This window comes from Pleurodeles waltl, chromosome 6 (genome assembly GCF_031143425.1).
Source record: "Pleurodeles waltl isolate 20211129_DDA chromosome 6, aPleWal1.hap1.20221129, whole genome shotgun sequence".
Lineage (NCBI taxonomy): Eukaryota > Metazoa > Chordata > Amphibia > Caudata > Salamandridae > Pleurodeles > Pleurodeles waltl.
In genome coordinates, this window is record NC_090445.1 from 70,220,407 (window position 1) to 70,364,585 (window position 144,179).

Consider the following 144,179-nt stretch of genomic DNA (forward strand, 5'->3'; position numbering starts at 1 on the left):
AGTAATTGTATAGCCCTTCAGCCCCTGGTGGCACAGCACCCAGGATAATGTGCTGCATGGCTAAACACTTATAAGGTCCCAAAGCCAAGACCTATTGGCTATGCCAATGCTTGTTTTACTATTCAGCATACCCCAGGACCTGTCCCACCCATTTTTTTTTAAATGCACTGAGAAAATTGTGAATATTCATGAATTTCGCTGTGAATTTTTTTTTTTAAATGCCTTTTTGTCCTGGTGGGGTCCCGTTGGTTCCCCTGGGCCAAGCCTAGGAGGCTAGGGTGTTTCTACCTTGCCCCTTTTCTTTTTTTTGCATTTTTTTGGGAGTCGGCTGAATCTGAGTCCCAAAATGGCTGCCAACACTTTCTAATAGAAGTACTGCCAGACAATCAAATCTCAGCACGAAACCGGGACTGTTAACAAAGTATTCACACTTCTCGAAATGCAAATATGGATTTCCTTTAGTATCTTGAAATCTACTGAACAGATTTACACCAAATAACAAAGTGTGATCTTTGGGCCAAAAGCTACCTTTCTGCCAAATTTTGTGTAATTCTGTCCAGCGGTTTGGACTGCAGGCGTGTCGAAAGAGTCTATAGGAATTAACATGGGAAACGCACTTTTTTTACCCCCTCCTTTTTTTCAGCACCCTCTTGAAGGATCACCCCCAAAACCTTCAATGCACAACAAGACCCAACTTGACACTTTTTTAGACAGTTTCATGAACATTGGTCAAACGGCGCAAAGACATAACAGAGTCAAAAATGTTTTTTCTATGGAAACTAGGTCCTAACTCTAACTACCTGCTGGCTAGTAGGTAATATATTGCCTAGTGCCGGTTGCCACTAGGTAGTTATAGTTAGGTTTGCTTTTCCATAGAAAAAGCGTTTTTTCTATTGCTAGTAACTTTGGCACAGTTTGATGAATATACACAAGCTTTCCAAAAAGGTGCTACTTTTTGATTAATTTATGTATGGCAGATTTCGGGGTGATCTTTCTAGCAGAGACCGAGGAAAAAAGTGACTGGAAGGAGTACTTGCTCCAGAGGCAGCCTGGCGGCTGAATGGCAAGGGACACAGCAGGAAGTGAAGCAGACGACATTCAAACGATGTGCTGGCCAATCAGAAGAAAGTAAATTAGAACCACGTTAGACGAAGCCAAGAGTAGGTTCAGGTAAGTAAAGGGCAGTTTTCAAGCCCCCTTTTAAGTTTTTTTTATCAACAAACGGTTTTGCAAGCACAGCACGCAAGCAAGCAGGCGAAACCTAAAATATGGAGGCCAAGAAGCATTTATTTATTTTAAGCCCCAGGGAGCATACCCCCTGTGGCCAAAAACTATTTTTATGGGAGGCATGACCCCCACCAGAGCCATTAGAGGCCCAGGGGAGACCACCTCCAGGGCCAATCTTATTATTTATGAAGAGGGAGCCTGAGCGGCCGAACTCCGAGTGCCTTCACAGGCCTGAGGAGCCCCCTTCGGATAGCCATTAATTTTTATGGAGAGGGTAGCCTCCCTCGGGTCAAAAATTCAGAAAATGAGGAAGGGGCTGCATGGCCTCACTCCCTGAGCCTGAAAAGACCCCAGGTAGCTGACCCCTAGTGGTGATTCCTTTAAGGGATGGGGCAACGTGGTACCCCTCCCTGAGCCATTAGTGGCTCCAGGGAGCCCACCCTCAGGCCGACTCAACAGCTATGTCTCAGGACATTGCGGCTTCTCTGCCTTCAGCAGTGCAGGCAGCAAAAGCTGTGTTTGCTTTCGCTTGGTGGGAGCATTTTTAAATCTCCTGCCAAGGGGAAGCAAAAACATCAAGCTGCTCCCAGCTGCAGGGAGATTCAAAAATGCTTCCGGCCACTGGAAGCGGACTTTAGATCTATTATCCTGCCCGCAGTAATGCCGGCAGGTAAACAGAACTAAATATTGCTTCCACCAGCAGGGAGCAGCATTATTAGCTGCTCCCTTTGGGCGGGAATAATGCCGACTCCCGCTGGATGTGGAGAGCTGGCTGGTGCCGCAGGGGCCTTCGGGCTCCTCCCATAGCCCTTAACAACAGTGTGGTGGGTGCCTTGGGTGGGCACCAGGGCACCCACCTTTTCTTGTGCTGGGCCCTGGGGGATGGTGTCCCCTGGCCTAAAATCTGCCCAGGGAGGGAGGCTGCATGCCCCTCTCCTCCTTCAAAATGGTACGGGGCCATGGGGTTTGAGGTCACGAGGCCAAAATTGGCCCGAGGATGGGGACCATTTGCCCACCTCCCCATAAAAAATTGTGCCAGTCCCGGGAGATGGTTTCCACGGGGCCGAAATTAGTCCGGGGAGGGAAGCTGTGTGCCACTCTACCCTTTAACCTTTAAAATGATGCCAGGACCTGAGGGATTGGATCCCTGGTGCCATAATAGGCCTGGGGAGGGGATGCATGTGCCCCCTTCCTTTGACTATACTACAGGGCCCAGGGGATGGGACCCCCAGAACCAAAATTGACCCAGGGAGGTGGGCCATGTTGTGTGCACCCCTCCCCTTCAAAATGGTGCAGTGCCCCGGTGATGGGGTCCTCAGGCCAAAATCTGCCCACAGAGGTGGTCTTTGTGCTTTCCACCCCATGAAAATTGTTCCAGGCTCTTGGGAATGGGGTCCCCAGGGCCGAAATCAGTCCAGGGATGGGAGCCTCATGCCCCTCTCCCTAAACAAGCATGCCAGACACTAGGGGATGGGGTCCCCAGGGCCATCAGCCTGGGGAAGGGAGCCACGTGCTCCCCTCCCCCAAACAAACATGTTGGTCCCCTGTGGATGGGGATAAAAAAGTGGCCCTGTTGGATGGGGTCCTTGTGCCAGATAACTGCTCAGGGAGGGGAGTTGTGTGGCGCCCCTCCCCATTAATTAAATAAAAGATAGCCCTGGGGGATGGGGTCCCCAGACCAAAGCCCTATTGCCAACTCCTAACTTCTCATGGGCGAAGGCCATGTGCAGTGTGGGATTGGCTGTATGGGGTGTTGTTTGCTGCAGGTTACGTTATAAAAATATGACAAATTCACTGAAAAAACTAAGGTTAATGTAACGTTATAGTTAGTTGTGATAAAAGGCTTTTTTCTAAAAACTTAGAAATTCACAGAAAAAAAAACAAAGATTAAAATAACGTTATAGTTAGATCAACTTGTCAGTGACAACATTTATGTTTTGAACTAGAAAAAAAGCACAGAAATTCACAAGTTATAGCTATGAGAGGTAACTATAACTTGCTCCCCAATATGCACTGCTTCTGACCTCACGACATCACACATGGCGTTCTATGACATCATTTATGACAGCACTAAGGACATCCCAACATAATTGATAAAATCACTGATGGCATCATTGACGACCTCATCTAAGCTTTGTTTTCTTGCATTCCCTCGGCATTTCGCTCCACACAGGTCTCCTGTATTATATATCAAAATCGGAAACGATTAGAACAGGGCTCAATTATTCTGGGACTCGCCACAAATATGTCTATATCAAGAAGGGCACAATTATGCCAGGGCGACAGGGAGTGAAGAGAGCGCGCCTTTTGACAGGACCACCAATAAACCAGCGGGGACACGCACGCACACACCCACCTCTCATAAGTGCCAGCTTTTGCTCGCCCTGTCCACGTCCACAAACCAGTGTCCCTCTCAGGGTAAAGGTACCCACTGAAAAGCCAGGATAGGGCTGGATTCTGGCCTGAGGGTGGAAGACGGACAAGCCACGGGTAGGCTCGTGTGTGGCGCGCCTGTGGGAGCAGGAGAGCGCAGCTGGAGATAGGTTCTAGGGAAACAGCACAACGTTCACAGAGTGACTTACTGTGGACACGACTCTGCGCTTCATCTCCATCCCAAACCTCCAGTCACAGAAACAATCATAAACTGGACGTCATGTATACCCACCGTGAGAGATGCCAGGGCTCGGGCAGCAGGGACTCTTTGTCAATCCCCCAGAAAGTTAAATAAACATCGGCGCATCTGAGGTCGCCGCGCCCAGGGAACGGGAGCAATCGAAACTAAGACATCCAGAGCAATACTGCAAACTGAAATCTTATGAGAGGCGTGGCGCAGACCACAGATGCTCCCTCCGACGTCTCGGGACCGAGGATCACACGGTGCAAGGGAAGCTGCTGTGTTGCTGTGTTACAAGGCAGGAACGGGAAATAACGGCAACACTGAGCCGGTACGAAGGGGATATTACACATTACACAAGGCCTGCCTTCCCCTTTCCGGGTCCGGTTGACAACCACCCTGAGGCAACTCAGAACACTAGGTAGCTCCGGGGAGAAGTCTAAATGTTGGGGGCACGTGTATGATTTGTAGAGAATGTCCGAGCGCAGCGCACAGTTCCAGTCCCGGAGACAGTCGACGCGCTTTGCAGCGCTGGCAACAGGAGGACTGCTGTCACCCAAGAGGCACGCTGCTTGCTTTATCGACTACGGAAGGATGAATGCCTGAGAAGGAATAACAGGATTCGAAAATGTGGCCAAGGCGGTACGCACAGGTCTTCGCAGCAGATGAACTAATCCGCTGAGCAATTTACAGCCTGCTCTGTACTTAAAAAAGGTATAATTAACCACTCTGAACGTTAATGGTAACAGGTTTAAAGGTAAAACGGTTACAAATAAAGATGTAGCGAGTTTTACTCAGATCTCGTTTTAAACTGAATTGTCGATTTACCAAGATGGATTAAAACAAACCTCGCAGCTTAGGTCTCTAATGTTTGCACCTCGGGAGCTTGAGCCAAAAGTGGCTATTATGGTACCCGCATTTTTCAGAAAAAAACATATCTGCCATTTGTCCATGTTTTGAGATTCTGGAAAGGTCGGGAACGGGTACTTCTAAGAGTGCATGTAGAATTTGTTTATTCATTTTAACTTCGGAAGCTTGTCTCAGTTTTCTCTAAGGAGCATTTTGGAATAGTTTAGCTACTTCTTAGATACTTTACAAGTCTAGTCTGTACGTTTTCTTTCAAAGGGGAAGTCATTCTTGATTAGCAGAGCTTTCCCTGTGTTTTTTACTAACCTTACTATAAAAATACCGGCAATGCAGGTAAAATACTGCTCAGGAAGCAACCCTGTGTATAGCCACAGATTACACACAAAGAACCTGATTCACAAACTGCACTTTTGTAATAGCTTACACCTTTGAGTAAGATTTCTACTTTTTGGCAGTGCTTTAAATGGGCAGGTACTGCCTGATACTGAATACCCGTTGTTAGGAATTGGGTGTGTAGCTGGCAGCGGTATACACCCTTGTCCAAGTAGCGACCACAATCCTTGTCAGGGTAAATCACAACACAATCCAAATTATCCTGTGCTCACCCTCTGGTAGCTTGACACAAAGCAGGCAGGCTTAAATTAGAAGTCAATGTGTAAAGTATTTGTGGAATAGCTCATGCAGTAACACAGTGAAAACACACAAAAGGTACTCCACGCCAGTTAAGAAAATAGATAATATTTATCTGGATAAAATAAGATCAAAACAACAAAAATGCAATGTGCACAAGTCGAGATATCACTTTTAAAGGTTTAAAAGAGTCTCAATCCTTAAGAATCCTTAAGAATCAGTGGATGTATCCTTGTAACACACAGTATCTGGGATGAGTAAAAAATAACAACGCAGGGAAGGCTGCAGATGAGGAAATACCCTTGAAAAATAAGGTGCTGCCTCAGATTTTCCGGCGCAGCCCAGACGATGTGCCGTTTCTTTCCATGCTGCAAGGTGATGCGTTAATTTCCAGGAGCGCAGCCTTGGTTCCTCACTGTAATGCGGGGAAATTTTGACTCCCAGAGATGATGCGTTGAAAATCCTTGAGGCGCTGGTAAAAAGGAGCAGGTGTTGTGTCGATCTGGTAGGTGGGGTGGTGAATTTTCAGCCACGAGGCAGGCGCTTCATTGGTTTCTGCGTGCGGTGCATTGATTTTCTGACACATCAGGATTTTCTTCTCTGGGGTGAAGTATTTGTGACCCTGAGACTTCAGCATAGGAGGTAAGCTGAATCCAAGCCCTTGGAGAGCACTTGTGGGGAAGACAAATCAAATCAAATCAAATCATTAACATTTATAAAGTGCGCTACTCACCCGTGCGGGTCTCAAGGCGCTAGTCCTTCCAGCAGAGTCAGAAGACAGCAAGCAGCAGGGCAACAAGCAGGGTAGCCGTCCTTATCAGCAAAGCAGTCCAGAGGAGTCTTTTGGGCAGACAGGCTGTCCGTCTGACAGAGGTCAGGTGTAAATCCAGAAATGTCTTATTTGGTGGGGTGAGAGACCATTTATATATACCCAAAAGTGCCTTTGGAGTGGGGAAACTTAAAAGAGTGGTTTTGAAGTGCACACGTTCCCCTTTGAGCCTGGTCCTGTCTGCCAGGAGCCCTGTGTGGGGCTATTAGTCCTTTGTGTGAGGGCAGGCCATTGGTCTTTGAAGTGTAAGGGAGAGCCCATCCACCCTTTCTGCCCAGAGAGACCCATTCAGTATGCAGATGGATGCAGATGTGACTGAGTGTCCTGTGTTTATGGCTGTCTGGGTGGAATGCTGTCAGCCAGCATAGACCAGGCAGACCAGCCTTGGAGACAGGCTGTAAGGCACAGATGGCAGAAGGTGCAGAGAAATGCCCACTTTCTAAAAGTGGCATTTCTAAAATAGCAATATTGAGTCCAGCTTCATCAGTAGGCAGGATTTTCTATTACCATTCTGACCATACTAAACATGACAGGGCTACTCCTTTCAGATCAGAATCTACCACTTAAAAGAATATAAGGGTAGTTCTAATGCTGGCCTATGAGAACAGCTGGCCTCACCGTAGTGGAAAATGAATTTGTGAGTATTCCCCTACCAGGACATGTAAAACACATAAGTACATGTCCTGACTTTTACTTACATAGCACCCGGCCCTATGGGTTACCTAGGGCCGCCTTGGGGTGATTTATATGTAGAAAAAGGGGAGTTTAAAGCTTGGCAAGTAGTTTTAAATGCTTAGTCAAAGTGGCAGTGAAACCGTACACACAGGCCTTGCAATGGCAGGCCTGAGACATGGTTAAGGGGCTACTTATGTGGGTGGCTCAATCAGTGCTGCATGCCCACTAGTAGCATTTAATTTACAGGCCCTAGGGCACCTCTAGTGCACTTTACAAGGCTCCTACAAGTAAATTAATCATGCTAATTGGGTAGAAACCAATGTTACAATGTTTAGGGGAGAGAGCACATGCACTTTAGCACTTGCCAGCAGTAGTAACATGCGCAGAGTCCAAAAACCAGCAAAAACAGGGTCAGAAAAATGGAGGAAGGCAGGCAACAAGTTCGGGGATGACCACCCTAAGGTTGTCAGGTCTAACACAGGTGCTTCTATAATTTGAAAGGGAGAGTACCTGCAATTCTCAGCATTGTTGCAATACTTTTAATGGGAGGTTACCAGCAGTTCTTCGGAGCAAACAGGTACTACTAAGAGTGAGTACCTGTACTTCTATATTTCCATTTAGAGCACTGCTTTTTAGTATTCACAAACTGCACTTTTATATTGTATTGTTTTGTTCTGCAACATTTATATATTGCTTAGTATCCTCATATGTGGGTCGCTGAAGCGCTTGCTGAAATGAGTAGCATGCTACAAAGTGTAGGATATGCGGTTGAAATAATGTTGTCTTTGTTTTGTGAGCAGTGAAAAGGAAAACGAGATGCATTTCAAAATCAAAAATGAAAAGTTTTCTTTTAATTTTTTCAGAGCAGGCAGTGGTCCGGTGGAGACAGGCTAAGATGACTCAGAAGATTACACAGAGAATTCTGCAGCATGCAAATTAGCATGATGAGTTGTCTTACTGCAGTTCAGTCTAGTCCCAGACAATTGTCTGTCACATTTGTGTAATTTGCATCATTAGCAACAAATACAAAATGTTGGAAATTACACTAAGCACAAAACTTAAGATACTTTTTTGTGACAAGTGGCTGGTTTGAACACAAAGGGCCAGAGTACAAATGGTTTTAGTATTCACAAGCCCTACGAATGTGTAAACCTGAGAATGCTAAAACCCCTATTCCTATGTACTAAACACAGGGTTTCTGAATCTCTAAATGTTTTTAGAAATGAATACCAATTAGGTATCTTGAAGAAGTGTGTTGTAGGTGTCCCGTCCAAATTGATATGCTATGTATCAGTGTTTTGAGACTGAAATCCAACCACAAAATATTGATATTTTAATTGCACCTCAAAGAACGTGGTAACCCGTTTGCAAAAGGGAAGAGGAAAACCTTTGGACCCCGTCCCCTTTGAGAATGTAAAAAAAAAGGTTTGTTTAAAAGAAGGCAGTGGTCCATGAGACCACTGCCCTCTCGTAAACAAACAAAAAAAGTCAACTTAATTAGAAAATAAACTTTTTAAATAAACATAAAAAAATGCTTAATTAAAAAGCAATCACAGACTTGGTAGTCTTCTGACCCCAGCAGGCTATCATCCTTGTGATGGCAGCGAATCGTAGTGGGTCACAATTTGCAATCTACTTCATTAATATGTAATAAGCTAGGTTAAATTACAGGCCACTACCTTTCATTTTTTTGCGAACCAACCTATTAGTACATAAGTTGGTTTGCAAAATGCCACAGTGGTCACAAAAACAGTGGATATGCACACTTTCTCGTAATTTACCAACATTTCATATAATTTAATCAAAAAAATATGCTGTTTCTCCCACCCTTAACTTAAACCTGTGATTTGCATGAAAAACACAGTTCTCTACGCCATGACATAAAATTGCTCTTCTATCTTACTACCCAAGAGTGTCCCTAATAACTGTTTTTAGGCTGGGCATAATGCTGCTTGGTGTAAGGCAGTCTGTGTGAGCCACAGCTCCTATGTAAACTATGAAATCCTCCATCCCAAGGTGTACTCACTTTGTCTTACCCAGACATAAATATAGATGCATTCACACACTTGTAGTTAGGTTGACATTTAACTTCATAGGAAGTTCCAGTGAGAGAGAAAATATAAGAGGGGAACAGAAATAAAGAAGAGAAAGACAGAAATACATTGATATAGAGAGAAATTGGTGTGAAAAAGAACCCACAAGAGTGAGATAGATGGGCAGGGAGAGTGTGGTGGTAGAAGACAAGGGATGATATGAAATCAAGTCTACGCAGCCTTTGTATTCAGCACTCTGACCTTCGATGGTGCTGGCACTGGCTTCTGAACAAATCTTTGGGCTCCAGCACTTATTCTTTTACAAATTAAGCCCTGGGGGGTGATGAGTGATTTCAGGTAGTGAAGGTGGGGGTAGCTAACTAAAACCAGCAGCTAACATTTGCCCACTGTTAGAAATGGGGTTTTTGGTTGGCAGTCAGGTTGCCCTCTGTCCAAACAAGAACCCTCACTCTAGTCAGGGTAAGTCACACACAATCCAAAATTAGCCTGTGCTCACCCTCCGGTAGCTTGGCACGAGCAGTCAGGCTTAACTTAGAAGGCGATGTGTAAAGCATTTGTGCAATAAATCATACAACACCATAGCATAACACCACAAAAATACACCACACAGTGTTTAGAAAAATATATAATATTTATCTGGGAATCTTCAGGTCAAAACGATCAAAGTTGCAATATGAATTTGTAAAGATATCACTGAAAAGTGATAGAAAGTGTCTTAAGTCTTTAGAAAGTAAACAAAGTCTCTTTCAAACGCAAAGTACCTGGTTTCTGGTGGAAAATCTCCTCAGAGGGCCACAGGAGAAGAGATATGTGGAAAACTGGTGTGGGCGTCGATTTCTCCTCAGCACACACAGACTTGTGTCGTTATTTTCCACGCGGGGAGTCGTGCATCGTTTTCCGGCGCGCGGACAGTCTCTTTCTGTGGTTCGCGGGGAGTATCAGATGTCCAGGGTCTGTGCGTGGATTTTCCTGCTTGTTTTCCGGCTGCGCGTCGTTCTGCGGGGCTGCGCGTCGAAGTTTCGATCTCACGGCAGGCGTCGCGTCGATTTCTCCTGGGGAGTCGGGCGGCGTTGTCCTTGCGAGGCCGTGCGTCAAAGTTTTGATCTCACGGCAGGCGTCGCGTCGACTTCTCCTGGGAAGTCGGGCGGCGTTGTCCTTGCGAGCCCGTGCGTCAAAGTTTCGATCTCACGGCAGGCGTCGCGTCGATTTCTCCCGGGAAGTCGGGCGGCGTTGTCCTTGCGAGGCCGTGCGTCAAAGTTTCGGTCGTGCCGAGGGCGTCGCGTCGATCAGCGTCGGTGTGCGGCGTTTTTCTTGCCGCGGAAAAAGCTGTGCGTCGAAAATTTCGGCGCACGGAGCGTCCAAGAGGAAGAGAGAAGTCTTTTTGGTCCTGAGACTTCAGGGAACAGGAGGCAAGCTCTATCCAAGCCCTTGGAGAGCAGTTTTACAGCCAGACAGGAGGTCAGCAAGGCAGCAGGCCAACAGCAAGGCAGCAGTCCTTTGTAGAAAGCAGACAGGTGAGTCCTTTGAGCAGCCAGGCAGTTCTTATTGGCAGGATGTAGTTTCTGGTTCAGGTTTCTTCTCCAGCAAGTGTCTGATGAGGTAGGGCAGAGGCCCTGTTTTATACTAAGTTGTGCCTTTGAAGTGGGGGTGACTTCAAAGAGTGTCTAAGAAATGCACCAAGCCCCCTTTCAGTTCAATCCTGTCTGCCAGAGTCCCAGTAGGGGGTGTGGCAGTCCTCTGTGTGAGGGCAGGCCCTCCACCCTCCCAGCCCAGGAAGACCAATTCAAAATGCAGATGTATGCAAGTGAGGCTGAGTACCCTGTGTTTGGGGTGTGTCTGAGTGAATGCACAAGGAGCTGTCAACTAAACCTAGCCAGACGTGGATTGAAGGGCACAACAAGATTTTAGTGCAAAGAAATGCTCACTTTCTAATAGTGGCATTTCTAGAATAGTAATATTAAATCCGACTTCACCAGTCAGCAGGATTTTATATTACCATTCTGGCCATACTAAATATGACCTTCCTGCTCCTTTCAGATCAGCAGCTGCCACTTCAACAATGTATGAGAGCAGCCCCAATGTTAGCCTATGAAGGGAGCAGGCCTCACAGTAGTGTAAAAACGAATTTAGGAGTTTTACACTACCAGGACATATAACCACACAAGTACATGTCCTGCCTTTTACCCACACAGCACCCTGCTCTAGGGGTTACCTAGGGCACACATTAGGGGTGACTTATGTATAGAAAAAGGGGAGTTCTAGGCTTGGCAAGTACCTTTAAATGCCAAGTCGAAGTGGCAGTGAAACTGCACACACAGGCCTTGCAGTGGCAGGCCTGAGACAAGGTTAAGGGGCTACTGAGGTGGGTGGCACAACCAGTGCTGCAGGCCCACTAGTAGCATTTAATCTACCTGCCCTAGGCACATGTAGTGCACTCTACCAGGGACTTACAAGTAAATTAAATAGTCAATCATGGATAAACCAATCAGTAGTACAATTTACACAGAGAGCATATGCACTTTAGCACTGGTTAGCAGTGGTAAAATGCCCAGAGGTCAAAAGCCAACAACAACAGGTCAGAAAAAATAGGAGGAAGGAGGCAAAAAGTTTGGGGATGTCCCTGTCAAAAAGCCAGGTCCAACACCCACTCTCCCTACTCATGCTTCATCCCCTTGACAGGGAAGAGTGTGGTGGAGCATCCAGGAGTGCTGGGCCTCTGTTTGACTCCTGTTATGTGGAACTAGAGTCATCCACCAGGCTGACAGGGGATTCCCTGGCAGGGCCCGAGAACAAGGCCTTGCTGCCCAGTGGATAGTTGATCTCTCTCCTTATTCCTAAAAGGGATAGTGAGTCAACTGAAGAGTTCTTCTGGAAGCTCCACCAATCTGCGGTCTAGAATCGGTATAAGCCAGCAAGAAGGTCAAACTAGTCTAAAGAGGCAACCCTAAAGCCACAGAGGGCTTCTGAGTACTGACTAGCAACTTTTTCACTGACGCTCCACCTCAGTGACGGAAACGCAAAGGGTGGAGAAGAGTACATGGCCCACTTGTCCAGAGGAGAAAGACGTCTGTGGCCATTAATGGTAAAAACCCACAAGAAGCCTGAAAGCATAACAGGCTAGGGCAGACAAAGTGGATGTCTGGGAGACACGATGGTGAGTTCTATGTAACTAGTGCATCATTTCACATACCTACTAAATAACGATACCCATGGGATGTAAGTCATCAGATGCAGTAACAATATAGTGCATTAGTAGACCCCTGTGGAAATGGGGACTGACATGCAGATTTTGGTCTTTACCATAGGTTTGACCTTGCTGAAATTTATTGGGCGAAAAATCCAACTATCATTAAAATCCAACAAACTCATAGTTCTGACACCCATGCAAACAGTGGTTTGCTCGTATGAGGAACTTTAATGAGGCTCGCTGTTCTTTTGCTATAGCCTGAATCCATCACGAGACAGGTGACAATGCAAGCCCTAGAGAAAGATGCTTTGAAAATAGGTGTTTTGACTCCTATTATGTTTTCTGCTTGTTTTCGCCTGCAGATGAATGATAGGAGCTTGGCTAGGTGGATGCTGCAGAACCTTATAGATTCTCAGTGCCACTCTGGTAAGGAGGCTCAATAGACAGCGACAATGGATCCAGTTTGCCATGCGTGGACCTCAGTGTAGGGCAACCAGGAACCCCAATTTTTTCCAAGACAGTCCCAGTTTTTTACCAGCTGCCCCTGCACATATTGGCAAATTTAGCACATATCGATAATTAGGGAGGCACGTTTTCATGTCTTCCAAAGCAAGACTATTAGCAGCCCTTATCAGAAACCAATTAAATTAACAAGGGATACTGGGTTCAAAAGTAGCATTTACTGTAACCCCTTGGTGCTTCATTGTGTGTTTTTCTATATTGATGAGTGCTGTCATTTAAGTCATTCTGTGCTCCTCAGTTGATGTAAAATTGTAGTCTTTCGTCCATTTTTGCAAAATGTCCCAGTTTTTGTTTTTCAAAATCCAGTCACCCTCCCTCAGTGGCGCAGGCCACCATGGGTGCTACTGCTAACAAGGAAACTGCCCCCACATCCACTGAGGGGAGGTGAAGTAGCTACAGTCGAGGTGCAATGAGCCCCTCTGATCCTTGGGGTCTGGTGACAATGCATGTGTTGTACTATCGATAGGTAACCCCCTGAATACCTGCACTGGATGGAGAGCTTCTTGGTAAGGCGTTGACTGATTTATTCCATAGAGCTGCTGTGATTTCACATTTGGTCACGCTGGGTTTCTGATATGTTGGCGGGCTTGGTCATCGACTATGCAGGCTCATCGGTTCTCTTCAGATGCAAATATAAATCGCACCACACTTCCCTTACTCTTGCAGAATTACCCACTCCCACAATCCTTTCATAAAAAGATAGGCCTGTCCTGTCTAGTGACGTGCTTACTGCAGAGTCTCCGTAGTCATAATGTTACTTTTAGTAAAATTAAACTTGTAGTTTGTTAATACCAAAAAATAGTAAACTTACACAAAAGTGTAAGTCTGCCTTTGTGAATCAGGCCCTACATCTTTACTAAATGGATTCCTTTGTGTTTACTTTGATCCAGCACACCATTCCTAAATTTAAGAAACTATGCAATAATGGTCGTGCCATTTCTGCGGTCACTATGCAAGCCTGGAACGATCTTCGTGCAGCCATTTGTGCTGAAAGAAACCTCTTCAAATTTTGCACATTGTTAAAATTAAAATCCTGTCTGGTACCGCTGTAGATTCTGACTCAGACATTTCGTTCTCTAGCTCTATGACACCCTGCTTAGGTAATCACTTGCTTTATAAGTTTTAAATCAACCAACCATGCCACATATTTCAGTATGACGACTTATTATTTTGATAACTCCTATTTCAGTAAATATGATGTAAATTTATCTCACATGGGTATCCTGAATGTCTTTCATGGCTCTTACCCTCGTGGGCCAACACTGGATAGTCCTGCCCGTGTTCATGCAGTTGCATCAACAATTGGTAAGACCGTCACAGTCTTTATTTGGGTGTGTTCATAACAAGGGCAAGATGGCTGGTTGCAGGGATCTAGATAGTATAGCACTACACAAATGCTCAGTGGTGACATCGAGTCAGGTAATCAGCTAAATTCATCGTTTGCTGCAACACCACAAATGGCCACAAGAGAGAGTCAGAGTTTAATAGCCCAAAGAATAGCCTTGTTAGGGTCGAGCCTGTGTTGCATGCGCTCGCACATTGGTATCGCAGCGAGACTCTTTTGCATTTAGAAAAGGGCTCAGAGCCCTGTCAACTTCACGTCAGTGTTTTTTATTGGTTCGTGGGTTTCCCTAATAAAATCTGCTTGCTTTCATTAGTCGAAGGCACGCATATGTCATGCCTTTTGGTGGCTAGCCCTCCTCGAGCGCAGTGACCAAGTACAGAAAACATGCGAGGCTCGCTGTTTTCCATCGGGCTCGTGGACTTCTTTTTCTCTAATTTACGAGTGTGATCTCGCTTGGCAGAAGTCGAGCGCTTTACATAGTTGATTTCACTTTTTCGGTACATAAATGCACTTTTGCCCGATAGGTGAAAAGTCGGGTTAGGAGTTTACAACGCGATCAACTCTAACATGAGCAAACGCGAGACCCGTTGCATTGTGCCTCTCTTTCTTGCTCATGGCGGCAATGGCACTTTGAATTGAATCAAATGTTTTACTTTTCATTTTCTGGTTGAGAAAGCCGTGCGAGCATGGTAAGTGGTGGAAAGCACACTTGCCATATTTTCTACTGATTCTTGCTGCTTAAAAAAAAGCCCACACTGTTATGTTTAAGTGTTTTTATTTTTTGTTGGGGGGGAGGCTTTAACCGTTTTTAACTTCATCTGAAAGGTTGCTTTACAAGAGGGTTGGGGGTAGGCATTTTGGCCGCTTATTGGGCATGTTTAAGTAGACTGTTGTCTCCCAAACATTGTTTGTCTTCTGCGACTAGATAATTGCATCTGCACACGCTGGCAGGATCAAAGCATAGAAAAAGATAAAGTAAAGCAGAGCTTAATCACGAAGAAATACCTATTACGTGCTTGACCTACTGTTATTGGTTCTTTTTAATTCCGGGGAATGTGGTTATTTTGTGTTGATTACAGCTGTAAGTGGGAAGGCAGACGGTTTTCTCGCGCTTGTCACAGAAACGTCTCATTGCCTTGTATGAGATTGTCTATTATCTTATTTCCCAAAGCCATCATGGCTCTGCCCCACAGCTATTACAGTAATACTGATATTTTGTCAAGAGGAAAAACACTTGAGAATGCCACGTTCGCAGCTCTGACCGCTGGGTGGCACCAGAGGTTTAACTTGTAAAGCGGAGATGATCTCATCGTTGTATGGCCAAACCTATACACACCGATCGAAGACCAAAACATTAGACAGAATATTGACTAAACAGCTACAACATAACAGTTTTGCCATTAAGATAACTTGGGGGTGTCTTGCATTCTCTGAACTGAGATAGCACACGTTCTCCAGCTCGAAAATGCACCGTACTCTGGATTATGGTTCATTAAGGATGTTGCTCTTTTACGTCACAGTGACGAATTACTTCATTTATTTTTTCAACATACATTAAGTGCTTGTATGAACCGTTGGTATTGCTCGGGGAAATATAAGCATGTATCACCGCCTGCACTTAAATGTGTGCATACAATGCCAATTGCCTTCATGTTCGTGTTTTTTACTCTTGATTTTTGTACCATTAGTCTCATCTATGTACAAGGCGTACATGCTCACGTGTAAATGTTGTACAAGGAGTCAAACTGATGTTTTAGGCTCGGGCAGATGAAGTGACTCGCTCAGAATCATAGGATTTTACTCCGGCGCAGGGGCTTGAACATGGTTCCACAGCTCCAAGGTGGACAGCTCCACCCGTATCAACACACAACAATGCAGAGGATGGTACTACAGTTTGCATACTAAATTACTGATAAGGGACGACGTTTGCCCTTTTTCTTCAGTTTCACTGTGAATGCTTGAAAGATGTCTATTTTACTTACACATTCAGTCCAATTCGTGCAATGACAGCAACTGCCTTCACGCTCCTGTCCTTTGCATTGCACTTTTTGATTTGGGCCCCTTTAGGTACACATAATTTTCTCTTCCTATTAATACACAAAGCTTTATTTTTCAGAAAAAAATCCTTGACACTTTGTGGTATGTGTTTTTTGTTGAAGCACTCTATAGGATGACGTGTTTCCAGGTCCTTCCCTTGATGTGCTTCTCTCCCTGGCCTCCATTTCGCTCTTTCGTACCTGTTGGCTTTTGTCCTCCTCCCTGTTGTTGCTTGCCTGCTCTCCTCTGGCTGTCTGTATTGCTGCTTGTGCCCACCCTCTGTCCATGTTGTTGCCTGCCCCACACGTTGTCGGTGTTGTTGCTTGTTTTCTGTTGTTATACTGCCCCTTGTTAATCCATGGTGTTAATCCATGGTGGTTATACAACCAGCTTTATGGCAAAAGGTTAGAAACCAGGTGAGATTAGCACCATCATGCTTCTTACTGCTATGAAATACCCACGAGCAGTGTGGCTAGGTGACTAGACTCCTTTTCTCTTAGCTGCAACATGTCCATATCTGGCACTTTGCGATAGAGGAAGACGGTAAATGGAAGTGCTTTAGTTATATTCAGGGCCACTGGAATTATGTTGCTGGAGAAGACCAAATTATGAGGCGGGGTTGACCAATTTATGTGGTAAGAAAAGTTATGGATTTACAACGCCAATAGCTCTAGCTCAAGCAAATGCGAGACCCATTGCATTGCAAATGCTTGTTTTTAAGAGAAAGAGAATGCCAAACCTCAAAGAAAATTTTGCCCATTGGAAAAACAGTACTGTGAATTTGGCTGAATGTGTAAAGATGTCTTCCCCAGCATGTGCCCAGGAGATGTGCTCCCAGAGACAGGGCTAAGCCAATACTTACCGCCCATATTAGAAACGTATGTAATAGGGTCAAATAATCATACTGTTCTGTCCTCTGTCAGACTGGTATCTGAACAGGATCACGAGAAACAATGAAATCAAAAGCAAGTGGCCTTCAAATGTATCTAAACACGTGCCTCGTTAGTGTACACAAAGAGAGGTTTCTAAAATGTCACGTTTTAGGTGGCAAGTAAATGTTTGTTTCTTCACATCATGTATCAGGCCTATTCAGTCACAGGACGACTTTATTATTAGTGACTGCAAACAGTTTAATTTGAGTGTACGGCACTCGAACTTACCAGTCACTTAGAACAGCTGTGTGCTAGTTTGTCTTGCCATCATAATTGTTTATTGAAAGTTGAAATATTGACTCATCCGCATAAACCCTCTTTTTCGTAAGGAAAATGGGCAGAAATCATTAGCGTGTTAAAAGTGTATATGTAAATATTTATGTTGAAGTCCCACCCCCTCAGCTTTATGAACATTTCAAGAAGTTGCATCTGACTCCAGAGGGGAAGCTAGTAAAGTCTTGAAACACTGCAGTTTTGATAAAGACTTCAAGCTTTAGACCGACCTATTGGCTTTGCCAATGCGTTTTTATATGTGGGACAGCAAGGAGATGCCTTGTTATTTATGGCTTCCACTCCTCTGCCTAGCAGTTTAAATCTGTATTGATGATTTGGGTGAGGCATACATAACAGGCACAGACCTTTCTATCTGTACGAATGGTATATGAATATATTGTTTTCCCTTAAGTTCCTACAAGCTAAGTCACTCTTTTAATATATATTTACCTCTCATGTGTAATTGAAAATGTTTTTATTACCTACCAACACTAGTATATCACATAGAAAATGATGGCTTGTTTCTTGTAAATGGCACACCTGAACACCATTGATATGAAATAAACTCTTTCCATGTAGATTGGTGCTTTCACAACGGTGACCGTAAATCCTAAAAGCTGGGAGCAAGCAGTGGTCGTTACCTTGAGGATGGTGAGATCCTGTCGTTCATCCATCTACAGCAACATCCTGTCCTTATGTGGCCTCATACGTCACTACAGCATCTTCTGGGTGATCGTGTGCGCTCCAGGATCCTCCCCAGGTGACACCTTTCACTCACTGTGCATGTGCCTTTGCTGTTAATGTCTTAGAGCTAAAAAACTATGCTTAACTTGTCATTCGTAGGCGTCATATCAGTGTAAAAATACATTGTAACTCAAAGTGCATTACAGACTAAAGGCAAGCATTTGCAATTTGCATATTTAGAACAAGTTAATTGTCATCTTTTGAGAACAGCACCCACAAGCAAAAACAAAAGAAGACATGCATGGAAACTGAGAAAAGACGATTTGGCAAGATAAAAAGAAGTTATCTTATTAAAATAAATCTTTGAAATTGTGTTTGTTCTGCTGGGCACGTATTTGCCAGTCACAAGCCTTCTGTTTGTGAGGCACTAGAAGTTAAAAAGAACAAATAGTACCTCAGTCACATTGGGAGCAACGAGGGGGCACTAATTAAATCAATTAGTGCTAGATCCCTCCTCCACACAGAGAAACGGAAATTATGCCAGGCGTACCTTGACGAATTACGAGGCTGTAAAGAAGAGTGCCATGTAAACCAACAAATGGTGATGGACAGGCGGACTCCAAGCCCTTTACTGAACACAACAGAGTCTCGCAAGCGCGACGTATGCGCTAGCTCATGCACTCGCAGGCTCAACCCTAAAAAATGATACAAATTCAAAGACTGGTTAAGCCATCATACTAAACCAACAAACACATGACAGCAAATATAAGTAGAAGGATTACAGAACAAAGCTCATGACATCCTAAGCAGCACAAACTACAGTTGTGTTCACAGTAGTTCTTTTAAGTCCACCTGTATAGCTAAATAGTGGAGTAAATCTGGCCCGCAAAATGTTGCAGTAAGCACATGGTAAAAGTAAGCTTATTTCAAGGACCTTTGGTGTCACAACAGTGAGGGTCAGGTACAAGGTATGTGTATGCACTGCGCCGGTGAGCTGATCCACAAACCTGTGATTAGTACCTGGATCCCCTTGAAAAAAGGAAAAAAAAACAAACACTAAAATATACAAAGGGAGTTAGATAAGCTGTGCATAAACTCTACAATAACAATTTGCTGTGGAATTGTGTTTCTCAGCTCACTGGTATTAAGGGATTCTAGAGGAGTTTCCCCTGTTGCATGCAGTTGAAGAGTTTAATATCTTAGGCAACATTTTTGCCGTTTTGGTTTGTGCATATTGTTGGGATATCTTTGGAGGGAATTTGCAAATTGGGTGAACGTATAGAAATCGATGGGTTGGTTGAATCAGTTAGGTGGGTGTTTGGAGACTGGCAGGATGTCACTTGAGAGTCTGTGTATGTTTCTGGTTGCAGTTGCTAGGTGGGTATGAGAAGGTGAAGCTAGTACAGATGTAGGTGTTTGGATGGAGGGAGGTCATTGGTCAGTGTAAGCGTGGCAGGAATGTGCAGAAGATAAGGGAGGGAGACAGATTAATCTAGGAATCACGTGTATTTGCAGAGTGATCAGTATTAGGGAACTCTCAGAGGTGGAGGTAGAAGGGGGTGTGGTGTGTAGTGTGCAATAAATAGTATTTTAGCAAATATGTAGAGTGGATCTGCTGTAAATGGACTTAAGATAGTTTGCAGTTGGAGTCAATAGCTGAAGGAGGACAACAGATTGGAGAGGTGGTTTGAAGAGATGTAAGAAAAGTTGAACAATAAAGTGAGCAAAAGTAAATAAGAACTCTAATTATGTATCCCAAACCCATTAAAGAGCTTCTCACAGTGATCTGCTAATTGCAGACCTCCAAGAGGGAGACATTATCCAATTCCTTCATTAGTAAAAAAAAAAGTCCTCCGGCGATGGGAGGACCTAATGTTGTTGTGGAGGGGCAATGGGTCGTGTGTCTTTTCAAAAGACCTTAGCGTTGCTTTTCAGTCAGCGTTTGTAATTTGTCTGTTTCTTGTTTTAGAGTGTGTGGTTCCTGCTATAATTTGTAGTGGAAACAAATTACATGAGTAATCGGGTCCTACTCTCCCTGTGGTTGAAATGGAACTGTCTCCTTGCCCGATGTCTGGTGTTCTCAAACACGTTGCCTCTGTATCCATTTTCTGGTGGATCGAAACAATTGTGTCGCTCTGTCTGAGACTCACTCTGTCCCCTGTGCATATCTTTACCTTCGCCTTTCCCAACAGCATTACTGATTCTGAGGTTCCTGTTCCTTTACTGTCCCTGTCTATAACCAGGTGACCAGCTGTTTCCTGTACCGTCGCTAGTGTGTTCCCGGCACTCTGCACAGGAGGTCTACCGGGTCAGGCAGGCATTTCTGTGTACTTTTGCAAATTGATACATTCACCTGGCAGGAAAGGGAAGCCTTCCTGCTACTTTTCGCTGACTCACACTTGCTGAGCCCAGAGTGTTGAATAGAGTGGGACTTAGGGGAATCCTGGTGGCTGATTTCCTTAACAGTTGTAGAAGGGATGGAAGATCATGATTTGACAGATAGACCCTTGTGAGGTCCTTAGTGACTTGCCCTGGTACTTTCTCAGGGCAGCATGGACCTGGCTTCCATGGCTTTAGCCCGGATGGTAGATATCCATGCACCTCCACTGTTGGGTCAGCAGTTATGAAGGCTGTCAGACCCCAGTTGCGTATCCACTGGAGTACATTTGTGAAGCAACAGCCCATGGAGGGAACAGAACTCTGCCCATTTTACTACTTAGGAGTTGCTAAAAAAGCTCAGTGTCACTAACACTCTGCATGCAGGCACACATGCCCTGATGTAACACTGTAAGGGAGGACAGAGGCAACATTTAGAGAGGCAGGAGTATATCCACCAAAACCAGAGATATATCACAGTAAGTACTCCTACCGCTATGTACTTGTGATTAATGGGAAATTACTCTTCAAGTGCATCCTAGATCCACTATAGCTTTCACTGATTCAAATTGTGCCACATTCCAAAGAAGCTAAGTACACAGCCTTTGTAACACAAATTCTCTGACTGGAATAGTTAGTGTGTAGTGTTTAAGACAATAAGTGCTTTTTCAATGAAGGTAGGGCTGCTGAATAACAAAGCTACATAATCTTTATTCCCCTTCATGCCTCTTTGATCCACTACCAGACCCTCCCTTACTTTCCTCTTGCAGGTTCTTCTTCATCCCCGCTTTCTCTTTTTGTCACTGTTCTCCATCTTTCTCCTCCTGCTTCTTTCCCCCTTTTGTTTTTTTTCTCTCTATTGTTCTGGATCGCAGACTGTTGAGATAACAAGAGTTTCAATCCTCCAAAATGAGTGCTGGTGAGCCTCACCGGCAACCCCACTGGCTGAAATTAAGCACTTGGAATAATGCACCATTCAATACAAGCTACACACAGATCTTTTCCAACATGAGTTCTCTAACTTAAAATATGCTTTGTGTATTTGAAAGTGGAAATATGCTTTGTGTATTTGAAAGTGGTACTGTAAACTTCCAGAATCTATAGATCTAATTTTGTTCAGTGATTAAATATCTGCCTCTGGAATCGTTGGACTTCTATGTTGTCCTAGGTTTCTGAGACTTCTTCACAATGCGTATTCATATTTGTAGCTTCTTTATATCTTTTCACAGCAAAGTTCTTGGTCATCACTCCGGAGCACCTCATCAACACCACTGAGGGAGCAGAGGCTGTGTTCTTCTGCCACCTCTCTCCTCCTCTCAGTGCAGCAAACATGGAGATCCGCTGGTTCCGCTCCCAATATCACTCCCCGGTGCACCTGTACCGCAAGGGCAAAGATGAGAACGACAATCAGCTTCCGGAGTACCAGGGTAGGACAGAGCTCATCACAGACAATATCCACAATGGAAGCGTAGGCCTCAGGATTCGGAATATCAGCATCCCTGATGAAGGGCAGTACAGGTGCTTCTTTGAGGATCCTGTTTTGAAAAGTTATGAGGAAGGCATTCTGGAACTCAGTGTTACTGGTGAGACATCCTTGATATTTGAGCTGTGACATAAAGTCAGAATGTGTTTGTGCCTATGTGCATTGACAATGCTTAGAATATTCTCCAACACACAAAGAGGGTCAAGCAGAACAACAAGGTACCTCAAAACACTGGTACACTCTGATCTGTTGGGTCAGCACCGGCATAAAATAGGAGTTGCCCCAAGTTTTTATTCTGCGTAAGGGTTGGTGGTAAAATAAATAAAATTAAAAGTAAATAATAAAGTTACTCGTTGCTGCCTACATTTGATTTTTGCAGGGCTTAATGTGGCTCTCTTCTTTTCTCTGAAGGGTCCAACCATCACATGGAGACCCCACACTCTGAACTCTGAATGCGCACATAGTGAATTGTATTGTCTTCGGCCCCCAGAAGGGTGACAGATTGAGAAAAACCTCTTCTACAATTGTAAAAGCTTTCACACTTCTTGGCCATGTGCTACAAGCTACCTGTTAGACATGGGTTTTTTGGTTGGCAGTCAGGTTACCCTCTGTCCAAGCAAGAACCCTCACTATAGTCAGGGTAAGTCACACACAATCCAAAATTAGCCTGTGCCCACCCTCTGGTAGCTTGGCACGAGCAGTCAGGCTTAACTTAGAAGGCAATGTGTAAAGTATTTGTGCAATAAATCATACAATACCACCATATAGCACCACACAAATACACCACACAGTGCTTAGAAAAATATATAATATTTATCAGGTAATTGTACGTCAAAACGAAAAAAGTTGCAATGTGAATTTGTAGAGGTATCACTAAAAAGTGATATAAAGTGTCTTAAGTCTTTAAAAAGCAAACAAAGACTCTTTCAAGAACAAAGTACCTGGATTGCAGTGGAAAATCTCCTCAGAGGGCCGCAGAAGAAGAGAAGAGATACGTGGAAAAATGGTGTGTGCGTTGATTTCTCCCCAGCACACTCGGACTTGCGTCGTTATTTTTCACGCTGGGAAGTCGTGCGTCGTTTTCCGGCGTGCGGACAGTCTCTTTCTGTGGATCGCGGGGATTACCAGATGTCCTGGGTCTGTGCGTGGATTCTCCTGCTTGTTTTCCGGCTGCGCGTCATTCTGCGGGGCTGTGCGTCGAAGTTTCGCTCTCATGGCAGGCGTAGCGTAGATTTCTCCTCTGGAGGTCGGGTGCCGTTGTCCTTGCAAGGCCGTGTGTCGAAGTTCCGGTCGTCCCGAAGGTGTTGCGTCGATCAGCGTCGGTGTGCGGCCTTTTACTCGCCGTGGAACAAGCTGTGCGGCAAAAATTTCGGCGCACGGAGCGTCCAAGTGAAAAAGAGAAGTCATTTTGGTCCTGAGACTTCAGGGAACAGGAGGCAAGCTCTATCCAAGCCCTTGGAGAGCACTTTCACAGCCAGACAAGAGTTCAGCAAGGCAGCAGGCCAACAGCAAGGCAGCAGTCCTTTGTAGAAAGCAGACAGGTGGGTCCTTTGAGCAGCCAGGCAGTTCTTCTTGGCAGGATGCAGGTTCTGCTTCAGGTTTCTTCTCCAGCAAGTGTCTGATGAGGTAGGGCAGAGGCCCTGTTTTATACCCAAATGTGACTTTGAAGTGGGGGAGACTTCAAAGAGTGGCTAAGAAGTGCACCAGGTCCCCTTTCAGTTCAATCCTGTCTGCCAGGGTCCCAGTAGGGGGTATGGCAGTCCTTTGTGTGAGAGCAGGCCCTCCACCCTCCCAGCCCAGGAAGACCCATTCAAAATGCAGATGTATGCATGTGAGGCTGAGTACCCTGTGTTTGGGGTGTGTCTGAGTGAATGCACAAGGAGCTGTCAACCAAGCCCAGCCAGACGTGGATTGTAAGGCACAGAAAGATTTAAGTGCAAAGAAATGCTCACTTTCTAAAAGTGGCATTTCTAGAATAGTATTATTAAATCCGACTTCACCAGTCAGCAGGATTTTGTATTACCATTCTGGCCATACTAAATATGACCTTCCTGCTCCTTTCAGATCAGCAGCTGCCACTTCAACAAAGTATGCCTATGAAGGGAGCAGGCCTCACAGTAGTGTAAAAACGAATTTAGGCGTTTTACACTACCAGGACATATAACTACACAGGTACATGTCCTGCCTTTTACCCACACAGCACCCTGCTCTAGGGGTTACTAGAGCACACATTAGGGGTGACTTATATGTAGACAAAGGGGAGTTCTAGGCTTGGCAAGTACTTTCAAATGCCAAGTCGAAGTGGCAGTGAAACTGCACACACAGTCCTTGTAATGGCAAGCCTGAGACAAGGTTAAGGGGGCTACTTAAGTGGGTGGCACAACCAGTGCTGCAGGCCCACTAGTAGCATTTAATCTACAGGCCCTAGGCACATATAGTGCACATTACTAGGGACTTATAAGTAAATTAAATAGTCCAATCAGGTATGATCCAAAGTTTCCATGTTTAAAAAGGGAGAGGGCATATGCACTTTAGCACTGGTTAGCAGTGGTAAAGTGCGCAGAGTCTAAAAGCCAGCAAAACAGGGTCCAAAAAGTGGAGGGAGGCAGGCAAAAAGTTAGGGGTGATCACCCTAAGGCATGTCAGGTCTAACACTACCTCCTACAGAGTCCATGAGCACCAAGCTCCTCGCACTCTCTCCATGTACCTCAAGCTCCCTCGCTCTGTGCTGCAAGCTTCCCACACTCTTTACATGTGTTTCAACCAACTTGCCACCTCAAGCTCCCTCACTCTGTGTTAATGAGCTACAGGATCCTCACACTGTCTCTCAATGCACCTCAAACTACCTCACACTGTGTCCATGAGTTTCAAGCTCCTCACACTCCACATGTGCCTCAAGCTACTTTACACTGTGTTTATGGCCCCTGTGCTCCTCAAGCTCTGCCCATGCACCTTAAGCTCCCTCACTCTGTGTCAACGAGCTACAGGATCCTCATGTTGTCTCTCCATGCACCTCAAACTATCTTCCTTCTTTATCTCAACAAGAGTAATAAACACCTTGGTGTGTCACCCATTATTGGCATGGGTCTGGCTATACCATCTGTCTCTGTCTCATCCTTCCTACAGCCTTCACCATCTCCAGATGCTTCAAAATAAAGCTGCCCGGCTGAGGATTTGTGTTTTCATTTGCTACAAACTCTCCTGTGGAATCCCCTGAGATATGCTTTGTGACTCTTAAATTTAATCTTTATCACTTCTATTGCTGTGAAGACAACATTCAAGTCCTGTGCAGACTGAGTGGCCCCACTGATAATTCTTCCAGTCGGCAGTGCCTTGCCACCGTCCGTCTGTGGGTGGGCCACCACTTGTAAAACTAAAGAAAACAAGATCTTGCTTACTACTGGTCTGTCCTTACTTTGGCAGCTTCTCTCTGGCTGACTGACCTCTGCAATTGCAATGCACCGTCACAATCTGTGAGAAGCTTGGCTGCCAGGATTGATGGCTCCCTTCAAATTGCAATGCCAGGTCTCCTCAGTTGTTTCCTTGTGCACGTTTGTTTTGAAATTTCCACTGCCTCTTCTCCCTTTCTTCTCTTTTGGTGTCCTTCAGTCCACCACCATGGCATTAATAGGGTCCATATTATATTATTGTAATGACACCTTGTCCATTGTGCCACGTGTTAGGATACCTGCACCTACTACCCATTGAGGATGTTTTGTTAAACTACTGCCCTATTTCACTGATGCCTCTGACTGCAAAGATTGTGGAAAGCTGTGTTAAATAACTATCTAAATATCACAAAACACACCCTTTACAAGCACGATTTGGCTGGCTTTTGCACCAACCATGGCACTTAGACTCTATTAGTGTCTGCTACCAAGACTTGAGAATCATTCTATATGTGGGAGACTCGGCTGTCCTCATCCTATTAAATCTTTCTGCAGCACTTGATGAGCAAATTACATCTTATGGCCTTAGATTCTATGCTTATTGGAAAGACACCTAGAACATTCGCTGACTGGACAGATGTAGATTTTCTAAAGGACCGTTTTAATGATTGCCTGTGCTCAGAGGCCAGCTGGATGAATTCCTACTCTTTTCGGCTCAACTCTGACATGACAGACTTCTTTGTCTTTGGAAAGTCCTCCATCTTGTCCTCTAATTGGCGGCTTGACAGCACTGGAGCTCCTCCAACACCTTCTTTCAGGCCTCGAAATCGCAACCTAATTTTCGATGACAAATTTACCTTTGAGCACCTATCGACAACGTTACTTAGCTTGGAGTCATCAGAAACATCACTTCGTTGTTGCCTAGCTCTTCCAGAAAAAACCTGGTTCAGGCTCTCACCAGCTTCAGGTTGGTTTATTGGAGCTCTCTTTTCTTAGGACTGTCTGGCTTACTCATTAAGAAACTGCATATAAATTGGGATGTGGCTGTCTGCATTATCCTAGGATTATCCTAGAATCCAGAATCTTGGCTCATCTTTCTACCCTTCACTGGTTACCTTTACAGAAGCGTTGTCTTTTTAAGGCCTGGTGTTTCAGTCAAAAGGCCCATTCCAGCCTGTCCACGGAAATTACAAGACTTCTCTTTGCTCTACTTATGTCCATGTAAGCCCCCTATGTTCCAATTCTTCACACTGTTAACATCCATAAATTCAAGAAAATGCCACAGTGGTGATGCCACAAAAAAAGTTGCAAAAAACACTATCACGCCTGCCATAGAGGGTTTCCTCAGAAAAGTTGGATACCACAAATTCTCCCTATGCCTTAATTCTTAGAGCTGAGTGGTTTTAAAGGATGGTTTGCACTTTTCCAAGTATTTTACTCTAGTGCCTTAGGATATCATTGAGTTGTCTTAGCCATGTTCACATTCCTTAAGTTGTACCCTGATATGGCTGCTATGTGTCTTTTTTCTGCAGTCGCTGGGTCGCCGCTGCACATCCACGTTGTTGGGCACCATGATGGAGGAATTCTGGTGAGGTGCAGATCCAGCCGGTGGTACCCAGAGCCCAAAATGGACTGGAAAAGGGAGGATGGGAAGAGATTGGCCTCGGCTTCTGACGTCACCGCGAGAGCCGATGGCTCATTCGACATTGAAAACTCCTTAACGGTCCACAAATCTTCAAACAGGAAACTTTCCTGCTGTATAAGAAACAAACTTGGAAACTGCGAGAAGTCTGTAGACGTCACAATAGACGGTCAGTCATTTCCAATGTTAAAGTGTCCCTTTGGCATTTCTTACTTAATATTATATATAACTTTATGAATGACACAACTAGGGATACAGTAGGATCTCTATCGGACGTTAAATATGTGTTGTGAAGTCATTTTATTTATTGGTATAAATATGCGAGGTTATAAGACTTTTATTTTGGGTTTGAATTATATTTTGTACAGCAGGTGTGCGAGCTAACCATAGCTTTGGAATTTCAGAGATATTTAGTTTTATTTTCTAACCTTAACTACACTTTAACTGTGTTTTGGAAGTGAATTTCAGTTTTTTTTTAAACATAAATGGAGGTGTTCTGGTCAGAGCTAACCATAATTTCACTTTAACAGCCTTTTTAGTTAGTTTTTGTTTTATATGATATACTTTATCTATCTTCTATATACAAACCCCTTCTAACTACTGTGACTCCTGAGGCAAACGTTATTTCTTTTTCAATATATTTTAATACCGAGAGATCGCTTTGGGCCTCCATCCACCTGGCCTGGGGGTCCGGATATGCTCACCCTGCCGATAGCAGCAGTCTTGCTTCTGTTAGATAATGTGTATTAGGTGATAACATTCAGGAATTAGATTTCAGGTGTGCGGTAACAGATGGGAACAATGGTGGGCTTTACATTTGTTTCCTTTATAGAATTTGCATTGTGAAATTCGTGTTTTTAGCTACCAGGTGAAAAAGGCCAAAGAGTGTGCTTGAAAGCGACAATTTGCTTGAAAAATGTACAACCAAAGTGTCATTGATTGCTACAGTAGTATATCATTTACAATCGATGTGTTATACATTTCTAATTATCCAGCACAAAAGAAATCGGAATGCTGTGCATTCACACCCTCTTTGGACCAATCCTATTCTATATCACACAATCAAATTGTTTTTAATGAAGAAAAGCAGTGCACTGGCCAGAGTTTTCAATTTGATTTTTATTTGTAATTACAGCATGATTAGTAAATTCATCAACGCATTTCAGCCTGATCTTATCATTATCATAGCTTAACAGTTACACTGATCTGAAAGGCTACATATTTCATATAGAATGTACCTTTCCTTCTATCTCTACAGGATTATTTGCTATTTTTTTCATCACTTGTTTTGTTTAAAATATAATTTCTTCCTGCATAGGCTATTTTTGTGTGTAGCAATTTATCAGGTAGGTTTTGTCAATAGTTTAGCTTTCACTATAGCACATGGTACTGACTGTGACTCTATTTCTACTGTATTTGTTAGAAGCATCTTGCCACATATGGATATTTCTTTTTTAATGTATTGTCCTCCAGTGGTTATAGTTTCATTTCAGTTTGGCTTTTATTTTGAGGGTTTTTTTCACCTTTCCTGTGTCCATTGGCATTTACTTTTCTTTTTCTGGACCTTCTCCCTTCTGTGTTTCTCAGTGGTTATTATTTCAGATTGACATGATATGGTTTGACTCTATTTCCCTCAGCTTCTGTTCCCAATCTTTTCTTTCTTAGTGGGATTGATCCCATAGTATCACAATGATTTTGGGTCCAGGGGTCTCCAACCTTTTTTTGAAGTGAGCTACTAGAAACTTTTAACACTGTAAAATAATAATCACATATATTAACATGACACAATGGACACCACAAGCATGATTATGAGTAGTGACACAAATTCCAGACGCGATTATTAACAGGAATACCAGGAAAACGGCCATCAATATTAAGTGCCTCCATCCAACTAATAAAATATCATCCAAAGCATTAGGTGTTCCGCAGCACAAAGGACAACCGCCAAAGGTCACTCATTCAGTTATCAACTTTAAATGTGTTTTCTAACTACGAGTGAAGACAGATGGCCATGAGGCAGATCCCATAGGCCGACACAGTGTATGTTTGAGTCTTAATATGACGCCCGTCATTGGTTTGCCAGTCTACTACTCTAAGTGTCTTGAGGTGAGCAGTGCCACCTTCTTTAATATGCACAGATCCTCTGAAAGTGGTTATGGGCTCTATTTCAGCTCTGAAAGCTACTTCAAGGGTTATAGTGAGTAACCAGTAGCTCCCGAGCTATTCGTTGCAGACGCCTGGTCTACATGGTGCTTTGTTTTGGTTATGTCATGCTATCAGATAACTTGGCTTATGTGTGTTTTACAATTATTTTTGTAGTTTGCAGGTGGTTCTTCTGGTATATTTCAATCCACATGACTGAACGTACATAGAGTGAAAATTCACTTTTACATGTTTTTGTTTTCTTTATGTGAGGTTGTCTGCCTTTATTTCATACTTTTTTTTACATGCTTTGCATTTTTGGCATTTCCAAAACCCGGCCTGTTGTTTGTTAAGCCAGGTAGGTTTTTTTGTCTGTCAAAATGGCATTTGTAGGAAGCTGGCCTGGTGTGTGGTGGACACCTATGGTGTTGTCACCCTCTACCAGGTCCAGGTCTCCCATATTAGTGAAGTGTAGGCAGTGTCCAGGAAGCCAGGGCTCTCTAGAGGTAGCTGTGGATGAGCAGCCAAGACTTATCTAGGAGACATGCAAAGTTTATGCAATACTACTATAGTCACACAGCACTGTCACACATGAAATAACCACACAGTGGTAAAGGTACTTTATTATGGTAACACAAATACTAGAATAATAATAGGCAGTCCCCCAACTGGAGGTAAGTAAACACACTATTAGATACACATTAGCAATCAGTAAAGGGCATTAAAAGGAATAAGCATTGGCAAAAGTAATAGGAAATAGTGAAGGCCCTAGGGGGAAGGCTGTGGTTCAGCAGGGTGACCACATATCAGGAGAGGGCTGTGATGTTACCTACCTGGCCACTCAGATGCTCTCAGGGGCCTCTGCAAATCTTGGATTCAAGATGGCAGATCCAAGTGGCCACCTGGAGGAACTCTGGGCACCACCCCTGGGGTGGTGATGGACAGGGGGATGGTCACTCCCCTTTACTTTGTCGAGTTTCGTGCCAGAGCAGAGAACGGGGGTCCCTGGACTGGTGCAAACCGGTTTATGCATGGAGGGCACCAAATGTGCCCTTCAAAGTATACCAGTAGCTTAGGGAGGCTACCCCTCCCAGACCATGTCACACCTATTTCCAAGGGGAGAGGGTGTTGCCTCCCTCTCCCACAGGAAATCCTTTGCTCTGCCTTCCCCTGCTTGAGCTGGTCAAGCTTCAGGAGGGCAGAAACCCATCTGACTGGTGGCAGCAAAACAATGAAAGACTAATAGGAGCAATACTGTGGGTTCCTCTAAGGAACCCCCAGAGTGTATGGAATCAAACAACCAATACTGACAACAGTATTGGGGTGTGATGATTCTGACATGTGTGACACCAAACATGCCCAGGTTCCGAGTTACCATTATGTAGCTTGACACAGGTAGTGGTGTCCTCTGTCCAGTACACGGAAAAAAATGGCTTCCCCGCACTTACGAAGTTCAGTGCAATGGAACTGTAGTTCGTAGGGACACCTCTGCTCATGCAGGGGTGTCCTCACACACAGGCACCTGCGCCCTGCCTTCTGGGCTAGGAGGGCCTACAATAGGGGTGACTTACAGTGACCTGGTGCAGTGACCTGTAGTGAAAGGGTGAAAGCAACTTTTCACGCAGGCTGCAACAACATGCCTGCAGACACATTTTGCCTGGGCTCCCATGGGTGGCTCAATACACCTGCAGCCGATGGGGAATCTCTGGTGCCCCAATGCACTGGGTACATAAGTACCCATATATTAGGAACTTATATGGGGGCACCAGTATGTCAATTGTGGGGTGTGCAAAGTCCTAGCCAACCAAATTTAGAGGGAGAGAGCACAATCACTGGGGTCCTGGTTATCAGGATCCCAGTGAAGACAGTCAAAGCATACTGACAGCAAGCAAAAAGTGGGGGTAACCATGCCAAAATGAGGGTACTTTCCTACAGTGGCAATGATTTTTTTTCAATTGAGAGAGGCTTATGATAACTAGTTTCTTGTAGATACCACAATAGGTGTTCTATTAGTGAAGCATCTTTGATTATGTGCCAATCTTTTTGATATACACATCTGGTTTGTGAGGCTTCCTTATTAGATGTTGTATTCAGTGTAATCATTTCTTCCTTTTCTATTGTCCATTTTATGCTTTTGTTTTTTTTTTCATCTGGATACCCTTCAGTTGTTAGCTAGGATAGCCTCTACTGTTGATTCTCCTTATGACTGCCATTAATATCTTTTTCTTCTCTTCTTTCATGGAGCAGTTGCATTTCTGCTCTTAGTTTTGTCCATATGGTATCCTCCACTTAAATCTTTACATTCTAAATTGTAATAATCAACATTATAAAAATATTTGTGTACCCCTAAGCGTTTAATGCAACAATTCCTACTCTAAGATAAAATATATTGTTTAAACACATTGGACATCCCAATCAATTTTAACAACTTATAACAGTTATTTCTGAGTTTTATAAAATGTTAGGTTTATCTGGTAAAGTTGTAAATAAGGTTCATGACTAACTAATTACCACATTTTATACAATTTAATGCCTTATACTTTTTTAAATAAACAATCCACAACATTTTTAAATTTCTAAATGCATAGGTAGTATAAACATAAATTTGTTTGGTGAAGTGTATGGACAGGTGTTTGTTCTTGATAAATGAAAACACCATTCAAAATATTTCATATGTATGTTCATTTATTTAAATATTATTATGTTTTTACAAACAGATTCAACTTCTTTAAAACTGCTAAATATTTTTAATAATGTTTAAGAAGGTTGAGGTTGTTTTATTTAAAAAATGTATTCACCAAACATTTATATATTCTTTTTTGACGTTGAGTGACCTATTATACATAATATTTGAGATTTCTGTGGGAGTAGTTGAATAAAACATCCAATTAGTTGAAAGCATTTCCAACTTATTATAAATCTTCTTGAACATTACATTTGTACTGAGGATTTGCTGAAAATGGGCTTGAAGAAATAGCATTGTCAAAGAAATAAAACTTAAGAAGGATCTTCTGCTTGGAAATTGTATCATTTTTCAGCAATGCAGAGTTTTACATTTGGGAGAAAAAATGTCTTATCTGCAATGTGAGCCTATTTTGTGTGGACTATGCTTTTCCTTGTTCATTATTCTTGTACCCATAACCCACAATTCTATCAATCTTTCTCTAATTTATATGTCTGTTACTTTGCAGATGTGTTCTTCCCAAGAGTTTCGCCATGGATGATATTTTTTTGTGTATATCTGGCTGGAAGCATGATTGGTGTATTACTGGCTACTTTGTACATAAGAAAAAAAAGCAAGAGAAAAGGTAAGAATCACAGCAAAAGTAGGGACAGAACTGAATGTTAGTAGCAATGAAACCAACATTGATCACTCCTGAGGTTTGAAGACTTGTTCATGGATGTTTTGCTGTTTATACATAGATCTGATAGTATATCATGCATGCATAGGTTGTTGCTGGATTGTCTGATGTGTCTGTTAACTATTTGTGCAAAGGAACTTGCTCGAGAATGGGTGGTAACATGTTGAGGTGAATCTTGCAGGCTACAGGATTATCACTGTTAATCTCTATGAGGCCTGCGGATAACTTGTGGAATTTCACTCTGTGGAATTTCGCCGAGTTACCTACAAACTCTGTAGGATTCTGTGGAGTTCCACAAGCGGTGGAATGTCAGTATGTTGTGCTTCTCGCACTGATTTTTTGCGTCGGGAGCTTATCGCACACTGTAAAATCAACATGAACAGCTCCACGCCGTGCTCCAGAGGGTGCTGCTTCTTCCTGCCACTCGAGTAGATTTTCTACTCGAGTGGCAGCTTTCTCAACGCGAGCAGAAGCTTTTTCAACGTGAGCAGTAGCGACCTGCCGTAACCGCCTGCATTGAGAAAGCATGCTGGGATTCATCCTAGCACTTGATTTTTTTCTATTGTGCTTGCCAACTTAACACTGGCCAGCCATGCGCGAGAAAAACTATGCCATGAGGGGGTTGGTGGAGTAGACTCCAGGCAGAGTGCGGAGTGAACAAAACTCTGCTGGTGGAGCAGAGTTGACCACCCACTACTAGTCTCTACTTCTGATAAGGTGATCTGATGAACTGTTTTTTATTCTAATTGAATTTACTAATCTAAATAAAGATTTTTTTTTAAGTTAAAAAAAGAATCACAGCAAAAGACTGAAACATATTGATGAATGTAAAAGACAAAAGCATAAGTAATCCATTAGAGAAGGAGGAATACCGCCATAGACCCTGACTCTTGAGGCTCTAGCAAAAATCTTAAAATGCACACTATTGATAAGGATTATGTACACCATGACTAGTTTCATCAAACAAGACCTGTGTGTTGTGGGTAAGTCTTGTGGAGGGACTTGCCCTCTACAGTATTCCTTCACAACATATTTAAGTATTTGTTATGATCTATATCATCCAATTTATGTAAGGGCTTAAGGCTGAATGGAATGCCTAGTTGGTATGCATGTTACATCACTTAGGGCCTCATTATGACCCTGGCGGTAGAGAACCGCCAGGGCCAACGGGGGCGGGAGCACCGCCGACAGGCCGGCGGTGCTCCCTTGGGCATTCTGACCGCGGCGCTTTGGCCGCGGTCAGAAAGGGAAAACCGGCGGTCTCCCGCCGGTTTTCCACTGCCCCTAAGAATCCTCCAAGGCGGCGCAGCTCGCTGCGCCGCCGAGGGGATTCTGACAATCCTTACCGCCATCCTGTTCCTGGCGGCTCGCCCGCTAGGAACAGGATGGCGGTAAGGATTGTCGTGGGGCCCCTGCAGTGCCCATGCCAATGGCATGGGCACTGCAGGGGCCCCCGTAAGAGGGCCCGCTAGTATTTCACTGTCTGCGTAGCAGACAGTGAAATACGCGACGGGTGCAGTAGCACCCGTCGCACCTTCCCACTCCGCCGGCTCGATTACGAGCCGGCATCCTCGTGGAGACCGCCCGCCAGCCCAGGGAAAAACTCATAATACCCTCCGCGGTCTTCTGACCGCGGAGCGGTATTATGGAGGGCGGCATCCTGGCGGGCGGCCTCCGCCGCCCGCCAGGGTCGTAATGAGGCCCTTAGTGTTCTGATGCATGGTTTTAGAATGCAGGAGATTAAAGAGTAGCTTCAGTGTACTTTAGCCAAACTGTACCCACTTCCTTTCTACAGCATTCTTGTCTAATGTGTTGCCACTGAACCTGGTGATAAAAAGATTTTTATGGCACACATAGGGCAACGTATTGTGGTGTCACTAAACTCTGGAGCTCTGATTCATCCTGCAGGGTTTGGCAATTTTAAACCGTAGGACAAGGAGTAGATATTTTACATCTGTGGTATAGGTGGTTAAACAAAAGAAAGTAGAGAAGAACTGTAAGCTGTTATTAGAGGCCATTATAAAGTGACAGTCGAGGAGCAGGCTGTGGCGAAAGAGGAAACTTGAGGAAGAGGAATACGCAGTCTCATGACGCAGCTGCAGTAGAACACACTGTAAATGTAAATTCATTCGCAGTGCAGACGCAGACTGCCTCCTTATGTCGTGGCTTGTACCTGCAGATCATGCCATCATGTTGTCACAGTTTTGGGCGGGTCTGATCACGACTCTGGTTGGGACACCCCTTGAGGTCACAGAATATCCTAAAGAGGTAGTGCACTTGGGCAGAAGAGCAGCTAAAGGCATACACGGAAAGGACAGCTATGGACAGACACAGGAAACAGGAAGGTAAAAGCAGAGCAACCTTTGTGTGAACAAATAGAAAACGGATTACTAGTGGACAAACACGCTGGGGTTGTGTACAGAGTAAGGCTCAGAACCTCCCACAGTGACAGGGAATCTCAATGCCTCTGTGCAGTTTGCTCTTACAGATAGTCACCCTGCCAGCCCCATAGAAAGGAGGCAGCAGAAGTGAGTCTGTCTCTGGACCCTAGAGCACAAACAAGGATAGTACTTACATACACAGGACACGCTCTTGTGGGTCCAGCTGGAAACACAGTGGCGATTCCTGAGAAAACAGCAATAGCACACTGTTAGGCACAAAAGACAACGTATAAAACTAGACAAGGATGGGGGCTGGAATTGCCTCCTGGTAACCAGGAGCCAACCCCAGTACAAAGGAGGACACTTATACACTGGTGAAGACTGATAGAACACTTACCAGACACAAAGAACCACGAAGAAACAGAAACAGAAGGGAACAATCAAAGAGGCAGAGGCAAGAACTATGAACAGGCTCAGGCTGAATTAAAGGCAGGACTAGGACTTGAAAACAGGGTGCAAACGTCTGGCTGGAACAAACAGAGATAGGACTGGGAAACTGAGAGCAGGCTCTGGCTGGAACAGGCAAGGACAGGACTGGAATACAGGGAGTAGGAATGAGTAGTAAACAGGACTGGGAAACAGAGAGCAGGTTCAGGCTGAAACAAGGCAGGAGCAGGGCAGAGAAACAGGGAGCAGGCTCTGGAAGAAACAAACAGGTACAAGGCTAAGAGATAGGGGGGCAGACTCTGTCTGGGACAATCAGGAGCAGGGCAGAGAAACAGGAAAAAGGATCAAGCTGGAACAGCACAGGAACAAAACTGGAACACCATCCAAAAAGGGGTCTGTAGCACAAAGGAATCGAACTCCAATGCACGACAGGGATCTTGAGGAAATGGCTGCTTATAAGCAGTTCCAAGCTGGGCTGCACAGGAGAGGTCTCAGGTGTGTGTAGTTTCAGACACTTGCAAGTCCTGGAGTAGAGGATCCGGTGAAAAGGAGCAACTGGACTTCTCCCATAGAAAACAATGGGAAACAGAATCCTGTCTTTCTTGACTACCAGGCTGTGCATTATGGGATTTGCAGTCCCAGGAAGCAAATGTAGCACTACACAAGTGTACCATAGAGAAAAGAGAAACAAGCAGGAGTCAGCAAGGGACTCTAGATAAGTGTTTAAGGTGATTCCCAGGCTTCCGACAGTCCCCTTACAGCGCCCCCTAGAAATGGGACGACAGAGTCGTAACACATGTACTTGTGATGTATTTACGAGTTACCAGCCACATTATACTGTGTGTATAAAGGCAGCAGGAGAGGTTGGGTGGAGATAAGATGGAAAATCGGATTTTGAATAAAGACTGTGAAAACACTTAGAGAGAAGGAAGAATACACCCAAAGAAAAGATATAGGACCTAATTTAGATGTTGCCAGAGGGAGTTACTCCTTCACAAACGTGATGAATATCCCTTCCACTGTATTACCAACCCATTATAGCCTATGGAGATCGTAATACGGTGGACTGGATATCCATCACATTTGTGACAGGGTAACCCTCGGCCAAAATCTAAATCAGGCTAAAAGTGTTTGTGATACCTGGTGGCAGATTTATCAAGTCGAATGGAAACCGACACAAAGTCTTGTTAAACTATTTACTTTCCAGAGCAAAAGATTATTTGCTCTGAAAAAGTTGCTAAAAGTGCAGGAGATAGTACTTTAGTGTTATTTTGCATCAAGCAGGCCACTCCATTAGTGGTACATGTACGTTCCTATGCTTCAACCTATTGTTTTTATTTTTTTTGGGCACAGAGACCTATCTGTTAACATTTTAGACCAGGCTTTGCACCAAAAAAGCATACCTTCTTGAAGCAGGTGCAAAGTAGGAGAAAATATTTTTTCTTCACACTTTTCAAGGTCTGCATGTACGCTGTGCTGTACAACACACGTACAACATGGTAACAGTTTTAAAATATGTCTGAGAAGGCTATAATTCCAGTATGAACCCTACCCTAGGCACAGAGAAAGAGGAAAACCAAGGAGAAATAAACATATTTCTCCTTGTTATACCTCTCGCAGGTAGGAAAATCTTTTTGATGGATTCCCAGGTTTACAAGTTCTTATAAATCTAGGAATGCATCAGAATGCATCAGAATACCCACACAACACCCCTGGAAACACCTCTGTGGCACAGAGTAATGTAACACAGCAATTTGCGCTGTGTTACATTGCTCGAGATTTATGAAGCCACACGGGGCCAGGCAGGGTGGCCTTGCGTGGCTTAATAAATCTCACTTAAAGTTTGCATCGCTCTTGCACCACGTTGCGTGGTGTAAGAGTGGCGCAAACCAGGCCATAAATATGGCCTATAGTGTCTGGTGAGTGCCTGGAATGGTCACCATAATACCCACATAGGGGCTCGGGTATGGGAACCCGAGGGCCACTATAGCCTTGGGGAGTGGGGTAGTGCACCCCAGTCTCTTAAAATAAAAAAAGGCCTGGGAATGGGGTCCCTGAGGATGTAAAGACTTTGGGAGGGAGACCGCTCACCCCCCTTCCCTAGAGATTCACCCAACGAAATAGACTTACTAATCAACCAATAGAAAGTACTGCAGTTGCGTAGGCATTTTATGCAAAACTTTGAACTCTTCTTGTAGCAAATAGAGGCCAGATACCTTTCTTCCACAGATGCTCAATTCAGAGAAATTAAAACTCAATGGGAAGCACTTACAATTGTGAAGCTCCACCTCTGTAAAAGTCAAAAACATCCTACATTTTTGTGCCTGGCCAAGGCAAAGTTGAGTGTGTTCTCACTACAGTTCCTCATTGGAAAACAATCTGAAACCCTTGCTTAGGGTGACTTTGTCATCGATTTATGGGAGCAGAATCTGTTCTTTAGGAGCTGTCCAAGGCAAAGACAGGTGGGTTGTTTCTCTTCTCTTGATTTGAGAGTTGAGCCTATTGTTCTTCCTTTTAATTAGTGCATAGTACAGAAGGGCACTCAGTAACCTACAAGCCCCGCCCATTTTGCCTCACCCCCTTTGAAGTTAGTAGTATGACACTGTCTTCCCACCATTTTTCAGGCTGATGGACTACTCAACTTACCAAAGGCCCCCAAGCACATTTTCCTGCCAATTTTGACTGGTGTCTTCATGATGTAGAGGAATATCCACTAAACAAAGAAGCACTTATTTTGTTTATGTAAGTGGAAATACTCTTATTCGATGGAGAGTCAACTCTCTGTCTGTTATTTCACCTCCTTCATAAGAGGAATAATTTTGTAAAGGATTCCCGTTTAAAGAAGCTTGAGGACCAAACACCCTGCCAAAACCACATGACCACGAGGTCACTGGAGACATTACCTTATGATCCTTCACACAGCTGTAGCGTTGAATATGCACTAGATATTTACCCACTGAGGTAACACTAATCGACCAATGAAAGGTACTCCCTTTGGTTAACCATTTTATGCAAAACGGTGGACTCTTCTTGAATAAATACACAGACAGTGTTCCACTCCATTCAGACATGGATGCTCAATTCACTGCTGTTGCAATTGGCACTACTTCTTTGCACTAAAGGCATCTGCGCACCCATTATGGGCACAGGGGGACAAGGTGGCTCTAAGTAATAGCTCTAAATGCACAATTACACTTCTCTCATAATTCTGCATAATCTTGCTTAATTCTCACATAATTCAGTGTGATTACACTACATGGAATTTCGCAAGTTACGCCAACCCCTACTTTAAATAAAGTTTGGCCCCTGTTCTGCTTTGCTTTAAACCAAGAGGAAATGATGCCAAAGAATGCAACACTTTCAGTTTGAGTAATGAGTTTATTAAGGTACTTCCCTGATATCAAGTAAAAGCACACAAATACATGAAAATAAGCATTTAAATAAAATGAAATAGAACACATGTATATACAAGAATAATTGGAGAGAAAGAACCATGCGGTACATCAACAAAGCATAAACATGGATATAGTCTAAATGTTCAAAAGTTAAAATACATCACTATGGGAGTTGGATCTATCATCATTCTTACCAAACATCAAGCTGGGGAACCCTGAATGGCTGAGACAGGAGAGCTTCCCCAATGAGATCTTATTGGGCAGTGCTTCCACTCCCAAAATGAGATCCTCCGTGTCAGTGCTAAGTTTTCCCTGCTTTATATACCTAAAATTAACTTGAGAGGAAGATTCTAGTAATCAACTCCTCACTTTGATTATTGACTTCAAATGCTGGCTGTACTTGGTCTGTGTCAAAAACACACAAAAGAACTGACCAGGCCCAAATGCGCATTCCTGAGATAGAGTTGTACCTTTCTCTGCTGAACATATCCTCACCCTGGTACACTCTATTCATCTACACATCCCCCACAATGTGTTCCCTGCTCTGGTGAGAAGAGCGAAAATGCGTTCAGTGTAGAAAACAAGCTTTGTGGAAAAATACCTGTGTCCCCACTGTGATGGCGCCTGAAGCTCATCACAAAATGGAGTCAGTGGTCAAGATGGAGTTGGTGGTCAAATACAAATAGCATTTCAGCCCCACAGGTAATGGTCCATGGGGCCAGTGTTGGTTCAGGAATGGGGCCACATGCCCCTTCCCCTTTAAATGAAGTTTGGCAGTGGGGCACCGGGTCCCCAGGGCCATTACTGGCTCAGGGAGGGGGTCCATATGCCCCTTTTCCTATCCCATGCAGCCAACCCTTTGCATAGCCCAAAGCTGTGTGCTTCATGGGGTTGATAGTCCGTGGGGGTGTTAGCTGCAGGGCCTGCCACAGGCCATTTCCTGTGCCCAATCCTGCACTATGGTTGGCTGTCTGCGGGGGAGAAGGAGGGGGTTGACTTTATGTATGGTTATAAAATAATACTTTATGCTGAAAAAAACCTAGAAATTCACTGAAGGAAACAAAGGTTAAAGTGTTGTTAAAATTAGGAACTCTAAATATATCTTACTTTACTTTAAAGAAAACCTTAGAAATTCAATGAAAAAATGAAAGGTTAAAGTAATGTTATAGCTAACTGAAAATGTCCTTAACAATGTAATGTTTTCAACTAAAAGAAACTGAATGAAAATTCACCATCTATAGTTATCTCAATTAACTATAACTTGTGCCATTAAGTAACTACATAAGGCGCTCTTGCCATGCACACCTAAGAAACCCCACATATTACATCACTTATGGCATGTTCCATAACATAACTGATAAAATCACAGCAACATTTAAAATTACTTTATAAATGGCAAACCTGTGCATGGCAGGGCAGCGAGTAATAGTTACTTTAGGGCATGAGTTATAGTTACTTGAGATAACATTAACTGGTGAAGTTCAGAGTTTTTTTAATGTAAAATGTTATGTTGTCAATGAAACATATATGATATATATGTTTATATGTATATACATATATGTGTGTGTGTGTGTGTGTGTGTGTATATATATATGTATTCATGCATTGATATTTATAAATAACTTGGATACTATATCAGGAGTAGATTGTTAAGACATGATGTTTAAATAATGGAACAATATGATGTTATTATGGATAGGATAAAGATATATGGGTTGGTATTTAGTAAACTTTTTCTTAGGGTTATAATACAAATATTTTGGTAATTAAATTTGTACACTTTGGGGTTTTTGTATTTTTGAAAAATGTTCCTTAAACATTGGGATTTGTTTTTATAAGAGTAAATAAGATTTTAGATATGAGTAGACGCTCTGTGACTTAATGAGAAGACAGTAGTTCAGGTGAGAAAATTGGAAAAGCAGGCATAGTGGATGAGCTGGCAGTTTGTTATTAATGAATTAGGGGAATTTGAATATTTTCAATTTAAGATTCAGAAATGGTATTCATTACACAATATTGTATTTGGATATTAAAAGCCAATAATTTTAAATTAATGAATTGATATGAATATAATGGTTAATACCTCAGGACAAGATGTGGTAAACATTATGTTATTTCTGAATACTTTGCTATGTGAAAAGTTACACTCCAAAATGGCTGCCACATTAGCCCATCCTGGTGAATCTGTCTTCGAAATTGGTCCTTTGTCCATGTTTCTTGATTTAGGTATACATGTGATTAGAATTAATTTGAATGGTATTGTGAGCAAGTCTACGGCCAATATATATATATATATATATATATATATATATATATATATATATATATATATATATTAATTGATTCATATTTGAATGCTATTGGGAATGAGAATTTTTCACCTTTGAGGAAACAGAAGACAATCTGCAACCTCCTCTCTGGTGACAACCTTGCTTTATTCAACTTCACAGGGGTAGGTTTTCAATGCCTGCTTAATCAGCTGCGCACCTATGCAACCATCAATAACCTGAAGGTTGATCTGAGGAAAACAAAAGTAATCACATTTGGAAGGAAAAGGTACCAGGGGTGGCTGGACATACAACAGTAACAAGGTGGACCAATCATATAAGTACCCAGGGGGACAAAGCGACGCCAGTGTGACAAATTGAAGCAAAGGCCTTGGCCCTTCAGGTGACTCTATCTAAACTTTCAAAATCATTGTTAGGGCCAGGACTCTCCCCCCTGCTGCAAGTTATGCGAGCAAAGATTTTTCCCATTGAACAAGGTCATCACAAAGATTTATAATGTGTTTACAATGTGTTCTGCAGCTCCTGAAGTCTTCATCCACTGCCCAGATCAGGCCGGAACTTGGCCTTCTTAACCAATGAGCTGTTGGCACTGAAGTCTTTCTCAGTCTGGGTGGGCAGGGCTGGGACTCGTGAGGCCCTGCTGTGGGTAGCTCCAGAGGGCCAGGTGGATCGCACCACCAGTTTTTTAAGGACTACTAGCAGGTTATGAATGTGAACGAGCTCTGAGACATAAATCCAAGTCAATCTGCATTTATACTGAGCTTTAAAAAGCCTGCCTGTCTCTGGTTCTGCTATTCAGACAGAGCTATACTAGCCAAAAGCAAGCATGCATGGCAGTTATCAACTCATCCCAGCCCGCATGTCCCGCCCCATACCTTGCCTGCACGTGCTCCAGTCATTTAAAACTAAGATCCATGGCCCTCAGGCTGGGCGAGTGGCTATTCCTGAAGCATCCAGCTTGCTGGCGTCGTCCAATTGAGGGGATCAACGTAGGGAATGCGGTCAGTGTGACAAATCCTTCCAGCATGTTCTGTGCCTTTGCCCAGCCCTCTTGGATGAGGGGTAAACTAGACTCTGGAGCGAGTGGAACAGTCTGGGAGTGTGAACCTACCTTAAGTATCCGGTTGATAAACTTGTCATCCTCGCATACAAACGTTAGAGGCCGAGGGGGTTCACGGAGTGGTTCTTCGGTACCATCTAGTATACCCCCGGATAACTCGCCTCCGCCCAGCCCGTTACTCATACCTGCACTTTGTAAGCCACTTCTCTTCGGAAGCTACGCGGAAAGCTGTCTTTTGTGTGTCCAAGAACCGGTTAAAGCTCCGGAGTGCGTCTTTGTGAAAGTGATGGTTATAATCACTTTGCTGCTTTTCACGACTCTGCTGCTTAACAATGTCGATGTCACTTATTTTAAGAGCCAACAGCTGCTGTTTTTATGCACCTGTACTTTACCCAAGGGCTGGATCTAATTCATTTGTTCGGCCCGACTGATGGCACGTTTTGATCGTTCTGCATTTACGCATCTATTATTTGTTTTTACGTTTCTCCTATTAGGTTTAACACTCTGCTTTCTTTTATAAACGCAGACATTTTTTAACGTTGGCAAATATTGTAAACGTGTTAATTAACTACATACAATAAAGATTATTATTTTTAGTAATATCCAAAAAGGCCTCTGTGGTTACAACACCTGCACCATGCGAATTGGAAAATATGGTTTACCTGCACCTCTCGCCGTCAGAAAAGGGATTGTGTTTTCTTTTCTTATACAGACATAAAAGCAGTCAGGCAGCTGGAGAAAATAGAAACATACAGGTAACCCCAACATTTAAATATATTTTCTTTCCACAGTGGTTAAGCTGAAGAAAAAGGAAGAAACTATCGGTAAAATATGTGTTTTTTTTAAACTTTCATTTGATCGTTTGCTTTGTTTTTAAGAAAGAATGCCTCGAGGATGTGTCTATGGGGCGTTTGAACAGTATGGTTTCTGTAAAGGGGGGTGCGTGTGCATACATGTGTTATGCTAATTTGTGCAGGTATTTGTAAACGTGTTGCGAGCCTGTCTCCGCGAGTATGTGTGTGCACAAGCGCGTCACTTGTGTATTCTGTTTTTTTGCTTCTGCTTGTACTGCTGAATGTGTACGTCCACCCTGACGTGTACGTGTGTGTCTTCCTTAGCATCAGTGTGTGCACGGGATAACGTGTGCTGCGTATCTGTAAATGTTCGTCTTCGCTGGTGTTTGTGTTCGTATGCTTCTGCATGTCTCTGTTTGAGTCTAGTATGTGTAAATGTGTGTGTATGTGGTTGTTTCTGCCTGTCACTGCGTGTCTCGAGTGTGGCAATATTTTCGGTTTATGCACGCTGGTGTGCGCCAATTGTGGCTTCATGTGTGTGTTGTAGTGCGTAAAATGTGCGTGATGGTCACTGTACATGTTTGTTTATGTCTGTGTTTGTGGATTCAGAGGGTATATGTGTAGGTGTTGTTTTGTAGTCTGGTATTACTTAAATTACACCAAAATCTTATTATGTTTGTTTTACTTTTTAGGTCTTCTCGAGACTGAAATTAGTGAGTATTTTTGTGTAAAACAGACATTTCCTCCGCCTTCCAATCCATCAAATCCAAGACGGAGAGGTATAAAAGCGTGCTTAGTGTGACTGGACTCATCTCTCGCAGGAGGTCTGTATCCCTGAAGGGACTCATTCACAACAAATTAAACATGAGGCTGTAAAGGCAATGCACTCATGGGCGTCTGCAGAAATTTTTTCAGGGGGGACGTCCCGGACTGTTTTTGGCGGGAGGCGCAGCCGTACTAGAGCAGTCAGCGTGACACTATGGTGGCTTAGGCCCTGATTTACACTTTTTGGTGCAAAACTGCACCAACTCAGTTTTGCACCAAAAACGTTAGCACCGGCTAGCACCATTTCTGTGCACCAGCCGGGCACCACATTTATGGAATGGTGGAAGCCGGTGCAAAGGGTACAAGATCTCCAGGAGAGACCGCACCAACCAAGTAGGTGGAGGAATCGCCATCGTCTTCAAGGACTCCATCAATGTCACCACCTCCACCGAAGACACCCCCCTCGCCGCCGAACACCTGCACTTCCAGATCCACACCGACCCCAGGACCACCCTCAGAGGAACTCTCATCTACAGACCCCCTGGACCACATACCCTCTTCAGCGACTCTATCACTGACTTCATCTCCCCGCACGCCTTGCCTCGCTGGACTACATCCTCCTCGGTGACCTCAACTTCCACCTGGAACAGAACAACAACCCCAACACCACAGCCCTGCTCGCCAACCTCGGTCTCAAGCAACTGGTGAACACCCCCACCCACATCGCCGGACACACGCTTGACCCCATCTTCTCCGCCAGCAACCACATATCCTTCAGCCACTCCTCCGTAATACACTGGACCGACCACAGATGTGTCCACTTCACCTTCCGACGCGAGACTCGCCACCTCCGCACACAATCCATCCCACGCCGACATTGGAACAAAATCCCCGCGTAACAGCTTCTCTACACTCTCAGCGACAACCAACCCACCTTCTCCACCGACCCCAACGACGCAGTCCTCAGCCTCACGCATTGGATCACCAACTGCGCAGACAACCTCGCTCCCCTCAGACGCCTCCCAAGACAGACCAACACCAAAAAACCTCTCTGGTTCACAGACACCCTCAAGGAATCTAAAAAAACCTGCCGCACCCTCGAGAAAGCCTGGCGCAAGGACCACACCGCAGATAACATGTCTGCCCTCAAGAACACTACCCGCGAACACCACCAACTGATCCGCGCCACCAAAAGAAATTCCTTCACAGACAGACTGGACAAGAACACTCACAACAGCAAAGAACTCTTCAACATTGTCAAAGAGCTCTCCAACCCTAACGCCAACGCCGACGCCATCACGCCCTCACAAGACCTCTGCAACTCCCTCGCCACCTTCTTCCATCGTAAGATCACCGACCTACACGACAGCTTTGGACACCAGACCCAGCCAACCACCACAGAACCTACAACCCCAGCCATCACCCTCAACGCCGGGACTCACATCAACACGGAAGAGACCAAAGCCACCATGAACTCCATCCACTCCGGTGCCCCCTCGGACCCCTGCCCAAACTTCATCTTCAACAAAGCCGACGACATCATCGCCCCGCATCTCCAGACCATCATCAACAGCTCGTTTGCTTCTGCCACCTTCCCCGAGAGCTGGAAACACGCAGAAGTCAACGTCCTACTGAAGAAACCTACGGCGGACCCCAGCGACCTGAAGAACTTCCGCCCCATCTCGCTCCTCCCCTTCCCTGCCAAAGTCATAGAGAAGACCGTCAACAAGCAACTTACCAACTTCCTTGAAGACAACAACCTACTCGACCCCTCTCAGTCCGGATTTCGAGCCAATCACAGCACAGAAACCGCCCTCATCTCAGTCACAGACGACATCAGAACTCTGATGGACAACGGAGAAACAGTCGCCCTCATCCTCCTTGACCTCTCGGCTGCCTTCGACACCGTCTGCCACCGAACCCTAATATCCCGCCTCCGCTCCACCGGGATCCAAGGACAGGCCCTGGACTGGATCACCTCCTTCCTCTCCAACCGCTCCCAAAGAGTCTACCTCCCACCTTTCCGCTCAGACCCCACCGAGATCATCTGCGGCGTCTCACAAGGCTCCTCGCTCAGCCCGACTCTCTTCAATGTCTACATGAGCCCCCTCGCTGACATCGTACGCAAACACAACATCAACATCACCTCCTACGCTGACGACACTCAGCTGATACTTTCCCTCAACAAGGACCCCACCAGCGCCAAGCCCAACCTGCAAGATAGAATGAAAGACGTCACAGAATGGATGAAACTCAGCCGTCTGAAACTGAACTCAGACAAAACGGAAGTCCTCATCCTTGGAAACACCCCGTCCGCCTGGGATGACTCCTGGTGGCCCACGGCTCTTGGCACCGCACCAACCCCCTCAGACCACGTACGCAACCTCGGATTCATCCTGGACCCACTTCTCACCATGACCAAACAAGTCAACGTCGTATCATCCTCCTGCTTCCTCACCCTCCGCATGCTCCGAAAGATCTTCCGTTGGATCCTTGCCGACACCAGAAATACCGTGACCCACGCCCTCGTCACGAGCCGTCTGGACTACGGCAACACCCTATACGCAGGAACCACTACTAAACTCCAGAAACGTCTGCAGCAAATTCAAAACGCCTCCGCCCGCCTCGTCCTCGACGTACCCCGCAACAGCCACATCTCTGCCCACCTGAGACACCTGCACTGGCTTCCCGTCAACAAAAGGATCACCTTCCGACTCCTCACCCACGCGCACAAAGCCCTCCACAACAAGGGACCCGAATACCTCAACCGTCGCCTCAGTTTCTACACACCCACCCGTCAACTTCGCTCCGCCAACCTCGCTCTCGCCGCCGTCCCTCGCATCCGCCGCACCACGGCAGATGGGAAATCCTTCTCCTACCTGGCGGCCAAGACATGGAATTCCCTCCCCACCAACCTCAGGACCACCGAGGACCACCTCGCATTCCGGAGGCAACTAAAGACCTGGCTCTTCGAGCAACAGTAACCCCATCCCCCTAGCGCCTTGAGACCCTCATGGGTGAGTAGCGCGCTTTATAAATGTTTTGTGATTTGATGTGATTGTGATATGCTAGCGGCAAAAAGAATGAGTTTAGTTGGGTTGGTCTGGCAGTATGGAAGAAGGAGTTTTTGCACCAAAAAATGACGTTAGGCAAGTTAGAGTAAAAAAAAATGACTCTAACCTGCCTACAGTAATTTTCAGAGGCAAAACCATCCTTCCCGCATGACTCCTGACTTAGAAAAGACAGGAGTCATATCCACCACCCCAATGGCCAGCACAGGGGACCAGGGTCCCCTGGGCATGGCCAATGCATCCAGTGCCATGTAGGGGGCCTTCAATGGCTCTTTAAAGAATAAAATAAGATATTTACCTTTACTTACCTGGGATGGGGTCCCCCAACCTCTGCAGTCCCTCTAGTGTGTGTAGGGGTGATCTGTAGCCTGGGGAGGGCACCTGTGGGCTTATTCCATGGTGTTCCACCATGGTCCCCTAACGCCTGCCCTGACCCAGGCATTAAAAAATGGGGCAAAGCAAGCTTTGCCCCTTTTTTTGACCCCTCCGTCCTCCTGTGCACCATTTTTGCACGGGAGTATAAATATGGCGTTAAGGCCATAGAGTCATTTTTTGCATGGGAACGCCTACCTTGCATCTCATTAAGGCAAGGTAGGTTTCCACTTCCAAAAAATAACTTTAACTCCATAAATTTGGCGTTAGACGGGTCTAGCACCAAAGTATAAATATGGAGTTACTTTTGCACCGAATTAGAGTAAAACTAATTACGCTAATTCGGTGCAAACAGAGTATAAATATGCCCCTTAGTGTTACGCTGCACTGTGAGTCTGCACACCAGGCTGTACCTAAATCCAGGGGGGTGGCAAGCATCCTACCTTACCCCCCCCCGCAGACACCCATGTATAAACCCCAATAAGACGCCGCAGCCAGGTTTCCTACCAGTAGCTTTTTAAACAAGCACTGGGAGAGAAGGCAGTCAGTCCCTGTCTGCAGGCCTTTTGGCTTTGCTGTCTTTGCAAATATATTTGGGAAGAGTTTATTACACAAACCATTCAGTAAAGGCTACCTGTGCCTAAACACATGGGCTGCCCTCTTGGAATGGTTTTTGCAATAAGGTTTTTACAGGAACATTAACAGATTGCTACCTGTACTTCAACAAACACAGACACTGGTGCCCATCTTTGAAAACAAATAATAATAAATAAATAAATAAAAAAAATATATATATATATATATATATAAAACACCAACGTTGACAGACATCCGAGGCTGCTAATTGAGTAGCGATCCAGGCGTAGACCTAGCCATCCACATATTATTGCCACCAATTTGGTGGCAATATATATATATATATATACATATATATATATATATTTAAATATTTTATTGGCAATAAGGAATAATTATCATCCTTTCTGATAGGGACACCTTAAGGTAATTTGAACAGTTATGATCCCCACTAAAGAAAAAACTGTTTCACTGCAAATCAGATGTCCAGCATACCCAGATGCACTAGGTGTCCTGGATGGGAACCCTACGCTAAAGCATGCCACTAACAGGCACTAGTGAGTTCTCTTATAGCTAAATAGGAGCACCCGTTTGACAGATCAAGGGATCTATCAGGACATAGGAAACAGGCTCTCTTTTGTGGGTCATTTAATAAAGTTTGGAAGTGGAGGGAGCCCTTGCTCATCTTACTCCCCTCTTTAATTATGGTTTTCTGGATAATACCAACTGTTAGAAATGGGGTGTCTAGTTGGCAGTCAGTTTATACCCTGACCAACTAGGGACCCACACTCTAGTCAGGGTAAGGGAGCCATACACCTAAGATAATCCCTGCACATCCCCTTTGTAGCTTGGCACAAGCAGTCAGGCTTATCTTAGAAGCAATGTGTAGAGTATTTATACAACCACCCACAGTAACACAGCGAAAACACTACAAAAGGACTCCACACTAGTTTAGAAAAATAGCCAATATTAATCTTATTCAAACAACACCAAAATAACAACAATCCAACATACTCAAAAAGAGATGGATGCGTTGTTTTAACACAAAGTACCTTGAGAGCATCAAAAATTAAGCCACAGGCGAGGTACTGCGTGAAAAAGCCAGTGATGCATTCATTTCTTACTCGCAAATGAGGCTATGGGTTGATTCTTTCCCCACCAGGTAGGCGATGTGTTGATTTTTTTCCTGCAGGAGAGCGATGTATCGATTTCTTGCCCATAGCCTTGGGTTCGTGGGGTGATGCTATAGACTTTGACACCTAGCGATGATGCGAGGAAAATCCGGACGCTTGGCAATGATGAATCCATGCTGAGCAGGCAATATGTTGATTTCTGCAGCCCTGAGGCAGGTGCTGCATCCATTTTACAGCCGCGAGGAAGTTGCAGCACAGATTTTACAGCTGCGGTGCAGGTGCTGTGTCTATTTTCTGCTGCTCGGTTTCGGTGTGTGGATTTCCACCTTGAGTTCACTACCTCCTCCTTTCAAGGCCCGGGGACTGGATGTGGCAGCATTTGGCAGGTCGTGGGCATCAGCAAGAGAGCCAAGGTGCAGGTAGATGAACTATTGAATGAGACTTCAGAACAGGGGGCAAGCTCAGTCCAAGCCCTTGGAGAAAGTTCACAAGCAGGATTTCAGAAAGCCATGTCCAGTCCTTTCACTCCTAAGGCAGAAGCAGCAGCAGCATCTGCAGGCCAGCACAGCAAAGCAACAGGCTGAGTGGCAGCTCCTCCTCAAGCATCAAGCCCTTCCCCTTGGCAGAGGTTCCTCTTGATCCAGAAGTAATCTAAAAGTCTGGGTCCCTTTCTGCCTTTGAAGAGGCCAATTTCAAAGGAAAGTCTTTGTGGTGCAGAAGACGCTGCCTCTTCCTTGCCCTGTCCCAGACACACACTATGGGGCTGGAGACTGTAGGGTGAGAGGACAGACATGGCCCTTTAAAGTGCAGGTGTCAGCTCCTTCTTCCCACTCTAGTCCAGGAAGACTCATCAGGTAATGCAGGACACACCTCATCTTCCTTTGGGTCACTGTCTAGAGGGAATTCACAAATAGCCCAACTGTCAGTCAGACCCAGATGTGTATTCAGTAGCCAGGCAGATGCACAGAATAGTTAAGCAAGAAAATACCCACTTTATAAAAGTGGCATTTTCAAACTTACAATGCAAAAACCATCTTTACTAAAAGATGTATTTTTAAATTGTAAGTTCAGAGAACTCAAACTCCACATCTCTATCTGCTCCCAATGGGAAATTACAATTGGAAGGTATTTCTAGGCAACCCCCATGTTAAACTATGGGAGAGATAGACCTTGCAATAGTGAAAAACAAATTTAGCAGTATTTCACTATTAGGACATGTAAAACACACCAGTATATGTCCTACCTTTTAAATATAATGTACCCTACCTATGGGGCTACCTTGGGCCTACCTTAGGAGTGACGTACATGTAGTAAAAGGGAAGGTTTGGGCCTGGCAAGTGTGTAAACTTGCCAGGCCAAACTGGGAGTTAAAAACTGCACACACAGACACTGCAGTGGTAGGTTTGAGACATGTTTACAGGGCTACTCATGAGGGTGGCACAATCAGTGCCGCAGCCCCATTAGTAGAATTTGATTTACAGGCCCTGGGCACCTCTAGTGCACTTTACTAGGGACTTACCAGTAAATCAAATATGCCAGTCATGGAAAAGCCAATTACCAATACTTTAGCACTGGTTAGCTGTGGTAACGTGCCCAGAGTATCAAGACCAGCAAAAACGAATTACAGCACAGGACCTAAAAATAGGAGGTCAGAAGCAAAAAGTACAAGAACTGCCAGGTCTAATGGCAACCTAGAGTGTCTTAATCCAGGACAGATCCTTCATAAATCAAGGACCTTTTCTTTGCTTAAGACTGTACTAAGCCATGTAAGCTGGGCCCTGTTTATTTTGTTAAACTATTTACTTTTAATCTATTCAAGCTGACACCACTAGAAAGCTAGTGTATGCGCTTCAACATATAACATCAGCTTTAAAAACATTGTTACAGAAAAATAACTAAGAGAAAGTGCATTAAGGAAAATGTTGCTGTTCTTGTTAGTAATGTTTCCTCTCTAGAGCCATACACATACTTTAATTGCACAGTTACACTTTAATGTTGTTTGATTTTTTTTCAGAATGGAGGAAAGCCTACGAGCACAGAGGTAAGGATCAAACCTATTGCAATGTTTAAAACACCCACAAAGTATATTTGATCAGAGACTTGTGTAATATACAACATGAGAGATTTTGTTTTGTGTGAACAACAGAGCAGAGAACCGAGATTCAAGCCTCATTTGGTCATTTAGATAAGTTATCTGAGTGGGTTCACTGCCTACTGTATAGATGTGTTTAACCTGAAAATGGCGAAAGATAGTGCCACTGACATAGATGATGACTTCCCCTGTTACTTAAGCACCAAGGCAAGTTGTGTTTGTAGGAAACTGGTTCTTTATATAGTGGACCAACATGAGATACACTGTGCAAAGAGTCCAGGTAAAGCCCAAAGGTATCACAGAGTCACAAATGTCATCCCAAATGTTATATTTTGTGGTAGTGTGGGTGAGCAGTTAGGCATATCAGAGGGTAGTGTTAAGCATGTAAAGCACACACCTAGGCAGTAAGTGAGAAACACACATAATAAGTAAGACACCAATTAATAAAAATAACACATACTTTTCTATAAACTTAAACACCAAGATCACCGGAATCAGGGGAGTGCTTTTTGAGAAAGGAATTTTTAGAGTTTTCAAAAGTCGACAGTGCATTTTTTGGGTGCGGTGACGTTATCCTGTGGCGGAAAACCATGTACTGCATTTGGACACTTCACAGCGACTTACGGGACTGTTCTCCAGAACTTAAGGTGAGTATGGGGCAGGGTCTAAGGCCACACCAACAGGTCACCTCTGGAAGCTCTGGGTCGTCCAGGTGCAGAATTATGTTACGGCATCAGGAGTCTCATTCACTTCACTGGGAAACGGTCCAGCTGGGAAGTTACTTCAAGCTGAGACTGGAAGGTCAGTCCAGGGGAACCCACAGCGGGGCTCGACCCTTGAAGTCCTCAGGCGTGTGCGGACACCTTGATCCACTTCCTTTCAAGCTGTGGGGCTGTGGTGCAGTGGTGTCTTTTGGCGTCGGGTCCGGTGCTGGAGTTACTCACGGTTGGAGGGCAGCCCACAGAAACAGGCTGCAGGTGAGGAATGGGGTGCCAATGGCTCTAGCATCAGCATAAAAAGTAGTGGCAAGAGCGGACAGCCTGACTGGTGCCAGCAGACACAGGGTAAGATGATCCCACCTTGGTCCATGCTGTGGTGACCGAGAACAGTAGACAAATCCAGCGAATATAGAAAGTGGGGGTGCTAAACCGTGAAAGGGCTCTAAACATAAAATCATAAAATCCCACCTAAGCATAGCGAACGCCTCGTGGTGGTTTAAGGGAAAGACACCCACCCTCCAGGTAATGATCCTGTACAATGCCCTTGATTTGGTAAAGACGGCAAATGTAGAGCGAGGTGTTACGGCGCGGGACAAAAACACGCTAATCTGGATTTGAGCAGAATGAGTAGGCATCTTGTTAGTATTTTGCTTCTGATTTTATATTTGGTATTCAACAAGGATAACGGCGTGTACCAGGACATATCCTCTGGGTCGCAGCCTGGTTTCAGCAGGAAGATGACTATTGCCTGGCTTGTAGTGCGGGGCAGTGATCCCACTTCAAGTGATGCTTTGTAGAGCAGTTCTAGCTTTGGCACTCGGTGAGTCACAAATGTGGCATAAAATTCTACAGTTAGCCTGTCCAACCCTGGAGTCTTATTATGAGCGAGATTGTCAATGACCCACTGTATTTCACCCGTTGTGAGCTGAGCCCTCAGCAACTCACGGTCAGTACTAGATATACTAGGTAGTTGATGTCGGCTAGGTCAGGAGTGGGGCATGTATCAAGTGGTGCAGAAGTGTTTAAAGGTGTTGCCCAGCTGGGTTGTGATGCAGGTAGATGGGGATACAGTCACTGATTAGATAGGGGTAGGCAACAGTCTAATAATCTGGGTGAGCAGTGTGCTAGCCTTATCACAGTGAGTTTTTTGTGTGTACGTAGCGTAGTCAATAATCCATAAACTTTCTAGGAGTTCAGCAAAACTAATTCTCACCTCACATAACTGCTCTGTTTGGGTATTGTTAGTTGCTGCGGCCTGTTCTAGCAGGCCTAAACGATTTTCAGTGCAAACAAGTTAATTGAGAATAGTCTTGAGGGATCCTTCAATGGCATTAATAAACACCCCATTCATGAATTACTTGAACACTTCCGATTCCACCACTTTGGAAGAGGCAATGTTTGAGTCAAGTATGTGTCAATCTTGGTGGCTAATGTGCCTCTAAACACTATGGGATCTATTTACAAGGAACTAGTGTTCGGCTCCAATGCACCAATTTCCTTTAGTCATCCTGCGCCCCCCTAATGTCACCATGGCAGCGCTGTATTTACAATACAGCGCACCATGGTGCACGTTAGGACAATAGCGTCAACATTTTTTATGTTATTGTGGCGCCTTGCTGCACTAGCGCCCAAACTGTCGGCGCTAGTCCAGAAAAGCATAGGGAGGCCCATTGGCTAATGCGCTAGCGTCACTTTAACCTCTACCCTGGGCAGGCATTAAAAAATGACACTAGAATGGCATAGTGAAATCTTGTTGATTTCACTGCGGCATTTTTTTGCTTGGGCCTCCCTACAGGGGAACGCCTCCCTTGCATGCATTATACCTAGCACAGGTATATTGGGGCACAAGGGTTTGCACAGTGGCGCAATGCTTGCATTGCGCCACTTTGTAAATATGGTGCAGAGTGGGGGATTGGCTAGTGTCGCCTTAGCGGAAAAAAATTATGCTAAGGCGGTGCTAGGGGCTTGTAAATATGTCCCTATGTCTTCCAAGAGCTTGGGCTGTAGCCACCAAGTGGGAACAGGGGTTGCCCCAAGACAGTGTACATCCACAGGCGGGCTCCAGTCAAAGCCTTTGCAGCATGCCTCCCCTGTAGCAACCGGGCCCAGAAATCAGGGCCAGAGACGGTATTTGTCTCAGTCTAGTTGGGCGCCGCAGTTGTATGTGGATGGTTGTTGATTCCAGGGCTCAGCACAAAGAGAGTTATCAAAGTGCGACCGCCAACTTCAGTGGTAAGTTACATACCCTACCTGACGCACTGTTGAGTGTAAAAGAGGTGAAGAGTTTAAACACGGTTACTAAGAATGTTTCTTGTGAGACATTATCTGGAGGGCAGCCGCAAAAAAGAAAATTTGCTGAAGGTATTTAGCAAACTGCGTTACTGTGTTCTTATGTAGCAGAGACCCAACTAGTGAAGAAATTAAAGTATGGATTCAATATGTCGGCTGTTGGTGTTTGTTTCTCACAGAAGAAGGTACAAATAAATACATACTTTACAGGGGGCTTCTATCTTGAAAGCTCAAAATCTACATGAATAGTTGGCTCTTTGAGTACTGAAGTACAGAGATATCTTCAACCCTGGCAAGCTCTTCTTGGGTTCAGGGGACACAAACATGTCTGAGGAAATAGCAAGTAGAGTTTAGATTCAGACTTTACGAAGGAACTTTATTGGGATAGGGCGAAGGAAAACAGTATGGCCATTCTTTATTCTTTATCTTTTTTCTGGCCTGCGCTGTTTCTGTGCCATCTCATTCTCTCTCTCCCCTGTTCTTTTCTCCTGCAGAGAGTGTGACGTTTGATGAAAGAACAGCCTACAACAAGCTCCTTCTCTCCCTGGACTCCAAGAAGGTCCAACCCACTAACCAGGCACTCACTGTGCCCACCAATGAGGAGCGGTTTGACACAGAGCCTTGCATCCTGGGACTCCAACGATTCACAGAAGGGAAACATTACTGGGAGGTGGAGGTGCAAGAAAAGAGTGGCAGATTTTGGTCTGCCGGAGTAGCGGAAGAGACAATAAGGAGAAAGGGTGGCTTCCGCGAATCACCGGACAGCGGCATCTTTGTTCTGCGTGCTACCCAAGATGAATACTTACCAGTTTCCACTGATGCTGACCCTATCCACCTGACAGAGAGACTCCACCGAATAGGGGTGTTCCTAGACTTTGAGGGTAGGCAGCTAGTATTTTTCAATGCACTCAGCATGCAGCATGTTTTCACTTTCAAGTACAGTTTTACAACACATATGGTTCCATTCTTCTACATTGGGCAAGGAACAGAATTTACAGTCCTCTGATAGCTGCATTCTATTTATGAACTACATTTTGTCATACACAAACATTTTTGTCACTACTCCTAATGTCTACTAATCAACAAAGGATTCCACATGTGCTTTGCGGTTTAGTAAATGATGTTTGAGCTATTTGATAATACACCCACGGCTAAGGCGATGATGCATGCTATCTTACCTCTGCCTCGAACTACCCAGCAAAAGTGGGTTGGCCATGGATGGAGGCCTCTGTTTTGGTGGATGAGATCCAGTATAGCAGAACTCTTGCCTCTTTGGAGGCGGCAGATGGTGGTTTTCCGTGCTGAACGAAACGTACAGGAACTAACTGGATGGCCAGAGAAGTCACAGTACATACAGAAGTGTAGAACTGTGCCTGGACATAGTAGAAGCCACACTTCATATGAACATTTCAAAATTTGCACTGACAGTTATGGGACCCCAAGCGAAATGCATTGATATGGCAGATTATGGAGTTTCATCCCATGAATAGATTTCCACTATTAGCTGTTCTGGTGAGGTTACTTCATGCTGATGTAGGAGGACACATGGCAATACTCACTCCTGCCAGGTGGCAAAATTCAAATGTTTTGTGAAGCATCCATCTCACTATATGGAGAAAACAAACAAGACTTTCACTTGCTAGCCATCTAGGAATCCATCTGCCTTCCATCGCAGCTGCTATTCGTTTCATTATTAGGCAAGGTGCGGTTATCTCTTTAACAAGGTCCATCTATCCACTATAACTTTTTGCAAACTATATGTAGTGATGACAAGGGAAGGCCACTGAACTCAAATAAGTTTATTTGTTCAAAAGTGTCCCCAGCAGCAGAGTGGTGACCACACAGGCAGCCAACCGGAGACCAACTGACAAGGGGTAAGAAACCATTAACTATTCTAGAATACATACAAGGCACAATGATAAGCACGAGCTGCTGCGCATGCCAACTTGTGACAGTAATAAAGATAAACATATAGAACTGCAAATGACAAAACTATAACACATCTCTAACCTTTAAAAAAAGAAGAAAAATACAAAAAGAAAAAATAATAAAGAACAATTAATTACAATACTAAAATTACAACAGTGACCTAATAATACTAGCAATAAAAATGGTAACCCTATCAAGAATAAGAATAATACAATTAAAAGAATTGTTGACAGTTAAAATCAACCCAAAATGAAATGCTTAATTTTTTCAGTTGTAAAATGTTTCTTTTAGGAAGACCATCCACTTCAATTACTTCTGCCGTATCCTTCTCTGAACTCAAAGCTTTTTGTTTTCCATTTGTTTGATCTGGAGAAGTGGACAAGGTTTCAGTGGATATGGCATCATTTCCCTCTTTGGATTCACAGAAGGTGAGAAGTGTGGCTCAATGGTTAGAGCGGCAGACCCTCATGCAGAAATCTGGCCCGGGACCAGGGTTCAATTCCCGCCTGGGCGGGTCTTGGGCTCAATTTCCTCAGACCTGATACTTCTCACATCGGTGCCTAATCTAATTCATGGGTGTAACTCTGGGCAATAGCTTGCTTAATCTCCACAACGGCCCCAACAGCACTGGGATGCCTGACTTCACCTTGGAGGTTGCCCAGGAGTGGGCCCCTCACAGGGAAAAGCCAGGAGGGGTTCCACAGCGGTATGCGTACAGTGCCTTGAGACCCTAACGGGTGAGTAGTGCGCTATACAAGTACGAAGTTTACAGTTTACAGATCTCTTTAAAGCTAACAACATTCAACAAATATTTCTTGATCGAAAAATAAGTGTTGTGACTCACATGCGCTTCTAGAATTATTTTGAAAAGGAACACTGGTATTGGCAACTGAAAAAGAAAAATATTGTGAACCGACAACACCAAGATCATCAATACTTTCACATTTATTACAGTTAAATATACTTTTATTGACTCTAGCCAATCTGTTCAAACTCCACCAAGAACCATTATTAAGTTTTGCAGATGCTTTTCCAACCTTGACCACCTTGAAGGTTGTTGAAAATCTTGATTTCCCTTTTTTATCATGTACTGGGAGTTTAATTTTACACAATCTCCCATTTGTATTTTTATGTTAAATTAGGGGTGAAGTGATATGTTCAGATGTTTTCTTTCACAAACTTCTTAACCTCAATTTTATTAGCAATGGCTGCTTGCACAGCATCCACAACCTCTCTGTTGAACCTTTTGACTAGACCATCATATTAGGCCAATATAGAGATGTTCTCAAATGTGTAATCTCATTGTCCATAGGAGAAAGTTTGGATTTTCTGGGAAACAAATTGTTTTCCATTTTCATGTACAATGCTGCTTGGAAACCCTTCTTTATAAAAACTTTCCTTTAAGAATTGAATAGTACTGTCTGTTGAAGGATGATAAACCCATTAGAGCTCTGCCTATCTGAAGAAATAATCTATCAGAACAAAAGCATACACTTTTCCAGTAGTAAATATTTCATAAGGTCCCAGAATAGTCAGGCTAGTTCATTCCATGGTCTAGATTAACTTTGTTTCTAATCAAAGTTTTGTCTGCATGTCAACATACAGCACACTGTTTAACATAATTACTAATCTCTGAACCCATGTAAGGCCACCAGAAATCTTCTCTAACTCTTTTTTGTAAGTGTCTCACTCAATCGACCCACATGTGCCAACTCAATAATGATTGTACGAATGTTCTTAGATGGAATGACGAAATCATCTTTAAAAATTAATTCACCAACCATTGACAATGAATACTTGACTTTCCATCACTTGAAGTGAAGGATTCAAATACTTCTCATGTGGCCAACCTTTATTGATAAAGTCCTTGACCTTCATAAAAACATCATCTGATAGACAATCCATCCATCCATACTACTTTGGACAATTCTCTTCAAGGCAACGCTTTTCCACAAACCCGGAATAAAATTCACTCAACCCAAGATATGATTGTAATTAATATTTATTGTAAAGTGTGGCCAATGTTTCAATGGCTTGAATGAGCCTGTGTTTGGGGGAGATGCCCTTCACAGAAATAATGTGACCTAGATGTTCCACCTCCTGAGTTAAAACCATTTGTTAAAGTCATCATTTGTTTTGTAGTATGGACAGTATTTCTGATAGCTGTGAGTTATGTAATTCAATTGATTCTGTAAATACTAAAATATCATCTTGACAGGCAATTACACCTTGCATGTCCCTGACAGGGAATTCCTTCCCTGTCACCGGTAGGCAGCTCCCTCACTCCCCCAACGCTCACCGGACGCCCACCACCCCCCCACCTTTCAAACTCCCCCCTCCATCCAATCTCCCCCACACCCCTTCCAATCCTCACACTCACCCTCTCACCCCCATACACGCACATACCCACAGACACGCATCACGCATACACCCAATCACACACACTGGCATACACGCATACTTTCAGTCATGCTCGCACACATTCTTACACACAATCACACTGACATGCAGACACACACTCACTTCACCATTCTTACACACATTCACTCACATGCATACACCCACGCAAACAACACATACAGACACATTCACACACGCACTCACACACTCAGACACACACACACAAAACACCCCCCCACCTCCCTCCCCTGTCAGACTTACCTTTGTTGAGGAGGTCTCCCAGCAGGGAACAGTAAGGGGCGCTGCTGCTGCCAGCAGCGCCCCGCTAGCAGAACACTGCCAGGCCATATCACAGGTCATGATATGGCTGACAGCGTTCCACTGGCCTGGCGGTGCTGGTGGTGGCAGCGCCAGCTTACCACCGTCTGCCAGTATGATCACTGCCGGATTTCCCCCTTCTTGTGGCAGAAGTCCGGCATTGATCACTATATGGCAGACGGATGGCAGCTGCAGTGACGGTAAGTTGGCGGCTGTCACCGCAGTGGTATGCACTTTTTACCGCCATTGTTGTAATGAACACCTAAGTGCGCATGTGTGTTTGGCTGGCTGTCTTAGGTCAGCCAAACACACATGCACACTTAGGTTTCTCCAGCCTGGCTGTCTACATAGCTGTGCTGGAGAAACTGCACAGGCCCCAGGGTTGTATCTGAGCAGCAGTCTGAGCCGCTCAGACCAGTCCTGATGCTGCTTTCATGCTAGGTTTAGTACAAAAGCAGCACCAGGATTGCTGGGGAGCCTGTTTTGGTGTCCCAGTGAATGTTGGCAAACCAGAACAGGAAAGGAGCGACGAGCGAGGTGGGTGGAAACGGCGGCGGGAACAATAAGTCTTTTTTTTAACATTTATTATTTGTCCCCCTCATCTCCCGCCTCTCCCCTTGATATTTACGGTGGCTGCCGATGTACTATAGCCAAGATGATCAGTGCTACCCTAGCAGTTGCTGCTCCCCAACCCATTCTAAATAATTTGTCTAGATGTTAATTTCTTTAAAGGAGTGCATGTCCCAAGCTCTGAAATTGTGGGGCATATTAATGAGATTTTGGTGCAAGGCATCGCAGTATGTCACTTTGCTGTGCTGCCCTACATCAAATGAAAGAGAAGGAAGTGCCTTATCTAAGCAATATGGTGCATTCCTGTCCTTTCCCCCTGTGATCGTGCCCTTTTTGCTCATGGTGCATAGGTGTCTACGTTACACGCAGGATTGTTTTTTTGCAGGAAGGGGCATCTTGCTGCACAAAAACAACCATGGAAGGCCTAGTCCTCTTTCTGTGTGTGCTGCTGAATGCACCACACATAGAAAGAAGATAAAACAAGTTAAAATAGTGAAATTTCTCCTCATTGCGCCTCACAGGTTTACAAGGTCTTGTAAATCTAGAGATGCATCAAAATCTATGTGTATTGCGTGGGAACATCCACCCCAATGCCCATAGAAGCCCCCAATGCAGGAAAGACAATGCAGCCATTTGTGCTGCCTTGCCTTACTCCATATTCATGAGGCCATTCAAAGCCACCCAAAGTTTCTTTGCAAGGCCTCATAAATATGATTTAGTGGTTTGCGCCACTGTTGTGTCACAAAAAGTGATGCATCGGTGGTGCAAGTCCCTCGTTAATATAGCACTGATGCAAATAGAATCCTGCCAAAGCACTGCCGGCACCATCAGTGTGGTCAGACCGCTGCGGTCGATTGGAGCCACCAACAGTCTGGCGAAGACCATGTTCCTGCTGGACTCATTACAAGGTTGCACACCACCATCATTTCCACTGTGGTCAGACCACCATGGAACACAAGGGGAAATGAACAGTATAACATTCACCTCCAGGAAGCATACTTGTCTAGAGCTGTCAAGGAGCCACAACCAGAGGTCACCCCACTGCTCCTGCTCGCTGAAAGACAACAGAATCATAGCCGACAAGGATGACAACAACCGTAAGTACACATACTCATCTGTTACATTTGTATATTGTTAAATTTTGTACAGTTACATAACATACCATAGGGTAGGGGTCGCAAGGGCTACACTCACACGTAACAGTACAGTGACACACACACTGACATACAAGAACAAAGACACCAACACGTACACAGCACGCACACTTCAGCCAACACACACACCACACGTCAATACCACACATTTACGCAAAGGCAACACAGCACCGGCCCAGCCTCGCACAATCCCATACAACATACAAACTGGTAACAACAACACCATAACAGCACAAATATAAACACATGTCAAACACTCACAACTGACACTGGCCAGAGACTTGACACACAATACAATGTACAACCCTTTGTGATGGAAAACACACAATTACACCATCATACAACCCTGCAACCTAGCAATCCACACACACACACACAGTACATCTATCATGCCATGTACAACACACGCAGAACATAGAAAGCCACACAGCACAACAACAAACACATATCAACACAAACACAACACAGTACCATGACAACAACATTTCTGCTGCATACACATGCCCATCACACAACACACACCCTATACCTAGGGGACAAAAGCACTGCACACAACTGTAGGAAGCTGGCCTGGTGTGTGGTGGGTACCTAGGGTACTTACACCTTATACTAGGTCCAGGTACCCCTATTAATGTAGTGTAGGCAGAATCTAGAAGCCAGGCTCTCTAGAGGTAGCTGTGGATGAGCAGCCAAGGCTTACCTAGAAGACATGCAAAGCTCATGCAATGCCACTGTAGTCACACAGCACTTACACGCATGAAAGAAAACTGTCAGTGCTATGAAAATAAATTGTCTTTATTACAGTAACACAGTACCAAAACACTAGACAGGCAACCCTCCAATAGGAGGCAAGTAAACACACTAAATGTGTCCACTAGTTATCTGCAATAGGCATAGAAAGTGATAGAGAACAGTGCAAATGCAAACAGGCAATAGTGACCCTAGGGGGAGCCCAAACCATATACTAAAAAAATGTAATGTGAATGCAGGACCCCCAACTAGGTAAGTGAAATGTGTAGAAAGGAGCTGGGGTAACTAGGAAACCCCAAAGGTTAGTACTACAGTGCCCCCTAGCGACCAGGAAGAAATTAATAAGTTACTGGATTTTCCCCAAACCACCCAAAAGGAAGGAAAAGAAGAAAATGCCACACCCAGACAACACTGCAAGAAGCCAGCAGTGGATTCCTGAAGAGGAAGACCTGTGGAAGAAGGGGATCAAGTCCAGAAGTCACAGAAGAGCCGAGGGGGAGCAGGAGCTACTACCCACCAAGCTGTGGTTGCAGGAGTTTGTCGACGGTAGGACAAAGAAGATAGTCAGAAGTGCAGCCCTGGAGCAGGTGAAGACTTCCTGGAGGATGCAGTTGATGTCCCATGCCGAATGGATGATTGCAGTTGGTTAGTGGCATAAAAGAGCCACCAACAAGCCTTGGAAAAGGCAGAAGGCGCGGTGAAGCACAAGTGGAGCTGCCGAGGTCCAGGTGGTCTCAACCCAAGAGGGGAGTTCTAGGGAGACCCTCAGCAAGGCAGAGAATCCACAGAAGAAGAGGAAGCCCCACAGGAGACCCACTGGATGGCTAACCAGGAGTCACAGAGGAGCCCACGCAGCACAACTGGAGAAGGGTCCCACGCCACAGGAGAAGCACACAGAGGGCTATGCATCACAGGAAAGAGTGCTGGGGACTGAGCTACACAGAGCCTTGGAAGAACCCTTGGAGGAGATGCCAACAAGCCTTGGTAGCTAGAGACACGGTGCTCGGAGGTACTGTCCTGCGTGGGGAGGCAGACGATTACCTCCCCCAAAGTTGGACATTTGGCAGAGAGGACCAAGAGGACTACTCTGGACCAGAACCTGTGATGCAGGAATCACACAGCTCAGGATGAGAGGAGATCCACGCAGCCGGTCATTGTCGCAGTTGGTGCCTGTGGATGCAGGGGAGTGACTCCAAGGGAGATTCCTTCTTCCTTCTCATGCAGACTGAAGACTTGCCACCCTCATAGGATGCACAGCCGGTGAAATGTTGCAGAAGCTGGAAGGAGCCATGGAAACAATATTGCAAGCAAAGTCTTCGTCATGGTTGCTGATTGTCGGTTCCTGGAGGGTCCATTCGCTGTTCCAGTGGCTAGAAGTCGTAGTAGAGGTTGCAGAGGAGTTCTGCTGGAATCTTGCAAGCCAAATCTGAACACCCACCCTAAATAGCCCTGAAAGGGGGATTGGTCACCTAGCCAGGTGACCACCTATCAAGAGAGGTCTCTGACGTCACCTGCCTGATCTGGTCACTCATATGCTCCCAGAGGTCCCTGCCAACCTTGGATTCCAGATGGCAGAACCCAGGGACCCCCTGGAGGATCTCAGGGCACCACCCCTGGGGTGGTGATGGGCAGGGGAGTGGTATCCCTCTCTCCCAAAGGAAATCCTTTGTTCTGCCTTTCTGGGCTTGAGCTGTTCAAGCAGCAGGAGGGCACAAACCTGTCTGAGGGGTGGTAGCAGCTTGGGCTGCCTGGACAACCCCAGAAGGCTGGTAGGAACAATATAAGGAGTCCCCAGAGTGCATGGAATCATACTTCCAATACTGGTAACAGTATTGGGGTATGATTCCAACATGTTTGATAATAAACATGCCTAGGTTCAGAGTTACCATTATGTAGCTGGACATAGGTAGTGACCTATGTCCGGTACACGCATACACTGTCATCTCTGCACTCATGAAGTCCAGGAAAATTGAACTGGAATTCGTAGTGGCACCTCTACTAGTGCAGGGGTGCAATCACACATAGGTATGTGCACACTGCCATAGGGGTGACTTACAGTGGCCTGGTGCAGTGACCGATAGTGAAAAGGGTGCATGCACCCTTTCATGCAGGCTGCAATGGCAGGCCTGCAGATACACCTTTAATGGGCTCTGCATGGGTGGCATAATACATGCTGCAGCCCATGGGTATTCCCTGGTACCTCAATGCGCTGGGTACCATATACTAGGGGGCACCAGTATGCCAAATGTGGGGTGTAAATGGAACAAGTAACCAAGTTTGAAGGGAGGGAGAATAATCACTGGTGTTCTGGTTAGCAGGATCCCAGTGAACGCAGTCAAACACACTGACAACAGGCAGAAAATGGGGGTAACCATGCCAAGAAAGAGGGTACTTTCCTACAAAAACCTCACAGACTGCTCAAACAATTCAGGAAACACAAGCAGCACGCACACACAAATACTGGCACACAACCAATGACAGCCAGGAACAACTCAAGCCTAGGAAAGGAAATGCAGGACAAAGATGTAACCAGAAACACCAACAACTGGTTGAATGTAATGTCAGAAATGTAAAACATTAATAAGATTGTCCCAGGCATTAGGCCAGTCCATAGTCCAAATGATGAGCACCAAAGGCACATGATGGTGCCCCAACTTGACTCCTGACTGCCTGTAACCTCCAGAAGTAGGGGCATCAAGGGGGCAGGCAGGCACCTCAGGGATTTAGGGAGGTGGTGGGGGAGGGGAGGTTTGGGCTTAGGCTTGGGAGGGGGTGTTTAGGCTTTGGCTTGGGAGAGGGTTGTATCTTTTTGGGAGGGTTGGACTTTTTTTGGTGGGGGAGGGGCATGGGTGCTGGTGGGGGGGGGGGGGTAGGGAAGGCCTTGGAGGTGAAAGGGATGGCCTTGGGGAGGGAAACAATTCTCTTGGGGGTGTGATGGCGGGAAGAGTAGGGAAAAGGTTAAACTCTGAAAGAAAAACATTTTTTGACACAAAGTGATGGTCATCAGAAGGGTGTTTGGGTGTGGAGGGTGAGTGAGTGGTTGTCTGACATTTAGGTGTAGGTGTCTTGGCTGCATGTTTGTGGGAGGTATGCTTGTGGCTAGTGGATGTCTGTTGAGTGGGTTAGTGAGGGTGTTTATGTGTCTTGGGCTGAGGGGGGGTGGAGGTGCTGGGGGATGCCATGGTGGGTGGGTGGCTGTCTGTTGGGGTGGTGACTTCAGGTATGGTGGATGTTCTGCATATAGGTGTGTCAATGGTTGTGATGCCTTCGGTGTGGTGACTGGAGTAGATGTCTAAGGGTCTGCTGTTGTGCTGTCTGTGGATAGGATAGGTGTGGTGGCTGGATCAGTGAATGTTGGTGTGGTATCTGAAGGTGTGTCAGGTGTTGTGTCTGTGATGCTGAGGGTGGTGGGGTGTCAGGGCAGGCCTTAACTGTTGCTGTGTCTGTAGGTGGATGTTGTTTGTGTGCATGCTGGTGGTGTGTCTTGTGGTGCTTATGTTTGTGTGTGCTACCCTTGTCTGTTGAGCTCGACGCATGCAAATCTGTTTGTGTGCTTTGGCTGGGTTTGGAAAGGGGGATTTGGACTGGAAAGAGGAAGGTGCCTGGGTGACGCTAGGCAAAGGGTGACTGGCTGCCGTCAGTGTGGAGACCAAAGCCTGAAACAATCTCTGTAGGCCAGCCAGTGCACCGTGAATTCCTTCCAGGAACACATTGCTCTGTTGGATTTGAGTTGCCAGTTCCTGGATGGCATTCACAATAGTTGACTGACCCACAGAGATCAACCTTATGAGGTCAATAGCCTCCTCACTGAGGGCAGCGTGGTTAATAAGGGCTGGGGCAAAGGTGCCTGCGGCAAAGGAAATGCCCAGCCTCTTGGATGAGGAGGCACGGCCGAATGGGTTGGGGAGCTACAGGGAGGGTGGTGCTAGAAAGGGGGGTGGCAGACAGAGATGGTATAGGACTGGTCCCAGAAGGTCCGCCAGCACTAGGGAATGGCCACTGGAGGAAGATTCAAAAGATGTAGTTGATCCGGTCTATCCCATGGCACTCCCCACACCCTCCGGGACACTGGGTCCCTCGGTATCGGTGGGGTCGTGACTGGAGGTCCCACGGCCAGATGCTTCCCCACTCGGCTAAACACCTTCTCCTTTGCCTGCCGGTGCTGAAAATAGATAGTGAAATAGGGTCATCACATTCACAAGATAACACTTCCATCATACATTACACATAAGTCTTATTACATCCAGTTCACCAAGACCCCCAGGTAGAGCCAGTAAAGTGCCAACATAATGTAACAACAAAATATGATGTATGTCCCTCAATAAAAACATTGTTATACACCAGCTAAGCTAACTAACTCACACCTACAATACCATGAATTAAGTTGAGCTATCACACTCATCATACTATGACAAGGTAACTTTGCCACATGCTACAGGTTCCCTATCCACATCAACATAGCCACCAATCAAGCAATAGTTCAGAAATGTGAGATAACATTTCATTAATGAAAAACACATACTCAACACATACAAATATTTTAGCCTGAGGTCATGTACCAGGCAAAGACACATGTTGTAAGCTTAAGGCAAGCAAGCCTTGTATAAACAAGCCATACCTTCTTCATTTCATATAGTTATTACTATACACTATGGGCACATGCAAACATATAACACCTCAAATTGTCACACATGTCAATTTTAGGTCAAGTAGTCAGAACATATTTCACACACACATGCACCAATAGGGATGTATCAAGGACTGAAAATGCAGTGTGGACCAAGGCATCTAGGTCACTGGTCTTCTAAATACAAGGTTTATCAGTCATGTAAGGGCCAAGTAAGCTCAGACCAATGTCCCACACATAACCACACGTTGTCAATAAAATGTGCCTTACAAAGTGATCACTGTTCTGTGCAGGAAGGTGACAATCAGACCTACCTAATTATACAATTAGGCCACCAATGTGCCACTGGCTGAGTGACAATATCACTACCCACACATCAGACATGGCAAGTCTTTCATCTGTCTATGGAGGATTCCTAGAGCCAAAGCACATGTGATGCTAACATGAAAGGTACACCAACCATGATGCAAGCCAAAAAACTGGATACACTTACAATACTACTCACATACATATGAACTACCACACCGGCACCACATAGGTGTCATTGCCACCATTAGTTTCGAAAACAGCCAGTTCTCTGTTGACATATCCTTCATAGCGTCAGCAGGTAGGTTGGACAGGACCTCCACCAATTTAAGGCTGCTGTCCCATACTCACCAAACTCTAAAAACAACCTCTGTCTAGTCGATTACCTGTTGTTCCTTTGGGGTTTGTGGAAGCAGGATGGTATGTAGACAGAATATAAGAAACAATAATATTGTGGGACAAAATATTGTGTCAAGAATATCAAGGACAAAAATATCATGAAGGTAAGTCTATATTCGTAAACAAAGTTTTAGTATATATAACTCCACATATATGCACCTTGACAATATGTATTTTCAAGGTATGTAGATGTGGAGTTTAGAATAGTAAACTGTAAGAAACTATTTGCACTTCCTTTCTCTATATTTTGCTCCTCAATATTTTTGACACAATATTCTGTCCAAACAATATTTCTGTTTCCGATATTCTGTCAGTGATCATGCAGGACTATATCATTTACATAGAAAAAAACAGAATATGCAGTTTTATTGACAATAAATCATCCTTTCTTAAGAATTGCGGAAGATCAGAAAAATAGAAAAATAAATATAAAAAAGAAATGGCACTAGGCAACAGTCTAGGCTACTTACCTATACCTTTCAATTAATTTCCAGTCCACATAATCATGTGTAATTGCCTAGCTAAGTGCAGAACACCAAGATCAAACTTGTAATCTCTTCATTTCCCATACAAACTCCATTGAATGCTGAAGACAAATCGGCAACACAAGTTTATAGGTTTTGGCCTTTATTATGTTATCTATCATTATATCATAATATTTCAAGCTGATACATGAACCATCTGAGTAAAACCAATTTGTGCAACAAGAATATATCTAAATTGGTAAGCCTAGATAAGTAAGCAAAAACTTACCAATCACCAATAATATGTGATAAACCAGTGACATGAGCCTAAAAGGAAAGGGCTTAGTATGAGACACTTTCATATATATGAGAATTGTCAAGTTCCTGTTGGAAGAGGAAGGATCAATAAAGTTGTAATGCATTCATTTAATAACTCCAACAGCCTAAAAGATCACTGAATACAATCAGATTTTAACAAATGTATACAAGTAGTTTTAGGATAACTGCAACTGATATTTTAGCTTCTATTTCAAGTATACTTTGTTTTGCCTTATATGGTTTGGTGTCCTTCATATTATACTTTTGCTCATCGATGCCAAAGGTCTCATGTGCTAATGCTGCTTATTGTATATAGATATGTTCAATATCATATAACCATGTATGTTACATGTATTTTAAGGTTTCGCAGGCTTGTTACTTGGCCAACAGGCACTGTTTCCAGGTATGTCTGAACGTTATGCATGGGCATCAATTCTTTAGTGTTATAAAAAGAGATGAGTCAACAAGAGCAGAGTGGCAATAACCCCTATGAATGAACCTTTTTACTAAAAACATGTTTTTTCATCATTCCACAAAAACCTAATGTTTAATCACTTTTTAAAAATACAATTTGCAGTGAATGCAACAATCCTTTCTGCGCAAGAAAAACAAAAATACACTTAAACACATAGGTAAATCAATGCCCAACACTTTCTCTGGTGAGTAGACTACTGTATTGAAAAAAGTGAAGACATGAGCTAAACTACACCTCGTCAACAGTGCCACCTATACTTTGAAAACGGTAAGTGCACTTCATCAAAAGTTAAAGATTTGGCAAATTTAAAATCTTTGCAGTTTTTAGACTTTTACCCATCTCTGAGGAGACTAATGTAATAACATTCCATCAGGAAAGGAAACACACTGTCTTGGGTAAGAACTCTGAACAGGATTAAAATTTTGACATCGAATTTCAAGATTCAAGCGAGAATATAATTTCAAAAATATTTCATGAGAAAAAAAGAGTTAACTTAAAAACAACTTAATTTTTCTAAAAATTATACTTTTTGACTATATTATCAATAAACTAAAACAATAACAATCAGTAATTTATAACAGGCTCCTTGAAGTAAATAACAATTAGAAAACACAGAACTTTTTTAAAGTAAATTTGATTTGATTTTCCACAACAATGTAAAACAGTTTTAACTTCACAGTACATGCAGTTCATAACCATTAAATATGGTTGTGTTTTACATTTATATCCTATGTACGATTAGCATTTAAAATATTTCTATTTTTAATAAATGTTCTTTATAATTTTCTCTCTCCTCCTAACCCCATTCCCTTTCCTAACCAAACCCACACAATTCCCAGAAGAAATTCTACATTAAAAGTGGAAGACATTTTTTCAATAACAAAGGGCAGCTAATCAGGATAAAAGGTAATAAAACTCTAAAAAGGTAAACTGCATGAAAGTGTGTAGTGATTTGTTTTTGCATTTGCCTTCAATATCAACAGAAGTACAGATTTAAGGGAATAGGCTGGTAAGCCATTTGGGTATGTCTATTGTAGAGAAATGTACACTGAACCTAGTGCTCACTGTAAGTGTGTCAACTATTTCTCTGACTGCTGCATGGTCAGAATGGTTACTCTGGGAGACTTTGTCAGTAGAAGTTCAGAGCATAATTACTCCGCCTCTGCTTTAGATATAGCAGTCAGAGAAACATTTGAAAAAATAAAGGTATTAGCTGGCACTTCTAGTGAGCCTCCTGGAAGCTCAGAACATGGAGATGAGACCCAGAATATTTCCATGCTTGTTGCCGGACAAATGCCTGCGAGCCCAAAATTAAAAAGAATAATGAGCGGGAAAATACGACAATTGAAGAAATACCCCACGGCATCAAAGACTCTATAGTTATTAACATTTCAGATCAACTAAAGCTAACCTTTACTAATGACCCTTTCCTTCTGTGTAACAACCAAGACCCTCAGAAAAGGACACTATTGTTTGCAACAACACCTAACAGAAGTGAAATGTGATTGATGGATGGCACATTCAAATATACTACTTATCCATTCCCTCAAATGTACACAATTCATGCAAACATGAATGATACGACCAAGTTAATAGTGTATGCACTGCTAGCTGACAAGTAGTGGTACACCTATAATACATTTCTTCCAGGATACTAAAGTTAACAGCAACACACTTGGGAAAGATATAAATAACTTCAAATTAGAAATGATAACTGTCAAGTCTACCTGACACTCAGTTTTAGAGATTTGTTTCACTTTTCCTAGGCAATCTGGTGAGAAATTCAAAATACATCCCTCGCTGGAGACTACATGACAGATGGCGAACTACAATCATTCAAAACGTGTTCAGATTTATGCCCTCATTACTTTCCCGCCAAGTTTGGCGCTGACGGTCAACAGAAGACCGCCAGCACGCAGAACCCCCCGCCGGCCACATGAAGAACATTCAGCTGGGATGGGGGACGTAAACAGTGTTTCCGCCAGCCAGCCCAGCTGAATGCAAGGCTTGAACATTAACGCCGGCTCCAAATGGAGCCGGCGGCAATGTAGCAGTGCGGTGGGTGCAGCAGCACCCGTCGCGCATTTCACTGCCCGTAAGTCGGGCAGTGAAATGCGCGACGGGGCTGTGCATGGGGGCTCCTGAACTGCCCATGCCAAGTGCATAGGCAGTGCATGGGCCACGAGTCACCCATTCCACCAGCCTTTCCCTGGCGGTAAACCACCAGAGAAAGGCTGGTGGAACCTGACTCATTATCCAGCGGACAACGCTGCTAGCAGCACTGCCTTGTCGGATATAAAACTCCATCACCGCCAGGCTGCCTGGTAGCGAAAGCCTGGCGGTGGTGTAGTTTCAAAAGTGGCGGTTCTGCCACGTTTATTATTTGGTGGTCTGGACCGCCATGCCGGTGGCAGTTAAATGTTCATAATGAGGGCCTTAGTCTCTGTGCCTCCTGAATTAGTGGGTCGGTCAATGAATCGGGAAACATTTGTTTGATACATTGGGGAGAGAGATAAGTGTGGTGCATGTAATTAAATTGTGTGAATCCGAATCAAGGGTTTCTGGACACTTCCTTAACATCTTGTAGCACCCATGTCCACTATTTGGCCATGAGCGTTTGCTGGAGTACACTATTCCACCAAGTCATTGCCGCCCCCATGTCACCCATCATATTAGTAAGTAATGTTGAGTATCAAGTAGTAATTGTACATCGCATGCTCCCACATGTGAGAAGAACATGCAAGACAGGTGATGATGGTGGTCCTTACAATCCGTTGGATTGCATGATGTGTCAAGAAGTACCCAGCCCCTATGCCAAAAACATCCATAATGTACTGAAAGGACATGAAAACCCTTCATTAAAAAGGTCGCTTAGTTGAACAACCCCTACCTCCCACCAAGATCATGTCTCCCGGCCAGCCTGCGGATTTCCGGAAGGTGCTCTAGCGATATGGACGGTGAAAAGGGAATATGAGCGCTACAACCGTGCATGTATCAATACCAACATGCTCGCTCCATCATCATTTGGTTTGGTTCCTTCCAAGGACAATAACTGCGATCCATTAGCCAAGTGTGAATACCAGTTTCTCCTAAGACGTCTCGGATCAACGACTGTTCAGGGCGGGGGGGCAGTGTCCAGCCAACACACTGGCCATTGGAGCTGTGCCGCTGCATAGCACAATTCCAAAATTAGGTGCACCCGGCGTTCCCTCCAGTAATGGCCGTTGCACAACGGCCATTGCTACCAGGCAATGACATGTCCCCCATATCAAGCCCAGGAGGAAACCATTTAGTTCCTGGAAAAAAACTTTAGAAAGCAACAGTGGAAGCCCTGCGAAAAAATACAGGAGTCTAGGTAGGACCAGCATTTTAGCAATTTCCACTCATCCAAGTGTGGAGAGTGCAAAGAGCACCAAGGGGAGGGATCTCCAGATTGATTGCAATGCTCTGTCAATATTGCCTTCTTTAAGAGCCGCTTTGGTGTGGTATATGTGGACACCTAGGTATTTAAGTACCATGATAACATTGGAGACGATGCACTGCATGGTACTTCAGTGGAGTTCAGGAGTCGGGGTGAGAGGGAACAGACAGGATTTTGGCCAGTTCACTTGGACCCTGGAAATCAAGCCAAAGTTGTGCAAAAAGCACATCAAAGCTGGGAGTGAGGTCTCAACCTCGCGTAAAAAGACCAGAGCATCATCTGCATATAATGATTCAACATGATAAGTGTTTAGTTCTGAAATCCCCCACTCCTGTGAATCTGAGTGCAGGTGTGGCAAGCCAGGCACTCCATGGCTACAGTAAAAGGTAGTGGTGACAGCAGGTATCCCTGACGAGTACCCGGCTGGGTGGGAAAGTTGCCCGATATCAGTTGGCCCATCTTGACCCTGGCTGATTGTCCCAAGTACAGCGTATGAACCTAGCTGAGGAACCCGGGTCTGAAACCAATGTCCTCTAAAGGTGACAGCAGAAAGGTCTAGCTTAGGGTATCAAAGGCCTTTTCGATGCTTAGAGAACCCGCCACTCTGCCCTCAACAACCTCTGGATATTAAGGAAAGTGCTGCATCCAGGTATGAAACCCAACTGGTATTAAAGTGCTAATCAGAGGGAGCAGTTTGTTAGCAAGCACCTTCCCCAGGATCTTGAAATCGAGATTGAGGAGGGATAAGGGGCAGTATGAGTGCACTTCTGAAGAGTCACATCCAGGTTTGGGGAGGACCACAATTAGTGCCTCCCTGTTAGATTTTAGGTCTCTAGTTGGCAGAGAAATGCACCTTGTCCAATTAGGGACCACAATCCTAGTCAGGGTAAGTCTGATACACAATATAAATTAACCTGTGCTCACCCTCTGGTAGCTTGGCAGAGAGCAGGCAGGCTTAACTTGTGAGGCATTATGTAAAGTATTTGTGCAACACACACACCCACAGTAACACATTGAAAACACCACAAAAAGGCACCATACATATTTTGTAAAATAGAGAATATTTTTGTAAAACAAGACCAATCAGTAGAGTCCAGTCAGTAGAATTCGAAATATTATTTTTTAAAGATTAAACTAAAAATGGTGCTTAGAAGTCACTAGTGGTCAAAAGTTTACTTGAGGTCATGAGGGACCAGTGCAAACACAGTTCTGGCCAACCATGATGGAGAGACCACACAACTGTTAATGCATTTTTCATCCCTCACAGGAATCAAACGCTTCACTGAGGTTGATGGACCTTTTGACCCAATAATGTGTGTGGTGAACCATACACAATTTTCATCACTCAAACAAATTTAAACACTATGACCAATGTATCCACGGAATGAGACTCCAATCAATGAATGTTTTAGAGCTTTATTTTATAGGCACAAAGCTAATGTCACATAGACTGTGCGCAAAATTGTAAAGATAAATCAACACCACCATTGGTTGCTCAAAACAACGAAACAAGTTTAATCTAATTAGTATCAACACAATTAAGTGTTCAAAAAAGCAATACATATCATTAAAGAAATGACATGGGCCACGGAAACATATCTCAGATCAGACTGTGTTAGCATTTGTCAAATCAAATTAAACAGAGAACACAAATTTGGGTCCCTACAGCTAACCAATTTCGGACATGCATGTGTTGGAGTGGACTAACACATGCAGACAAAATACAAAAGAAGACAAATAATTTTGAAAGAATATATCTAGGGCTATAGATTACTAACTAGAAAAATAAATAGAGTGAGTGTCAGCATGCTAGCTTCTATTCTAGAAAAAGGAAAACATGACAAGGGAAATTACAATCAGCAGGGAGATATACCTCTCGTAGGGTCAGCATCCAAGGATTCTTCATCAGCAAAGCATTACATGAGCATCAAATTCCATTAGAACTTGAGTATTCGAGCATGGTCAGGCATGCCCTCGGATGCATAGAGCGCATCGTAGTGCTCCTGAAATTTGTCTTTGATACCAGCCTGCGTGGTGACCAATAAACCATTGTTGCCACAGATGGCTCCTATGGGGGCGTTGTGCTGGTCCTCCTGGACCAGCCATGCCAATAGCCTGCACAAGCAATCAACCTCAACGTGCATCATAGTTAGGCGGTGTTTGTAGCCGTGTTGGTCCAAGCATGATTCTGCTTCCATGTATTGCTTGCACAAGTGCTGGAGTTTATCAATCCCTGCCATACGGGCAGCCACTTCCCTTTCCAGAGGGCATAGGTCCTGCTGTAGGGCCATCAACTAATTGTATACTGTGTGGCAAACTCCCCATGTTGCAGCCATACAGTGACCCTGCATGATCACTTTATGGACATCCCATTCTGTTGCCCTAGATGGAGCAGACCCTTTGTTAAGTTTGAAGAATTGCACAATACATGTTGAGAGGTCTTCCCGGAATGGAAGATCAAGCAGTGCCTTGGAGTGTAGGTGCCATTGGAGCACCACCTGGAGTGGCCAGTGGTCCGACAGCATGCGGGCCAAGTATTCTTGCCTGACAATCTGTGCCCCCTAGCCTATCAGCGCACAGTATTAAATCCAGTTGTGTGTGGATGTCATGGACTGGGGAACAGAATGAATACTTGCAGTCTACCAGGTGGCCCAGGCCCCACACATCATGTAGCTGCCAACCAAGCCTGGAAGTGTTGCATCATCCTAATACATGTTGCATTGTGCAGTGGGGGTAAGGAGCGGTCTCATTCCACATCTAGCACACAACCGCGGTCCCTTCCCCATAGACCATGTGCATGAAGGTCCCTGAAGAGTACGGGATTGAGTGTGTCAAGAAAATGTAATTCATTTGAGTTAAGAACATATAGTCCCCCTATCGATAATGGAGTCTGTAAGAAAGTGCCCCTTTTTGACATGGTCACCCCCACTTTTTACCTGGTATTCAATGCTTGTTTTACTGAAAGTGCACTGGGTTCCTGCTAGCCAGGTCCCCAGTGCCAGATCTCTTTCCCTAAAACGGTGCAATTGTTCCACAATAGGCAATTACTTTATCTCCCCTGTAAGTCACTAGTACTTGGAACTCCTGGTACCTGTAGCCTGGGTACCAAAGAGGGACCCCAAGGGCTGCATCATGTATTGTGTCACCCTCAGGGACCCCTCACCTAGCACATGCAGCCCGCCATTGCAGGCTGCGTGTCGTGGTGCAGGTAAGAGTGAAAACATGACATGACACACAGCCTGTGTACCATGTCCCATAACACTGGGTGCTATGGGACGTATGTAAGTCACCCCTACAGCAGACATAGCCCTAAGGCAGGGTGCAGTATATTACATATAGACTGCTATGTCTTTGTTGATTTTTAGACGTAGTGAGTGAACAGAGAAACCATTTTGAAGTATATGTGCTGGATACTGGTCAATATGAGTTACCCAGCTACATGATGGCTTCCCTGAAAATAGGGGTGTTTGGTATCAAACATCTCATATTAAGAATCCCTTACTGATGCCAGTGACGGATTTATTAATACATGCCCCCAGAGGGCACCTTAGAGGTAACCCCCGAAAACCTATCATCTACCCCTTTGCAGACTGACCAGTTTTAGTCAGCCTCCCACCACCAGACTCAAGTTTGATCCCCCAAGGGTAAGAGCCTTTGCTCTCGAGCGGACATAAAACCTGCTCTGGGAGAGGTGATTACACACCACACCCAACAGGATGACCTGTGAACCTGAATTCCAAAGCAGGGGGCTCCAAAGAAGAACACTGCCCTTGGTATGCAGATCTGACTGTACTCACACGACAGATGCCGATCCCGCTGCCTCATGACCCATTTGGCACCTGGGCAGACAGGAAATTTAGGGGCATATTTACAAGCCCATAGTGCCACCTTGCACCGCCCTAGTGCCTTTTTTACGCTAAGACTGCGTTAAGGAGGCCTTTCTCCCACACCATATTTACAATGTGTGCAATGCTTGCATTGTGCAACTTTGTAAACCCTTTTGCCTTATTATGCGTGCTCCAGGCATAATATATGCAAGGGGTCGTTTTCACGCAGGGAGGCCCAAAAAAGTGGCATAGTGAAATTTATAACATTTCACTGCGCCATTTCTTCCATCATTTTTAACTCCTGCTCAAGGCAGGTGTTAAAATTACATACCCATTTTCACTAATGGGCCTCCCTGTTCTTTGCTGCACTAGCGTCAATATTTTTTACGCTAGTGCAGCAAAGCGCCACAATAGCATCAAAAATGTTATGCTATTGTGCTAGAGACGGCCATGGTGCACCTAATTGTAAATATGGTGCAACCATGGTGTTGTTAGGTGGCGCATCATGACCAATGCACCACTTTCTTGTAAAGATGCCCCTTAGTATTCAGAGAGGTGTGTCCACCCCTCAGGTTAGTCCCACCCCTAAGGTTAGCTGCCTAATGTGGACTGAACAATTAGAAATCTGCCATCTTGGTGTTGGCAGATTTAGGAATTCTGGGACAGGGTTATAACCACTTCCCACCAGAAGTGGTCATATAGGGGGTGTAGTGATCCCAGCGGTAGGTAGCCCATTGGCTACTACCCTACACTCCCTGAAACACCCCTACATTCAGTATTTAGGGGAGCCCCTGGTACCAAGTAATCAGACCTACGAAGAAGGACACCCAAGAGCTGCATAAGCAAAGCCCGAGGAAGAAGCACCTGACTTGGCCCCAGCCCTGCAGACCTGTCTGCTGCTCCCACCGATTTGTGCTAAAGTCAACTCGTCCTGCGAGCTGCTATGCCTCCAAAAGCCTGGTAGGCCTGCCTGCCTTCAACATATACCCGGGAACTCCTGTGGAGCAGTGGAGCTGCTTCCCTGCATCTTGCAGGCACCCCAAGACAATTGCATGGACTCCGAACCACAGAAAACCCGACACCAGAAAGCACCACTGCACCCGTGCCATTTAGCCTGAGCTGAAGTGGGCCAATGGTGCCAACGTTGTTCCTCAGCCCTTCAGAGACAAAGCCCAACTTGGACTTGCCCACTTGGACTCACCTATGCCTTCTGCAGCTTCTGTCCACAGTCTTCCTCAACCACGAGTGCTCCCAGTGGAGAAGACCCGATGCCTCAGGACACCTCTGCATCCGTCGCCCCTGGCCTTGGAGAAGTATCTCTCCACCTCCGATCATCTCATGACTTGAACCCACCTGTTGGTTCTTCCGGACCGGACTCCCTGTCCACACCTGCAGCATCTTTTCAACCGGACTGATCCCCATTGACTAACATTGGGCACCTGATGCCCCTGTGACCTCTGCACCCGGCCGCCCCAATGTCGCCCAGTGTGACCTGCTGGTGTGGCCCTTACCTTTACCTGATACTTACCTTAAGTCCAGGAGATTGGTCCCGTAAATCGCTGTACTATACCTGAAGGCAGTACTTGTTTTTCTCTCCATAGGATAACATTGCCGCTTCTGAAAAATTCACTATGTCGACTTTTTTAATCAGAAAGTATTTTTCTTGCAAAACATACTTACCTGAACATATTGATTTTGGTACCTAAACACATATAAAAATGCTTGTTATTTTGTAAATTAGTGAGGGTCTCCTTATTGAGTCTTGTGTCTCAATTATTACCTGTGTGGGTATTTGCAGATGTCTAACACTCCTCTCTGATAAGCCTAAGGCTGCTCAAGCACACTACCCCTAAAAAGAGCACCTTAGGATTGCTAGAGCAAGCTCTGTCCACTAGTAAGGAAACCCCTAGACTCTTTGCACGATATATCTCATTTTGATATGTCACAAAAAGAGCCAGCTTCCTAGAGAGTCCCATCCAGTCCCATCCAGGTGTCCTTCGGTGATCACATACCTTCCCCCAGTGTCAGCTGTGTAGCTACGCCTGGAGCTTCTGTCCGCAGGCCCCCTCAACCACCAGTGCTCCTGGTGAAGAAAACCCAATGCCTCAGGACACCTCAGCACTGGTCCCCCTGGCGAAGAGGACCAAAGGTGTCCCTCAGCCTCCGAGCACCTCAAGACTTGAACCCACCTGTTGGTTCTTCCCGACTGGACTCCCTGTCCAGACCTGCAGCCTCTTTTCAACTGGACCGATCCCCTATGACTAACATTGGACACCCGACGCCATACTATACCTCTGCACTCGGCCACTTCAGTGTCACCCGGTGTGACCTGCTGGTGTGACCCTGACCTTTGCCCAATATTTACCTTGAGTCCAGGAGGCTGGTCCATAAGTTTCTGCACTTAACCTGAATGCAGAACTTGTTTTTCTCTCCACACGATAACATTGCAGCTTCTGTAAAACGCACTGTCGCTTTTGAAACCTGAAAGTATTTTTCTTGCAAAATGTACTTAACTGATCCTATTTATTCTGGTGCCTAAACATATAATAGGAAACTTGTTATTAGGGTCGAGCCTGCGAGTGCATGCACAAGCGCATGCGTCTCACTTGCAAGCCTGTGTTGTGTACAGAAAAGGGCTTGGAACCTGCCTGTCGCTCACCATTTGTTGGTTTGGGTGGCACTCTACTTTACAGCCATCATTTCTATTTCCTCTGTGTGGAGCAGGGATCAAGAACTAATGGGTTCAAGCTAATTAGTGCCCGTCTGCAGCTACCGACTTGATCAAGGTACTATTTTGTTCTTTTTACCTTCTAGTGCCCTGCAAACAGGATGCTTGTGACTGCAAACCCATGTCCAGCAGTACAAACAAAATTGCAAACTTTTATTTTTTAACGTTACCTTTCTTTTATTTTGCCAAGTTGTCGTTTCTTACTTTAAACTCATGTTTTCTTTGTTTTCTGCTTGTGAACACTGTTCTCAAAAGATGTCAGTTACCTTGTTTGAAATATTGCGAAGCAATTGTGATTCTTTATTATGTCTAATCTCTGAAATGATGCTTTAAACACATAATCATGCAGTACACACCTCAATCAACCCTACTCAAGTTCGCTCTCCTAGTATCCACCCAAATCCAACCCACTTTACCCCACACCAATCCATCCCATCCCAATCCAGTCCTCTACAACCCACCCCACTTCAATACTCCTAACCCACCCCAATCTAATCTGCCCCAATCCAGTTCACCCCTCTAATCAAAAGCAATCTGCCCGACTCCAATCAAAATAATCTACCCCACTCCAATCCAAAACAATATGTCCTACTCCAGTCCAAAACAATATGCCCCACTCCAATCAAATACAATCTGCTCCACTCCAATCCAAAACAATATGCCCCACTCCAATTAAAAACAATCTGCCCCAATCCAAAACAATCCGCCCACTGCAATCTGCTGTGCTGCAATCCAAAATGATTAGCCTCATCCCAATCTTCCCCACTGCAATCCAAAACATTGTGCCCCACTCTAATCCACTCCCCTCTCATCTTCCCCATTTCAATCTAAGCCAATCTGTCCCACTCAAATCTGCCCCACTCCAATGCGCCACACTCCGGTCTGCCCCACTCCAATCAAAAACAGTCAGCCCCACTGCAGTCCAAAACAACATGCCCCCCTCCAATCCACCTTCTACATTAATTCATCCTACCCATCGAATTCACCCCACTCCAAACCACCTTAATCTACCCCACTTCAATCCAGTGCACCCCACTCCAATCCAATCCACCCCACCACACCCTAATCCACCCCACTCTGTCCACTCCACCCCACTCAACTTTGATACACCCCACTGCAGTCAACCTCCCCCCATGCCAATCCAATCCACCTCACCTCATTGTAATCCACCCAAGTCCAATCCATCCCAGTCCAGTCCACCCCAATCCACCCCACCCCACCCCATTTCAATCCACTCCACCCAACTCCAATCCACCACAATCCAATCCACCTCACTCCACTCCAATAAACAACATGCTACTCCAATCCACAACACTCTACCCCAATCCAGCCCACCAGTCGCAGTTCAGTCCACCCCAGTCCACCCCACACCATTTCAATACACTCTACCCCATTCCAATCCACCCCAATCCAATCCACCTCACTCCACTCCAATCCAGAACACTCTACCCCAATCCAGCCCACCCCATCTCAGTTCAGTCAATTGCACCCCAATCCAATCCATCCCACCTACCCCACTCTAATTCACCCCACTCCAACATAGTCCACTCCAATCCAACCCAATCACTCCAATCCAACCACCCTAATCCAATCCAATCCACCTCACCCCAGTCAAGTCCACCATTACTCAATCTACCTCACTCCAATAGTCCACCACACTCCAATACAATTCACTTTAATCCACCCCACTCAGACCAATCTAGTCCACATTAATGCGGACCAATTCACGCTACTCCAAAACCACCTTGATCTACCCCACTTCAATCCAGTACACCACACTCTGATCCACCCCACTCCAGTTCAATCCACCCCACTCCATTCAGTCCAATCTAATCCACCACACTAAATCCAATCCACCCCATCACACCCTAATCCACCCCACTCCGTCCACTCCACCCCACTCCAGTCTACCCCACTCCAGTCCACCCTGCTGCACTCCACCCAACCCCATCCCATCCCAATCCAATCTACCTCACCTCAGTGCAATCCAACCCAGTCCAATCCATCCCAGTATACCCCAATCCATCCCACCCCATTTCAATCCACTCCACCCCACTCCAATCCACCCCACTCTACTCTAATCTACAACACTCTACCCCAAACCAGCCTGCCCATCCCAGTTCAGTCCACCACACTCCAATCCAATCGATCCAGCCTACCTCACTCCAAACCACCCAACTCCAACACAATCCACTCCAATCCACCCCACCCTATCCCAGTTCAGTCCACCCCACTCCAATCCAATCCATCTACCCCACCGAATTCCAAACCACCCCACCTCCATGCAATCCACCTCACTCCAATCCACTCCACCCCAATCCAATCCACCGCAATCCAATCCAATCTACCCCACCCCAATCCAATCTACCCCACTGCAATCCAATCCACCCCAATCCACCCCACTCCACTCAACCCACCCCAATCCAATCCACCCCATTCTACTCCAATCAATCCACTCCACTACCTCAATCCACCCAATTCTACTCCAATCCAATCCATCCCACTACCTCAATCCACTCTAACCCAATCTACTCCACAGCACGCTCTGCCACTGAATCCTACTTCCTCTACTCAACTCTACGAAACTCTAATTCTCTTACTCCACTCTACAGCATTCAGACAAATCCACTCTACAACACTCTATCCCCGCTCCACTCTGACACTCCATACCACTAACCTTTAGCCATGCTGAATAGGAGCCACGCTGTTGTATAACATGGCAGAAAAAGACTATAGGTCTTGTATAGGCAAGACCTATTAAACTTTACAAATGCTTGTTTTTGTAAATTGGAGTGGATCTCCTTATTGAGTCATGTATCTAATTTATTGACAGTGTGTGTGTATTTGCAGATGTCTAACACTCCTCTCTGATAAGCCTAAGGCTATTCGACCACAACACCTAAAAAGAGCACCTTGGGTTTGCTAGAGCAAGTCCCTGTCCACTAGTAAGGGAACCCCTGAACTCTTTGAACGATATACCTCATTTTGATATATCATCTAAAGAGCCAGCTCCTATATTGGTGGCAGCAATAGGATACAAGACTTGGCATTTGCTGTACCATTCAGTTAATAAATGATTGCATGAAGGAATTTTTCCAATTTTCGATTTTTCTAAATTGTTAAAAAATTACTGTTAGCACCTTCTGCTAAGTCCCCTAGTCCAAACTATTTAGAATTTAAAATAGCTTAGTTATTGTAGGCCTTTTAGTAATTCACTTAGATTTTTTTTAAAGTCTCTAATAAGGTCCCAAATTTGTTAAAGCCATGACTGAGGTAGCAGGTTCATCTCAGGAGCTCAACCTGGGCCTTTACAGATACTTTAAAGTTACTCCACATAAGGCTCTATGTCAAGCATGGAAACATGTCATGGGCGCTAAGCCCACAAAAGCCCGTCTGAAGCAGCTGCTAGCAGAAAATGATAGAGCCATGGCAAGTGAAGAAGCCCTTCAGGAGAATGAGGAAGACGAGGAGGTGGAAGAGTATGAAGAATCTCTCCACAACTCCACTGACAGTAACACCACTGGGGGCACTCCCACTAGTACCTCAGTAGATGGAGACAGTGTGGATGCTGAACTCCAGAAACTAGCCAAGAGGATAGAGTCTAAACTCTAACTATTAGCTATAGAAAAAGACAAATTTTAAATAGAGAATATCCTGATTGAGGGCTTTGGACTCGTACTGAGGAGTACAAGATCAGGTTCGGTGAAACTAGAAAAACCTCTAGCCAATCCTGGGTAGATTTTCTTGTCTTCTCATTCCAAACACTGGGTGGATGGTTAAGAGGGAACCAGGTGCAAGACTATGTTGGGATTTATAATCTTATGAAAGAGCTACTGGTGTAACAAAGGTCCCTGCACCCCTGCAGCGTTGTGTGGTCCCCAGGCTCCAGGGGGGGCTCCTTTAGCACAGCACCTGGCCTGATTGATTCTGGAGGGGGCCCCCTCCATTTTCATTACACCACTGGAAAAAGCATCTACGTAACTGTGTTTCTGAAAAACCGCATCAGTACTTGGTAGACCTAGGTCCAATTCCTTTCCAAGAATTGGGAAAGAAGGCAGACCACTGGGTCAAGTCTAGGGTATCCAAGACAACTCATGGTGGGGGTGACCAGAAACATGTTCAGGAGGGTGGGCCCCGAGACAAGACACCCAGCAAGGGTGGGCACTAGTGTAAGAACTGGGACCCTAAGATGATTGGTGCTTTAATTGCAAAGCCAATGTCCACCGAAGAACTAGAGACCCTGTCTTTGAATCCAAGGGTGGCGTGGATGTAGCTGCCCTGCCTGTCTGGCCCAGCAGTCTGGAGAAACACAGAAAGCAGGCTCATATTAATGGGAACAGAGTTGAAGCACTGTGGGATACATGTGCAAGTGTCACCATGGTGACTGAAAAACTGATATCTCCAGAACAGTATCTGACTCGTGAAACCTTCACAGTCATCAGTGCTGACAAGAAAGCCAAGGTCCACCCCATGGGAATGGTATCCTTAGAGTGGGGAGTGGTTACTGGCCAGAAGAAGGTGGTGGTATCCTCTGCAGTTCCTGTAGCCTACCCACCAGGAAATGATCTGGAGTCCTCCGTATGCAGTGAGGTCGAAAGACAGACCCATGCAGCTATGCTGGGTATACCTGGGTGTGTGTGAAAACCAGAGCTTAATGCAAAGCCCAGGATGAAAAAGAGGTGCTGGAGCCTGGAACAATAGGCCAAAAGAAAAGACAGGAAATCTGGTAAGCCAACTTCTAATCAGCCCCAAGCTCAAGTCCCCTCTTCTCAGGGAGAAGGCCTGTCAGTCCTTGAGGGAACTGAGCCCCAGGAACTTGAGCCTTACACAGCAGAGCTCCTAGGCCCTGGGGGTTTTCTAGGGAAGAGCTGTGCCAGGGACAGAGGACCTGCCCCACACCTGAGAGCCTGAGACAGCAAGCTGCTGACCAGGAAAAGGGAGATGTCAATGGATCCCACATAACCTATTGGGAGGAGTGACTCCTGTATATTGAGGCTGAAGACCCCAAACCTGGTGCCACTAGGAAAGTGGTAGTGCCTCAGATGTACAGAGAGTTGCTACTCAGATATATAGAGAGTTGCTACTCACTTTGGCTCATGACGTCCCCTTAGCTGGGCATTTTGGTCAGACAGAAACTTGGAGTAGGTTGGTACCTCACTTCTACTGGCAAGGTCTGACCCAGAATGTGAAGGAGTTTTGTAACTTCTGCGTCACCTTCAAGCCAGTGACAAGACAGGTGGCCACCCAAAGGCCCCCTTAATTCCACTTCCATTGGTTGGTTGGGGTTCCCATTTAAAGGATAGGAGTTGATGTTGTTGGACCCCTAGACCCTCCAACAGCATCAGGGAACAGATTTATACTGGTGGTTGTGGATCATGCCACCAGGTAACCTGAAACCATACTCGTTAGGACTACCACTGCTTCTGCAGTTGGTAGGGCCCTACTAAATATCTTTGCTAGAGTGGGCTTCCCTGAGGAGGTGGTATCAGGCAGAGGTAGTAACTTCACGTCTACATACCCCAAGGCCATGTGGAATGAATGTGGAGTGACATATAAGTTCACTACCCCATATCATCCACAAGGGAATGGTTTGGTTGAGAGATTTGACAAAACCATTGAAGGCATGCTTGCAAGTCTCCCTGAAAAACTCAAAAGGAGACGCGATATCGTGTTACCATGCTTGCTTTTTGCCTACAGAGAAATGCCTCAGAAGGGAGTAGGTTTTCCTGCTTTGAACATCCGTTTGGCCATTCTGTAAGGTGACCACTGGTTCTGGTGAGGGGAGGCTGGGAGAGACCTTTCAAGGAGCCTAAACAGGATATTGTGGACTATGTGCTTGGCCTACGATCAAGGGTGGCTGAATACATGGAAAAAGTATCCAAAAACCTTGAGGCCACCTAAGAGCTCCAGAAGATTTGGTATTACCAAAAGGCTGCTATGGTGGAGTTCCATTCAGGGCAAAAGGTGTGGGTACTTGAAAATGGAAAAGGAGCAATCCTATCCCAGACCGATGACCATGACCAACCTGTTGCTTTCATTAGCAGGAGCGTTACTTTCCAGGGAGTAGCGTTGGAGTGCCAATGAGAGGGAAGCCTTTGCTGTGGTCTGGTCCCTGAAGATGTTGAGACCATACCTCTTTGGTTCTCACTTCCTTGTCCAAACTGTCCACTGACCTCTCAGATGGCTGATGCAAATGAAAGGTGAAAACCCCAAACTGTTGAGGTGGTCCATAACCCTACAGGGATTGGACTTTACAGTGGAACACAGATCTGGGACTGACCACGCCAATGCAGATGGCTTTTCAGGTTATTCCAGTTACAAATACAAAATGATGGCACTATGGCAAAGGTTCCCTTTAATTCAATTCCCACTGCTGACAAGCAGATGCAGGATCCAGATTTGGAGATGGACACATGCAGTACTGCAGCTAATGCTCACTTTGATTGATTTGTCTTTTTTTCTTTGTCTTTGGTTACACCCTTGTATCAGCTATGTACACATTCTGCATGATTCAAACAGGGGGTGCAGGTGGTGATTTATCCTTGGGGTGCATGTTGTGAGGGCTCAACGAGAGCTTACAATGCAATGTTAATTTGAATTTTTCCATGCATTGCTCTGCGGGGGGCAGTCATCATATACTGTATAATACGGAATGACCTATGTGCAGACACAGTACCTTTTGTCTGCAGGGCAGAGGTTGCTACCTCCACAGTGGTGGTAGGCCCAATTCTAGGGTTGGGGCTTAGGCTGGGGGTCCTGGCAGCATATATATATACATGGATTTGAAGTATGTATTGTTTTTCTTGTTATAGTGTTTATCCTGGGTGGGAAGGGAGGTTGGGGTCTTTTTACTCTGTATTTTTTCAACATGTAGAATGTTTCAATGGCGCTCCTCTTCCTTTTTGGGTGGAAGGTATTGAAGAATGCTGCAGCTCTTAATGATATAGGAAGAGAATTGGTTTTTTTTTGTCACAGTGCGATTAAATGCCTGGGATCCAGGGGAGGACATATGAGAACTATACCCATTACATGGGCATATGTGAGGAGAAGCTTGCAGATGGGGTGGGGAGTGTACAACCGTTGCATGACTAGACACATAAATATGATAAGATGGAATGTCAGGGGGTTTAAAAAATATTCTACACAATATAGGGCACATTCATTCCTTCAGACATAAGATACAGATAGCCTATTTACAAGATATACACTTGATAAATGATGTGTCCCACAAATTGGGTAAGAAGTGGTGAGGTCAATTATTCTCTGCATCGTACTCCTCCTATGCATGGGGCATGGCTGTGTGGGTGACACTGGGAATCCCTTCTAAGCATACCTACAATGAGGCGGATGTGGAGGTGAGTTTTCTATTTCTCCAGGGCACACTAGATGGGGAAACCCTTACAATCCTGAATACTTATGCACCTAACAGTGATGGTCACTGTTTTTATGATAATATGTTGGATGTGTTGGAGATTTGTGTGGAATCTCCTGTCATCTGGGCGGGAGACTTCAACTCTGTTATGGATGGGGCGAGAGATCGTCATCCCTTGAAACAGGGAACCAAACCGCTGATAGTGAGACTTCTTGCCTAAGTTATGGATAATTTACGACTTGGGGCAGTTGGAGGGGATTACACCCGGAAGGCAGAAAGTATACTTTCTGCAAAAACACACAACACATACAGTCATTTAGATCCCCTCTTACTGGGAGACCTGGATTGCTCACGGATAGCAGAGGTCACACATCTGGGGCGATTCCTTTCTGATCACGCCCCAATACTTCTGAGAATGATTTGGGGGCTGGTGGAGGCCTGACATGGTGTTGGCGTGTGCCACCAGATCTCTTGACTGATGCTAACTGTCAGGAGGTGCTGCCCACCTCTGTGACAACTTACCTGGAGATGCCTTAGGGAATTATGGACACTAGGGCAATTGAATGGGGGCACTGAAAGCGGTTGTATGGGACACATGTATGGGAACCATATGTGGGGTCCATAGACAGCTGGAGCAAGACCTTAAGGAGTTGGCGGGGCAACTGGTGCATGTACAACGGCATGAATCACTAACTGCTGAAGCGCGCAGGGAACACCTTTGGCTGTTGAGGGGAGTGAGCAGAAGTTGGGAGACACTTGACAAATTAACGCTTATGACTTACCGTCAGAGGCTCCACTGGGAAGGAGGAAAGTCGGGTAGATTATTAGTATAAATACTTAGACGTGAAATGGAGTCTCCCCCATATTGCACCTTAGTCTTCCAGGCTGGCCCTTTAGGTTCAGAGGAGGTTATATGGGGCTTCCACAATTGGGTCTCAAAAACATGCAGGAACTGGAGGAGGATACCAGGCTACAGGAGGTGGGAGCTGCTATAACCGCTTTGAATAAATCTGGGGCCCCCGGTGGGGTTGGCTATCCCATTGAATTTGACCAAACATAGGGCCAGATTTAAGAAAAGTGGCCCTGCACTGCGTGCAAAAAATGACGCTTATGTGGCGCAAGAAGGCGCTAGGGGCTCTTAAATCTGCCCCAAACTCCGTTCTCCTCCAGGAAAAACTGTTAGAGGTTCTCCTTGAGGCATGAGAGAGGGGCATTTTGCCAGAAGCAATGCAACAGGGTATTATCTGCCTTATGCTTGAACCCGGAGGTGACCCGAAGGATCCCTCCTCCTATAGGCAGCTTACGATGCTTCACACTGATGTTAAAATTCTGTGCAAGCAAATCGCTTCTAGATTGCGCAGGGATATACGTTGTATGGTCCATGAGGATCAGTTTAGTTTTTTTTCCAATATGAAGCATGACTTTCGATTTGCATGACCTGCATGAGACAATGGGCATGGTGTTGGAGATGGAACTAGTATTGTCGGACCCGGAGAAGGCCTTCGATACGATTGAGTGGAGAAATTTGATGGCCGTACTGCAGGAGATGGAGTTTGAACCCAAGTTCTGCACTTGAGGGCAATTGCTCTACACTGAACCCTTCGTACATGTCTGAGTGGGTGGTGAGCTGTCTGAATCGTGGGTGGTGGGTAGGCGGGACCAGGCAGGGGTGCCCTCTCTTGCCGCTCCTTTTTGCCCTTGGCTCTGTTACTCTATTGGGAGATGAATGATTGGGTAATTCGGTGTGGTGACTCCACCCATATGATCTTACTGTATGCCGATGACGTACTGATATTTTGGGTGAGTCGGTTCCCATATTATTACAACTATTGTCAGAATTTGGGAATGGTTCCAGCCTTTGGGTAAATGTCCTTAAATCAAGTCTATTTCCACTAGGAGCTCTTCATGGTAGATCCTTGGATAGTTGGGAGCTGAAGGGCTTTCAAAATTTAGGCATCTGGGTCACCCATACTGAAGCGGCTCATAGGCGTCTTAATGTGGAGAGGGTGGTGTCCAGTCTGGAACACTCTGCCACTGTTGCCAAGATGGTGTTCCTTCCACGCTGCCCCTACCTCATTCAGAATTTGTTATTTCTGCTGACCCCTCAGCTGTTCACTTGCCTGGACAGTTTGTTGATCTCCCTGATCTAGGCCGGGCATCGTAGTAGGGTGGCTGTGTCTACAGGATAGGTTGGGGGTGGTTGACTATCCTGTATGTTAAGTTGTATTATTACACAGCACATCTTCAACATGCTGCAAAGTGGTTAGTTGAAATGGATACCCGGAGAAACAACTCTTTGGGGGGATGCTTGGTGCTGATACACTAACCAGGCTCCTGATGAAGGGTGGTCATTCAGATCAGCGGGTCCCGTGTTTGGTCTGTGTTACTGCAGCATTATGGGAACAGGTGGTCAGGAGGGTACACCACCTAGCCTGGTTCGATAGGGAAGTGAAATTGTGGGACTTAGCCCCATTCGGAGCAATTGAGGATCACATGCCTATGGAGCAATGGAGAGTGGGGGGTCTGCACAATAGCGAGTGATCTGTACCCTGGGGAGCTCTTTCTTTCATTCCAGGAGGTCCAGGAGACATTCGGGATGGGCTCAGGCCATTTTGTGCATTATGCTAAACTTGAGAGTGTTGTGCAGGAGGTATGTATGACTTTTCAGCTGCTCCACAGGTATCTGAGGTATTGGGGGGACTGATTTGTTGGGGTGAAGGGAGGCACCTGATTACATTATTCTATAAGGTGCTTAGGAGGGACTTGATTATGAAACTCTATGCAGCACGTCAAGCCTGGGAGCAGTAATTGGAGGATCCAATATCAGATACTGACTGGGTTAAGGCATTAGCACTGGTACGTACTGTCTCATGTAATAACAGATTCAAGCTCTTACACTTTAACTTTGTGCATCGTATCTTTGTGTAGCCATGCAATTTGAACAGGATAGATCCCTGTAGGGAGGCTAGATGCAGTTGCTGCAGTGAGGAAGATGCTGCCTTCCTCCATCTGGCATGGACATGCAAGGGGGTGCAGCAGTTTGGAAGGTGGTGGTCCCCAGAATTGTGGAGGCTACTGTACTGGAGATTGCCTTGACTCTGCTGGCCTGTCTACTGGGAGTGGCGACCAAGCTCAGGGGGTGGAAGATTCCAGACAAACCTGCACAGCGGGGCATCATGCTGTCTAAACGTAGGGTGGCCATAGGATGGATGAGCTCCAGGAGGTCTTTGGTTGATCATTGGCTTCAGGATCTTCTGGAGTTGGGAGCAAAGGAGGAACAACATATGCGCTTGGGTCATACGGATGACAGGGCAGCGGGGCAGAGTTAATGATGTGGGGACAATTGCTGTAGCGCTTTAATGATGATGATATCTTGGAATCTGAAACCAGTACTGATGAGGAGGACTGACCTGAATGACCATTATGTATACTGCAGATAACGAGACAACCAGCTGTGTTTATCTCAGAATTTTTGTACACTGATTGAGTAATTAGACTCGGTTTATTTACTATGTTGACACGCTATGGGGTATAATATGTTGCCAATCCTGACACATGTGTTATGTTGCTCACCTGTAACTGCTTAGGCCATTCTTCACAGACGAGAACTGTATGGCCGATCTCGTAACTCTTGCAATGTAATGTTACATAATGAATTGCATGAAAAAACAATTTAAAAGGTTGTTAAAAAAAGATAAAAAAATGATGACACTAGTCACCCATATCCTGTATGAACCCTGCAGCCCATCCCTAAAAATGTAGAAAATGGCTAAAACATACAATAGAATAGACACTACATACGCTGTTCTAACAATAATACTATTCTCACCCATACTTCTCATCTGCCACAACCCATCCCTAAAAAATCAGCCTAAAAAAGTACCCTTTAAAAGAGATAAAATATCTGTACAGCCTGACCCCTCCCCCTACAAAAGTCTTAAAAATTACTACACTACCAACCTATATCCTCGATAAACCCTGCATACAATACTCTATATGTTCTGGACTCCTATAAATTTATCCTGAAAAATAATCCACTACCCACTAATAATTCCTATATCCCCTGAAACCCATCAGCAAAATAAAACTTATTGTGGTAAAAAATGCACCTACAAATCTAAATTACCCATGAGCCCTAAAGCCCCCCCAAAAAAGTGGTGATTCTCCATCCACAACCCCTAAAAACTCTGCAACACAATCCTAAATACAGTACAACTAAAACCTTTAAAAAAAAACCAAAGACACAACATACTATATATTGTGAAAACAATCCCAAAAATTAATGCATGTCCCACCTATGAATCATACATATGATGCAACTAGTCCCTGAAAATGTATCATTGAACCCTTAAAAAAATACCCTTTAAACAAATAATACCCATTCATCCTGAACCCCATAAAATCTCTTAAAAAAATTAGGTTATTTAACTAAGATGGTCAAGGTTTGTCACGATTTTTTCCATTTTCTCAAGTAGGGTTAGCGTGTATGAAAGCTCAATATATACAAATTATTTACTAATGGTGGAAATAAACGTTATCATGAATTATGGATGTTCTTTAATTAATTCTGAATACATCTAATTATGTTTATGTACTTGTTTAAGTTAACTGAGTGTTTCCGATGAACAATTTATGTATACAGCTCTCCATTAACATATTGTCAGATTAGACAACGATTGTACACATTTCTCTCATATATATATAGACTGAAAATATTGCTCAGACTGTATGGGTTACCTAGATGATTGTCAATTGGTATGTTATGCTTCTGACTTTGACCACTTTATTTGCATACAGTAACGGAATAATTCTGTTGCATGCACTAACACACCCATTGTAAGAGATGCTATTCACCTGGATTATCTATATACTGAGCAAGCACCTGTTCTACTAATCTGTTGTTCTTAACCTGCATGTGTCACCTATGACACCGGAGAAATAATTCACCTTTGGACTTCCCTATACCTCTATAGATCTCTCTACATGTTTCACAGGTGGTGTTAGACTGTAAGGCTATGCTCCTCGTCAGGCCGGCACTGCAATGCCTGACGGGCCCCATGAAGGGGCTCTTTGTCGGAGATCTTTTATAAGAGGAAGCTGGTCAGTGAAAATAGCTGATCTAGGATTGGTATGAAAAAACTGTTAAAAATGACTAGAGGTGCAACGTAGTTTATTAGGATACCTTATCTCTGTCATGATTAAAAACAAAGAAAGGGGGGAAGAAGATAAAGCAATGTTTAAACTCCCCAACAACTATTGTAAGGACAAACCACTAAAACACCCAATATAGAGTTTCAGCGGGAGTAGACACAAGATCCCCTGTGCTACTTTTAGACGTCGGTCAACATGTTTCTCACTAGTTAGTCAAAATTGATCTAGTGCGAATTATCAGGACCATGACACCTACCTAATCCTAAAATGAGATACAGCCCATATTAGGGGATCACTGATTAGTGGGAACCCTCCATATATTAAAAGATGAGCCCCATTGAGGAGAACAACAGGCTTGGGTAGTCCATGGAGTTTGAACGGAGTCCCACGTCTGCTGGCACACCTACGATACCTCTGTGCTCCTGGAATACTGTATTCTCCTGTTACCTGTCTTTTACAGAGATACATTTCGTATGGAACTGTGTGTAGCCTTTTTTGATTGAGATATTGTTGGGAGCTATACACACAGGACCAGGAAAAAGAGTTCTTTTTCTGAACTTCCCACCTTTTACTAGCCCCCCTTTTTCTGCTGTTAGGTGTTAGACTGTACCTTTTTTCTTTCTTCCACTTTCACTGGACGCACAGGTATATCTAGGGATTTCTTCCTTTCCACTGACAGCACTGGTTATGCTAGGGAATAAAACTACTCTTCCCAATAGTCCTTAGTAATTGATTGCACTGTTACTATCATTACAGCCTTGAAAATCCCCTAGGTTGATACACCCTAGGGGGCAAAACACGTGTTGGCTTTCAGTGGCTATTTACGCATATGCGCACTAATAAACAAAGTTTGGATTCATCACTCTTGACCTGATGTGTCAATTCTACACATTAAATCAACATTTGAGATCAGATCGGATCTTCACATTTTGGGTATTCAGTGGGTTTATCAACCCTCTACAGCTTCAAGATTTTGGTTTGGGGGTTATTTGGTCCATACCCCATCTGATAACCCACAATAGGTTTAAAAAGAGCATTCAAAAGGTTGAGGGAGTTGGGCCATAGGAATAATACTTTTTGAACACTGTAAAGGTTTGTTGGAAATTAAGAGGGGTGTCTGCAGTGGGTATTTGATGTTGGACCCTTTTATTTGCTGACAGATGTCACAACAAACGACATACTGCTTAGTCTGTTTGTATAGTCCTGGCCACCAGTACCACGTTTGCAACAGTGCAGTTGTGGCCACAACACCAGCATGGGTGAAAGCACCTCCCTCATGTGCTGCTTTGATCAACTCTGGTCTTTGATCTTTGTTGGGGATCACACGATCACCCACCCCTAGTATTGTTATCCGGGCAGTATTGAGGCTTGATATCCAGTAGGAATATTTGGCAGGATATGCCTTTGGCATGGGCTTGCCATCAGCCAAAGCTTTCACAATAGCCAGTGTTTCATCATACAATTTTGTCCTAGAATGAGTTATTGCAGCGACAGAAGCCGTAGCTCCTGCTGACTTGGCTGCATCATCAGCCAAGGTATTGTCAGCAACGTCTATTCCAACACGCTGATGTCCCAGTGTACGTACAACATGGACACTGGGTAGCGTTTCATTCAGATCCGCTACTTTCCCCCACAGGAGTCTGTGTTAGACGTGTTGCATTTTGAATCCCTGAACAAATTCTGGTGCCAGTAATGCAGATATTCTTTGAAGGACTGGACACAACAGTACGAATCACAGACGATTAATGTTAATTGTTCTGGATCCATGTGTTCCAGTGCCATCACCAGAGCCTTGAGCTCTGCTAGTTGTGCAGTGCAGTCCCCTAAGGTCTGCATGTGTGTGTGGTGGATGGAATTCACCATCTTTCATGTAGCCACTCACGACTGCACAAGTGGCGGAGTATTGATGTTTTGTGCCTAATGCAGGTTGGGCTGAGCCATCAGTATACATAATTATTTGGTATTGTTCAATAGGCAATGTGTTTGCTGGAACAGGGTATTCAAGTTCTTATATTGCAAAAAATCTTGAGTTTTGTAATTTTGGATAAAAAATATAGTCAACATCAGTGGCTGTCAGAGACGTTGCCCATTGAATCCAACGTGGATGTAGTGCTTTAGCATTAGGAACACTAGCTTGGGTGACAGCCTCAAGGGCTGGGATCGGAAATGCAACAATAATGCATTTCCCCTGGGCCAGAGGTCTCCCTTTAGTGACAGCCATCTGAACAGCAGTCAGAATTTTCTTTGTGGAAGCAAAGTGTTGTTTTGCTGTAGTATATAAATGCAATTTTTATGCAATCAGGACGGTCTCACCCTCATTGAATGTTACATAGGTGAAGCCAATGGCACCAGCAATTACTCGGATGACCAAGTGTGTTTTGTTGTCTCTTGTATGTAAGTGTTTAGCTGCAAGCCTGTCTTGTTGCAATGCTCTGAGAATGCGTATGTTCGACTGTCCAATATTTACTTAAAAGTCAGGACATATTAAGTCCTATAATGGTATAATGCATTGTGCATAATCTGAAATGTATGTTCTGCCAAAGTTTGAAAAACCCAACAAAGACAGGGGCTTTTTGATAGTGTTTGGAGGCTGTAGTTTTGCACATTTTTCCAAAAACTGGGGTGCTAGGCTCTTGTCTTCATCTGATAATTTGTATCCCAAAAACAGGACGCTAAGGAAGGCTATTTTTGTTTTTTTTAAATTGAATTTGTGGCCTAATTCGGCAAATCCCACAACATTGCGGGCAACCTGTTTTATACATTGTATAAGGCCATCATCCATAAGATAGATGTCATCTACATAGGACAATGCCTCAGGGTCAATGTCATGTAAAATAGAAGCAACATGAGCCGAAAACAGACCTGGACTGTTCTTGTACCCTTGTGGAAGACAGCAACATGTTTTCTGAGAACCAAAAGCGCTGAAACTGAAGTCCCTATTTTCAGGTGCTATATTGTGGCAGAAAAATATGTTGGAAATATCCAAGGTTGTTTTGTATTTTTTGCGCACTATAATGTTTATAAGTGCTGTACTGTGTGCATTTTGTATGACAAATGTGGGTGTATGACTATTTAAATGTCTGCAGTCTAAGACAATTCTATATGTGTGTGAGCATTTCCCTCACAGGAGCTTTTGCTTCATGCTTCATTGGATATTGAGGTTGAGGATGGGGGTTGGATCTGATCAGTATTATGTGATAGGGGGAATCTTTATCCCACCCTATGTAGTTGCAATATAATGTGGGTGCCTGCGCCTTATCCCAATCAATGGCATACGCTTCCCTGAGCTCTCTGCGAACAAGGGGCGAGAAAGAGCGTTCAACTATCTCTTCCCCATATGGGAAATTACCGACATATTCGGGTGGCCAATCCTTTTTATCCAGCAAAATATCAAAAATGGTAACAACGCAATCCCAAAATATGGCATCTATTGTGCACTCAATGTCTCCTTCTAATTGTAATTTTACTTTATATACCCTGTCGTGTGTGGAGACACGCATGTCCGCAGTCTCATGTTGTAAAAAGTCATCAGTTGCTTTCACCTTCAGATGCTCCTGAAGATTCCGGTGGACTATTGTGACCTCTGCCGCACTGCCTAGCAGTGCCAGTGCCCACTTCCTGTTCTTCAGTAAAGCTCTCATCCTGAGTGACATGTCACATAGCAATCGCTGCCACTTTTTTCTTTTTGAATTGGGATTTTTGTTGGTGAAGTTTCTCTTCTTTCTTAACAGAAACTTCAGATGAGCGTTGTGAGTCCTTTGTCGGTTTTACGTATTCAGTGGCCTGCTCTGACTGCCCAACTCTCTCACTTTGTTTTTGCAGTGAGTCCTGAAAGGAATGAGATTGGCGTGAATCAGTATATTAATATTTGTCAGGCTTTTTTTATAATATCTCTATTTCTAAGATTATAGCTATTTTGCGGGGTCTCCAAATGCGGAGATTCTCCCCTTTCTTCTTGGTGTTTGTTTTGTTTATCCCAGCGTTTTTTTTAGAACCCTCAGGTGCATCCTTGGTAGAATCTTTGTTAGATTTACCCTGTAATTGTGGTTTAATAGGTCTGGATCCCGTAACTATCTCGACCTACGCTAGAGTAGGTCTCAGTGATAATCTCCGACAGCTCGCGTTCTTGATCCTATGCAGGAACTGCTGGAAAAGTGACCAAGAAAAAAATATTTCTGTTCTGTAGATATGGATGAGCCTCGACCACAAGTTTTACAGGACCCCCTTGGGTTGTGAGGCCTTTTGCTAACAAACGAACAGTGAAGAGTTGTTGTATGTTTACTGCAATTGCTACCCATTGTGGGTTCACCATATACCTGTTCAGAGATAAGGACAAGTGGGAATTGATCCTTTTTAAGTTTCAAACTTGAACAACCTACAGATTTGGATAGGTACTATCTTCCTAGCTGAGGAGGAAATCCTCAAAACCATGGACGTCTCCAAACATAGTACTGAGGTGCCTTTAGCACATAGTGAGACAGAGATACTCAGGAAGATCCGAACATTAGTGCCTGACCAAACATTAGTGGTGCCATGTCGCGTAGGCTCTCATCATCCTAATGAGGCTACTGGATTCAGGCTGCAGAATCACCTGAATTGTGGGGAACTGACTTGAATCCCATACCATGTGACAACTGTTGGCCTAATCCCGTTTTCCGGCTAACTAACAGTGCCTCATTTCTGCCCCAGAGCAGGGATGACAGTGGCAACCAGGCGCATGACTGAAATTACTCCTAAGGGAAATCGTAGTCGATCAGATCTCATCCTTTTCTCTCAGTTACATTAGCCTCACATATTCAAAGACAAACAGAATGGTTCAATAAGGTCTATTGAATTAGCTGCATCTTAGATAAAATGGTATAAATTGTAATAACAAGGATGATAGAACACGCTAGAAGCAAAATGGTGACAAGAAGAGTAAAACACAGGAAAAGCCCCACCATAGTCACTAGGAGTAATATATGTGGTTCCTAACTAAGCTATGTTAGAGCACAGCGGGATACGCCCTAATCCGCCCTTCAGGTTTTCCCCCTGGGAAGACATCACCCTCCGTACCTGAGCAAGGAAGCCTATTGTCTAGAAAGACACCATCCCCATGTAGGCTAGGGATCCAGTTGTCTAAGCAAGCAGCTGTAGCGAAGGCAATCAGCATGCGGTTGTGGTCATCTGGCTGGAGCCTCCCTCTAACATGTATGGAACAGAGAAGCGTTTTTATAAAAACAATAGCCGATGTTCTGAGAAAATGTCCCCACGTAAGGATGTGTATGTTTCGGTGAATGTTGGAGACACAGCATACCACTTTGCAGGCAACTCTATCTGGCTGCAGCTTTGAGGAAAGCACAAAGTGAAAAGAATGTCTTGCTAGAAATGCAATGCTTTCCTAGGCAAAAGAACAACTAGATAAAGAAAATAAAACAGCACCACAAATGTGGCATGTGCTAAAATAATAAAATGAAGTTCAATAAAATGTAACAGGGCTAAAGTGCACAAACGGCAGGCCTATTTGCTAAAATAAAATGTCTAAAAACATTGCTAAAAAAGCTATACAACACCCTGAGCCCCTCAAAAAACTGTCCCACAAATTAATACACTGCCTACCAAAAACTCCTGTGCAATAAATTATTGTATTGCAACAACAACAAGGAGATAGATGGAATGGTTGAATTAATCTAAGCCATTGGCAGTCGCTTGGGCTGCATTCTAATCCATCGTTTTTAGCCCACCATGCCTCCTCAGTGTATACCCAGCCATAAGAAATCAGCCTTGACCCAGCACCTCATTGGAACAGTCCAGCCCGAACTGCCAAGGTAGGTCCTCCCTAAACTGGTATACAAGCAACCTAGGACCAGTTTTGTCCTGATAAGGGCTCATCAGCCAGGTGCAGCTTGATTCCAGTGGCACAGTGAGCAATGGACCCACGTATAGACATATCCACTGTACTTAGGGTGTCAACTGCAACAACAACAAGGTGATGGCTTGAATGCTTGAAATATTCTAAGCCACTGGCAATCGCTCGGGCCACATCCCAATCTATTGTTACTCTGGTCATGCACCACGGGAGCCGGGACGGAAAGGAGGGCGGGGAGAAGTAACAGGGAATTGTGGGGCAGCCCTAACACGTGGGCGGCCACACTTGCATTGACACCTGACAGTGAGGGGGTGCAGCGGGGAAGAAGTGGAAAGCCCCGCTGCGAATATGCCCTTTGTCATTGGAGATGAGCAATTGGCAGTGACACAGCGACACCTGGTGGAGATCAGCGGTTACCATGCCCCATATTTCAAAAGGAGACCACTGCTATCCTGCCTGATTGGCTCAGGTTAAAAGAAATAAGAAAAAAAAGAAAAAGAAAAAAGAAAAGGAGAGGAAAGGAAGAGTATGCTTAAGCAGTCCCTGCAAGTGTCTGAGGCACATTGGGAACGAGTGTCTGTGCACCAGGGGGCAGCACCAGATCGTGTTTCTGGCATGAGTAGTACCACAGTGAGCCAGGGGTGACCCCACTGGTGGTTGGGGCTAGGGAGCAGATGAGCAGCCCCCGTCAGTGTGGTCAATGGACTGAGGGAGTTCCCAGATACCCCTTGCTGACCTGTGGAGAATGGTCGACAATGAGCAAGCAGGTTGAACTTAAAGGGCAGGTCCATTGCTGCAACTGCGCAACCTCATTCAGCCGCCAGTGACATCACACCATTCAGTGAATTCTCTGACCCAGCCACCGCCGCCCTCAAACGGAAGGTCTAGGTATGGAGACTGGAGAACTACTTCAGGGCCATGAGAGAAAAGGACAATGAACTCAAGAGAATACTGCTGTTGCATTGTGGGGGGGAGAGAGTTACAAGCTGTTCCAGCACCTCCCAGACACAGGAGGTGTAGATGACTATGATGCCCCCATAACGGCCTTAAAAGCACACTTAGACCTCCAACTTAAACTGATTTTCAGTATTTCAAGCTGCGCCAGGTTTGGTAGAGAGAAGGGAAGTCGATGACAACTTCTATGCACGCTTGAGTGCTTTAGCTAGCACCTCTGCAAATGATGACCAGCAAAAAGAAGTCTGGGCGCAAATAATACAAGGATGCAGGTCAGTAAACTTGTGGAGCCTCATACTAAGATAACCCTGGATAAAGCTAGAGGACATGCTCATTCTAGTTCACCCCTGTAACCTATCAAGTGCCAGATCAGATAAGATGGAAATGGTGCTCAGCAAGGGGGCGGGGCACGATGTCACCCAGAAAGGGCCAATCATCAAGTCAGAGACTGTTGGTGTCATTCGTAGCAGGCCACCACCTCAGAAAGGGAGAACAAGGCAAGAAACAGATGTCTCCTGCAGGAACTGTGAGTTGGAATACCACTCAATTGAGAGATGCCCAGAAACGGGATGCACATACTCGGCGTGCAACAAACCCAATCACTTTGCAAGGGTTTCCAGAAATGTTGAACGTGGATGCCAGGGCACAGGCAGAAGACCACCAAGAAGGGCAATCCACTATTGTTAGCCAGTGAACAGGAGTGGAGACTGCTAAAAGAAAAGTGAGGCGGAGGAAGAAGGCCCAGAAGAGGAAGAAGTGTTCCTCATATCGCACACAGCACCAGGCAGCCAAGGCCATCAACCTAAACCCCTCTGCAAGGTGGTCCTCACTGGCACAACAGTGCTATCCCTGATTGACACAGGTGTGCCAGTCAATGTGATGATTCATTGGCAATATTTGCTGCTACAGCCAGCCTGCTCCTCAGCCCTTTGCATACCAGAATATAAGTGTATGGAGTCAAAGAGCCACTTGTCCTGCCAGGAACCCTGGAAGCAGAAGTTCAACATGGAAACAGGGAAATCAGAACAAGGTTCCATGTGACAGCTGAGGGGGAAGGCATAATGCTCGGGTGCCACATGTCCGACGACCCAGGACGCGTGTTCTTCACCAGGGAGGTCCACGACCTACTGGTAGACAACATACTTGACTAATTCCAAGAGTTATTTCGAGGGCTCAGATGCAGAAAAGGGGCCCCAGTCAAACTGAACATAGGCAAGACTATACAAGCCATGGTACTGAGACACCAGCGGGTACCATTCCACCTACGCCATCAGCTGGAGGCAAAAGTGGAAAAACTAGAAAGAATTGATGTGATAGAAAAAGTCTCTGCGCCTACCCAGTGGGTATCACCACTAGTAATCACAGAAAAAGGTGCTGAGATGATACAAGAAGCTTAACTTTGAGATATCTTCAGCTGCAGAAGTATTTCAGAACACAATCAGGAAGAGATAATCAAATTTGAAGGGGTCCTAAAGATTAGTGATGACATTTTAATATACTCTACTCGCTTGGCAGACCATCAAAAAAGCCCAATACCCCCTCCAGAGGCTGAAAGAGAGTGGTCTGTCATTACATAAGGAAAAGTGCTAATTCTTTGAGGCCAGGATCAAGTTCTTAGAATTTGTGTTTTCAAAGAAGGGGTTACAAGTTGACTGCAGGAAGTCAAAAGCAATCAAAGCAGCACCCACAGCGAAGAAAGTCCACTGCTTCCTGGGAATGGCAACCTACTGTGGCAGGTTCCTCCCTCAATCTGGCCACCCTGTCCGAGCTGCTCAGGGCAATCACATAAACTGCCCAGAGGGGGACGTGGGGCCCTCCTGATCAGGAAGCTCTAGATGAGATAAAGAGTGCCCTCCTGGTGGATGTACATTGGCATACTTCAACCCAGACAAAGCAACTGAGGCCTAGCGGGCCTGAGTGCGATCCTACCACAGACACAAGAGTTGGGAGTATGGGCTCCACTCCCATGCGTGTAGTGCATTAACTGCCACCAAATCATGCTATGTGCAGTTTGAACTTGAGGTACTCGACATCAAGTGGGCATGTCACCACTTTCACCTCTACATATACAGGCAAGACTTCAAAGTAATACCTGACCACTATCCTTTGGCAATTTTATTTGGGGGGACAGCACCCCCACCCACCTCCCAGAATCAGGCGATGGGCAATGCAGCTGCTACCATAAATGATATTGACCGGAAACTGGGAGCCCTGCAGTACTGGAGCATGAACATCAGATGCGGAAACCCATGAGTTACTTTCAGGACCATAACCTTTCCATGAGATAAGTACCATAGATTACGCCCTCTCAGTTTAGAATCCAACACTTTCTTGACTTTGTATTCTCCTTCCCCTTGTACTAGAACAGGAGCTGGATGAGGGTGGACCTTTTGGACTACCTTTTTCAAGAGGGAAGTGTGGAACACTGGATGAATCCATAAGGATCTGAGCAATTGTAGTTTATAGGTCGCCGGATTGATTTGCTGAAGGACAGTATAAGGACCTATGAATTTAGGGTTAAACATGTGCTTCTTCTTGAAGTCTATATGTTTTGTGGAAAACCACACTTTGTCACCTGGTTGATATTGCGGTCCCTCACAATGTTTCTTGTCATAATGCCTTTTATATTTTTGTTTGGCTTTTTCTAAATGCTGTTGAATCAGTTTCTGGGTTTGATGTAAATGCTGAATGGTTTCTGACACAGCTGGAGTAAGAGAACTTTCTTGAGGAATTGTGATGGGCAAGGTGTCAGGATGATAGCCAAATAAACCAAAAAAGGGTGTAACGCCAATAAAAGTGTGGAATGAGTTATTGTAAGCTAACTCAGCTAACCAGAGCATAGATGTCCAAGAATGAAGTGCCTTTTCAGCGTAGGCACGTAGGTATTGTTTCAAAGTCTGATTTAGTCTCTCCGTTTGACCATCTGTTTGAGGATGGTGACTAGTATATAGCGTAGATGTCACTTGGAGTGTTTTACACCATGTCTTCCAGAAATTGGAGGAAAATTGTGACCCCCAATCGGAGAGGATAACCTTTGGCAGTCCATGATAACGAACCACTCTGTTCAGTAAAATAGTTCCCAATTCACTAGAAGTGGGCAATTTCTTCCAGGCAATCAAATGGCCATATTTCGTGAGACTATCTACTACCACCAGAATTACTGAATGCTGTTGAACCACTGGCAGACCGGTAATAAAGTCTAAAGAAATGTGCTCCCATGGACGACTTGGGGTTGGAAGTGGATGTAACAACCCTTTTGGTTTTGAATGACTTGTTTTAATGCGAGCACAAACTTCACAGTTGTTTACCATTGCTTTTACATCTTTTGTTAGGGTAGGCCACCAAAAATAGCGTTGGATCAGTTCAAGAGTTTTAGGAGTACCTGGGTAACCTGCCGTAGGTATAACATGTAACCAATGAAACACTATCTTGCGAATTTTGGTATTGGGTATGAACAAACGAGCGTCATCAAAGGGTAAACCTTGCTTGATTGACCGTTTGGCATCTGCTTGGGCCCATGTTTGCCATTTTTCAACAGTGAAAGAGTTGCGAATTTCTTCAAAGAAATCTTCAGTTTTTATGATACATAGAACCTTGTCAGGAGCAATGATAGCTCTGGAGGCTTGAAATGCAGGCAACGTGGTAGCCTCTTGACGGGACAAGGCGTCAGCCTTGCGATTATCTTTACCAGGCCGGAAGGTTACTACAAAATCAAATTCGGCAAAAAAAAAAATCCAGCGTAATTGCTGAGGGGTCAAAAGTCTGGCGGAACTCATGAATTGAAGATTACGATGATCAGTATATACTGTGACAGTGTATTTAGCACCCAACAAATGATGTCTCCATTCTTTAAAGGCGTCACAAATCGCCAGAAGCTCTTTTTCAGCAATGACATAGTTCTGGTTGGCTTTGTTCAACTTCTGAGCCATATAAGCTACAGGATGAAGTTGACCAGTGTCTTTATTTCGTTGTGATAAGACGTCTCCTATTGCTACATCTGAAGCATCAGGTTCCACTATGAAAGGTTGATTCGCATCAGGATGAGTCAAGACTGGGGCAGTGGAGAAAGCTTCTTTCAAAGTCGAGAAGGCTTGATCAGTTTCTGGGGACCATACAAACTTTTCTTTCTTTCTTAGTAGCTTAGTGATTGGAGCCACTGTCTGGGAGAAATGATTTATGAACCTCCGGTAAAAATTTGCAAACCCCAGAAAACATTGTTTCATGAACAGTCTTTGGGGTGGGCCAATCAGATACGGCTTTTACTTTCATTTCTGCCATCACCATACCTTGAGGGGTAAGAATAACCCCTAAAAACTCAACTGTGGTAACATGATACTCACATTTGGTTAGTTTGCAATATAAATGGTGTTTTCAAAGGGCTGCAAGAATTTTCTTGACATGTTGGACATGTTCGTTTTCATTGTCTGAGTAGATCAAAATGTCATTGACGTAGACTATGGCAAATATGTCGAGGTACTCTCTAAGAACGTCATTCAAGAAAAATGTAAATGCTGCTGGAGCATTACACAGACCAAAAGGCATGACGGTGTACTAAAAAAAGCCATATCTTGTCTTGAACGCTGTTTTCCATTCGTCACCCTCTCTCATTATGACCAAATGATAAGCACCTCGAAGGTCAAGCTTCGTGTAGATTTTTGCTCTCTTTACTTGTTCCAATAAGACCAGAATTAGGGGCAAAGGATATTTATTCCTGATGGTGACTTTGTTCAAACCCCTAAAGTCGATGCAAGTTCGAAGTTCTCCATTAGCTTTTGGAACAAAAAACAAAGGCGAAGCTGCAGGAGACTTAGAGGGGCGAATTAAGCCATTCTCCAAAAATTGATCTAGGTATTTTCGTAAATGTTGATTTTCATGTTCTGACAGGGCATATACACGACAGTTGGGAAGTATCGCACCTGGGGCTAGATCAATTTGACAGTCATAAGATCTATGAGGAGGTAGAGTCTCTGCTCCTTTCTCATCAAATACATCTTTGTAAGATGAATACTGTTTGGGCAGCTGAATTTCTTTCTCTGCTGCAGTAGCTATGTAAGAGTTGCAAACTTTTGGTACTTGAATCTTTTGGAGACATTGTTCGTTACATAGTGCAGATGAGAACACGATTTTTCATTCTGCCCAATTGATCTCCGGATTGTGATGAGTTAACCATGGCAAGCCGAGGATAATCCCAAATTGGGGCGCATGGATCACATCAAGGATGATTTTCTCTTTATGTTTCTTTCTTTGATTATTATCTTCACAAATCATTGACAAGGGGATAGTCTGAAGAGTTACCAGACCTCCAGTCAAGAGTTTTCCATCGACTGCCTGGATGATTTCTGGGGTCTTCTTTTCAATACATGGGATCCCCCATGCACGAACCAATTGGACATCAACAAAGTTCCCAGTAGCCCCAGAATCGACAAGAGCTTTTTTGAAATAGATCTTTTTCTTGACCTGAACTCTTATTTCCAGTTTAAGATGTCTAGATTGTGAAGAGTCCACAGTGACACCCAAGAGCAACCCTTCTCTGCATCTTGGGTGTTTTAGTTTTCCAACTCGACTGGTGCATTGGCTGCGACCTTCTGAACTGGACCTTGCTTGTTCTTTGGTTTGATTGGACAATCTTTGGCAAAATGACCTTTTCGCCCACAATAAAGACATTGTCAATTTTTTCTGCGTAGGTCCTTTTCATCTTTGGTCAAAGGTCTTCTGATGGTTCCAATTTCCATCGGTTCTGGCGTTCTTTCTTTCAGAGTTCTTGAGTCTCTGTTATCATGAACGCGCCATGAATATTTTTCAATCTTTTTGCGCGTTCCTTTACGTTCTGCTAAACGATGATCAAGTCTCAAGACAAGATTTATTAATTCTTGACAGTCTGTAGGTTGTGGATCGATTTGCGCTAAGATATCTTTTAGTTCCTCTTTGAGTCCCTTGTAAAACAAGACCGCTTGTTTTTCTTCAGGCCAGGATGTCTCGGCAACCAGCCGGTTAAAGTTGGCTAAACACAACACTAGGTCTTGATTCTCTTGGCGTAAATCTAATAATTCACGATCTGCTGACTGTGTTACAGTTCTACGATCAAAAACTCTCTCAAATTCACGAACAAAATTTGTCCAGTTGTACAACAAGGGTCTGTTTTTACGCACAAGAGGAATTGCCCAAGTAGCTGCATCCCCAAACAGATTTGATAACAAGAAAGCTACTTTGGACTGGGCATTGGGGAAAGTATTTGGTCTGCAGGTGAAGTGTAGTTCCACTTGAACCAGGAAAGATTGTGCTTTCAAAGGGTCACCTGAGAAACGTTCTGGGGGAGCTAAAGGAATTGCAGAAGGAACATTTAGTGAAATCAGATTACTTCCAGAAGCCTGAGAAGAAGTACCTGGCCAAGACACTCCTGTGGGACTTTGTTCCTTCTTCTCTACCTTATCTTGCAACTGACTCACTCTCTCTGCTAAGCTAGTTGTCAATTCTTTGGATGATACCACCTCTGCTTGGAGCTGGGTGATAGCCTTGAGTAACTCGTCTAGCGTGGCCATGCTGAGAACATACACAAGCCAGGAGGATAATAATTTGTGGGCTCACTATTCTGTCAGAGTCACCAGATCCTCGGGGTCTGTGCATGTTCCCAACATGTCCACCACTGAACAGCTCCAAGACTCTGATACATAAATCACAGAGACTGAGAGAGTTCAAGAGGGAAAGAGGGGATTAGGAAGGGAACAGCTGGGAAGAAAACCTGTAGTAAGAAAAAGGTTGGAACACACGATATGAAAATTATATCTCCTGAAATCAATACTAGACTATGATTCTAAGCCTAGTCACTCTGAAAACATGAACAATCTAAGAGTTAAGTTTAAAATGATTACGTTTCAAGATGGCCGGATACCTGTAGGGGAATCAAGATGAATTAAATGAAAACATTCTTATTCAAGTACTTTCCTTTACATGAGAATCAGAAAAACATTCTGACTAAATTTTAAACCAGTCATATAAATACTGTTTTGAGAATGTATACTAGGACCATACAATATTGCATTTAGAAACTCTGGCCTTCTGTGTACTCTTAAAATGTTTCAACACAAATTGCGCATATTGCATATATATATATATATATATATATATATATATATATTAAACACCATAAAAGGATTGCGCACCATGAATAACACGATATGGATTCAGGAAACAAATCACATAACTTGTCAACTCAAATACTACATAATAAATATCTTAGAATAGTGGCATACAATAAACAACATGAAATAAACTCGAGGAGAGAATCGTGCGTCTTGCTGATTCGAGTGTCAACATGTAAAATACCAAGAAATGGTAACACGCAATGAATATCAAGGTCAAATCATACTTAATCGAATCGTGCGTCTTGCCGATTCGTAAAACATGATGTAAATGTCAAGAAATAACAGCTCACAATAAATAACAAGATCAAAGTACAATGAAACGAATCGCGCTTCTTTTGCCGATTCTTAAGCCACCATGTAAATGTTAAGAAATGGTAGCGCGCAATGAACAACAAAGTTAAATCCTCATGAAACGAGTTGCGCGTCTTGTCAATTCGTAAAACATCATGTAAATGTCAAGAAATAGCGCACAATGGACAACAATGTTTAAACACCATAAACGAATTGCGCATTCTTGCCAATTCTTAAGCCACCATGCCAATATCAAGAAATGGTAGCACGCAATGAATAACAAAGTCAAACCTTTATGAAACCAATCGCGCATCTTGCCTATTTGTAAACTACCATATAAATGTCAAGAAATGGTAGCGCGCAAGTAATCTGTTACTCATTTAAGAATTAAACCAAGAATATGAAAATTCTCAATAACAGTGTCGGTACAGTCCAACCACCGTCTTACGGCCTGGAACAATGATCACCAATGAAGGATGAAGGGCAGAAGACTGGAAAATCCAAATAGGCCGCCAGAACAGGAGCTCAGGAAGAAGCTGCTGCTCTGCACCGGGACCTCTGAATAGTGAGCACTGGGAGTTGGGCTGGCTCTCTTTTATAGAGTCTTGGCCCAGCCCAGAACCACGCCCAGGCATGTTGCAAGGAAAGTCTCTGGAAGGCCCTGGAAAGGGGCCACACCCTAACACACTCTGAAAACCTGCAGCAATACATTGCAAAGGAACAGTATTTGTAAGCATATTAAAAATACGTTTTCAGGATTGAACTCTGCAATGCAAAAGGTTAAACCACAACATATCAGCACAATGCTTAAATTACTTTGTTTTGAGAGTGCTGGGATTTTGCATTATTGTCGCCAATAGAGCGCGTACTGCTATGGTGCTGACACTACCACAACACCCCTCACCACATGACGCAGTGCACCAGAGCGCACCTTATGTTCCAAGGCCAGTCTAAGATAGTATCCCCAATGGGCCAGGTTGGTAGCCGTAATTGCTCGACAAGACGGGACCCCATCAGAGAAGACAGAAGACAAATGAGAGAGCAAGTCAAGCTCAGCGAGCGGTTGAAAAATGCCAGGTGGTTGGAGACAGTTTCCTGGTGAGAGATGACCACCCAGGGTGGAAGTCCCACATCCCGTTCAAGAGGGGCACTTGGACAGTGACAGTGGTGAACGGGACCATGATCACTGCTCGTAGAGGGTAGGAAGTGACCATGAGAAATGTCTAATGGTTTAGGCTCACCATGGCACCAGTCAGAGTGGTGGGGGATAATGATGATGAGTGGGAAACCCAGGAAGTAATAATACCCAAGGGCAAGAATGGAGCGACAACAACTGGTAGAGTGGAGGTCCTGACATTGCGAAATCCAGGTAAGCCATCACCCTTCACCAAGAAGGTCAGGTCTGGGAGAGTGGAGGATTTTACAACCCTCCCCCCCACCCCCAAGACGGGAGGGGCCACTGATATGAACTGAGTCCAAATCTGGCACTTAGTCAGAGACTTCCTGACATTGTGTGTGCCAAGGTAGGGTTAGCACCTGACATCTAAGGCTGGATGGAACACTGCAAGATCAGTGAAGCCGGCACATCACCTCGGTGGGGCACAGGTGAGGTGATACAAATAAATGGGGAAAAGTCGCTTGTGGTTCAGCCTATGGTGACCACCCATCTGTAATTTTCATGAACTGTCCGTGATTTAGCCATATCATCCGTTGTCCGTGATGGATGGCTTAACAGACAGCATTTGTCCATAATTTTTGCCTTTGAGCTAAAGCTAAAGTCTCCTGTACTCTGATGTGAGGGAGGGGCAGACTGACAAGAAATAGGTCTTCTTTTCAGGGTGCCTGCTTCCTGGAAGAAATGCAAATGTGCGGAACTGGTAAATCAGCAAATGTAAAGGCTGCTTCAGAGCAGATCTAGGCATTAATTGATGCTGTCCATTGAAGGTTCCTGATTGAACAGATATTTTCATTTTGAGAGGCATTGCAAGAGTGTTCCAAGCAACACTGTGGAGTGCCTGCTTTTAATGGTCATTTATAAAACACGTATACACTAGGTATAAGCAGCTTCTTACTGAAATCTATACTTTAAAAGCACGTTTTATCTTCAACCTTAATTTATGTACACATTTTGTGGCAGCCTATATTATACTGTGTGTAATGCACATTTAAAATAATGATCAGGGCCACTGGAATTATGCAGCAGGAGAAGGCCAAATTATGTGGTAGGGTTGACTAAATTATGTGGCAAAAAAGCACCAAATTATGCTTCTTAATGCAGCACATTGTCTGTAACACTTCATTATTTTGCCATTTTTACACTTATTAGCACTGTCTGGGCAAAGGTTGCACCTCAGCTTAACACCAAAAAAAATAGCAATAGAAAGGTAAGAAGTGAACCTTTGCAAAAGACATTTGACTGCGCAGCAACACTTGTTGCTGCAATTTTTGTAACTTTTGAACAGATTGAGCTACAAACACAGTTTGTGTTTGTCAAAATCTGCAGATTATGCAACGGATGATGGATTAAGTGGCAAATGTGGCAGATCCATAATTATGCAAAAAATGCAGCGCCGCACATTCCTATAATTCCAGTAGCCGTGATAATGACTTACATATTCCCAGTGCTTTCAGGGACCATGTACCGCTAAAAATACAGAAGTCACTTTCCCTGCTGCACCAAACAGGATTCAATTCTATGAGCCTCTGATTGCAGACATCGATATCTGTAATGAGAACCATAAACAATGGAGGTTTTATAACATAAAATAGTGCATTTCCCACTGATTAGTTTAACTTCCGTTTATTTTTTATTTAAGGTGTGTGTTTTTTATATGTAGTTACTTGATGGCACAAGAGCAACACAATGGTTACAGAATATTTTGTTCTTTTAGCTGCACCTTTGAATCTGCCTCTGCACTCAATGACCCTGTCCCACAGTAGTATTCATACGTTTTTAATGCACTTCGATTGCTGCACTGAATAGCTATGTAACGGGTGAAAAAGCCAGTGATATTAGCACATGGTGTCCTTCCCTTACCTTCATTGTGTAACTTTTTCTTTTTCAGATGTTGTGTCGGATTCACCTGTGATCTGTATTTCTTTAACACAGTGTATTATTCATCCTACAGAATTGTACAAAAACACTGTCTTCTGGTTTTAAAGGGGATGAAGAAGAATAAATTAACCTAGTCAGTGGCTTAAGTGCACTAGGTGTGATCAGAAAGCCTGGGTTAAAATCCCAGATTTCCTGCATGAATACATTGTGTGATCTAAGTCAAATCAATGTACTTAATGTGTCTAATTTACTTGAAAATTCCATTTGAGAGCGCTTTCAAGTAATTCAGATAGACTGTTTACAAAAAACTCACATATGTTTTATAAGCCTGTAATGTTCCACCATCTACAACGATAATATTGGCCATGATGTAACGGACACCAGACAATTTGTTCAATTTGTTCACTCGTGGTGTTGTCAAGAGGGATGGTTAATGAATGTTTTAAAGTTCATATTTAGTAACTTACCCTCCATATAAATGTCAATCCAATGTGGTGATCTAATGTACTAAATTGAAACACTACCATATATTTTTAAAGATGTTATTGTTGTATTCCAAAAGAGGTTGCATAGCAGGATAGAAGGCAGGTGAGTAGCAACAGACTCCATCTGACATTTACAGAAGAACAGCGCTAAGCTATATACTTTCATGAAGAGTTAGCAAACAATTTTCATATTTTTATGTGTAACAAACTGAACCATAATAAACTGTACCACACCACCCACCCAGTTGCCGCTGCCTTCCCTATCAGCATGGGGAAGCAGAGCAATGAACCTGTGGTGCTTATAAGAAAGTGATCTAGTGGGGAAATCATAAAAGTGTGTCAGAAATAGGCATCCTTAGACAACTGCCTTGTGTAGTTGCCTAGATGTGGCAAGAAAAACAAGTACTTCAAATCCAAGATTGTATGTGTCGGGGTGGTTTACGTGGGAGAGTTATCGTCTGTGGTGCAGTCTTTAAAGCCCTCCACCAAAATATCCAATGTCTGTGCAATAAAAAAATTTCTGAGAATTGTTCATTCCTCTTTGTGTGACAGGGTGCTCTCAGATCGAAACCAAGAGAATGGGACCTTGATCCAACTTACCACAGTCGGAAGAAGTGAATCTTTCCTGTGCAATGTGATATTGGGCTTTGCTAGAAGAGACAGGTTAAGGAACTTGGTAGAAGGTTTCTTGAACTTAGGGCAAGGGAATATGCCAAATAAGACCACTACTTCTGAGGAATTCATTAGTACATGGCCCATCATGGTCAACAGCACCTCAAGAACTCTCTGCTAGTATGAAAGGAGTGTTAAGCAATACCAACGCTTATGAAGCAAATCAGCATTTTTTTGCATACAGCAAGGACATGCAGCTACAGCTTCCATGTATATTTTGTTAATTCGGAAAAATGTAAAGTAGGCTTAGTTCAGATATTAAATTGAATATATATAAAATGGCAGGGGCAGGATACTTTGTAGGGATAGTCCAATTGTTTTTAGCCCAGTCAATATCATGCAGGGGTTTGGCCATGTCAGTCTCCTAAGGTAGTACGGAGAGAGCCCTGGGGTGATCTCCATGCTGCAGTAAAGCTCTGCACATCAATCTTATCAGTGAGCCGCCGGTCCCTATGGTGTAGAGTGCTTCGTACACTTTGTGTGGTTGGTACTAGGTGACAGACATGCAATAGGGAATTTAATGATTGTGTAAGGTATACATAAGTAAGGAGTTTACCCGGGTGAAGATTGTACTCTGCCATAAGGGTGTGGTAATCTAGTACCTCGCCATTAAAAAATAAATTCCCCAATTTTAAGAGGCCGGCAGTATGCCACTGATGGAGTTGCCCCGAGCTGTCCTGTGAGAGTGTGAAGGCCTAGCACAGGTATTGCAGGAGCGTAGGGTTTCTTCGTGTTAGTGAGGTCACAGGTCTAGTAAGGCAAGAGAAATCTGTGTGGAATAACCCTTGCTAGCATTCTGTGGAATGGTCATTAGGGAAAAATGAGTAGTGCAGTAACCTTCCTTAAAGTTTTTACAGGTAAACCCCATATCAGGCACGGGATGGCCACACAGCCAGCGAACCACCCAGATTGCCCAGATTTCGATTCTGAAAATCAGTGGGGGAATAGTAGTAATCTCTAGTTCTTGAAAACAACTGATTCCCAGTTCAATCTGGGGTCCAACTGAATATAAAGGGGAAAACACTACCATATTTTAAAGAAGCACTTCATATATTTTAAAATTCTAAATTCTGAGGATCTGGTGGGATGCTGTCTGTGGGCAGGATGGGTGTGATGGCTGGATCTGTGAATGTTGATGTGGTGTCTGCAGTTGCGTCAGGTGTGGTGTATGGGATGCTGGGGGATGTGGGAGTTTCAGGGCAGGTTGTCACTGTTGCTGTGTGTACAGGTGTATGTTGCTTGTGTGTATGCCGGTGGTCTGTCTTGTGGTGCTTTGTTTGTTTCTGCTACCCTTGGATGTTGAGGTGGATGCATGCCTACCTGTTTGTGTGCTTTGGCTGGGTTGGGGAAGGAGGGATTGGATTTAGGAAGAGGAAGGTGGAGGGGGGACAGGAGACGAAGGGTGAATGGCTGTCATCAGTGTTGAGGTCAGAGCTTGAAACGATCTCTGTAGGCCAGCCAGTGCACTGTGAATGCCCTCCAAGAACACATTACTCTGTTGTATCTGAGTTGCCAGTCCCTGGATAGCATTCACAATGGTTGGCTGACACACAGAGATAGATCTGAGGAGGTCACTGAGGGCAGCACTGAGGGCAGCAGGGCTATCAGGGGCTGGGGCAGAAGTGCCTGCGGCAAAGGAGACACCCACCCTGTTGGGTGAGCGGACACAGCCAACTGGGTGCGGAGCTACAAGGAGGGTGGTGATAGAAAGGGGGGGGGGTGAATAGAGATGGTACTGGGGTGGTCCCAGATGGCTCAGCCACCACCAGGGAGTGTCCATTGGAGGAGGAATCCGAAGATGATGGACTGGGTCCTGTCTCCTCTGTGGCACTCTCCTTGCCCTCTGGGCCACTGGGTTCCTCGGTGTTGGTGTTCTCATGACTTGCGGTCCCGTGGCCAGCACCTACCCCACTCAGCTGTGCACTGTCTCTTTCGCCTGCCGATGCTGATAAACAGAAAGTGGGGTAGGGTCATCACATTTTTTACATACCCCTTACATCACATTGTACACATCAGTAACATCCCATCTAGTTGTACAACACCCCCAGGTAGTACCAGTTTAGTGCCAACATCATGTCACAACAAGATACAATGCACAACCCTCAATAGTAACATAGTCACACACCAGCTAAGCTACCTATCTCACACCTACAATACCATGATATCGTTAGAGCTATCACACCAACCATTCCATGACAAGGTAACTTTGCCACATGATACTGGGTTCCTTTCCACAGCAACATAGTCAACCAACAACCAAGCTGTGGGAAATATGTGTAACATTGATTTACACATATGACATACACAACTAACAATTTGGCCTGATGTCATGTACCAGGCAAGGAATCTCATTGTATAGTAAACACAAGACAGCATGTTACATACAGGCCATACCCACTACATGTCACTGAGTTCCCAACCTTCACAATGGAAATATCCAAACATGCAACTACTCTAATTGGCATAACCAATTGTTAGATGATGAAAGAGTCCGAACACATGTCACCTACACATGTACCAATAGTGATGGGAAAAGGATGATACATACTAGGTGGACCAAATCATCTAAGTAATTGTCCTCCTGAAAACAAAGTATAGCACTAGTATAAGGGCCTATTAAGCTCTGAGCATTCACCCACACACAACCACAGGTAGTATGTCTACTCTTTCAAGTCAATGGACACGTCATGTGCATGAAGGTGACATACAGTTCAACGTATCATGCTATTATTCCTTCAATAGCCCAATGACCGAGTGGCAACACCACTATCCACACATCAGACATGACTAGCCTTACATCTGTCTGGGAAAACATCAGAGACACAAACTACATCTGAGGCTACCATGACAATACATCCACCATGATGCAAGCCAGGTGCCAGAATTCACATACCATTCCACTCACATGTGTATGTGAACTACCACACCTGCACCACATTGGTGTCTGTGCAAACATTAGGTCAAAGCATATCCAAATGAGCAACAGAAAGTATGATTATAACTCAACACAATGTGCATTTATGACAGAACCTTGCAATGTACACATGATGTTGGCAAGAATCAGTTAAGATTATAACTACGAATAAGATGTCTTGGCCTAATTATCATGCCTACAGCACTATGGCTCAAGAAATAATTGTGTAGCCAGTTCCCACCTACAGAACATGCACATGGTACTAACATTCATAGCTCTGACACCAATGTACGTCGTTCAATAGGAGTCTAGCAATACCTCCATGGGTACCAACATGTAGGATGTCCATTCAAATGACATATTACAGAGGCCTATTCACATCCCTCACTTACCAAGTGGGTTCACCTTGTAACAGGTCAGAATAAGTTCTGCATGTATGGCATATGAAATGTCAGGTGGACATCTCAGCCTCACAAGAGGCTATTAGTCATCAGAAATCTTTTGAAAAGTAGGAATGACTTCAAATTGTCAGACTCCATGTTGCACATAGACATGGATCAAGGGACATTGGAATGGACAGAGAGCAGGGACCTGGACAACTTACCATCATGATATTGGGAGTATAGACCTGCAGGTGAAATGGAACAACCAGCAGGGTATGAAAATCTGTATAGTGGTATACAGATGACACAGTCACATGTGCATTATCATACGCTTCTGTACAGAAGGGATACCATAGAAGACTAATTTGTCCCTATACAAATTAGTATGTGCATACCTGTGTACCAGTGTTGGGGACTGTACACCAATGTGTCCCTTGGAGATCTTTGACCCTTTGCAGTTACCATATTGTCACAGCTTAGACTCTTTCACATCATACACTAACCTGGAAAAGGGATGAAACTGTGTTAAGTATGTACTTAACCCCTTGTGGCTGCTGTGTTGCCCTCAAACGGCCATCCAGCTCCGGGTAGGCCACTGCCCATATGCGGGCCATTAGGGGGGGTCAAGGTCCGATGGGCAACTCGTCCGCCTTGGGAGGACATCCCCAGTTGGGCCTCTGTGGTATTCCGGGCCCACCATCTCATGTCCTCCTACCGCCTCCTACAGTGGGTGCTCAGATGGCTGTGGACCCCTAGGGTCCACACTTTCTTGGCAATGGCACGCTAAATCCCCTTTTTCTGATGGGCGTTGACCTGCATGGATGACACAGACAAGAAGAGAATGCCATGTCCATATACACAATACCAAAGCAAGCAGGGTGAAAATACAAGTTAGTACAACTAGCCATACTCTGATTGCCTTCAACATCCCCTTCAATTAGGAATGACCATCTGCAGTCAGGCCATGTGTTTTGTTGAGACAGGCATACGTCATGCATATCCAGCACCAGGTGTCACCTTGAAACATGTGACCAGACCATAAGCATATCTCTAAACATGGTGTAATTTTCCAAATAATTTGCACACTACCTTCAATGATCATGTATTACAGTCTGCAGTTGGGTCAGGGTATATACCTCACACACTCTCTACTATGTCTCAGGACTCAAAATCTATCTGTAGACATATACACACATGTGCATATTTGAATATGGAAATAAAATAAAACATGAGAACTTTATTCATGCTTTAATTCTGTTTCAAGAGTTTTGTCTAGCGGCCTGCCCTTTCCTGTGAAGTGAAGTGCTTTGATAGGGAGCGGTGCAGACTTGCTCAGAAATCCAACATACACACTGAAAAGGTACTGCATTAAAAAAAAAACTTGAATACTTTCCATGCTCTTCTAGAATGAGGCACTACAGAAATTTCTGCTTTGCTCATATCTGCCAGGTAGCTCCATGTTGTGAGCAACACCTTCAGCGAGTTCTGCTTTTTTAGCTTACAACACATTGCATTCTGGGACTTGTGGTTTCACTTTAACCACTGTAAGTATGTGCTTGAAATCTCAGCATAGAAAGCTTTGTAGCAAAAACACTGGATCATTGGTTACCTAGCGGTACAGAAGGTACTTAAGTGGGATGAGTGCAGCTGGTGTGACTAAATTTCTGCAGAGGGTAACCACCTCCCTCCATCTCATCACAGACATTGTTTACAAGCCCTGAACTTGTCACTCACAAATCATTGCTGTCAGGTGTGCTGCTCTAATACCTTCAATTGAAGCAAACCAAGAGGATGCCACACAGACTGAATGAAGTTGTCAAATTATAACTCAGAACTAGAAACAGTGTCCTTCATGACCTGGAGTGAGGTGGTTACTCTAAGCAAACTCCTGCCACCTTTTTCATTAATTCCCCAGATCAGTAATGAACCTTACTCTGGTCACCCCAATTGCCATGTACTGTCACTCTGTGTACTGTCACTCCATCAACCAACTCATTTGCCCCGAGCCATCAGCTTACATTTGTGTGAAAACGAACTCTTTCAACCTCAGAAAAAAAATGATCTTGAGAGAAGAAAGTCATTTTAACTGCAAATATTAAATTGTCGTTTTCTGAAAATGGATTTCTTTTATCTTGAAATATCAGCTTTTCGTTTTTTGATAAATAACGTTTCAGCCAATTATCTGCTTGTTGTACCCCAGTGATGCCTTCCATATGTCAGGGGTGGGCACCTTGTGCCAGAGAGAAGAGCATCTCCTGTTGGACTGTGACATCTCCAGTCCTATCCTGTGACCTTGCGTTCCTCACCGAAGCTATTCATCGGTTCCTCCTTCACCCCGTCTCCATCTCAGTAGACAGCACATGTCCACTCTGCCCTCTGACTCATCACTTTCCTTTCCCCGCTCTCTCCCCCTCTGGCTGACTGTGCTGGTTCTGTCTCCAGCCTCTTCCTCCGGCTGTTTCACTTCCTAAGTCTCTCTCACACGGACGCAGCCCACCCTCGGCTGTCTGCCGACCAAGGAAGGTGCGAGCGCACCCTACGAGGCTTCACTCGCAGGCACTGAGTACATGCACAGCGAGGCAGCAGTGAATGAAGCTTCAGTCTTAGCCGTATGGCACAGGCACATCTTAGACAGCTGGGGCTATAGCTTTGTTCACTGGTGTACACTACAGTCACAACAGCAAACACCCAGGCAGCTGCACTGAAACCGTAACTTACACAAAGAACCAGTGTGTTACAGGCAGCAGAGCATTGCAAGCTTCCCTCACATGCACAACAGGTCCTGGACGCAGCCCGCGCAACCTTCTGGCCCCGTAAGTTGATGAGGGAGTATGGAAGGGCGTACGTCCCGGTCCCAGTGGAGTAGGGCTCATAATGGTGCACACTATATTGTTTGTACTTCGGTGGACTGCCAGCCCCAGTATGGGATGTCCCAGGACAGACCCATAGCCTTGATAGCTAATCACCTGGTCTTTTACCAGTCCAGAACCGGGACCCCAACATACCCTTCACATGTGGCTCGTGACCTGCAGCCACAGTGTGATGCTGACAGTATCATAAAGGGTTTCAACTGGATATGGCCCTCCCTGACCTTTCAAGACAGACCGTGGTGTAACAAGGCTGCCATGGGCCCTAGAACAAGCAAGCAGAATGTGCCATGCAGGGATAACCACATCTGAGGTGCTTAGGGCCCCTCATACTCCTGGGCCCCGGTGTCACTGCACCTGTCCCACTGATAGCTACATCCTAAGGCGTCATGGTTAATTGCTGGTTTATGTATGACTGTCGGCCTTGTAAGCTCAGTGCTCCATCGCCCCTCAGCTAGGTTCGCGTAATACAGGTACGGCTATATAGATAGATACACGTAGCCAGTCCTATGCAGGATGTGGGAACAGAGGAACACTATAGCCGTGCCACACAGAATCCCAGGAAATACAGTGAGCCTCGCATCAGAGCCTAATGATACACTGTTGAACTGGAAAGAAACTTACGTCATTAACATCTCACTAAAGAGTAACTCCGATTGCACTGTTACTTTACAAGCTCAGCTCAGCTGAAGATCATGCGAGGGTGAAAATCTATCTTGCTCATTCGTAATCAGGGGTTGGGATGGTGCTCCAGACAGAATCCGTTTCGGCAGCAAAGTGAAGCTGTGTTTTACGAGGCAGCCCATACATTAGTGTGACAAGGATGCCATGGGCCCTGGTGACTGCTGCTGGGGTAGTAAAGTACTGAAGCTATCAGGGTTCAAAGGCCGCTGAGGGCTCTGGGCCCGGTGCCACTGCATCTGCTGCACCAATAGTAGCCACACAGCTGTTCCTATCCAGGGCTGAAGCTATTGCTGGTCACAGCGACAAGCTCCTGGCAGGGGCAGTAGTGCCCATTCTCAATGGCCACCTCGCCAAGCCCTTAAAGCAGCTGCTTTGTCTACATTGACTTGATGGGTCCGTCCAGCCATGGTGGTGGGATTTTCCCGAATATTTCATTAAACCAGAACATTGGATGGAATCTTCTTGGGCGATGTGTGTTTGGTCTCAGACAATGGTAATATTGGTGATCTGATCTTTTATATGTGTCAGTAGGGTTTGACACCATCGAACAAGCTTTCCTCCTCGACAGACTGTGAGAAACAGGTGTGCTTGGCCATCTCTTCAAATTCTGTTTTATCTAGCTGCATCGGAAGTGCCCTTTCATATCTTCTTCATGGAGGATGTTTCATGGTGTCCCTTATAGTTTTCCACTGTCTCCATGTTTACCTAATATCTAGGGAGAACCTCCCAGATTCATGTGTCCCTTTGGTCTGCCTTACTTCTTTCATGAGGATTATATCTCAATCCTCCTATACCCAGAGGATCTGGGTGTTTCGTTTAAGATCTACACCAGGAGAGTTCACAAGTAGATGGTCACCCACTGGGTCTAATTAGACATCAGTAAGACAGAAGTACCATTAGTGGGTCAACATCAGGACCTTTGGCCTATGGCCTTATCTGGCCATAGGAGAAACACACCTGCCTCTCCTCAATCAACACAATCAAGTAGTTGAACATTAAATGTGACTCAATCCTCCAGCTCTTTGTCACTTTCATGTTGTTCTTTCATCTGAACCTGCAAGAGGCTGTTGAGGGCAGAAGGCCACCAGTAGCAGCCTTAAGTGGCTTTAGATTTCTTTAATACCCTGGACTGGCAGAAGAGTCCGCTTTAATGCTGCTGCCTGATTAGTGCTGAGATCATGTACAGCCTGTCCACTGGCTGCCTGTTAGGGTTGCCACCTGGCCATTTTGTTTTACCAGCACGATTAGTGTTTCAATGTCCCGGTCGGAACCAAAATTAGTAAAATCATCTAGAGCTGGTACCTTTTTCCCCCTATCAGTACATGCTTAGAACAGTAAATGTAGCAAGAAAGCACTTTAATATGTGTTCTAGAGCTGCCTTAATGATCCCTGGCAGGCTGTTAGTTAAAGTAAACAAAGACAGAAAGCCATGTTAAAAATGAATAGAGATGATCTTATATAAAGCCTGGGCCTTTGTAGTATATTAAAACATGAACAAACTGGGAAAAGCGGACACCCTGCTGCCCGTAGATGCCAGGACTTGTTTCGAGGCTATTTGCATTGTACCGGAGTGCCCACATGGAGTGGCACCTCTTTTGCTAAGGGCCTTAGGTATCACTCTGGCACTAACCCTCTGGAACGCTGATCTTTGAGAAGCTTCCAGGAACTTCTTTCCTTTCACAAAGCTCTGAAAAAGTGGGTTTTTGCTCAATTGTTATTTATGTATGAGGGGTTGCAAGGCTTTCTCACGTACCACCATGAAAACTCCTGTGGTGTTATTGTGCTATAGAAAAAAAATGAAAATAGCACATCAAAGTTCTGCCAAAGGACGCAAGCTGCCTAAACAGCTGCTCTGCTTTACTGTCAAGATGTGCTGACATAACTGCAAATATTTTCGACAGGCTCCATCCTGAGCTTCAGTTTTACTACATTGGCGAGACCTGTCAGAAAATGTGGGGGTATAAGGGGTTGTGGTACAAGCAGCCCCTCCCAAAAGGCGAGGTGCCCACATTGTGGTCACACCTAGCAGGGATGCTGAGGCTCCTGTTCTTTAATTTGTGGTTTATTCTCCAGGATGCTGTCGTTTGAACCTAAGACGACTGTTCTCGCTTGTGGCAACAGGTGCACCCTGATTAACAAAAAACAGTTGAGCTCAAACACATCCACACTTGATGCAGGAGGGCACAGAATGATGGCCGCTCAGTCACTGTGTGACTTCTGTTTGCAGTACCACCCCGGAGGAGCCGGCGTCGCCATGACGATAATGTGTTCCAATGAAGTGCACAGAGAGTGGACTGTGTTACCCAAGCCATGGATAAAAGCTGTATACTATAGCCTCAATTTACGACCTGGAAATGGAGTCCTTGAAAAATCTCAGAGCCAAAAATGGTCAGGAATTAACTTCTAAAGCTACCCAAAATATACTTTGCACTTGCTCTCAATCATGAGTTCTCGGGATTTCCCAGACTGATAAAAGAAGAACTAAAGAGTGTTCAAACGTGTGATGGAATCAAATGAGAAACTTAACTGGGAAAATAATTGCGAAGTGAAGATGTGCACAAGACCTGGGTCCTGTGCACACAGAGCCACTGGAACCAAGCTGTACCTGGCTGATGAGCCATAATAAGAGCGTAACTGATCTTGGTTTGCTTGTGTTCCAGTTCAGGGAGGTCCTGGCCTGGCAGTTCGGGCTGGACTGTTCCCTATTGGTGCGGGGTCAACACTGATTTGCATATGGCTGGACCCAAACAGAGGTGGCATGGTGTGCAAAATTACAATGGACTGGAATGGGGCCCGAGTAATTACAAGTGGCTGAGATTAATTCAAGCATTCATCTATCGATTACTTATTTGTGTGCTTCAGTGTGATGCCCTAAATGGGACCAGTATGCCCAGACATGGGGCCATGGTCAATGTTCCTCTTAAACCAAGCCAGAACTGAATGATAAGTCTTAATAAGGGTGAAACCAATCCTGGGTTCTTGTGTTCCGGTTCAGGGAAGACCATTCACCCTGAGTAATTACCAATGACCGAGTGTAAGGAAATGCCTCTTTTTGCATTTTCACCCCCACATTTTTGGACTGATGCTGTTGGTTTTTGACTCTGAGAGTGCACTGAGGCTTGCTAACCAGTCCTCAGTGCCAGTGTTCTGACCCTATGCAGAGTATGTGTCGAATTGGATACATCCAATTGGCAAGGCCTGACTTATAAGTACTTAGGGGCATATTTATACTCTGTTTGCGCGGGAATTGCGTCATTTTTTTTGCCGCAATTCCGACGCAAAACTAACTCCATATTTATACTTTGGCGTTAGACGCGTCTAGCGCCAAAGTCCATGGAGTTTGCGTCATTTTTTAGCGTGGACACCTACTTTGCGTTAATGATATGCAAGGTAGGCGTTCCCGTCTAAAAAATTGACTCCGAGGCATGTGCGCCGTATTTACACTCCCGGGCAAAATTCACGCCCGGGAGTGGGCGGGTCAAAAAAAATGACATCCAGCCGCTTTTGCGCCGTTTTTTAGCGCCTGGACAAGGCAGGCGTTAAGGGACCTGTGGGCTCGGAAGGAGCCCAGAGGTGCCCTCCCATGCCCCCAGGGACACCCCCTGCCACCCTTGCCCACCCCAGGAGGACACCCAAGGCTGGAGGGACCCATCCCAGGGACATTAAGGTAAGTTCAGGTAAGTATTTTTATTTTATTTTGTTGTGGTATAGGGGGGCCTGATTTGTGCCCCCCTACATGCCACTATGCCCAATGACCATGCCCAGGGTACAGAAGTCCCCTGGGCATGGCCATTGGGCAAGGGGGCATGACTCCTGTCTTTGCTAAGGCAGGAGTCATTTCAATGGGGGTTGGGAGTCGAAAAAAATGTCGCAAATCGGGTTGAGGCGAAAAATTTGCCTCAGCCTGACTTGCCCCATTTTTTGGCGCCCAAGCTCCATATCCCCCTACGCCGGCGCTGCCTGGTGTACGTCATTTTTTTTCACGCACACCAGGCAGCGCCGGCGGCTAACGCCGGCTAACGTCATTGAATAAATACGGCGCCCGCATGGCGCTTCAGAATGGCGTTAGCCAGCGCTAATTTTTTTTGACGCAAAATTGCGTTAGCGCAGTTTTGCGTCAAAAAGTATAAATATGGCCCTTAGTCTGTGGTATGCTGGGTACCCAGGGCATGCAAGGCAGTGCCTACTTAGGACTGCAGCACTGTTTATGCCACACTTCACATGACAAGACATAAAATTACTCCCAGTCTGCAACTGCCAATTGGAAGGACAGTGTCCTCAGTGTCAGTTCGACTTTGCCATTTAAACTACTGGCAAAGCCACCCTGCCAATTAACATTACATGTAAGTCTCCCCTAAGGAAGGCCTAGAGAGCCCTAGAGCAGGGAGCTATGTTCTCTTGAGGGAGACATATATATTTCAACATTTCTTGATAGTAACACCTCCAAATTGTGGTTTTGTTGTGGATAAAGTTGGTAGCCCCATTGGCTAACACAGGATTACCAGGTAACATTCCCCACTCAGCTAACTATTGACTAGGACTTCCAACCTGGGTCATGTAAGGTATCAAATTAATTGTGACATTAAATGGGATCTGATACTCAGGCCAATATGAATGTCACTACTAATTGCTGGCCACTTTTAGGAAAGTGACCACTGTATTTTCTGCTCGTCCAGTAGCCTCACAAATGCAAACACATATAGAGAGCTTTCTGACCACCTCAAGAGACATGTGAACAACTCCCAGGCTCAAGGACAAAGGCAGGGCCACAGTAGCGAGGTGTCACCTCCTCTGCCAGGATGGCCACTTAGAGTATTAGCCAGAGGCATGCCTCAAAGTGGAAGCCACCTTTGATGGGCCACCTGGGCATTTTGTCCTTGTAGACAGTATGGAGACCAGGCCAGAGGCAGGAAACTCGCCTCAAAACCGTTTCTACCATGGGTGTGTTGTCCCCAGGTAGCCACACCCCTAGAGTGGGCTACCATGCTCCTCATGACCAAGGAAGTGTTATGCCATCTTGAAAGGGGCAAGAATGTGGCATTCTGGGTATCCCTATGCCACATATCAGAGGAACTTAGTCACTAGGTAGGAGGGAACCCAGTAGCCCAATGGCTAGTGACCGCATGGACCCCCTCAGGGCACTTTTCTGGGATAAATATGGCACCCCTGACATGTCATAGTTGGACTCTTGCTCCCTAGCGAGACTGCTGTTTTAGGGGAGACAGCATTTTGGTTTGTAGGTGACTGAGTCACTCCTACAACAAGTCGCAACTGCCAGCCCAACTCTACCAGCTCACAAGCAGTAACTCAGAAAGTAAAGGTGATTTCTGGCATCCTTACGCATGGACTCTAGATGAGGCCCCTCAGGGAAGTTGTGGTGGAACGGAGGTTACTTTTTTTCTGTCATTAACAACAAGTCTCATACCCACATAGGCAATAAAGGAGATGCAGGAGAGTTTTCCATATATTTATTGAAAACACTGCAATATATGATAAAATGCATGTGCTGCAAAGATTAGGATAATGAACCGCAATAAAAGTAGAATTAGGAAGATGAGAGTTTTGAATATGAAACCCCCACCATTTTATAATAAATATTAGATATAAATTCCTAACCTAGAAAGCCTAAACTCTACCCTATTGAGAGCTAGGTATGATAAACTCTAATCTGCTAGTACTATGGCCATGGGAAGCGCCCTCCCCAGCCCTCATTACCTTGGAATGAGGTCTCTAGATCAGACTCCGTGAAGACGCAAAGGTCATCATTACGACTTTGGCGGTAGTTTGGCAAGACCGTTGCGGTGGCGGGCGCCAAAAGAAAGCCATGTTTGCGGTAATCTGACCACCGCATCAAGAGTCAGGCTATAAAGACCACCAAAAAACAGCCACAAATTCGACACTGCCAGGAATCAAGAAGGTGGGAAAGAGGCGGTTCCACCAGCAACACCGCCATGCCGATACCCTTCCACCCACTCGATTACGACCCGCAAATCACCACAGCGGTTCTACCACGGGTCCGAACCACCACGCTCAGAATTCACTCCTGTCGGAACACAACATCACATTGGACAGTTCGAATACCCCACACCTGACACACATGCACACACCAAGCACACCTACTCACTGCACTATATAACACACACACACAACTAACAATCCTTTGCAACAAAAATGACCACCACATATACCGAGAAGCCATAATCTCATTACTAAGCACTCATACATCATAGGCACATTTACACTTCACACTCACCACACACCACACAACTGCATGAACAACACCCTACACACATCACAATTACACACAAACACCAAAACCTAACAGCACTCACAACCAAACACCCCCACCCCACCAAGCACCCTACACACACAACACCTACCCCCAGCCACAACACAACCACAATGTCACATCAAAAGCATCCATGCTTCAGTGACGATGAGTTGAGGGTCATGGTTGATGAAAATCCTGAGGGTAGAGCTACAACTCTTAGGAGCACAGGTACAGCAAACCTCCATAGCCTGGAAAATTGAGTTATGACAGAGAATAGTTGGCAGGGTCAACTCAGTTGGCACCCATCCATGCACAAGGGAGGACATCAGGAAGAGGTGGAACGACCATAAGGTGGAAGGTGCATTCCATGGCTTCACACACCAGATAGCCATGTACAAGACTGGCAGTGGGCCCCTACCTCCTCCCCCAGAGTTAACTTCATGGGAGAAGAAGGTCTTGGTCACCCTGCATCCTGAGGGCCTGACTGGAATACCTGGAGGACTGGACTCTGGTCAGTAACTACTCTTCTCCTGGCACTAATTCGAGCTGTCCAGCATGCTTCATCACTGCCCAAATGCTTCCCGATTCACCCCATCTCCCACTACACCTCCCACCTAATCACCTAATGCCCCTCTCCTGCATGCCACATCGCCACCCTGCCCCAATGCCCGCACTCTCTCTGCCAAGGGCACAGATAGCACAGCCAATTACTATCATTACGAATCCCACAATGCACTAGCCCAGTGGTTCCCAACCTGTGGTCCCCGGACCCTTGGGGGTCCGCAAAGCCTTCTCAGGGGGTCCGCGAGAGCCTAGAAAATTAAAAAATATCAAGAAATATTGACAAATTGGGTCCCCAGCTTCCAGTAATGACTTAGGTGGGGGTCCCCGGATTCCCATGATGATTCAGTGGGGGTCCTTGGGTTCCATTAATGTTAAAGTGGGGGTCCACAAAAATCAAAAGGTTGGGAACCACTGCACTAGCCATCTACATCAAAACCTGCAATGTGCACATCACATCTCTTGCATGTATGACTATTGCACGAGCTAGAACAACAGGATGCTTTGAGTGAGGACCACTATATGGCAATGACAGCAATGCAATGGCACAAAACAATGCCAAACAACTCCAAACACAGACACAGCACTGTCACCAAATCTAAGGGCTGCTTATCCAGATCAACAACCCTGAAATGGAATGATCATGGGCATGAAGCTAAGAAGGTACACTCCATGCACAACTTGCACAGACAGGACGAGCAACCTTGCATACACACATACCCTCCTCCCACCTGGACACCAAGCTGCAATGTACAGCCATTCCAACTCACCGATCCAGAATGGCCACTAGCTAACAGGCCACACCTGTCATGTGAACAATCACACAGGAAAAGACCCACCCACCAAGCTAAAGTTACCAAGCCTGATTCACAACAACTCCTATGGAGCATGGTACACATGTCACAATCCACTATCCACAAACTGTGTTAGCACTGCTGCACCTGTCATTACCTTCAGGCAGGTCGCTCCCCTTTCACAGCTGCCCCGACTCCAGGTGCACAGGTTTTGGTTTTTAAATTACTTTCTTTTTGTTCACGCTGCCCCGGCCCTTGCTGCTGCGTCCCCGCGGCCCGCCCCCTCCCTCCACTTCAGTTTTTCCTTTTCTCGCCGCTGCGTCCCTGCGGCCCCGCCCCCCTGCTCTCCCATTCATTGTCTCCCCTCCCACTTCCCTGCTGCCACTCCCTCCCACCTCCCCTCATATGGCAGCCGTGTCGCGGTAAGGAGAGCGACCCTTCACCCTGCTTTAGGCAGTTCGCTCCCCTTTCACCGCTGCCTCGACTCCAGGTGCCCAGGTTTTGGTTTTTAAATTACTTTCTTTTTGTTCCCGCTCCCCCGGCCCTTGCCGCTGCATCCCCGTGGCCCCGCCCCCCCTCCCTCCACTTCAGTTTTTCCTTTTCCCGCAGCTGCGTCCCTGCGGCCCCACCCCCCTGCTCTCCCATTTGCTGTCTCCCCTCCCTCCTCCCTGCTGCCACTCCCTCCCACCTCCCCTCATATGGCAGCCGCGGTGTGGACGCTCCACTGGCACACCGAAGGCAAGCCCGTCTGCACCCGTCCGCGCCCAGACCACGCCTAGCACCAGTCCCCTGGCCCTCGCGCCCCCCCGCACCACCAATTACCGCTACACAGCCAATGACCTCCACGCCTCAATCCAGGACGCTCCTCCATCTGCTTCCAGTCCACTCCGAAGCACACCAAAGGACCCTTCTCCTGCAGAGCCTGCAACTTCACCTGCACCCTAACCACCAAGCTCCGGCACAGAGCCACAGACAACCACCTCAGCAGCATTCTGCTCAACACCCGCTCCGTCCACAAGCATTCTATCGAACTATGGGACCTACTGACCTCATCATCACCAGACGTCGCATTTCTCACCGAAACCTGGATGAATTCGGCCTCAGAACCAGACATAGCCATAGCCATACCTGAAGACTACAAGATCACTAGAAAAGACCGCACTAACAAACCAGGAGGAGGAATCGCCATGGTCCACAAAAGCATCATCAGAGTCTCCACCAGCTCCCACGACACCATCAACTCCGCCGAGCACCTCCTTTCCAAAATCCACGTCAACACCACCCTCAGAGGAACACTGGTCTACAGACCGCCGGGCCCCCGACCTCACTTCTGCGACGACATCGGGGACATCATCAGCGCCCAAGCCCTCACCTCAACTGACTACATCCTCCTCAGCGACCTGAACTTCCACCTAGAAAACAACAACGATATCAACACCACCAACATACTCAACAACCTCACCAACCTCGGCCTCAAGCAACTCGTCACGTCACCCACCCACACCGCAGGACACACACCCAACCCCGTCTTCTCAGCCAGCAACCACGTCTCCTTCAGACACACCACCAAAGTCCACTGGACCGACCATCGCTGCATCCAATTCTTTTTTCAGAAGCCGGTCACTCACCACCTCACCACTCAACCCCCGCCACTTTTGGAACAGAATCTCTACAGAACAGGTGATCTCCACCCTCGCCCAGGCACCTTCTCCTAGGACCAGGGACCTCAACTCAGCTGCCACCAGCGTGCATCAATGGATAGACGACTGCACCAACACCCTCGCGCGGCTCAAACAACCCTCGGACATCCACCACAGATCCAAGGCCAGCTGGTTCACCCCCGACCTACAGGCTTCCAAACGGGAATGCCGAAAAATGGAGAAGACCTGGCGCCTTGTACCTACCAAATCCAACCACATCGCACTCAAGACTTCCATCCACACACATCACCAGCTGATCCGCACCACCAAAAGAACCTACTACAAAAGCTGCATAGACGCCAACGCTCACAACAGCAGAGAGCTCGTCGGCATCATCAAAGAACTCTCCAACCCCAGGCCCTGCTCCTACGAACCCCCGCCGTCACAGGAGCTCTGCAACTCCCTCGCCACTTACTTCCGTCGGAAGATCGAAGACATCCACAACAGCTTCAATCCCTAGACCTATCAGCCAACCACAGACAGCCACGAATCCAACGCACCAAGCAACATTAACCCTCTATGCGCCTGGACCCACGTCAACAATGAAGACACCATCAACACCATGGCGTCCATCCACTTCGGCTCCCCCTTGGACCCCTGCCCACACCAGATCTTCAACAAAGCCAGCGACATCATCGCCCCCCCATCGCCGTGCCATCATCAACAGCTCCTTCCAAAGAGCCACCTTCCCGGAGAGCTGGAAACACGCCGACGTCAACGCCCTGTTGAAGGAACCCAAGGCGGACCCAGATGACCCCAAAAACTACCGGCCCATCTCCCTTCTCCCCTTTCCAGCGAAGGTCATTGAGAAAATCGTGAACAGCCAACTATCCCGCTTCCTGGAAGACAGCAAAGCCCTCGATACCTCCCAATCCGGATTTCGCAAGAACCACAGCACTGAGACCGCTCTCATTGCTGCTACAGATGATATCAGGACCATGCTCGACAAAGGCGAAATCGCAGAGCTCATCCTCCTAGACCTCTCCGCAGCCTTCAACACCATTTGTCACCACACCCTTCGAACACGCCTCCACAACGCCGGAATCCACGGCAAGGCCCTCGAATGGATCTCCTCATTCCTCTCCGGCAGAATCCAGAGAGTCCGCCTTCCGCCTTACCTGTCCGAATCCTCCAAAACCATCTGTGGCGTCCCCCAGGGATCCTCCCTCAGCCCAACGTTCTTCAACGTTTACATGGCTCCTCTCGCCAACATCTCAAGATCCCACCACATCAACATAGTATCCTATGCAGATGACACCCAGCTGATCATCTCCCTCACGAAAGACCCTACAACAGCAAGAAACAACCTCCACAATGGACTACACGCCATTGCCAACTGGATGGAATCAAGCTGCCTCAAGTTAAACACAGACAAAACAGATATCCTCATCTTCGGCAGCAACCCCTCCGCTTGGAACGATTCCTGGTGGCCTACCTCCATAGGAGCCGCACCCATACCCACCACCCCAGTACGAAACCTGGGAATCATCTTGGACTCAGCACTCAGCATGACTCAGCAGGTCAACGCAGTCTCCTCCTCCTGCTACAACACCCTTTGCATGCTCCGCAAGATTTTCAAGTGGATTCCCGTCGAAACCACAAAGACTGTCAACCACGCCCTGGTCAGCAGCCGACTGGACTACGGCAACGCACTCTATGCAGGAACCACGGCCAAACTACAAACAAAAATGCAACATATCCAAAACGCCTCCGCCCGACTCATCCTCGACATCCCACGCCGTGACTACATCTCTGCCCACCTCAGAGACCTACACTGGCTACCCATATCGAAGAGGATTACCTTCAAACTACTCACCCACGCACACAAAGCCCTCCACAACACAGGCCCGGCCTACCTCAACGACAGACTCACCTTCCAAACTCCTGTCCGCCAGCTCCGCTCCGCCAGCCTCGCCCTCGCCTCCGTCCCTTGCATTCCCCGCACCATCGGCGGAGGAAAATCCTTCCCTCACCTCGCCGCCAAGACCTGGAACTCCCTACCGCTCCATCTACGCCAGACCAAGGACCTCCTGACTTTCAGAAAATGCCTCAAAACATGGCTATTCGACCAGTAGCTCCCCCCCCCAGTGCCTTGAGACCCTAACGGGTGAGTAGCACGCTTAATAAATTACGTGATTGATTGATTGATGGCCACTGCTGGGAATCAAGCCAAGCCACTATATGCATCAAAAAAACAGACAACCTATTACACCTCCACCATTTAACCCCCTCTCACTCCATTCCCTGCCACTGCCACCACGGAGAGGATACCAGAGACAGCCAGCCCTTGTCAGGATGATGACCCAGTGAGGACAACACCGCTGGATGTCTGGACTGTGACAACCTACCTGGCCCATCTGGGACCTCTGGTCAGTCTACCACTCCCTGCCTCACCTTGCCCACATCAACCCCCCCACCCTGTAGCACCACCATCTCAGCCAACTCTTAGTCCCCAAACCTGTGCCCCAACAACTGTAAAATCAATTGTGTGCCCCATAGTACAGGGACCGGAGTCCACCCCTCACACCCAAGAGAATGAAGGTCCCAGTGACACTGGGAGTGGGCACACTGTGCCAGGGGCACGGGCACATGGGAGCAGGGGGCGTGGGAGGGGACCTGTGAGCCAGAGGACAGGGCAGCCAAGGGAATCATCTAACCAAGAAACCATCTCCCAAGTCCTACGAGCATATCAACAATCTCAGGACAGGATGGGCCAGATCATAACCATGTTGGGGGAAAACCAGAGGCTGTGGAGGGAATACCACCAGGAGGACATGCAGCAGTGTCAGGCCCACAATGCCACCATGGCCTCCATTGTAGGGGTGTTCAGGGACATCAAAACCAGCCTGCGTACTACTTCCACCCACCAGCAGGGCACTTCCACTAGCCACATCACATCAGAGCCTTCTACATTTGCGGCTGTTGGTGGAGTGGAAGCCCTGCCAGGGGAACCGCAGGCCTCAGGCACCCCTCCCTTTGTAGCTGAAGAACCCCCCTGCAAATGTGGACGTCCATCCAGACATCTGGCTGGAGCAGCTGCCAAGACCAAACCCACTGCCAGGAAGTGACCCTCTCCTGATTACTCTCCCTTGTGTGCCACTGAGACACCCTATTGACTGTTCACAGACATTACTCCATTTCCCCATGGCCCTTGGATACTGGAGCTGTGCTACACAGACATAGGAATAGGAACACATTACACCACCTCTGATAATCCAAATCAGGAGGACCATTGACAGCAAACTATGTTGAAATAGTACACACACAAATACACACACAGCATACCTGTATGTTACTAAAAGTACTGATTGATGAGCTCAGCGCTAGAGTCAGCTGCACCTTCCTCATCTGCCTCTTCTTCAGTGTCCACTTCTGCATCACCAGCCTCTGGTCCAGCTGCCTCCTCATCATCAATTTATTAAAGGGTATCTGACATCTCAGGGCCAGATTGTGGAGCATGCATCAGGCAACTATAATCTAGCATACCTTTTGGGGACTGCAGAGAAGGGCACCTCCAGAGACGTGCAGGCACCTGAATCTGGCCTTCAGGAGGCCAAATGTCCTACCGTGGGCCTCATTGAAACAGAGTTCCCCTTAAGTGGCAGGGTACCTCACTGGTGTTAACAGCCAGGAAAGGTTAGGATGGCCAGAGTCACCTGTGTGCACAGAGGTGGGACCTGTTACAATACCAATGAGCAAACCCTCTTTCTCTGTAATCGTGCCATCATGGGGGAGACAATGCTGTTCCTCAGAATGTAGGAGTCATGCACAGGTAGAAAAGTTTCCCTTTGGGAATTGTTCTCAAACAGCGAAGCCTAAAAGATAATGCTGGTACACAAATGTTGTACAAAGTAACTGATGACTAACTTGTGGCCGTATTCAAAAACTAATGGAAAATAAATTAAAATACCGCGATTTAACATCTACAGTGGGGGCGTCGGCCACTGGCCGATGCCCACACTACCACCCTAGTGCGGGTCACGACCAGTCACCGACACCAGGGAGGGGGTTCCAATTTTATTTTTATTTTTTAAAAACCCGGGAGACACAGAAGATCCTCTGTGTCTCCCACCACCAACCCCCCCCCCACACACACACACCCCTTTGTGACGTCAGCATGCCGTGAGGTGCACTGACTACACTAACTGTTTTCCTGACCTGAGCAGGAAGCCTCCTGCTCCGGTCAGGAAAGCAGGCCCAATGTTCAGGAAGGACTCGTTTGAAAGGGGAGACTTTCAAACAAGGCCTTCCTGAATGGGTTTCCTGAGATCAAGGGCCAGGAAACCCCCCACTAGACACCAGGGATTTCACTTGGGGGGGGGTCGGCCCCCTGTGTGGGCAAGAATGTTTTTAACAGCTGGATGGCTTCCCTAGGGGCCACTATGGCCCCGCAAGGAAACCATACACTTGTTGGGAAAAAAAACACACATATATATATATATATATGTAGATATATCTATCTATATAATCATAATAATATATAATATAATAATAATTGCGATACTAAAATGTCATTTTAGTGTGGCAATAACCTTGATATCTGAAAATTATTTTCAGAGACATTTTAGTATGGCAATAACCATGATATCCTTTAGAAAATAATGAAAAGCACAGAAACAGTAACAAAAGACATTGTGTGGTTAAAGCAATGCCATTGTGAAACCCTTAATGTTAGACACTATAAAATTGTAAATATTGTTTTTTGTATATTTTCAGTTAAATCGTGTGAATGAAAGAATCTAAATAATAATGAACTTGTCCTGAAGAAGGTGGGGTGAACCAACTGAAAAACCATCGAAAAGCCGCATTGACAGTTTTTAGAGTTCATATGAGAGAATAATATTTAAGTGTTCCTTGTCCCTTTGGTGGAGTAAGGGGTACCTCTCTAACTCGTTTGGAGTCCTGCACAGATCCTGGAAACTTGCTGTTACTTAGGAGATGCGTTGGTCTGCCACACACACCACCAGAACATTGATGGAGTGGTAGTTTTTCTTTTTCCTGTACATCTGTTTATTGGCACTAGGAGGGATCAAGACTACATGGGTGCCATCTATGGCTCCTATCACATGAGGGGTGTGTCCCACATCATAGAAGTCTGCCTTCACATAGGCCAAATCACCTTGTTGGGGGAACCTAATGTAACTGTCCAGCTGCTTCAAGAAAGCACAGAGTACATCCTTCAACACAAGACTGAACATGGGATGTGACATCCCTGCTGCCAAGCCCACTGTAATCTGAAAGGAGCCTGTGGCAAGAAAGTGTAGCATGACAGAACTTGAACTATGGGAGAGATAGTATAGGGATTATGTATGGCAGGCGATAAATCTGGCTCCAACTGGGTACATAGACCCATGATGGCCTGACGATTCAGACGATTTGTCTGAATGATATGCCTCTCCTCCAGGGTTGCAAGGTCTGCTATCGGACAGTACACTGGTGCATGTCTCAATATCCTCATGACAGGGTATCTAGGATAGAGAGGAGAGAATGTACAATGTGATATGCACTCTACACGTTAGCAGAACATATCATTATCGCACACTCCTAACGCTTTAGACATGCCGCACACTGCTGACACATACTATATTGGACATGCTGAAGCGGCATGTACTCCATCCTTGATGCACATTGCTGTCCCTGATCAATAGTTTCTGACATACATCACATGTGTCAGGTTCCATATGTGGTATACAGAGCATGTATGTAGTCATGCTAATTACCTATATGGTTACACCGCCTCGGAGCCGACAAGTAACTGGACATGCACGTCATATGACAACCAGCAATATAAGGTCACTGTGTCATGCATGTCACACGTATAAGCCAAGCCCTGATGCCACAAAAGGCCTACTCCGCATTCATGTGGAAAAAAATGTATGGCGCACTTATATTCATACATCAAGGCATGATATGAGCATAAAATGGCCGCCGCCCGTCCTCCAGCACTGGATGGATGGAAGTAACCTAAGTCGCCGAAGTGTGTCGTCATAGCGGTAGGCAGTCACAACCACTGTGCAACTTCTCATTGGGTAACAGGGCTCCCTATGGGGGACAGGAGCCAATGATGATCAACGCTGGCTGTAATGGTCCTGTACGTGGAGGCCATGACCGCCATGTTCTGAAGCCTTGCTGACTTGACTCCTGACACTCTTGCAAGAAAGACCTCCATGAGCTGAGCTGCTGTGTACTGTCTCTGGGAGCCACCATGCCATGTCCTGCAGGTGATAGGGCCCCAGCCTTCACCCAAGAGTAGTTGGAGAAGCTGGTGGAAGGGGTCCTACCCCTGTACGAGCAGTTGTATGGGGCACGAGAGGAACAGGTGAGCCCAATGCCATAGTTATGTGTGATAGGGGTGTGTGTGAGGGTGAATGGCGTATGTGTTCCAGTCAGGGAGTACATGAAGGCAGGGGGCATGGTGTTTAGGCATGTGAACCAGGAGGAAGGGTATGTGTGGGTATTTGGTGAGTCTGATGTTTATAGTCCACTGCTGTTGTTATGGTGCCAGACTACATAACTTTCTCCTTCTGTCTGTGTCACCCTTGCAGGTCAACACCCATCAGAAGGGGATCTGGCGTAGCATAGCCAAGCAAGTGAGGACCCTGGGGGTCTATAGCCGACGGAACATCCATTGTCGAAAGCATTGGGAGGACCTGAGGTGCTGAGCCTGGAAGACCACGGAGGCCCACCTGGGGCTGTCCTCCCAATGAGGGAGGGGTGCCTGTCAGACCCTGACCCCCCCTAATGTCACGCATTTTGGCAGTGGCCTACCCTGAAGTGGATGGGTGTTTGTGGGCAGCACAGCAGCCACAAAGGGGTGAGTACTGACTTCATCCAGGGACTTGGCTGGCCTTAGATGGGATTGGGTGCCTCACTGCAGGCAAAGTGACATTGAAGTTAATGTACATGTGTATCAACAATTGTAAAAGGGTACTGGGCACCCTGGCAGAGTATATTTTGTAGATGTCTCCATGCTTTACTGTCAGTGGATGTACATCTCCCATTTCCATACCTCTCCATGTCTGTAATGTGGAGATGCACTAATGTCACAGGCACATGTGTGACTCCATCCTTGACATACAATGGATGTGAGTGTCTGTATCACCCTAAGAATTGTGTATAACCAGTCCCAACCAACTGCATTAGTGCCTCTGAGGAGTCAGTCCACTTTCATCTGTTTAGCCTATCCTGTATATGCAACTCTGTCACCCTCCTAAAATCACTGGGACTATATTAATCATATACTGGTTATGGTATTGACAAATTGTGGGTCTGCCACTACAGCTCCACCACAGAACTGGCATTCATAGGACATAAGTATTGGCCTGATAGCTTACTAGGCAATTATATAGGTGATCTGCTGACTGTAGTGTGTGTGTAGGTAGGCAACCTGGGATAATATCCAATTGATGAGGTCTGATAGCACAGATAATGCATTCCTAGGAGCTATACTTGCGGGGATTTGGCCTTCCAACCAATGGTAAGTGGCCTGGGAGATCCCTTATGTGTCACCATGGTCCTAACAAAGTCCTAGCAAGTCCCATGCTGCATTGCTTACTGACTGCCAACATCATGTCATCACTGATATTTGGTGAAGCCTCTAATGGGCTTTGAGTATTACAGTTTGCCTTGCCTATTAGGCAGTGGCAGATTAGGAATGGTTATGGTACTGCATGGCATGTTGATGTGAGGGAACTTTTGTATTCAGTCTCATCAGGCTGCTTATGTGGTAGTGGGTTGTGTATTTGGTGTACCGGCAGTGGTGTTTGTCCATGTGTGCCTAATGCATGCAAATATATACCCCCTGAGATGTGTGTTGTCTGGGCTCAGTGACAGGTTTTGCCATTTGTGGAATGGTGTGTGTGAAGGTGGAGTTTTCATGGTGCGTAGCCCAACTGGTGTACCTGCATGTGTGGTGGCATTGGAAGTGGTCCATGATGTGGTATGTGTGTTCCAGAGGCACATTTTTTGTGACAGTGTACTCAGTGGATGTGTTTGGATGTTTTACATGTGCGATATAGCCCACTGTAGATGCACTTAGCAGTATGCTGGGTAGTGATATATGTGTTGTGTGTCACCTGCTCTGTGATAGGGTCGGACTACTCACATGGCTATACCACAGATTCACACAGTACACATCATATGTGTTTGGGTGTCTGGTTAGTATTGGCTAAATCGGAGTTCTCCTCCATAATGGCATCTGTATACTGAGTGGGCAGCCTTGTAAAATGACATGTAGGTGCTGTGTGGTGTGTGAATGGAGTAGTCATCACTGTAATGGACATGGACTAATCAGGTGTTGTGACTGTAGAAGCCTGATGTGTTGTATCTAGTCAGTTGCACATCCAATGGGTGAAAGGGGTATGGAGAGATAAGATGTGTATTCAGGCATACTATTGTTACTGCATCCAGGGCATGCTATGTCAGCTAATGGGCTTAGGTTGGTATCATGGGGATGAGTCTAGTAGTGCAGTCCTACTTAGGTATTGCTGTAGGTACGAGGGCTGGCAGACAGGTGTGGGTAGTAGTCATGATGTGTGAGAGGGGGCCTCCTTTTGAACAGGGTATCGCCCCACTTTTTGCCTGATGTTGATGTGTCCTAGAAATTTTTGTGCCCAGGGCCCCTACTAAGCAGGTTCCCTGGGCCAGAGCTCTTTCACTAAATCTGTAGTTATGTATTTGCACAATTGGATACACCCTTAGCTACCAGTATAAGTCCCTTGCACGTGGGGTACCATAGGTAGGCCCCTGAGGGCAGCAGCGCTTATTGTGCCACCCTCTAGGGCCATGCATCCAGATGCACCCAGTATTGCCATTTCAGGCGGAGTGTTCTGGTGCAAACCTAAAATGCAAACTGGACATGGCACACTGCCTGTGTGCCTGTCCACCATACACTGCATTTACTATGGGTAAGACACCACTCTGGCAGACCATACATCCCTAAGGCAGGGTGCTCCATATTATATGTAAGGGCATAGCTGCATGAGCAATATGCCCCCACTGTGTCCTTGCCAAACCTGGAACATAGAGAGTGAACAGAACAGCCATTTTAATACATGTGCTGGACACTGGTCAACACGAGTTTCCCAGATACATGATGGTCACTCTGAACCCTGGGTTGTTTAGTATCAAAAAACTCAAAATGATAAATCCAAACTGGTGCCAGTATTGGATGTATCCCTAAAAGTACCCAGGGGGTACAATAGAGGTGCCCCCTGCAAAATCTAACATCCTGGCATGGTTGCTGACTGGTCTTATCCAGCTGCCACCTCCAGACAGCTAATATACAAACCTTGCCTCTCCGGTTTGTAAGACAATGCCCTTCCTGGGTGGGGGAGCTAACACCCCCTCCCTCAGGAATGTGCACTGTCCTAGCAGTGAGTTTCAAAGGGCTTACCACCCTTGAAATTTGACCCCCAAGCCTGCTGCTAGCAGCAGCTGGCATCCCCTTTTGCAAACTCCCACTTTTAGAGGGAGCAAAGGCAGGAAACCGAACAAAGGGTAGGAGGAGTGGCCTCACCTGGCATGCACAGGTGTTGCCTGTGAAGTGGACCCTCGTTCTCATTTTCCTCCATCTTGAATGGAGAGAAAGTAGCCAATTAGGTTTAGGGCAGTGACCCTTCCAACAGGAAGTGGTCACTGTATTGGTGCCATTAGACACTACCAGGTTCCCCCTAAAATGCACATTAAATTTAGTAGTTAGTGAGCCTCCCTACACCGAGAAATTAAATGCGAAAGGAAGAAGAGAAGTCAGCACCAAGAAGAACCAAAGCCCAAGAACGGTGGACCTGCTGCACAAGAAAAGGCGCCAAACCCTGCCTGCTGCACCAGGACCCGACTATCACCGCTGCGGAGGAGCTGACCACTGGACTGACCTCGACAAACCCGAAGGACCTCCAGGCCTCCCCAACAGCCCGAGATCTCCCTTCAGAGGGAAGGTCTCACTCTACAAGCAAGCAAGCGGGGGGGCTTCTTGGGACAGCCACCACCTGGGCTAGGCAGAGGGTCGCCTGGGGGTCACTCCTGCGATGAAGTTCAGTTCCTTCAGGTCCTGAGGGCTGCAGGTGCAGTGCGGGTTCCAGGCATCGGGTCCCTTTTTACAGGCAGTCGCGGTCAGGGGGAGCCTCCGGATTCTCTCTGCAGGTGCTGCTGTGGGGGTTCAGGGGGGTTCGTCTCTGGCTACTCACGGGCTCGCAGTCGCCAGGGAGTCCTCCCCGTGGTGTTTGTTCTCTGGATCCCGAGCCGGGGGCGTCGGGTGCAGAGTGTGAAGTCTCACGCTTCCGGCGGGAAACGTGCAGTCTTTGAAAGTTGCTTCTTTGTTGCAAAGAAGTAGCTGGTTTTGAGCAGGGCCACTGCTCACAGGAGTTTCTTGGTCCTTTAGTCCAGGGCAGTCCTCTGAGGCTTCAGAGGCCGCATGCGTCGCTGGTTGCAGGTTTTCAAAGTTGGAAACAGGCCGGTAGGGCTGGGGCCAAAGCAGTTGTCGTCTTCCTCTTTCTCTGCAGGCTTGTAGGTCAGCAGTCCTTGTTTCTTCAGGTTGCAGGAATCTGATTTCCTGGGATCTGGGGTGCCCCTAAATACTACATTTAGGGATGTGTTTAGGTCTGGGAGGGCAGTAGTCAATGGCTTCTGTCCTTGAGGGTGGCTACACTCTCTTTGTGCCTCCTCCCTGTTGGGAGGGGTCACATCCCTAATCCTATTGGGGGAATCCTCCAAACTCAAGATGGAGGATTTCTAAAGGCAGGGGTCACCCTGTAGGAGGTTGGCCTGGCTTATAGTGGGTACCAGAGGTACTTACACGTTGTGCCAGGTCCAGTTATCCCTTATTAGTGTAGAAGTGTTTCTAGCAGCTTAGGCTGATAGAAGGTAGCTATGGCAAAGCAGCTTAGGCTGAACTAGGAGACATGTAAAGCTCCTACTATACCACTGGTGTCATATGCACAATATCATAAGAAATCACAATACACGGAATTACTAAAATTAAAGGTACTTTATTTTTATGACAATATGTCAAACGTATATCAGTGAGTACCCTCAGTATAAGGATAAGTTCTATACAAAAGATATATGTACACAAACCAAATTTAGGTAAGTAATAGCAAGAAAAGTAATGCAAACAGTGTAGAATTACAATAAATTGCAATAGGAGCACATAGGTATAGGGGCAACACAAACCATATACTCCAAAAGTGGAATGCGAACCACGAATGGACCCCAAACCTATGTGAGCTTGTAGAGGGTCACTGGGACTGTAGAAAACAGTGAGGGTTAGAAAAATAGCCCACCCCAGGACCCTGAAAGGTAGGTGTAAAGTGCACCTACTACCCCCAGAGAGCACAGAAGTCGTGGTAGGGGGATTCTGCAGGAAGAACAAACACAAGCAATGCAACAACAGTGGATTTGCAGACCTGAGTACCTGTAAGACAAGGGGACCAAGTCCAATAGTTGCGACAGTGTCGAGAGTGGGCAGGAGCCCAGGAAATGCCAGCTGAGGGTGCAAGGAAGCTGCCACCGGATGAAAGAAGCTTGGAGTTCTGCAAGAAAGAAGAGAGCTAGGGACTTCTTCTTTGGAAGACGGATGTCCCACGTCACGATGAAGCTTGCAGAGGTGTTCCCACGCAGAAAGACCGCAAACAAGCCTTGCTAGCTGCAAGGATTGCAGTAAAGGTTTTTGGGTGCTGCTGTGGCCCAGGAGGGACCAGGATGTCGCCACTTGGAGGAGGAGACAGAGGGGGAGCCCTCACAGAAGCAGGCAGCACCTGCAGAAGTACCCTTACAGGCACTTGGAAGAAGAGTGAACCGGAGTCCACGCGAAGTCACAAAAGGGAGTCCCACGACGCCGGAGGACAACTCAGAAGGTTGTGCACTGCAGGAAGGAGTGTCAGGGACCCAGGCTTACCTGTGCACAAAGGAAATCCTGGAAGAGTGCACAGGAGCTGGAGCAGCTGCAAATCATGCGGTACACAGCAATGCAGTCTAGCGTGGGGAGGCAAGGACTTACCTCCACCAAACTTGGGCTGAAGAGTCACTGGACTGTGGGAGTCAATTGGACAGAGTTGCTGAGTTCCAGGGACCACGTTCATCAGGCTGAGAAGGGACCCAGAGTACCAGTGATGCAGTCTTTTGGTGCCTGCGTTAGCCGGGGGTAGATTCCGCCGACCCACGGGAGATTTCTTCAGAGCTCCTGGTGCCGGGAGGAGGCAGGCTACCCCCAGAGCATGCACCACCTGGAAACAGTCGAGAAAACCGGCAGGATGAGGCGATACAAGGTTGCTAATAGTTGTCTTGCTACTTTGTTGCAGTTTTGCAGGCGTCCTGAGAAGTCAGCGGTTGATCCTTTGGCAGAAGGTAAAGAGGGAGATGCAGAGGAACTCTGGTGAGCTCTTGCATTTGTTATCTAAAGAATTCTCCAAAGCAGAGACCCTAAATAGCCAGAAAAGGAGGTTTGGCTACCAACAAAGGAGGATTGGCTACCAAGACAGGTAAGAGCCTATCAGAAGGAGTCTCTGACGTCACCTGCTGGCGCTGGCCACTCAGAGCAGTCCAGTGTGCCCCCAGCACCTCTAAATCCAAGATGGCAGAGGTCTGGGACACACTGGAGGAGCTCTGGGCACCTCAGGTCAGGGGAGTGGTCACTCCCCTTTCCTTTGTCCAGTGTCGCGCAGGAGCAGGGCTGGGGGATCCCTGAACTGGTGTAGACTGGCTTACGCAGAGATGGGCACCATCTGTGCCCATCAAAGCATTTCCAGAGGCTGGGGGAGGCTACTCCTCCCAAGCCTTCACACCTATTTCCAAAGGGAAATCCTTTGTTCTGCCTTCCTGGCCCAGGGCTGCCTGGACCCAGGAGGGCAGAAACCTGTCTGAGGGGTTGGCAGCAGCAGCAGCTGCAGTGGAGACCCCGGAAAGGCAGTTTGGCAGTACCCGGGTACTATGCTAGAGACCCGGGGGATTATGGAATTGTCCCCTCAATGCCAGAATGGCATTGGGGTGACAATTCCATGATCTTAGACATGTTACATGGCCATGTTCAGAGTTACCATTGTGACGCTATACATAGGTAGTGACCTATGTATAGTGCACGCGTGTAATGGTGTCCCCGCACTCACAAAGTCTGGGGAATTTGCCCTGAATGATGTGGGGGCACCTTGGCTAGTGCCAGGGTGCCCACACACTAAGTAACTTTGCACCCAACCTTCACCAGGTGAAGGTTAGACATATAGGTGACTTATAAGTTACTTAAGTGCAGTGGTAAATGGCTGTGAAATAACGTGGACGTTATTTCACTCAGGTTGCACTGGCAAGCCTGTGTAAGAATTGTCAGACGTCCCTATGGGTGGCAAAAGAAATGCTGCAGCCCATAGGGATCTCCTGGAACCCCAATACCTTGGGTACCTCGGTTCCATATACTACGGAATTATATGGGTGTACCAGTATGCCAATGTGAATTGGTAAATTTAGTCACTAGCCTGTTAGTGACAAATTTGGAAAGCAGAGAGAGCATAACCACTGAGGTTCTGGTTAGCAGAGCCTCAGTGAGACAGTTAGGCATCACACAGGGAACACATACAGGGCACATACTTATGAGCACTGGGGCCCTGCCTGGCAGGGTCCCAGTGACACATAGACTAAAACAACATATATACAGTGAAATATGGGGGTAACATGCCAGGCAAGATGGTACTTTCCTACACAACACCCCCAAACGAAGGACAATAAGACTAGCCATGACCTGATGAGTCTTCATTGTCCAAGTGGAAATATCTGGAGAGTCCATCTGCATTGGAATGGGTACTCCCAGGTCTATGTTCCACTGTATAGTCAATTCCCTGTAGAGATATGGACCACCTCAGCAATTTAGGATTTTCACCTTTCATTTGTTTTAGCCAAAGTAGAGGTTTGTGGTCTGTCTGAACAATAAAGTGAGTGCCAAACAGGTATGGCCTCAACTTTTTCAGTGCCCAGACCACAGCAAAGGCCTCCCTCTCTATGGCAGACCATCGCTTTTCTCTAGGGCTCAACCTTCTGCTGATAAAAGCAAGCTGGTTGATCCTGGCCCTCAGAATTCAGTTGTGGTAAGACTGCCCCTACCCCTAATTCAGATGCATCAGTTTGAACAATGAATTTCTTGGACTAACATGGGTTTTTTAGGACAGTTGCAGAGCACATGTCCTGTTTGAGCTCCTCAAAAGCTTTCTGACAGCTAGCTGTCCATAATACCTTTTTAGGCATCTTCTTACTAATGAGATCATTAAGTGGGGCTGCTATGGAGCCATAGTTTTTAATGAATCTCTTGTAATACCCAGTGAGGCCTAAGAAGGATCTCACCTGGGTCTGAGTTGTAGGGGGAACCCAATCCATGATTGTCTGGATTTTCCCCTGCAGTGGTGCAATCTGTTCTCCACCTACCAGGTGTCCCAGATAAACCACCTTTCCCTGACCTATCTGGCACTTTGAGGCCTTGACAGTGAGGCCTGCCTTTTGTAGGGCCTCCAAAACTTTCCAAAGGTGGACCAGGTGCTCATCCTAGGTGGAGCTAAAGACAGCTATATCATCTAGATATGCTGCACTAAAAGCCTCCAGCCCTTGCAGGACTGTTTTCACCAACCTCTGAAAAGTGGCAGGTGCATTTTTCAAACCAAAGGGCATCACTGTAAATTGGTAGTGCCCTTCTATAGTTGAAAATGCAGTTTTAGGTTTAGCATTCTCAGCCAATTTGATCTGCCAATACCCTGCAGTCAAATCAAAGGTGCTTAGATACTTGGCAGACGCCAGTGTATCTATGAGCTCATCTGCCCTTGGTATAGGGTGAGCATCAGTTTTTGTTACCTGATTGAGGCCTCTGTAGTCTACACAAAACCTCATCTCCCTTTTCCCATCTTTTGAGTGAGGCTTTGGTACAAGCACCACAGGACTCGCCCATGGGCTTTCAGAAGGTTCAACCACTCCTAGATCAAGCATTTTCTGAACCTCTTGTTTTATGCAGTCCCTGACATGGTCAGGCTGCCTATAGATTTTACTTTTGACAGGCAAGCTGTCTCCAGTATCAATTGTGTGTTCACACCAGGATGTGGTACCTGGCACAATTGAAAAGAGTTCAGAAAATTGTCCAAGGAGATTTATGCAGTTGTCTTTCTGTTCTGCAGAAAGACAGTCTGCCAAAACTACTCCCTCCACTAAAGCATAATTTTCAGTGGTGGAAAAGAGATCAGGGAGAGGGTCACTCTCTTCTTCCTGTCCCTCATCTGTTGCCATGAGCAGGGTGAGATCAGCCCTGTCATAGTAGGGTTTCAGGCGGTTGACATGAATCACCCTAAGGGGACTCCTGGCAGTGCCCAGGTCTACCAAATAGATAACCTCACCCTTCTTTTCAACAATTAGATGGGGTCCACTCCATTTGTCTTGGAGTGCTCTTGGGGCCACAGGCTCCAATACCCACACCTTCTGTACTGAGTGGTACTGAGTCAGGACAGCCTTCTGGTCATGCCATTGCTTTTCCAGCTCCTGGCTGGCCTGAAGGTTTTTACTGGCCTTTTTCATGTACTCAGCCATTCTGGATCTTAGGCCAAGTACATAGTCCACTATGTCCTGTTTGGGAGCTTTTAAAGGTTGTTCCCAACCCTTCTTCACAAGTGTTATTGGACCTCTTAGAGGGTGTCCAAAGAGGAGTTCAAAGGGGCTGAAGCCCACTCCTTTTTGGGGTACCTCCCTGTAAGCAAAAAGGAGGCAAGGTAACAGGACATCCCATCTCCTCCTGAGTCTTTCAGGGAGTCCCATTATCATACCTTTGACAGTTTTATTAAACCTCTCTACCAGTCCATTAGTCTGTGGATGATAAGGAGTGGTGAATTTGTAGGTTACACCACATTCCTTCCACATTGCTTTCAAGTATGCAGACATAAAGTTGCCACCCCTGTCTGATACAACCTCTTTTGGGAAACCCACCCTGGAAAAGATTCCCAGGAGGGCCTTTGCCACTGCAGGAGCTGTAGTGGTCCTTAGAGGAATTGCTTCAGGATATCTTGTGGCATGGTCTACAACCACCAAGATAAACCTATTGCCTGAAGCAGTAGGAGGGTCAAGGGGGCCAACTATGTCAACCCCTACCCTTTCAAAGGGGACCCCAACCACAGGTAGTGGAATAAGGGGAGCCTTTGGTGTGCCACCAGTCTTGCCACTGGCTTGGCAGGTCACACAAGATTTGCAAAAATCTTTAGTGTCCTCTGACATCCTAGGCCAGTGAAACAGGGGGACAAGCCTTTCCCATGTTTTGATCTGCCCCAAATGCCCAGCCAAAGTAATGTCATGTGCAAGAATTAGGAGGAACTCTCGGTACTGCAGGGGAATGACCAATCTCCTGGCTGCTCCAGGTTTTGGGTCCCTTACCTCGGTGTACAAGAGGTTGTCCTCCCAGTAAACTCTATGTGAGTCACTGACATCCCCATTTTGCTGCTTGACAGCTTGCTGTCTGAGACCCTCTAATGTGGGACAGGTTTGCTGTGCCACACTCAGCTCTTCCCTGGCACGCCCTCCTCCACAAAAAAAGCTCAGCAGTGTCTGCTGCCAGCTCATCTGGTGAAGGTTCTGCACAGGGAGGAAATTCTTCCTCAGAAGGAGAATCATCTGTAGAGGGAGGGATAGTCGGTAGGGATTTACCCTTGCTACCCCTAGCTTTGGGGAGCACTTGGTCCATTGTTCCAGGATCCAAGTTACCCTGTCGTTTTTGCTTTTTGGCCTGAGCCCTTATCAAAGCAAAAATATGCCCAGGAATAGCCAGCATTGCTGCATGAGCCTCCAACTCCACTTCTGCCCAAGCTGATGTCTCTAAATCGTTCCCTAGTAGACAGTCTACAGGTAAATCTGAGGCAACCACAACTTTCTTTGGACCTGTAATCCCCCCCCCCCAGTTGAGATTCACAACAGCCATGGGGTGGCTAAGAGTGTTGTTATGAGCGTCTGTCACTTGGTACTGCTGACCAAGTAGGTGTTGTTCAGGGTGCACCAGTTTCTCTATCACCATGGTAACACTGGCACCTGTGTCCCTGTAGGCCTGAACATCAACACCATTTATTAGGGGAAGTTGCTTGTACTTATCCATATTAAGGGGACAAACAACCAAGGTGGCCAAATCAATGGCACCTTGTAGGAAGTTGGCTCTGTATGTACTATTTCAAAGTAAGAAATAGCATGCACAGAGTCCAAGGGTTCCCCTTAGAGGTATGATAGTGGCAAAAAGAGATAATTCTAATGCTCTATTTTGTGGTAGGGTGGTCAAGCAGTAGGCTTATCAGAGGGTAGTGTTAAGCATTTGTTGTACACACACAGGCAATAAATGGGGAACACACACTCAAAGACAATTCCAGCCCAATAGGTTTTTATAGAGAAAAATATAATTTCTTAGTTTATTTTAAGAACCACAGGTTCAAGGTTTACAAACTATACTTTAAAGGAAAGGTATTTCACTTAGGAACTTTGAATTAGCAAAATAGCATATACAGTTTTCACACAAATGGCAATAAGCTATTTTAAAACTGGACACAGTGCAATTGTCAACAGTTCATGAGGGAGGTAAGTATTTGTTAGTTTTGCAGGTAAGTACACCACCTACAGGGTTCAAAGTTGGGTCCAAGGTAGCCCACCGTTGGGGGTTCAGAGCAACCCCAAAGTTACCACACCAGCAGCTCAGGGCCGGTTAGGTGCAGAGGTCAAAGTGGTGCTCAAAACGCATAGGCTTCAATGGAGAAGGAGGTGCCCCTGTTCCAGTCTGCCAGCAGGTAAGTACCCATGTCTTCGGAGGGAAGACCAGGGGGGTTTAGTAGGGCACCGGGGGGGACAGAAGTCAGCACAAAAAGTACACCCTCAGCGGCACGGGGCGGCCGGGTGCAGTGTGCAAACAGGCGTCGGGTTTGCAATGTAGTTCAATGGGAGACCCAGGGGTCTCTTCAGCGATGCAGGCAGACAAGGGGGGGGGGGGCTCCTCGGGGGTAGCCACCACCTGGGCAAGGGAGAGGGCCACCTGGGGGTCGCTCCTGCACTGGAGGTCGGATCCTTCAGGTCCTGGGGGCTGCGGGTGCAGTGTCCTTACCAGGCGTCGGGTTCTTAGAAGCAGGCAGTCGCGGTCAGGGGGAGCCTCTGGATTCCCTCTGCAGGCGTCGCTGTGGGGGCTCAGGGGGGTCAACTCTGGCTATTCACGGGCTCACAGTCACCGAGGAGTCCTCCCTGTAGCATTGGTTCTCCACAAGTCGAGCCGGGGGCGTCGGGTGCAGAGTGCAAAGTCTCACGCTTCCGGCGGGAAACGTGTGTTCTTTCAAAGTTGCTTCTTTGTTGCAAAGATGTTTCTTCTTTGGAGCAGATCCGCTGTCCTTGGGAGTTCTTGGGCCTTTTAGATGCAGGGTAGTCCTCTGAGGCTTCAGAGGTCGCTGGACCCTGTGGAACGCGTCGCTGTAGCAGTTCTTTTGAAGTGGGGAGACAGGCCGGTAGAGCTGGGGCCAAAGCAGTTGGTGTCTCCGTTTTCTCTGCAGGTTTTTCAGCTCAGCAGTCCTTCTTCATCTTAGGTTGCAGGAATCTAGTTACCTAGGTTCTGGGAGCCCCTAAATACTCGATTTAGGGGTGTGTTTAGGTCTTGGGGGTTAGTAGCTAATGGCTACTAGCCCTGAGGGTGGCTACACCCTCTTTGTGCCTCCTCCCTGAGGGGAGGGGGGCACATCCCCAATCCTATTGGGGGAATCCTCCATCTGCAAGATGGAGGATTTCTAAAAGTCAGAGTCACCTCAGCTCAGGACACCTTAGGGGCTGTCCTGACTGGCCAGTGACTCCTCCTTGTTTTTCTCATTATCTCCTCCGGCCTTGCCACCAAAAGTGGGGCCGTGGCCGGAGGGGGCGGGCAACTCCACTAGCTGGAGTGCCCTGGGGTGCTGTAACAAAGGGGGTGAGCCTTTGAGGCTCACCACCAGGTGTTACAGTTCCTGCAGGGGGAGGTGAGAAGCACCTCCACCCAGTACAGGCTTTGTTACTAGCCACAGAGTGACAAAGGCACTCTCCCCATGTGGCAAGCAACATGTCTGGTGTGTGGCAGGCTGCTAAAACTAGTCAGCCCACACTGGTAGTCGGGTATGGTTTCAGGGGGCATCTCTAAGATGCCCTCTGGGGTGTATTTAACAATAAAATGTACACTGGCATCAGTGTGCATTTATTGTGCTGAGAAGTTAGATACCAAACTTCCCAGTTTTCAGTGTAGCCATTATGGTGCTGTGGAGTTCGTGCATGACAGACTCCCAGACCATATACTCTTATGGCTACCCTGCACTTACAATGTCTAAGGTTTTGCTTAGACACTGTAGGGGCATAGTGCTATGCACTTATGCCCTCACCTATGGTATAGTGCACCCTGCCTTAGGGCTGTAAGGCCTGCTATAGGGGTGACTTATCTATGCCTGTAGGCAGTGTGAGGTTGGCATGGCAACCTGAGGGGAGTGCCATGTCGACTTAGTCATTTTCTCCCCACCAGCACACACAAGCTGGCAGGCAGTGTGTCTGTGCTGAGTGAGGGGTCTCCAGGGTGGCATAAGTCATGCTGCGGCCCTTAGAGTCCTTCCCTGGCATCAGGGTCCTTGGTACCAGGGGTACCAGTTACAAGGGACTTACCTGGATGCCAGGGTGTGCCAATTGTGGAAACAAAGTTACAGGTTAGGGAAAGAGCACTGGTG

At 45.7% G+C, this 144,179-nt stretch overlaps 1 protein-coding gene across 1 annotated transcript; it reads left to right on the forward strand.

The window, feature by feature from the left end:
- Window positions 1-4,047: 4,047 nt before the first annotated feature.
- LOC138299208 (butyrophilin subfamily 1 member A1-like) lies at window positions 4,048-57,553 on the forward strand. The gene is made up of 9 exons (XM_069237329.1): window positions 4,048-4,555; window positions 17,772-17,952; window positions 21,482-21,835; window positions 26,657-26,935; window positions 32,100-32,216; window positions 42,633-42,665; window positions 43,328-43,348; window positions 50,567-50,593; window positions 54,147-57,553. The coding sequence occupies exons 2-9, from the start codon at window positions 17,841-17,843 to the stop codon at window positions 54,656-54,658; spliced, it is 1,455 nt and encodes a 484-aa protein (XP_069093430.1). The 5' UTR covers window positions 4,048-4,555; window positions 17,772-17,840; the 3' UTR covers window positions 54,659-57,553.
- Window positions 57,554-144,179: the final 86,626 nt, after the last annotated feature.

Coding starts and splice junctions, on each gene's coding strand:
- LOC138299208 (XM_069237329.1), top strand. CDS start 17,841: ATGGTGAGATCCTGTCGTTCATCCATCTACAGCAACATCCTGTCCTTA. Junction 42,666..43,327: donor GAAAAAGGAAGAAACTATCG/GTAAAATATGTG, acceptor TTTACTTTTTAG/GTCTTCTCGAGACTGAAATT. Junction 50,594..54,146: donor GAAAGCCTACGAGCACAGAG/GTAAGGATCAAA, acceptor TTTCTCCTGCAG/AGAGTGTGACGTTTGATGAA.